The following is a 127,018-nucleotide window of genomic DNA, read 5'->3' as shown; positions in this document are numbered from 1 at the left end:
CCATCGAGCAAGGGAATTGGGAGAATTTATATACTGTCCGTCGGTGAAGTCCAACATTTTTCAAGAACTACTATGGGCGCACACTCATATGATGATTCATACCGTTCATTGTCAGGCTACAATGTGTTTTTTGATGGGTAAGGTGGGGTTTAAACGGGACCCCACCGATTTATTAGATAAAGAGAAAGATAGTACAATAAAAGCACAAAACCAACCCTAACTCGGAAAAATGCGAGAGAGGGAAAACCCAAGGCGCAGCACATATGAGCGACAAACACTAAACCTAAGAGCTCATAATGCTCAATACTTGTGAATTACATTATCAGCTAGATTGGAAGGGGTATGATGGGATCTTTGGGAGCGTTTTGGCCAAACTTTCTTGCAAACTTCCTGCCATGATTCCTTTGGTTCCTCAACTTCTGGAGTCTCTTCTTCACTGCTATCATCATGCTCGACTGAAATCAAGTTGACTTGATTAAGTTCCTGCGCCCATGATACATTCTTTTTTGGGGATTCTTTGGGACCTTTTGTGTTTGTTTGATCGCCCTCCTTTTCTGAGGAGGATTCTAATGAAGAAACCTCTTCAGGGTCAGAGAAGTCCACTGATCCGGAGTCCTCTGATCCGGAGTCATCTTTACTCTCTTCAATATCTTGATAATCATCTGATTGCAAGGCATCAAAGGGATTATGAGTAACTAGGCAAGGGTCCTTCTGAGCAGAGATTTCTCCTTTGTTTTGAACATTGATTTCCTTTTCATTCTGTATCTTTTTTTGGAACTGGTCTCCATTCCTTCCTCTGAGGCTTTTGTTTTCTCTTTGGCTGAAGTTTGGGACAAGAGGCATTTGAATGGTTAAAAGATTTACGCTGTGTGCATGAGAGGGGTCTCCATTCATATTCTACAACTTGATGATAAGTACCCAGAGATGTTTTAATATCTATATGATCTGGGAGACCAACATCTGCTTCCACTTCAATACAAGCTCTGGCATAACTTAGTCTTGTCGACTCTGTGGTTTGAGAGTCCATATACAAAGGTTTTCCGATCTTGCTCAAGCAATGGGCAGCCCAGAATCTTAGGTGCAGGCCAGGGAACCTCACTCAGATTTGGACCGTGGTGGTGGATAACTTTTCCAGAGCAATATCAAGAGTCCACCTTCTAAGAACCAGAGGCCTCCCACCATAGTTATAGCTGTTCCCTTACAAGAATTTTTTCGCAGTCTTTAGTATTGTTGAAGTTGAATAGGAAGAAACCACAATGTTAATATTGTGGCCTGACAAATGAACGGTTAGGATGATCCTATGAACAGGGGCCATAGTAATCTTTTGAAAAATATTGGATTTCACGCACATACACAAAATCTCAGGAATTATTTTCAAAGCATAAAGAGATCCTTTGTTTGCGGGTTGAAATTTATTAAATCACTATCATTCTTGGCCGACGCTATATAGGTGGGGTAAAATAGTAGGTCCCACCCATTAAAACTTGAGGATAAATAATACGCCCAAAGGTGTAAATTGTGGGGTCCACCTTAGGGGGAGATGGTGGGCCCAAACAATCAAAACTATCACAACCATTCGATGCCCCAAGAGCAATTTCCTGGCTCCATCCCTGGGTACGTTCTCATCGTTGGATCATTGAAGGGTAATATCAGGTTATCTAGCTTTATTTGGTAGTTTAGATAATCCTTATTTTTAGAGGATGAGATCAGTAGTTAAGATAAATATTATCTTTATCTGCTATGTTTATCTATACTTGCTTATTTAAGATATCTGTGTTAAGATTTCTCATATCATTTAAATGGTTGTGCTCCAAAATTGGAGTCCCCGTAATGATCCTAACCCTTTGATTTATAAAGATTTAGAAAGTTCAAGATTTTTTTATTCTTCTCCTTTCCCCAAACATAGGGGCACAAGATGAACCTAGCCCTTAGATTTGGAAAAATCGAAGCTATTCATATTTTGGTTCGCCGTAGATAGGTCATGCCTGGAAAATGATGGCCATGATATGATCTTAACCTTTTTAATTTGGAATTTCTTAGCCGAGTGTTTTTTAATTTCTAGTGCGGTGTGGCCAGAGGATGATCCAAGCCTTTTTATTGAAAAAGATCTAAATCGTTAAGTTTCCTATTCGCAAGACTGGGCAATGCCTAGAAAAAGGGGTGACACGGTACTTTGTTGAGATAGAGAATTTATCCCAGGGTGGATCTATCACCACACTATTTTTATTTCCTGGTGTCACAGGGAAACAGTTCGGGGACACAACCGGTATTAAAATCCGAACTCACCTTGTCTCGTTGCATCTCGCAAAGTAGCCTCTAATAGAACGTTTGGTGGGTACTCCTGGTTGAGAGGACTGGTTGGCCAAACTCTATAGGAGGAGTTGGCCCCGTGACCTGCTGACTCCTCCCCCGATAGGCCTAGCAGGTGTAGGCCAGAACCTTGGTGGTTTGCTTATGGGTTGCAAGAGGATTTGTGTGTGTATGTAGCGCACACAACATGAAATCATACTACAACTCGTGGGTGTGCCCTAAGAGAGCTTTGGGTGCGGATTCTGAGTTATCCACAGGGATGCTCCAGTTTCTTTGGTGGATGATGGTGCCAAAGAGAGTACATGTTGAGTTGGGTTCCCACATGCATTGCGCGTATAGACCAGGGCTAGCTATCCTGTTTGCGCCGTTATGCACCGTGGTACGTCTTGTGGGCAGGCCAGTGTCTAGGTCTTCCATGAGTTCGTGCCGGGGCGACCTCGGTTGCCCTCACGAGGTGTACACCTTGCGGATCAGTCCATGGGGCATCTTGCTCCTTGGATGACTAAGCCCCAGTACTTGGCGGATTGGTGCGTGGCATCGTCATGCCTTGTACTCGATGGACTTTGCATTGGGCTCCAAGGCCTGATGTTCGATGTACTCGTGATGCAGGCTGATCATGAGAGTGTGTATCTAGAAGTGTATTTCAAGATCTTGGCCAAGTAGCCTGTTGAACAGCTTAGAGATTGCGTGCACATGTTAAGCATCAAGAGGTGTTCGGCGTGCAGGGCCTAAGTAGCCTGTTGAACAGCTTAGAGATTGCGTGCACATGTTAAGCATCAAAAGGTGTTGGGCGTGCAGGGCCTTTAGAACCTTGCACCGTTAAAGGCTTGCCCTAGCATTCGCGCATGTCAAGGCACTGCACGGGTTATTTCACTGCTCAAACATTAGGCCTGTGACACCGGGCTCCATAAAATTTACAACATATTTTTATGGTATGGAGTTACACATTGGGTTTGATTCTGGGTGGGCCCCACCATGTTTACCTGAAACCATGTGGTAGGGGTCATTTTACACCTTTGGTGTAACATGTGCACGCAAAGTCTAGACATCCACAGGAGTAGGAACAGTAATGACAAGTGCACACTCCTGAGCACGTAAAAATACCTCCTGAAGAGTGGGTAGAGTACCAGACCCAAGGATGTGCTGTCGAAGATGAGTGAACTCTGGTTCAAGACCCTCAAGGAAATGAACAACACGGAGCTGATCGCGCTGCCTGGCTGCCGTGGTAAGATCAGTGGTGAGAGGCATAAGAGCATCCAGCTGCTGGCAATAGGAGACAAACTGTCTGTAGTAATCATGGACTGTAGAATCACTGCGCCTGTGACCCATCCAGCGCGAGTAAGTATCGCAGAGATGGGCGACATTCCCCTCACCAGAATATAATGCCGCAGTGTGCTCCCATACCCTTTTGGCAGTAGGGAGATCCATCATGGTGCTAGCAATGGCAGGGGTCATACTCTGCCATAGAAGTGTACGAATAAGGACATCATCTACATCCCAATCATCCAATGTAGGGTCAGTCTCAGGAGGGGGATCACGGCGAATAATAGAAATCTTTTGTCGGGCCTTCAGATATGTCTCCACAGCAATCTTCCAAGTCAAATAGTTGGATCCATTAAGACGGGAAGTGGTAATCGGTGGGAATGACGCATCCACCGAAGACAAAGACGACGATGCAGCTGGGAACTAGTAGCCATAACCGGAGTACAAATAGTAGGGTCCTCAATACTAGGGGTATCTTCTATAAGAAACCGGGAAGAAGACTGAAGATGACCAACAATGAGCAAGTAGAGACAAGGATGAAGACTATAAGCAAGCTAATAGACCGCGGTTCGTGAGGACAACATATGCATAAGGGAAGCATGAGACAGCCTCACGACATAAAGACAAAGTCGAGACAACTCCGAGCCACAAACATCGCAATGAGGTAAGTACAAATCCAGAACAACACCATGAAGATAGTGATCAAGCCGAACAAGAAAATCTAGGGCATAGCTATGACCCAAAAGAGGAAGAAGAGATTATGATGGATCAGATTAGGGCAAGGAGGAGTGGGAAAAGAGGGTACTGTAGCAGGAACGGGAACCACCACTTAGTGGTTATGATCTTCTACATAGGGTCGTCAGTGTATTTCCACATTCAGAACCACAATTCATACCATTGGAACCACTACTTAGTGGTTGCAAGGACTAAATACTGATTCCCACATATCAACAATGGTTAAGAGAACTAAATATCCGTTCTACACATTTAAATAGTGGTTCTGATTGCATATAGACAAGAGTTTCAACCGGGTTTTACTCTAAACAGAAACATAGAGGGTGAGAGAGAGATAAAGAAATAGAGATAGAGAGATGATGACAATACACCATAGCATTGTAAAGAGGATGATAACAATAACAAATCCCTAACAAAACCATAACAAATCCCTAACAAATAAAGATGATGATGACAATACACCATAGCATTGTAAAGAACATGTTAAACCTAAGCAAATGTATGACAATGGACCTACCAGAGAACCTTATGTTTCATAGCCAAAGAAAATAAAGAGAGCCAATAAAATATACATGTTCTTAAGGGGAGTTTCACCGGTCTTCAATGGAGTTTTACAAAAGGCGATGGAGTTTCAGCACTTGGCATGGGGAAGAAGAAGGTAAAAAAGGTGAAAAGGGTTGGTGAAATACATTGAGATCCGTTTCTTACCTTGGTGGAGGGAAAAGCAAGTAAAGGGCATTCTTGTCTTAAAACATGCCTTGGGATCCGTTTCACCCCTTTCTTAGAATTTAGCCAACTCAACCCTTTTTTCATAATTTCAGTTAAAAGTCCCATTTTTTTTTTATCATTTTCCCTTATTATTATTATTATTATTATTTTGACATAGATGATTACTGCTATTATAAATGGTGCATACATTATATTTTATAAATCAAAGAGAGGGATTCTCAAGGAAAAGAAGGGCTTCGGGCCATGCTTAAGTTGAGTTTATGATTGAGCTGTTAACTGCGTGCTGGTCACCTTCCAGTGGGATGTAAACATGGAGATCTGGGCCAGAAATGACCCAAAAGTAAGGTCGCACACCCCAGAAAAAAAAATGCAGGAGAAGCAAGCACTTTTGGTATATTATATTTTTTCATGAAAGATGTGTGTGCAAGCAAAGCATTGCTCAAAATTTGTAAACAGATGTTTTAGATTTGTGATCTAACTTGATAGGAAACTTGCATTTTTCTGTTGATTTTGTAGATCAATAACATATGGAAGTGGTATTGGTTTCAACATATTAAAGTGCCTAAGTTTATAACCAATAGCACGTACTTGGATTGTGTGATGTTGGCACACATTCACTCTACGAAGGAAAAGCATATGATGCATTGTTTCACAACACAATGATTACTCAAGTAGATTCACTCTTCTGCTCAATTTGGGAGAGCATTCAGCCAACTCAAATGGTGCATGAGAAACAAGAGTGCTAAAAGGAAAAAGAAGTTTGAGTACTTTTACCAAGAGAAGAAGATACTCAATTAAAACATAGTGGAAGAACATTCAACCAACTCAAATGGTGCATGAGAAACATGAGTACTAAAAGGAAAATGAAATTTGAGTACTTTTACCAAAAGAACAAGATACACAATTAAAACATAATGATAGCTGAGAAATATCAACTTTATCCTTAAGCAAACATAAGTCAACATAGTTCTCAATCGTTTTTTATGTGGATAACCATGGTTTTAAATTTCCATGGAAACTAACATGAAATGACTGCAATGTTTCCATTTCCATCCCCACGAAAATGATACTGAAACCGGAATGCATACCAAAACAAAATTTGGAAGTGCAATAATGGTATATTATATTAGTATGTGCTACATAATTATATTTATATGAACTACAGGGAATATGCTATGAATGCACTGTCGACAACAAATTTCGCGTGTGTAGACACCCCATTTTGACCGACCCCTTTTATGTTTTATTTTAAATAATTGCCCTAATAAACTAGTGTTTTAATGCCCCAAATTACACCCTGGTCTAGCTTAGTGTCCCACCAAGGTCCCTGTGAAATTTTGTCAAGATCCGAGCACGTTCGCCTAGCGAACGAGCTAGGGCAGTGTTGGGGTGCAAGTTCAGAAGGGCGGAGGTGAAAAATGTCATTTCCCATGTACAAGAGGGCATTCTTGGAAATTTATGTTGCTTCCTCTACAAGCAATGAGTGAGGGCCATCAGATCAAATTAGAGGTCTAGGATTAGAGGAGAAAAAGAAAATATTTGCCCCCTGTTTTCTGTTTGCCCCCCCCCTGCTTGTATGAAAAATTATTGAAATCCATTAGAAGAGGGGCTGTCCTTTGGAAAAGAGGGGGGTCGAATTTATCTTTCCCCTTATAAAAAAAAGCTGATCGATTAGGGCTAGAGGGGAAGGGATTTCGGGATTTTTTTTTCTTTCTTCGATCAGCAAGAGGAGCCGGATTGAGGGCAGCCGCAAGGGAGAGAAAAGGGGTGAGCTGGCCGGAGCTCCGATCGGCTCCATCGCCGCCATCTTCATCTTCTTCTTCTTCTTCTTGATCTCTACCCAGCCGAAACCCATCTCTGCAACTCCAGCCGGCCACCACAATAAACCCCATCTCCGACCGGAGCTCCAATCATCTCTCCATCTCCACCACCATCAACCCAAAACCCATCTCCATTAAATCCACACCACCTCCATTTCTCCATCCTCTCACCACCGACCCCATCTCTGGCCAATCATCTCCCCATCTCCAAGCCAATCAACCCCATTCAACCCATCCCTATCAAGCCCTCTTCTCATTTATCCAAACCCATTTCAAACCCAAAACCCCCTTTCTCTGCAATTCGCCACCAACCTCGCCACCTCCCATTCCTCTGCAACTCCGGCCGGCCACCTCCATTTACCGGCCAAATCTTTTGGAAAACCCCATCAAACCCCATCCAAACCCTCCTCCATTTTCAACCCCATCACCCATCTCACCCACACCTAGCAAGACCCAAACGCAACTTCGGTCTTCTTCTCCGGCTGTCCCGCCGGAGATCCAACCGTTCCCCATTTCTCTGCAACTCCATCCGGTAGCCACCCTATTTCTCAGCCACTCCCTCACCACTATCCTCATCACTCTATTTATCTCAATCTTACCTGCATCCAACCCCTTTTCCTCTTCATCTAAAAACCAGGGAGAAATTAAAAGAGAGAGAGAGAGAGAGAGAGAGAGAGCTTGTAGGAGGTTAGGGTTTTCATTTGGGAGATAATTTGAAAGGGATATGAGGGAAGATCGAGAGATTAGAGATTGAAGAAGAGGGGGAAAAGCTCGTTCTCCGGGCGACAGATCGAAGCTCGGATTCCCCTTTTCTTCTGCAATTCCCGTGAGAATCATCGTCTCCGGCGAGATCCTATCGAAATCTGGACATTCCCGCGATCCGCAATCACTACCATTGATCCCAGAATTGCAGCATCTCTCTGGATTGCGAATCATCAGTGTAAGTAATATTCTTTTTCATTTCTAATTTTGGGTTCAAGACTAATGTTTGGTTCTTGCTCTAATCCTCTTGGTTGAATGGTGTCTGTTGTATGATTTGGTTTCAATATGATGCGTTTTGGACCTTGAATATTAGGGTATTGTTATGATGATCAATTGTCCTTTCTTATAGTATGAATTAGGGGCTTTGCCCTTCGAAAATTTTGTTAAATACTTGTGTTTGGTCATTGAATACCCAGATTGTTTGCTCTCCAAATAATGTGAATTTACCCTGAAAGATCATTAAATAAGGGCCTTCCCTTTCATGAAATCCCTCCTAGCTGCCCTCTAGGCCGTATCTTATCTTGGCCCCTGATTATCGATATGTAATGCTGGGATTTATTCAAGTGTTTCACCAAGCCTCTTTCGTCTCTCCTTCAGATTTCGCTCTAGCATTCGGGATCTTTGTAGGATTTCTATGGTCTTCATTTACTTATGGTTCCTCATAATTTCCGGGGTCATCCCTATCTTTCGAGGCCTATTTCAGTTCTTCGGGACATATTCTTTACATGTTCCTCAAGATTTTCTTTGTATTTCAAGATCCCATCCATTTTGGGAGCGCACATTGTCGGTTTCTGGCGATGACGGAATGTTTATTGAGCCAACCCCTTGCCCTTCCTATCATTTTTCCTATCTTAGGGTCTTCACAGGGTTTGAGGGGTTTCCTTTCTTTTCGGGATTGTTCTTTGCGCATTCCTTTGGATCATTTTTGAGTTTCGGGATCCCATCGATTTTGGGGGCTCTTCTCATCTTTCTCTTGGGTTCGGCGACGATGGAACGTATCTTGAACCAACATCTTCCCTTCCTGCCTTAGAGTTCTCGCAGGTTAAGGGATTTCCTTCTCTCAGAGTGTTTAACTTGTCAGAACCCTTCTCTGGGCAATGATAAGGTTACTTGGAGCCCGTCTTCATGTTTTGTGGCTCACCGCTTCGCACTTGGATCTGCACAAGTTGATGTCCCCTGTATGCACTGAAATTTTTACTAATTGGAACTATCATAATCTTTTGATATTTCTAATACTCTTCTTATCTTAAGCATTGAGTTAGGTTCTGAAGACAATAATGAATGGACTGTTCAGGTGAGATTATCTTGAAGCTTATCATATTTGTTTAATTTTATTTAAATAAATTGTTTTAGGAAAGAAGGAGATCAGATGACTACTCTATTTGATATTATCGACATGAGTACTGTCTGATTTCAAGGCGGGATTAGAAATAATATCATGTGTATTATGATATCAGATGATTACTTTAGCATCATCTGATTTCATCCCCATATTGGGGTGGTGTTTGTGGTTGGGCATAGAAGTGTTTGATATTGTTTTTGCTTTATTAGGCTATCCGGCGGCTGGTCTGGACTAATTTATGTTGTTTATCATTTTATGATTGCTATAGGTCGTGTATTTTTTAATTGAAAATTCTTCTTTGCTTAACACTTGATTTATTTTTATAATAATTGAATGGAAATCTGAGTTTACTTGATAACCTTTTTCTTCACTTTGATTAGAGACTAACTCAGTCTTGTTAGAGCTTTGCTTGCTTGGGATCTTGGATCGTTTTCTCTCTTCTTGGGACGCTTCTCTACGTGTTGTGGTTTGTCTCTTTGAGATGCTAGTTGCTTGTTCGGGGTTTCCCCTTTTGATTTAGGGCTTTGCCTTAGTTTGTGGTACTACTTGCGTGTTCCCTTTAAGATTGAAAGCATTTAAAGATTTACAGCGTTGGAAAAGCTTTAAAAATCCAAAAACATTAGAAATTTGAAACTCAAAAACATTTGAAAACTTTAAAAATATCAAAAACATTTGAAAATATTAAAAACCTTAAAAAATCTGAAGTGTGAGTGTTTCTTTTAGAAGCGTAGTTTGAGAGTTCGTTTCGAACTACGTTGGCTTGATCCTCTTCTAAGAGGTACGTAGTGCAGCTTGGGATCTTCATCCCAAGTCCAGCCAAACTTTGTAAATAAATGCTTTAACCCTTTTTCTTTAAAACCTTGTTTTCAACAAGATCTTCCTCTAGAGTTAGGATTTTGTCCTAGATAGAGAGTTTTAGAGTTAGAAGTTTGTCTTTTGTTGTGTGCTTGTTGTGTGTTTGTGTTAGAGTTAGGAGTTTGTCTTTTGTTGTCTGTTTGTTGTGTGCTTGTTTTAGAGTTAGGGGTTTGTCCTAGAGTTATAGGAGCGCCTCCGTCCGGTCAGTTGGCGATTCACATCGCCGACTGATGACTAGGTCTAAGATGCGTTAGTAATCCCATTGTTTTCCTTAGGACGCACAGCCTAGTTACACATAGGTTGTAGGAACCACCTGCATTAGCTTAGGGCTAACCTGCATTTAGTTAGGGCATATAGGGTGTCCTAAAATCTACAATTCACCGGAATTTAAATAATTGCTCAAGAAGCTTTAATAACTAGTCCGGTCTTTTAGATCGAGTCTAAGATAGAGGTCTAGGTGTCTTAGGCATCCTAGCTTAGAATAGGCGCGAAGAACTACGTTGCCTTGATTCTCGTGGAGGCGGGGATACGTAGGCTTCTTTGGATGAATATCAGACCATCCGAGGACTCGGGCTAAATCGTTTAGAGTCTTAGGATTTGTTGTTTTGTTATATTGTATATTTTGTTGTGTTTTCTTACTTTCTTGTGCAGAACTATACCTTTAGCTATAGCATGCATGTGTTCATCCACCAGAACTTAGACACCAGTTAGGTATGTCACTCATAACCTAGCAATCATTAGGCGACACATCTTTTATTTTATTTTGTGTGCTTATTATTTGTATTCTCATGAAATGCATGCTTAGGTAGACGACTCCTGAGGATTGTTCCCATTTCACATGATTTTCGCCTAAAACTTTTCAAGGTTAATAATAAATGGCATAAGAGACCAAGTGTTCGCACTCGGGCGAATTGGGGGCGCTCTTCGGACCTTCTCCATTCGTCATCAGGCACGGACCTTTCGTATCTCTGGTTATCCATTGCAAACAGAGCATTTGTTTTGGTTCCATGGCGTGTCCATGGATGGCGACTCTGAGTTATTTTTAGGTACATCTCGGTTTCGAGCCTTGGCTCCTGATCAGGATGTATCTCATTCGTTTTGTATCGCCACTCCTGCTATGCTGTGAGGGTGGCACCTGTTTCGAGAGTTCCTTGGTAGAGCTCTCCTTCACTTTGTGGAGATCTTAGAGGATTGCAGGAGGGATCTCGCGTCCCTCGGCACCGTCCTCGGATCGGGGTCCACAGCGTGAATTCACTAACACGAAAATTCGAGGACAAATTACAAAGAAATTGTAATTAATAAAAAAAATGGTACAACTTTCTACAATCCTCTGATTAACGATCAAAGTGTTGAATACAAAGTTGAATTTGGTGAAGACGAGGGCTTTCGCAGCGTAATTCTCGTTCTTCGATATTTGCAGATATGTAGGCTTCACTCCGGGCTTCACGCTTTATCGGTTGTGAAGGCGTGCGAATTTACTCCAATGAAGGGCCTTTGTGGTGGCTTGATCTTCAAGGAGAATTTCTTCAAGTACTTGATTGCTTAGTTGGGATGAGAGTTTTTCTTCTCTTGATTTGTTTTCTCTTGGATCCTCTTGGCTTCTTCTTTTTCTTCCTTTGCTTTTCTTTCTATTGCTTTCTCTCCTTGCTTGCCTTTTTTTTTCTCCCCTTGAAAAAGAGAGGAAAGACCCATTATATACTACTACATGCAATAACTACCCACACAACCACTTGTATAGTGGTGGAAGTGGTTGTGGGTCCCACTACCTCTTTGTTTTTGTTTTAGTGGTGGTGAGTTGTACTTGAAATGGTGGCCCTTGGGCTTGCCACTTAATGGACCTCCCATTTGGGCTCAAGTGGGACCATCTACATTTAAACCTCTTTTTAGGGTGTAGGGCCCACTTAAGAGAATTGGGGCGATTTTGTAATTTAATATGGACACTAATTTTTTAATGCCCACAAATGCCCCCCAAGGATGCGATAGTGGCCCGCGTATGTAGCGAATTGTTGCTGTCACATCCATGTTTGTTTCCTTTTTTTTTTCTTTTTTCTTTTTGAATTAATTTTAAAAATGGAAATTCGAAAGAGTCCTACTCAAAGTAAAATACCAAGGTTTAAGTGACTTTGAGTTGGAGTAAGAGTAAGAGTTTAGAGAAGATAAACCCTATTTAAGGAACAAACAACTTCCCTCTTCTTTCACTTTTGACTTCTTTTATTGTCGTGAAAATTCTGACGTGGGGAGAGAAGAGCATTGACATCCTTGACTTCAAGATGCTTCCATTTGTGCCATTCAAAACCATCCTAGTTCGAGCAGCCAAGCTGTCCCTGTCTTGAGTCATGAAGGATGGATCCAGCCCTTTCGCGACGAGGTCTCTGGTGTTCAAGGCTTACTCATTCCTGAGGTTCGAGTCAAACATAATAATGAGGGCAAGGCACGACCGCTAAAATTTGATGTGTTCGAGCCTACTGCATGGAATGTCGAGATAGAGAGAGACTCGAGTCTTGACATAGCAGTTGTGAGTGGTTGTCCACGACCTGAGGATATCCGACCAGAAGATGTAACTACAAATGCTCACCTCCCTTCACTATGTCACCCACCTCACCATTCGATGGCTCAAAATCGCCCTACTCCGTTGATCATCGAGAAGCTCAGACAAAAGTTGACCAGGTGGGGATCAAGCCTTAACACTCGTGGGCAAGTCCAATTTTTGAGCGGATTTTGGGATTGGGCTTTAGACGAACATGTGAAGCTTGTCGCAAGCAAGAAAGACACCGAGGGGTTAGTACACGTGATCAATGCTGCCAGATATGAGTACTGCTTTTCGAACCATGTATATCGAGCCCTTTGCGAGGTGTGGTGTCCCGAAACCAACACTTTCATCACAAGTCAAGGTGAAGTCGGAATATCCTTGTGAGAGATGAAGGAAATCACCGGTCTATCCATCCTTGGGGAGTACTATGAGGAGGTCGTCCTGTCATTTAGTGAGCTAATGGGCATAGATGGGGCCGAGGGACTTCCATTATCATGCCAATACTTGTTCAAAGCATACTGCACCATCGCTCATTACAACAAAAGCGATCGAGTCACTCATGGTCAATGCTGCGATTTTTAGTATACGGAAACACTACGATATCCAAATCCTCGGAGCTTCAAGGAATATAAGGATGCGAAGCATTGTGATTTTGAGGGTGGTAAACCGGCGAAGACATGAGTATGCAGACCAATAAAGTATCCACCCAAGAAGCCGACAACACGCGCTTTCAAAGGCGATCCCTTCGCACAACTTGGTTTTAAGGAAGATAAGGAAGTGGAAGGAGAGGCAATGACTGCTGCATTCCCGGTACTTCTCTTATGTCGCTTTATCCTTCCTGTAGGGAGTGGAGACGTCATTCGCCCTGGAACTTAATGACAAGTGCACACTGCTGAGCACGTAAAAATACCTCCTGAAGAGTGGGTAGAGAAAGAAGAAAACTCACTCGGGGCGATTTATAGAGATTTGAAGCGATTTGACAATGTGGCTGGTGATTATTCAGACCATCACTACATCAACGAATCAAACAAGTCGGGGCGACCACCAAAATCATGGACAAAGCAAATCCAGCAGGAGTGGATATACTAGACAAGGGTCTACCAGATTCGATATTCGTTAGAGTTTACGAAGAGAGATTGGATCTTATGAGGGCTGCCATTATAGGAGCAGAAGGAACTCCCTACCACGACAACCTCTTCTTCTTTGATACTTTCTTTCCAAGCAATTATCCCAATGATCCACCCAAAGTATATTTCCACTCTAGCGGAGTTTGGCTAAACCCTAATTTATACTCATATGGGAAAGTCTGTCTTAGCCTTCTTAACACTTGGTATGGCATTGGAAGCGAAAGGTGGAGGAGCCAAGGAAAATCAAGCATACTTCAAGTCCTTGTTTCTATCCAAGGGTTGGTTTTGAATTCAAAGCCTTATTTCAATTAGGCCTTCAATGAGAAGACCGCCCTTACGCCAGAAGTCACTGCAACGTCTCGTTCCGAAGCTCTGCACGGCTTTTACTCAAATTGGGTTAGATTGTGGGCTGTTTATGGAGCAGGATAGAAAGTCTTTGTTAAGATATATATCTAGATAATATATGGTAAGATCTGACCGTTAGATCATTGAAGGGTAAGATTGTGCTATCTAAGCTTGATTTGTAGTTTGGATATTCCTTATTTTTATATGATGAGGTTAGTAGTTCAGATAAATCTAGTCTTTATCTCCTATGTTTATCAGTAATTGCTTATTTAAGCAATTTTTACGGTTGATAAAAGTAATCTGAGATTAGTGAAAATCAAAATTTAACCGTCTGCATAGCTTTGAAAACTTGTTTTATTGGATGTCGTTGGGAAGTAAAAACTTTTGAGTTGTTGTAGGGTTTCTCACGAAATTTAGGACTTTGAAGGCATTTTGTGTTTTGTTAGTACTTCGGAGTTCTATAGGTTTTTCCTCCTAAACACTTGGGTGCGTTTGGATTTCGGAAGGACTGAATTAGATGGAGAAAAATACCGGAATATGTTAGGTAATCTAATTCCGCGCTCAAGGATTTTTTATTGGAATTTATTCGAATTAAAAAATTTATTTTACTTTTTTCTCATTCCAGTGTAGGAATGAGAATATGATGTCAATTCCTATACCTGTTGCTGCCAATTGCGTTTGAATTGCTGGAATTGCGCGTTGCAATCACCATCTAATTCCGATTCTACTTGATTTCAAATCAGGGTAAAAAACTAAAAATGATGCTGTGCTAGAATTAAATGGGAGAATGTTAGAACCAATTTTCCGCCCAGCACCCCAAAAGATGGTATTCTGATTAGGCGTTGTGAATGAAATTTTTATTAGAATTTTCTTTAAGTTATATTTTTATTTTTCCCCATTCCATTCTTAAGTGATGTCAAATAGGTTGCCGATTCTAATTTTTGATATCTGCAAACTGTTTCGCCAGATTGTTTCTATCCTTTTCCTCTAGCCCATTTTCTCTTTGCTATGAAGTGGTATTTATTTAGAGGGCGAACCTTGGCGCAATGGTAAGGAGGTTGCTCCAATGTGACCTGATGGTTACGGGGTTCGAGTCATGGAAACAGCCTCTCTGCAAAGCAGGGATAAGGCTGTGTACAACTAGCCCTCTACAGACCCCGTAATGGCGGGAGCCTTGTGCACTAGGCCGCCCTTTATGAAGTTGTATTTATTTAATAGTAGTGCCTTTTTTTTATGAATTCTGAAATGAGTGAGACGGCTCTGGTTAGTAACTGTACCATCGATACGGGTCCCACATGTGTTCATGGAAGCCCAAATGGTTAGTAACTTGGGTTCGTATCAATTTTCTGAAAATAGAAAACACAAGCGCTTGGGATTTTAAGAATTGTTTCTACTCCAAAACCAATTCTTCATTAAGTTGTGTACTTGGTTTGCATTGTAAAATCGATTTTGGACTCGAACTGATTCTACAACTCAGCAATTTGTGATTTTCTGCTGGCTTTAGTGTTACTTAGTGTCCAAAATTTAATTCTACACAGGCGAATCAAACACCTGATTTTGCCAAGCATTGGCGTTGAACTCAAAATCCAAAGCAAATATGGCCTGCAGAAGACCAGTTCAATTCGATTGGAAACGAGCAGGCCATGAAGGTTCATTCTTGAGAAGACAGGTTGACACTCTCACCCAAAATTCCCTTTTCTTTTGAATATCAAAACTAGGGAGGCTTCTTGTATTGTAAATTGAGAACAAGTGGCACATTTTCTCGGTGAGTTCTTGCTTTCCATTTTTAAATTAAAGGGGAATTCATTCTCATTTTCCATAACTCATTTCACGTGATTCACATTTCCCTGATGATCTGGACCGTTGATTCGATAGGTCATAAGATTGTGACCAAGTTGATCAACGTCCGACACCGGGAAGATATTATCCCATTCACAAGATTTAGGGGGTGTCAAAATTAACAAGACACCTTTTTCATCATGCTTGATCAAAGGCCTAGAATCAGTCAATGTGAAATTGCTTTTTTACATCAATGCCTAGCCTTTGCTAGGAAATTTCGCAGAAAGACATTTGGCATCTGACTTCCGTATGAGAGACCAGCCACCTCGGCTGAATTGAATTAATAAGACAAAAGCTGGTGAAAAGTGAATTTCCGCGAAAGTAAGACGCTAAATGGATTTCCGCGAAATTCCCTAGCATATCCCTAATCCCTAATTTAAAAGTGTACGCTTTATAACCAACAGTCTTTTCACATGGGTTTCCTAAGTTCAAAGAATTTTGATAGACGTGTATTACCCCTAGTTGAGTGGCAAATTAGTAAATTTAGTTCGGTTTTTTAGTCTTCACGAAAAAAATCCCTTCTGATAAACGCAACGGTATTATTGTATTGCCTTTCTAAAGTTCCTCTTCTTCAAAACTTCTTAATCCCTCTCATTCTCTCCTTTACCTAATCAAAAACTCTTTCTCTCTTCTCTGTTAGGTTTCTTCCTTCTTCAACAAACAGTATCGACCATCGAGGGTTGGAATCCGAGGACGCCTAAGGATCCCAACTTGCCAATGTTATAGCTTAATTTCAGGTACTAATCTTTAATTTCTTATTTTATACCTTGAATATAATTATCTTTTCTTCAAAAAAAAAAAAAAAAATTTCAGGTAAGAATCTGAAGGAGGAAGAAACTAAATTCTCTCTCTTGTTCTCTTTTGGCTTTTTTACTTTGGTAGACCAGGTTTTGATATGAACCGCCGAATATGTGCCATCTTTCTTTTGCTTTGTAGACTTTTATTTTCATCTCTGTTTTCACAACCCTTTTTTTTTTAATTGAAGTTTCTTTGATTTTCGACTCTCTGAGGTTAAACGCTGTTACAGAAAGGAGGAGGAGCTGAAAATTTCAGTTTCGAGTCATTTTCAGTGCTATAAACTGAATTCAAGTAGCTTTTCTTTGTCTATTTAGAAAGGAGAAGGCTTTTAGTTTTATTTATTACTAAAATGACAAAAATAACCCTTCTAAGACACAGGGTACTTTGGTTATTTTTGTTAAAAGCTAAAATCAGCACCGAAGGCATGGGGGTCCTTTGTGTCATTTTGTATACGTCATGGGAGAAAAGAGTCTGTGGATACCAAAACTAATCAAAATTCAACAAATTCTGGTTCCCCAATCTCTACCGTACATATGGCATAAGTTCTTAAAACTACAACAACAGAATCATCTCCTACCTGTTAGATCACCGGATGCCTACTTTATAATTGTGTGTTGATTGTCGCACCCACTATCTACTGTGGCATTGTGGGTCCCATCATTCGATTGATCATAACCGCCCACTTGATTGGCCTTACTTTAAATCAACTATGATCCTTGGATTACCGATGATTGCTTTGGGCCAGATAAGATCTAAAGCAAGGCCTACTAAATAGACGGTTCAGATCTATCCGAGGTGGAACCCACTATGCCTAAGTGGGTGTGCCAGGAGAAAATTAGAAAGGATGTGGAGAAGAAAACAATGGGTCATCTCTCTCTTTCTCACATCTTCCACTCTTTTTTATAATGGTTTCTGATTTCCTCATAGGAATTGCATTGAGTCCCCTTCATGGAGCCCCAATTATCAACCAAAGATGGCAGTGGAAACCCCAACAAAAACTGGTATTACTCTCTCTGTTTTCTTCTCTGCTCTCTCTGTTTTGATGTTTTCTTTGTCATTATTCTCAGATTCTCAAACTCTTATAACCATCTCTACCCTTTTTTTCTGAAGCTTTTCTCATCAGGAAAACCAGAAGCCTCCAAATTCAGAATTGGATATTAGTAGTTCAAGAGTTCCAACCCAGCCAAGTTCAAGCAATCCAAACAAAGAGATTGAGGAAAACCCAGTTGAGAAAAAATTCAAAGAATTCAACCAATTTGACGCGGTTTCTGATTACTCAGACCACGCCTTTATAAAAAGCAAGAAGAAAATGAGCACATCAAACGAAGGGGCCAAGCAAATTCAGAAAGAGTGGAAGATCCTTTCCAAAAATTTACCCGAATCAATATTTGTTAGAGTTTACGAAGAGAGATTGGATCTTATGAGGGCAGTCATTATAGGAGCACAAGGAACTCCCTACCAAGATGGCCTCTTCTTCTTTGACATCTTCTTTCCGGCCAATTATCCGGCGAAACCGCCAGAAGTATACTACTACTCTCGAGGCCTTCGTCTGAATCCCAACTTGTATGGAAACGGGAAAGTATGCCTAAGCCTTCTCAATACATGGCATGGAAAAGGAATAGAGCTTTGGGTTCCAGGGAAATCCACCATTTTACAGTTGTTACTTTCAATCCAAGGCCTGGTTTTGAATTCGAAACCGTTTTTCAATGAGCCAGGGTTCGGAAAATTGGCTCGGACCAAGTTTGGGATGAGGCACTCTCTTAGTTACAATCAAGAGGTGTTTGTGTTGTCTTGTAAGACAATGGTGTACACTTTGAGGAGGCCTCCGAAGCATTTTGAGAACTTTGTTGTGGGGCATTTCAGGCTACGTGCCTGCTCTATTCTTGAGGCTTGTAATGGTTGTAATTTTTCGAGTGAGAGGTTGTGCGGCTCTATGCGTCAGCTCTATCCTCAGCTCGTGGCTGAATTTACTAGGAATGGAGCTGATTGTGGGCAGTTTCTCCATCTAGATGAAAGATTTGAGAGAGATGATAGCAAATCTAAGAAAGGTTTTAGAAATTGGTCTTGCTGGTGTGGGAAGGTTTAAATCTGTTAGAAAAAAGGGTCTCTCTGTTTTTGGAAGGTTACATTCATTTGTATGGAGTTTCTCACTTAGTTTTCAAGTATGACTGATGATAAGGTTACTAGGAGTGAGTTAGGTTTACATGGAAATTTAATATATATAGTCTCATAAAATCAGTGAAGTGTGTGTGAGAAGGACATTATTTCATTGTGTGAGAGAAGAAAGCATTACAATTTGTGGGATTTGGATGTATCTTATAATCCTTGTTACAGTTGGCACTCTTATATTCTATATTCATGGTGGCATCATTTTATATAAAATATTAGAGCATATCAAGTAATGGAAAATAAGTATCACCCGATTTTTCTTGCAATATCTCTGCCCTGTATGCCAACTCCTTTTCATTTCTTTTTTAACATCTAATAGAGAGAGAGAGAACCTGTCTCACACTAGTCATTTGAGAGAGTTGTGTTGGAGAGATGAGTTGGTGGTCTCACGCTCTTTTGGTTAGAAACATACTGTATATACACACCTCCTAATTCTGTTAGAATGCTAGTGGTACGAAATGTGAATTTTGATACCTGTTTTCTTTTTTTTCCTCTTCCTTCTCCTATGTTGTACCTAGATATCGTATTGAAAAGTATATGAACTTTGAACAACATTTTCAAAGAAGATACTCTCTTATATCTTTATAGAACTAGACTTTTCTATTATTTATTTATTAAATATTAGAAATAAAAGATTATAAATTACCAACATAGGAAAAATGTTGGTTCATAGTCTAGCATTGGGATATGAGACATTCATTATGAGAACCCCAACTGTATTTGATTTCTCTCTTAATGGAAATGGTGATCGCACATGTAGGCATACATACCATTGTCAAACCACACAAAGCTTTTCAGTTCTCTTTTGTCTGTATTTTTTCTATATTTTTATGTAACACATATTTACATAATAATAACTACTATAGTCAAGTTGGAAGCTTAGGCGCGGACCGTGATGAACACGGTTCTGATGTACCCTTTAGATCTATCCAAGTCTTATGCGTAAATCAATGGAATCATAGGGTGTTACACATCTTTAAAGAAACAAAACAACTATAAAACATTTGATTTACCGTATGTGTTGTTGCTTCCATTAACCAAACACATCTTTAAAAGGTTAGGAATAAATTAGTTCCCTAATGCAACAAAAACTCTTCTTATTCACTTTGGACTCTTTTTGAGAGTTATCTTTAATTATCCAAAACACAAGAAAAAATATCTAAGTCAATGTGGTTCATATTTGATTTTGATAGAAATAGGTAGTGCTTGCAGGTTTCCTTAGTCTAACATTTCGGGGGTTTGATATGCTCTGTGCACAAGAAATCCAGTATTTTCGAAAAAGTATCGTGGGCCCACTTCATAGGATGATCCAAACCGTTTATTTGTTGACCCAGAACTTAAATAGGAGGTAACCCTTAAATCATCTCCATAGGACGATCCTAATCCTCCGATCTGTTGGGGCTGGGGCACTGCACATTAGAGAAACCCCAACAGTTTAAAGGATTAGGATCATCATATGGAGATGATTTACAGCGTACTACCTATTTACGGCACATTATAGAAACATCCGTAGATTGGAGGGGTTTGGATGAAGTGGGCCCGGGTGCTTTTTGAAAAAATACTGGACATCACACAATCACACCACAAACAATATATAAAATCCCGTAACTTTCCTCCTCTTAGTCTGGTTGAACTAGTAATTAATGTTCTAGTAGGATTAGGATAAATGATTTTTAAGTGAAAAACGTCTCTTTTGAGCCTTAAAAATTAAGGTTTGTGCAGTGATTAGAATTACTAGTAGGATTAGGATAAACGATTTTTAAGTGATAGACGTCACCTTTGAGCCCTATAAATTAAGGTTTGTACAGTGATTAGGATTCTAATTGAATGATCTTCCTTCTTTTTGCTTGCTAAGGTCTTTTTTGGTCTCTTTTTCAGAGAATTTTATTTCTTCTGTAGTTCTTTGCTTACGAGAAGAGAGCTCAAACCAGAACAAGGGAAGCAGTTCCGTTTTGTGTTCTTTTATAGGGATATTTTAACAAGGTAAGCCATTTCCTTTGTGTTATCTGTTTGGATTGCAAGAAAAACATTTATGACTGAATTTTTTTGCTAGGGAAATTTTTTTCTTTCCTCTATTTACAGCAAAATATTATGATTACGGTAAATAAAAATGATTAGGGTTGGTTCAAGTTATCTTTTACCGTGTGTACATTTTAGAAATATTTTTCATCTCCAAGCTTTTCAAAAAAAAAAAAAAAAATCGTCCAATCCAGTAAGAAGATTTTATATGATACGATGAGGCTCACCTATTTAGATGATCTAAGCTGTTCATTTGGTGGTATTAACGGTTTAGATTATCTGTATTGGTAGGCCCCACAAATTTTTTTTGCATGCATTTATTCCATGTATCTGGTTTCTATTTTTCATTCTATAAATTGGAGGCAATTCTTTCCAATATCCCTCGTCACAATCTAAAACGAACAGGGGCAAAACAAACAGGGCCTAAATTTGAGGATACCCCCACAGGAGAACATACAGAGGCATAGGAGTTGCAATTGGTACATAGAGAGAGGCACAGGAGTTGCAATCGGTAAGGGTGTCAATTTGGCTCAGGCTCGGAAGCTCGCTCGAGCTCGGCTCGAAAAAAGCTTGGCTCGAATCCTTAATGAGCCGAGCCCGAGTTACGCCAGGCTCGGTTCGGCTCGTTAAGAATTTAATATATTTAAATATATATATTATATATTAATATATACATTAAAAGGGTTGTCCATGGAGTGAAAGGGGAGGGGGGGCAAAATATGTCACTTCATTTTTGGAACCCCATTTGTTACTAGGACCACCCCCCATAGTGTAAAAAAAGTAGTCAAATTACACTAGTAGGGCTGTCCAGGGAAGATGAGGGGTGTGAACATAATATAACCCAAGCTCGGTAAGGCTCGCGAGCCTGACCGAGCCCGAGCCGAGCCTCACTTGTGAGCTTAACGAGCCGAGCCGAGCGTGGCCAAGCTCGTTTACACCCCTAGCAATCGGTTTTGGACTCACAGTCGATCCCCCAAAATCCAGAACAACAGGGACTAAATTACAGGGTTTCAGACTAAATTTGAGCGTTTCATGTTAGAGACAGTTGCTAAACGATGACAACTTAAATTATGGAGATACAGATGATCCAGGCAGGACACTCAAGTTGAAAGAATTGAAAATTGGTTTATGAAAATCATAAGAAAATAAAACATCACAAACCAATTGAAAATTGAGGAAAGTGTGGAAGCAAAACCACTTTAAGGATTTTACTTAAAACACTCTTATTTCCATGCTACCGTAGGTAGTTGTACCCCTTGAATCATCTCCATAGGATGATCCTAACCCTCAAATGCAGGGTTCATTTAGCCCCTTTGAATTGAATACAGTCACTAAGCCAGTCACCTAACCTTCCTTTCTTACCCGCTCTTACTAGTAGCAGCTACCTTCCTTTCTCGCCATACTAAATTACTAATAAAGGCTAACCTGTCATCTAACAGCACGAAGTTTACGGCGCAGGTATAAATCTCCCCTAACAGAGCTTATGGACTTCACGGGCGCACAGCATATAAAATCTCCTGTAACAGAAACTACTAAAATGGTCTGGCTGTTTTCCATGGTCATGGTACATCGACCTTACTCTTTCAGAGTTCAAATCAGAGTACAAACCAGAGTCTAAAAACTAAAACCAGCGCAGGTAAACAAGAAGTTAACTCAGGCAAATTAATAGAAAAATTTTATGGCTAATTTGAACTTAAAATCATTTTGGTCCTATTGAGCTTCTCCATGCACCACCCAGATGATGGCATTGCAAGCTTGGACTGAAAGCAATAGAGCAAATTCACCATATAATGAAGTCATTCACAATATTGCATCTCATGAACTTGGGGACCTTAGGAGGTGGAAGCCAATAAATGTTGTCCACTTGATGACACATTCATCAAATTCAATCAACTCATACAATTCCAACCACTGAAATCGAGGATAATAATAAAGAACGGGCATGTATAAAACGCTTCCTGATCTAATGATTTTTGGGTCACAGTCAATATAGAGTGGCCTCTCAGATTAATGGTCCAAAACTTGCAAATAATCATGTGGGCAAGGCCCTCTTATCTAAGGTTCCATATGAGGTGCTTTAATTAGCTTCTCTCTAAGGGTTAACAGATGAGAAGAAGAGAGTTGGATGGTGTTTATGTTAAGTCACAATTAGCTGCTACGATAACCACTATGAAATAGTTGGATCATGAGACTAATCACGCCTAACAACTAATAACTTAATAAGCAGATAAACATAGCTGTTATTTCAAGCCAGAACTAAACCATTCAAGATTGTTTCATACTCTTTGACAAAATATGATATTGTCTAATAGCCAACATTAATTTAAAAACAAAACATACATAGATGTTTTTGACGTTCAAGATAAAAAGATAAACTGCAATCTCAAACAACGTACCGAAATTTTGCAAAGCATAATTTGGAGAAGGGAGAGAGCAGAAACCAAGCAAAGCAGTGCCTGATGCTTAGTATCCACCTTTGAGGTCATTGACAACGTCATATGGAATGGGTGTGACTGTCTCCAAGGTGGTGCCCTCCACCATGAAACCTGGTTTAGGACCCTCTGGCTGTCTCTTTGTGCAGATAACCTCTCCTCTAGCCTTCGCCTCTGCCTTCAACTGATCATTCTTCAACTTTCGCTGCCGGAATTCCTCAGTGCATCTTGAAGGCATCACATGCTCCACACGCACATGGATTCTTTTCTTGATAATCCTGTTGCCCACCTGATGATGATGTACGCACTCCACAGATTATTCAATGAATCAAAATTTATACGAATTAAACAGTAACAGATTCACAGCATCGCTGGGTTACTGTTAGAAAGAAAAACAGTCACATATATCCCCAAAGACTAGGTAATTAGAGCCTAGAAACGAATGAGCTAACAAGGGCAGCAATGGTAACTTAAAAACCTAGTGAATTAACAAAAAATCACATCATAAGCAAAAAAGAAATGTCAAAAGAAACCCAATTCACAAAATATAATCCAGACGACGGCCCATTAGGAGAAAAAAAAACCCAGGTGAAATATGAACAAAAGACATAAACCCAGAAATGCAATGAATTGAAATTAAACCCAAGGGAAAAAAAATCCCCCGCCAGATAATGATGTCTGCACTCCACAGATTACTAGATGAATGAAAAATTAAAGAGTAACAGATTCACTCCACAAATGCAAGAAAGAAAGGTTCAAAAGAAAATGTTACACAAATCCTCAAAGACTTGGTAAATAACCTACAAAAGAATGGCCGGCCCGTCAAGGCAAGCTATGGTAAGTTGAAACCCTATAAATATAATCCAGAAACCCTATTAGTAGATAAACCCCAGGTGAAATATGACCCAAAAAAAAAAAAAGACATTAGGAATTGAAATTAAACCCTATCAAAAGATAAAAAGAAAGATAGATAGGAGATTAAACCCTAGAAAAACATATACATATAAAAAAGAAGATGGGGTTAGGAGATTAAATAGACCTGCTTGTTGACTTCGACTCCGATAGCGCGTTTAGTGACGTTCCAAACCTTACCAGTGCGGCCATGGTAGAACTTGTGGGGCATGCCCTTGTGTACGGCTCCGTTCACCTTTATGTCTACGAATTCTCCGATACGGTACGTCCGTAGGTATGTAGTCAGATGTATGTATCCCTTCTTCCTGAAAGGACGAGCGAATAGATCTCGGGTTCGAGATCGGAGACCATGTCCGGCCGGCATTTTCTCTCTCTTTCTCTCTCTACCCTACAAACAAAATGCGATAAGAGGCGTTAGGGTTTCTCCTCTCGTTCCTCCTCTAAAACCTAGGGTTTTCATTCCCTTTTTATATATAAATACTTTGGTAAAAATTTTGGGACATGTTAAATTCGCACCCCTTGTAGGATGATTCGCACCACTGTAACGTGAATTGTGGCAGACTTAACGCTTTTCGACGTCAAATTACGTTATCAGTGGGCCGAATCATCCTACAGGGGGTGCGAATATATCTCACCCAAAACTTGTAGGTATCTCTGGAACTAACTAAAAAGACTATAATGCCCCCTTAAATCAGTCACTTGCTGAAGCCTAAAGCCGTCTAATTAATTTAGGCTACTAATATTCGCACTACCAGGTTTTGATAATTACACTAACTCATCCTGTCTTCTCGTTTTCAATATTCCCAAACTACCCCCTTCATATTATCTTTCCGCCAGTGCCGATGCCGATGCTGCTTCTCATTCTTCAACCATTTTTGGGAGCGGTTATTTCGTTTTTCGCTCCATCAATCGAGTTCTGTATCTATTATTACTTCTGCAGATCGATTCTGATTTTTAGGTCTGATTTTTTGGAGTGCATTTTTATCGCTTCAGAGAATACATCGTGATCTCATCACGTTTTTTGCCACTCTGCGACAGAAAACCCTACGAAGAAGACGATCGCTCAACCCAGGTAAGTTATTACCATCTTATTCTTTTTCATTTCTTTCTATTCTGCATTTTTCCCTCAACACCTCTGTTTTTATTTTCCCTGCATTAGATTTGTTGATCGTCCAACATGTTTTCCCTGCTTTGCATTTAGGGCATGTATAAGTATGTTTCTTTCTAACAAACATTGGTGATTGAAATAAAGAAAATTTGGAAGCTAATTTTACTTGCATTTTGCAAATTCTTTATGAAAAGTAAAGAGAGAGAGAGAGAGAAAAGAAGAAGAAGAAGCAGATCATCCTTTATGATAATCCTGAATTTGATTGAAACTTTATTTGTATTTGTGGCATAGGTCTTAATTGTAACTTATGATATGTTGCAATGCTTCTTACTCAACACATAAACATTCTTGTCTGATGGAACGCAAAGACATTTGTAGTGGTGTATTGTTTTAACAACTTAGATTTACACGAGATCAAGTTTTAATATGTTTTTCTTGTTCAAACATATTGATTTTGATTACCATTCAATAAAATAAAATAAACATATTGATTTTGATTAGCCTGTGCTGTGGGCTTTTATGGATTACTAATTCTTTCTATTGCTTTCTCTGGTTATCAAATTTCTAAGAAAGATTGAAAAATTGCTTTTTCCTATGTTTCTTTATATAGGTGCAACTTGAGTCGGGTCGGGTTGAGCTTTTGCTAAAAAATGAACTGGAATCAACCCGAACACAACCCGATTTTAAGGTAAAAGCTCAACCTGAATTCCTAAAAATCAACCTGAGTTGCACCCCAATTTCAAACCAGACTGGAATGATTTTCTTTATATATTATCATTGGAAGACTGTTTCAAGCAAAAGGGAGCACTAATCCTGTGTTCAGTTTCAATATACACAGAAGAATGAACTTCACTTGTAATGTACAATAGATTAACCCCAAGCTTACTCAATGCTTCGACTGCCGTGTTCAATTATCATTTCTGGACATTTTATAAGGCATGTGTCATGAGCACCCCATTATGTTTGCCAACTGAATTTTCTTGCATACCTTGTTTTTGCTGAAGTAGCAGCTTAGGAAGATCTCCCTTTTCTATTCAATTAATAGAGCAATCAATTGAGCACAACGAGTTTTAGGAGAAGTGTCTACTCTTGCCTTCAGTGGCATTATTCTCATTTACATGATGCATGTTTTTGTAAGATAGGAGTCCAAGCTCCTTAAAGATGATATGAATTTTTGATACTATTTATAACATTTGGTATTCGTACAAGCATCTGTTCTTATAGAATTAAATTATGTTTGGCATATATATCCCACAAAATTAGTACTCTAGAATTAAATATTTTCGATGACAGGAGAACGTGATTCGGTTTCAAAGACAGAGAAAGTGATACTTGGAAATAAGGTAAAGAATGTGATTTTGATTCTGGAAGCACTCTAAAGAATAGGAATTGATTCTGACATTCAGAACGAGAATAATGAGAATGGTTAAAGAACGCAGCCATGAATCCATGTCGAACGATTCCGCCTCCGATGATTCTCGGCGTGTCCTCTTTTTCGCGCTCACATCCAGACTCGTCACCGTTGCCCTAATCTTGTTCTGGAGATCTCTTGCCAGCCCTTATGACACCTCCGCCTCCTTAAACCCCAGCTGCCTCTCCTCCAATTCTGACGATTTCTCCCGATCTGATTCCGTCCTCTTTCCTCGCATCGGAGCGGCGATAGAAGACAGCATTGTTTGGGACGGCGTTTATTTCGTAAGGATTGCTCAGTGTGGATACGAATATGAGCAGACTTATGCCTTCTTGCCTCTTCTCCCGATATGCATTCGTCTATTATCTCGAACCAGTGAGCAATGAATTCTGTATTTTTAGATTCCAACCAACTGTTTGTTCTTTTGCTCAAATGAGAATGTCGTTGAAAATTCTGTTATTTAATGGTTGTTTTTGTTTCACAGTTTTTGCTTCGTTGGTTCCTATTCTTGGTTACAGAGCGGTTTTGGGATTATCAGCTTATGTACTCAATAATGTTGCGTTTTTAGCTGCGGCAGTTTATTTTTACAGGTGTGTTCATTTCTCTGTTTTGCTCTTTCCTCTTTTTGCATTGCACATATTATGTTTTTCTCGTAATTTTTAGGGGAAATGAAGGGTTTCTCCTACAAATTGGCAATAAAATGATCTTTTCTTGCAAAATGATAGTGAGTTTACGTTGTTTATTGAATGATGAAAGTAATTAGTTTGGGTTTTGGAGATATAGAGAATGGGAAATTTTGTTCTAGTTTGGGACAAAGGCTTAGTTGAGTTGAGTATATCTAATTTTTGATCTCATGGAGATAGGGTAGAATGTCACTAAGCTGACAGAAGTAAGAGCAAGAGTAACACGATACAGCTAAAGTAGTTAGCAATTGTGTTGTGCTATTAACTTTGTCAAAACATTCCACTTCCAAGTCTTGCGAGATATGCATAGACCCCCTAAGTTTTCATTTTACTAATCTAGTGACTAGGTTAGAGGATGTGAGAGTTTATATATTCCTAGGCAAAGAATAAATAGTATAGTTCGGTTATGGATTAGTCAAGGGAATTTCTCTATCGAACAATTTTTCTCACTTCAGTTAAGACTAGCCCATCAACGTTGGCAGAGGTATGTGGTGTAGGCTTCTTGCTAGATGCATCCAAAATAGAAATCTAGCACATCATCATTTTCAATATGCAAATATAAAGTTGGTGTGTATGTATATTATGTGTAGAAGAGCAAAAGAGTACAGTAACCATCTTTTCGTTCATTCTGAACAGCTCCAAGATTATGATATTCTTTCCTTAATCTCATAAGGATGTATAAGGGTCTACATAGAATGGATTGAGGGTTGATTGGAGGTTGCGTAGCTTTCAGTAATTTGTCATTCATAGATGCAAATCCATTTGTTTTTAGTTTATACATGATAGTTTGAATGTGGATTATGCTCTTCAACTTGTGCACTGTGTCTGCATCCACTTCTTCCCAATTTTTGATTTTTTTAAATTTTTTTTTTTTTTTTTGAGTGGTAAATTTTTAAAGAACTTATTTCTTTCCTTTCTGCTAACAGGTTGTCAAATCTTATTTTAAAGGACTCTGGTGCTGCTTTTCGAGCATCCATTTTGTTTTGCTTCAATCCAGCTTCTATATTCTATTCATCAGTGTAATCTCCTTATTCCCTTCAATTTAAACTTGGAGTCTATTTTCTGGATCTTATAAAAAATTCTAACATGTCCTCATGACGTTGCAGATATTCAGAGAGTCTATATGCGCTATTTTCTTTTGGAGGAATGTACCATGTTCTTGCGGGTTCTAATACTACAGCCGTGCTCCTGTTTGCTTTGTCTGGTTCTGCAAGGTCAAATGGCGTAGTTAATGCTGGCTATTTCTGTTTTCAGGCAATGCATCAGGCTTACGATGCCGTCTTCCGAAAAAATTATGCCTCAGTAAGTCTTTATTTGTTTATTTTCACGAGTGTCTTGAGGAATCAGGATAGGTTTTGTTTCTTTAAGCCTGTTATCCGTGGACACGGATTTGTGTGTCAATTGTTGACATGGATACAAGTTGTCCGACACAGCAACTCCTAAAATCCAAAAACAGGAACATGCCCAGGCATGTATATACATACAAAGTTAATGGTTACTAATCTTAATTTGCGACAAGATAAATGTGATATTCTTTTAACAAACTAGTAAATCTTAGGGTTGAGCAACTATAAGTATAAAACAAGTGCGAGATAATCGAACTCCAGTGCATTCATCAATCTAGTCGAGTTCTTTTCAATCTCCAATGTACAGTGAGAAAGTTAGGTCAATAGGATACAATGAATATAATATTAGAAGAAGAGTTTCTTTAGGGTTTTAGGCCACAAATATTAGTTAAAGAAGAGTTAATAATAACAGAATTTTTTTTTAATGGTAATAATAAAAGAATAAGTAAGCACAATATTCAATAATAGAACAGTATTTCACACTTTATACAGTACAAAAGCGTGTCAACATGCTCACATTAAGTCTGACACTTGTATCGGTACGTTTACATGTGTCAAAAAGAGTGTCGATACGTGTTGACACGTGTGTCAATGTGGACATGCGTGCCAGGAGTAAATTCACAGTGTCAGCTAAAACATAGCTTTAAGCCCATGGGTAATGGAAAAGTATGTGGTATCACAAAGGCAATATCATGTCGTCTATCCTAGGAATCTTGTTTCTTTCTCTTGCTATGACTTGAACTTTGTGATGTCGCTTCAGTATTCATTTGGAGGTTGTTAAAAAGGAATTTCTGTTGGGCACGTGCATAACTGCTTAACCAAGCATGACACAAACCTAAAAGAGACACACAAGCACATAATAGTTTCTTTGAAGTTTGAAGTTCAGTAATTACTTCGTAGGAGATTTTATTCAACAGTACTTATTAGTTGCATCTAGAGGTGCAACTCAGGCCGATTTTTGGGAATTCGGGTTGAGCTGGCCGGGTTCTTGTTGATCCTAATTCATATTTTAGCAAAAGCTCAAGCCGGCCCAAGTTGCACCCCTCCCCTTGTTTCTTATATGCAAAGTACGCCCTTAAGCTTCTAGCACTAGCGATGCAATTTAATTGGCATAGCTAGGGCAACATGGAAAGTATATTTAATCTTCAAATACTCTCTCCGCATCGCACACTTGTGGTTATCTGCAAATGCTTCCATCTGAGTTGTACATGCTCCCAGGCTTATGGTGAGTGAATGCATTAAGTTGCTTTCATCCCAATTACCTTGCCTACAAAAGTTGTTTGCTGTTTGAGTCTCATTCTGAGAGTCCTTCAAGAACCGTTCTAGTAACCATGGTTAGTTTACTTCTTTTTGTCTGAAAGTTGTCCATGAAAAAATAACTGCATCTTTTCCAAGCAGAATTTCTTCTGGATGGATCCCTTGAGTTTTTCCGGTTGCTAACGTGAGTAAACCAAGTTTCATAAAGTGAATCCTTTATTCCCTTTAAACATCTTCAGTCTTGACAGGCCAAGGTGTCATCAACACCATTCATAAGGTTAGCGGAACTCGGGCATTCCAATCCCTCTAAAAGTAAGTCCACCTGCATAAATCTCCCAAATCTCCCAGCCCATCCCAGTATCCTTGGGTACTTGATGCCCTGATAAAAACAGGAGAACCTGCAAAGAAAAAATATGTTGTTGCTTCTTCAAATTCCATAGATTCCCTCAATGTTAATGCTTCTTCAAATTCCATAGCATTCCCTCAATGTTGTTGCTTCTTCAAATTCCATAGCATTCCCTTAATGTCAGAGTTTTCATATATTTTTTTTGAAAGGTATCAGAATATCAGAATTTTCATGCTTACTCCTTATTGGCCTCATAGTCTCATAGTAGATGATTTTCATAAGTTGGAAAGCTTATTTTCTCTTCTTTTTATTATTTTTTAAATATTGGTGATGTTTTAATTGCCTTAGGGACCTAATATTGATTTGGCAATTCAGTTGTAGGGAAATAATTATGGTCCTATTATTAAAATCAGATGTCATTTATAGGAGCTGCTCACAATAATATATCTTCAATTCTTAATATTTGAACAAACCAAGGGTGCAAATTATGAAACATATACATGACAATGCAATTTATGGAATTAGCATTCGCTGCTAAATTGTGATAATTAATTACATTCATCTATATTGAAGTAGGCAGTACAGGTATCTATTGTGGCAGTTGTGCGGTCTCTTTTTATCACTGCCCCATTCATCACCTTTCAAGCTTATGGATATTTAAATCTTTGTCTTGGAAGTTTATCAGATGAGTTGAGTCCTTGGTGCAAAACAAGAGTGCCATTATTGTATGATTACCTTCAAAATCATTACTGGTATGTTCATTTCATTTAACGGTGAATCACTGGGCCTTCTTTCTTTTACTACATTAGATTAGAAACTAAAGATACGTAATTAGCCAAGAAGTCTTAATGGTGTCTTAGTCTGCTGCTGCTCTGCATATTAGGGTTTATTTTGTAACTATTGCTGATTCTTCAATTTAGTGGTCATTGTACCAGCACTTTGCCTTTTAAAAGACATGGTCTGGGCATAGGTTTTACTCAATTTATTTCCAAGTTTTGCCTAATGTACTTTCAAACCATTTGCTCATTTTCAACTAACCTATTGTAAGCCTGTATTACAACTGTTAACTTACCAACTTCTCCAAAAGCTTAAGCTGTTGGAGAAAGGTGTTTTTTATCTTTTATACTTTAACACTCCCACGCACGTGTGGCCCACTTGGCAAACACGTGGCACATGTGGTCCCACTTTGGGCCAACCCTCGCATGTGGATTTTTGCTATCCGGGAGGTTTGAACTCGAGACCTTTGGCTCTGATACCATGTTAACTTACCAACTTCTCCAAAAGCTTAAGCTGTTGGAGAGAGGCATTATTTATCTTTTATACTTTAACAACAACAATTGCCAATTAGGGAACATTTTAGATAATATGGAACTGTAGAGTGTAGAGCTGGTTTGTCACTTGTATATATGAAGGTCCACCCATAAAAGCTTTTCTATCCCTTGGGAAAAATCTGAAATTGCTTGTGAGCCATTCAGTTTTTCCAGAATAAATAACCCTTTTTGGTGATTAATGGAGTAATTTAATATTCCTTAGCTCACTAGTCACTACTGGTTTTTTTTGTTTTTCCTCGATCGTAGTCTGTATCTCTGGTTCCAAAAAAAAAAGTAACAGCAGAGCAAGGCACTATTTTATGCTTTCCTCGTGTTCCAATGTTAAGTGCATTGTTTGGTCATTCTAATAAATATAAGGAGGTTTTGATGGTATTTCCTAACTATAGCTGGTGTCCTCTTTTATTTCAGGGGAGTAGGTTTCTTGAGATATTTCCAGCTGAAGCAGTTGCCCAACTTTCTTCTTGCATCTCCAATATTGTTCCTTGCAGTTTACTCGATTGGTCAATATGCAAAGTTACGGCCTGGACTTCTTTTCTCTTTGGGTTTCCGAGCTTCTCACAAAGAGAAAAATGTTGGTGCTCTACTCTATTTTGTTGGGACAGATCAAAGATTAAAGGATGCTCGGATTTCGAAGAAGAGTTCCTCTATTAAATCCCAGAGAGGTATCTGTGGTTTGTGTGGTACACTTGGCTGCACTGAATTTAGGTTTGCATAAAATAGTTTACTATTCTTTGCATCAAAGCTAATGAATGATTTAGTAGTCTTTCTTTAATGGAAAGCTAAAAATAATCCCGATGCTTTTTAATAGCTCTAATGTACAAAACATGATCACTACAAGAGCAATCAAAAAAATAGAAGTGCTGAAATAGGCAAGAGGTAAGCTTAAACATTTGAGAAATGACATGAGCACTTCTTTCGAAATTGACATAACTGCACCTTTTGGGGAGGTAGCAGAAATTTGGATTGAAAGGAGCATATGTAGCTTTTATTTTTATTATTCTCAACTAAATTAACTGTTTTTTGGTAGGTAAGCTGAGATTGATCCTTTGGCCTCAAGGTTGAAGAGCAAAGCCTTAACCAATTGAGCTAAAGGCTCAACCCCAATTAAAATAACTGCTATTTGTACTTAGCTTATTTAAACACTCATTTGAATAGTTGATGCAGGATCTCACAAAGAAAAGCTCTGATACCAAATTTGATGTAGGACCTGGAAGGGAAATAGAAGAAAGAGGAGAAAGAAGAAGAAGAAGTAGAAGAAGAATATGAGAAAAAGTGAAGAATTAGAAGTAGAAGAGAAGAAGTAGGGGAGAAGTAGAAGAGAAAGAAGGAGAAGACGAAATTAGGGGAGAAGAAGAGAAGAACCGGGAAGAGAGGAGAAGAAGAAATCTCTAGAGGGGAGAAATATCAGTCTTTATTCAATAATCATCAAAAGTTTTTTTAATTCCTAATACAATGAGGCCTATATATAGGCAATGGGATGGAAATAAAATTCCATGGAAAATAAAAGTCCTAACAACTAAAAACATGGAAATAAATATCCTAGAATCTAAATAACATGAAAATAAATTCCCAAACTAAATAACATGGAAATATAAATCCTAATGGGCAAATATGCCACTTGTTGGCCTCTTATGTGCATCAATAGTTAAATTAATTTCACCTGAAACTGAAGGGTATATTTTGTCAATTGTAGATATTGAAAATATCTTTTACTTTTGACTTTAACATTCCTCAAATACCCAAATATACAATGGCAATAATGCGCTCTTTTTCACCAAAATAGCAAACAAGGTTGTTGTGCTCCAATTTTATTTTTCAAACTTCGATACCTGCAATATATTTTGTGCCATCTTGTGTGATCATGCTAGTAAATTCATATCAATTTGTAATGCTATGCCTTGTTTTGGTCATCAAAGAGTGACATTATCTGGTTGTCCTGATGATAAATCTGGTATCTATCATTTCTATGAAACACGGACAATTCTTTAATCGCCTTTCTTCATTCCTTTTTTATTTGATGAATGGGTAGCATCCTCGAGTCTGATGTTGCATTTGGAACAGATGATCTCAAACTTAGACAAAGGAAACAAGTGGCTAAAGAAGATAATTTGGATTCCTTAGAAGATCCTCTTTCATCAGATCTATCACAGCGGGGATATTCTTCAATTTTTGTTCTTCCTTTTGTTCTACACCTGGTATTCATGTCTGCCGTGGCATTTTTGTTCATGCATGTACAGGTCAGATTTCTGCACTTGCATTCCCTGCCCTTTCCTCTATTAATGAGAAAATTTCCCTACATTCTTTATTTCTGATAATGGCCAGAAACTTTTACCTGTTCATAGGAAAAATATGCACATCCATTGTATAAGAACCCAAAACTGTGTGTGTGTATTTATATATATGCCTAAAGCACTTAGACCATAATCATTGTTCTAGGACCAATTTCAGCTCGTAGAGATCAACCTAAAGTAAAATAGAAAGTGCCATGCATGTTACCTTGTTAAGTTTAAATTTAATTAAGGACTCATTTCCCTATTACGATTAGTTAAAGCTACTGATATTAGCACTACCATGTTTTGATAATTTCACTAGCACACCTTTTCTTTTCTTTTTTAATTGGATTCTGAGAGCTTTTTGGGAATTGTAACAACCTTGGTTAAATAGGACTTTGAAGCTGAGCTAGTACAATTATCAAAACATGGTAGTGCCAATATCAGTAGCCTTAGTTAATCCCAGCCTGGAGATACGAATTTATAGAACTTGAAAGCTTTCCAAATAGAACGCAGGGCTTTCCCATAAATTAAAATAAAAACCATCATAAACCACAGTGAGATAGCTTGCCTATTTTAGTGAGGAACGAAGTTTTGTAAGGCCAACTATTGATGTTGGCATATGGTGTTTCAACTCATTAAGGCCTACCTTGGGGTCTTGATGGACTCTTTTCTGCTCAATCATCTTTAATTATGGGTCTGTTCAACTTTGCTTGTATCAGAACTTTTGTGGATATTATCCTAGTGACTAATTATAAAATGTCGGTGTATATGTCACCCACTTAAACGTAACCAATTATTGGAGAAAGGTTTTGAATACTCGTTGCTTCGAAACTCTAAAACCCATGCAACATTTTCTTTGGTACATCAAAAAATTGGGTCCACAATTGATCTTGGTGGTTGTTTTTGTGCTACTTGGTCCGACATCCTGCTTTGTTGTGTTACTCGGGATTTGGTTCCCTTTTAAAGTTACCTTCCACAAGAAAAATAGAATTAAAAGAATAAAGAAAAAGAAAAAAGAGCAAGTCCAGGACATAGCTTGTCCTTTATATTTCCGATGATTGGATTACATGTGATGAGGGCACAACATTGGTTTGTTATTCATAATCCAGAACATTGTATATTTCATTCTGTGGAGCTGACTAATTTTCTGGCAGGTAGCGACTCGCTTCTTGTCCGCCAGTCCTCCCCTTTATTGGTGTGTCTCATATTCAATGGTGTCTCCCGGTAAGGGTTGGAGATGGGGTTACTTGATATGGACATACTTTGTAGCTTATATTCTTCTTGGCAGTTTGTTGTTCTCAAACTTCTATCCCTTTACCTGAGATGCTGCACCGTCATTACTTCTGAAACTCCTCAAGCTACTTTTGACTCACTCAATTATATTAATATGAAGAAGGGGCACACAGTATGAGGTGGTTAAGATCACCATTTCAGTGAAACCTGTGGAACATGGCTCATCTGGAGTGCGGCGACTGATTTCGATCCCCATAAACTTCTCGTGGACAATGGAGATTGATGTAGACCAGCATTACATAAAGAGGCCTAACTGGTGCATACTAACTTGAACTCAACTGCAAAAGCTATGAGAATGAAGCAAATGAAGTGGAAAGCTTTGGATGGAAGGCGATTCCTTTCTGGCAATCAGCTTCTCTGTTGCCAATAGATCCTAGGAACTCCAAATGCTCATTAAAGACTGTTGCTTCCTGATAGAAGAAATCCCACAATGGAAGGCTGATTACAAAAAATTGGAAGCCAATGGAGTTTCTGAATGTCTTGTTAAGTGCTTCTAAACTAAACAAATATTCTGTCTGTAATAGGATTTCACATCATCCGTTAAACTTATATTTTATTCTATACAATACAACATGGATACTTTGAGAACAGAATCTTTATTCTATACTACAATGGGAAAACATGGACATGCACTTCCACTGTCATAACAGCATTTATATTCTTATACCATTCTATTAATTAATATTTCTATACCTACCTACCTATCTTTTTTTTTCTAATTGTAAATACCTACCTATCTATCTAAATGTAAATCTGTAGGTAGCTATTAAATACTTTAAATCAATCTAATCTACACTAATTTATACATACATAATTTGAAAACTGAGGTTGCTTGTGCACACCTCTTGTTATCACATATCTAGCTCTGTTTCTATTTTTGGTAGCTATTCCAATTTCGTCTTTCTCATACTTTTAATGCATAACATTTATTGATAGGGAGATAAATTAGCCCCTTTTTTAACTGTTTCTGCTTTCTCTTACTCCTTCCCCTGACTGAAAAAGGTAAATAGGTATTCAAAAGATATGGTTTGATTGCTCTGTGGGATCCTATGGATTCTAGGAGTTCCTAACTCTTCGCTGCCTCACTGATTCGCCATCACTTTGTCTTCCTCCGCCAGGCACCACCATGTTGGTTCTAAGATGGTCGGATTTCGAATGGATCATGACCTAGGCACCGAAAGTAGGATCCCAAGAATTCTTGATTAAGATCCGACCAAAATAGTATTGAAATGAATTGGACCCAGACATGGTTGGATTGGATCAGATCCTTATAGGGTTCACTGACATCTCTACCCACAGACTTTAGACTCTCTCTCTCTCTCTCTCTCTCTCTCTCTCTCTCTCTCTCTCTCTCAAAATAACAGATACATAAGTAGAAAACCCCTAGTGAGAAGAGTCTCTCTCAAAATAACAGATACATATGTAGAAAACCCCTAGTTCGAAGACTTACCTCTTCTCTAGTGTCTATCCTGACCACATTGCAACCACCATCACAACCTTCTCTGCCACAAGGCGGCATGGCAGCAGAACAAACAGGGTCTGCTTGCTTTTGGCATTGGTGGATAGGTGGGAGCTGTTTCGGGCACTTGCACGTGGAACTTTTGTGCTCTGGAAATACCATGAAGCAGCTAAAGTAACACAATAGAATTCACTGGTGACTCTCATGAGAAAGCAAATGGATCTAATAGTGTCTGAATTCTCCATACTTCCATTCCATTTCTCTCGAACAACCTCAAATTACTCAAGACACTCTCATCAATCCATTACCATATGCAGACCTGTGTATAGAAACATAACAAAGCAGAGAACCAGAAACTGTGGTGTATTTCGTAGTGAATTACATAAACGAAAGCTAGCCATAACGAAATGCAGATTCCATGAAGCAGAAATCTGTGCAGGAGAACATTAATTTGTTTCCTCTTTGGAGCAAATGTAGCACTCGAATGGCGATCCTCAACACTTAGATTGTAGGTGAGTGTTGGGAATGTTGCCTTGTTTCCCACAGTTTTAGTGGGAGCCAAAATAGGAAAGTAAGTTCATTTAGGTTTTTGGAAACCTGAATATAGAGTCTCCCAAAATCACACGAATGGTGTGGGTTACGGCAAGAGGTGGAGGCTTGGGCATGTCAGGTCAGAGTGAGAGAGAAAGAGAGAGTTTTTCCTCCGGGGTTCTCTCTTGGGTTTTTTCTCTCGTGTTTTCTCTTGGGTTATCTCTTGTGTATGGTCTTGGCTAAGAGGGCAAGGAAAGGGTTGCGGGTTTGTGGGTTTGGGTTTAATCCATTGTGACGCTTGTATTTTGTGTTTCTCACAGTGGAAGACCGTGCTCTTGCCCGTGGATGTAGGCATCTTGGCCGAACCATGTAAAATCTTGGTGTTCTTATGCTTTATTTATTTTCCACTTTTTCCGTTTACATTGTGCACGATATCGTATTTGCCTGACGGATTTTCTCAACGGTAATATATCGATACAAATACTTTCTAAGATATGGAAGATTGCTCTATGGCATCAGTCATGCAAATATGATTTCATTCCTCTGAGTTAATAGAGGGTTATTGCCAGATTAGCAGACAGTGTTTAACGGCTGTAAATTTTCCAAATGCAAGCTGTTTGACATTCCTCTCAAATGAAGAGAAAAAGAAAGCAAAGGAAGAGGAGTCCTATATTTTTTTTTCCTTTCCAAACTGTGGTGTAATTCTTACAGATAATTCTCGTGTGACCAGACTTGCATAGGGCCCACTGCCTAAGGCAAAGACTACGAAAGCGATGGGAAGTCAAACAGATGGTAGATTTCAAAAATTAGGCACTTTGGATAATTTTTGGTAGAGTTTCAACTATCTTTGAATTTTCAAATTTATGGCTTTTTGTGGTCGTGAATTACCTATCTAGCAATCACATTGGGTCGAGGTCACAAATGCCATTATATTTGAATATTGAATATTAAAATATTTTGAAGGAATGTGAAATTTGAATGTTGTGTAATCAAACATCAACTAAAATTTACCCTTTTAATAACATTGGTGGCTTAGATTTGAAAGCCCTTCTCTTTTTATTTAAGGTTAAAAGCTATATAGTCTATTGATTATTACAGAAAATACAATTTATAGATCAAAAGTGATATTATAAACACCATGTATGTATATGGACCATCCAATAAAACCCTCCACCAACACTGACCATTAGATTACCCCAATTCAGCTTAATCTTAAGCAACACTGCCATTGATACCATTTTTATAGAGACTTCACCTGGCCTCTGATGCCTTGCTGAAACTCACCATGAACCAATGCACTATCACACTGTAAACTACAAGCTGGCATGTTAGGCCCCCTCTCATTTTCATCTAGTAAGAGGAGTAGTGAATCAATCAGTCTTTAAAGGGTAAAATATGCTCTTCAATCTGTCTCTTCGGAGACATCCGATAAAATTGGAACGATACCGAGAAGATTAGCATGGCCCCTGCACAAGGACGGCATGCACAAGTCGAGAAATGGTCCAAATTTTCAAGTAATTTTCAAAAAAAAAAGAAGCTCTTCAATGGAGTATACTTCCTCATTTCTGCTGATAGCTCTTCTTGAAAACCTACAGAGGAAGAAAAAAAAACTCCTTCATTTGGAATAAATTGTATAGAACTAGTATTCCAATTATTGGCATTGTTGTTCAGTGCTCTTCTTGGTTGAAACAGTTGCAGACTCATGCAAATCAGGGAGGGTCGACTTTAAAAATTCTCCAGATAAATAGACGAGTTGCCTGAGTTGATTTGGTTTTCCCTTGGCTGAGTTCTTGTCAAATTCAGAGTTTTGCCCTACTAAGTCAATCAAAGATGTTATGACTTGACCGCCTCAGTCCTTGATTCGCCCGTTAACTCATTTTTACCTTGTCCGAGTTATCATCCAAGTCTCTGTTTTTAAACATTGGGTGCTTTTTGTTCCTTGCAAATATGCAAGCAAAACACACATAACTCACAAAATGCTATAATGGTTCTTAATTTGCACTTCCCTCCATCTTCCCTTCCATCGTGAAATCAAAATTTTAGAGGATGAAGTAGCCAATTTTATCTAACTACGGTTGATGTAGACTCTTTTATCACCAAAAATCCATACAAGAACACTCCCCATCCTTAAAATGATGAAATCTATTCCTATCTCTCACAATAATCTCCCTATTGAAAACTTTGGATACCATCTTTGTACCATCATGACAGTCTCTACAAATCCTTAGATTCTTAACAATCCTTATAGGCACCCCTTCACCCAAACTAATAAACCCAAAAGCAATTGCCAGCTTCTCACTATGCCTACATAGAGCATCCTCTTTCTCTTCTTCCTCAATATCAAAAAGCACTTGGTTTGTGTTAGCCACATACCCTGCTAGCCTTAACTTCCTGGATATCTCTCCCAACTTCAACTCAATCTCCCCATATCTTGGGTGTGATTTGTCTCCCACAAAGAACTCGTGAACTTCACCACCAACCTCTATGACACTGCAACCAGGCTCTTTCCTCACTCCACCAACTTTCATCAGTTTCCTCACATTGCTAACCCCATCCCAATTCCTAGAATCAGCATAAATATTAGACAACAAGACATAAGCCCCGTCATTTGTCACCTCTAGCTCTACAATCTTGCCCAATGCAAATTCACCCAACTCGATATTTTTATGAATCCTGCAGGCATTGAGCAACGCTCCCCAAGCACCCACATGGGGCTTAATGGGCATGTCATTTATGAAATTAATAGCATCATCTAACCGCCCAGCTCGCCCGTACAAGTCGACCATGCATCCATAATGCTCGGGCCACGGTTTGAGGTTGTACACCCTTGTCATCGAGTTGAAGTGCTCGCGGCCTTTCTCGACCAGTCCAGCAACACTACAGCCGCGTAAAACCGAAACGAAAGTAACTTCATTAGGTAGAATTCCCTCTTGTTTCATGAGGGAGAAAAGATCAAGACACCTCTCACCAGCTCCATTCATGGCTAAACCACCCATCAAACTACTCCAAGTATAAACATTCTTCTCTCTCATCCTCAAGAAGACCTCCATAGCTCTAGTCATGTTCCCACACTTAGAGTACATATCTATAAGTGCAGTCCCTAATGTCACAGTCAGTGGGAGCTTGTTCTTCTCTATGTAGACATGAACCCATCTTCCTTGATCCAGAGCGCCTAAGTGCGCACAAGCCGACACAACCGAAACCATTGTCACCTCATTAACCTTCGTCCCCTCGAATTGCATCAAATTGAACAAATTCAAGGCTTCCCTTGATTGCCCACATTGCGAATAGCCCGCAATCATAGCATTCCAAGCAATAGGGTCTCTATGAGGCATTTCATCGAATAGTTTCCGTGCAAATTCAATGTGACCTGATCCAGCACAAGCACTAACCATGGCTGTCTGGGTTACCAAATCCGGACACCGGATTTCCAAAAAGAGGCTGCGGGAAGAATGAAAGGAACCCAATTCACTGTACAAATGAATTAAGCCGCTTTGGACGTGGGGATCGGAATCGAAGCCACGTTTTAGAGTGGTGCCATGGACGGCGGGGCCAGAGTCAAGTGAGGAGAGGTGGGCACACGTGCGAATAAGGAAGGTGAAGGTGTAATTATCAGGGGAGAGATTTGATCTGAGAATTTGGTTGTAGAATTGGAAGCCTAGGTGGGGAGTTGGGGTCTTGGAGTAAGCTCTGATCATGGTGTTCAAAGTGAAAAGATTTGGATTTTGGGATTGGTTGAGGATTTGGGTGGAATAGGTGATGTTGTGGGGGTGTGAGAGAGCTATAGAAGCGATAAATTTGCCGAGGAAGAGAGGGTGGTTGAGAAGGCCATTGACGAGCACTTGGGTGTGAATTTGCTTGATTTCTTTGAGGGTGTGGTATGACTCCACAAGGGTAATTGTGGGGTGATTTGCTATGCATCTTAAAGAAGAGCTCATGGCTTGGTACACATCTTAAAAAGAAGATATCATGATTTAAATAGGCGTTCTGTATTTGTTTTGCGGGGGGGTGGATACGGATGGAGTTGGGGGAGTACTCAAAATTTTAACAGAACCAGCAAGGAGGAGAGCGATAGATAGGAAGATCGTTGGGCGACTTTCTTCGGAAATTGAATTAAATGATAAATTCGCACCCCCTGTAGAATAATTCGCACCCCTGATAACGTGATTTATAGATTTGGCGTCAAAGGCAGTTTGGATATGCGGGTTGAGAAAACAGGTTTTTAGTTTGAAATCAGTATAAAAGAGGATTCATGATCAGGCTGTTGTGTGCTGTCCTAGCAGTGTTTCTTGGATTTTAAGTAAGAAAATCAGGTTTTAAAAATCTCTTATGCAACCTGAGATTTCTAAAACCAGGAGAATGAGAGGATCTTCTACTCTCTTGCTGATGGAAAGAAGGGAGAGAAGTCAAAATGAGTAAAAAACTACTGTTGTTCCTTTTCTTCTCTTGTCTCTAACCCTCTTTTACACTATTTTCAAACTACAGTCTGCCACTCTGCCACATTTCATGTTATAAGGGGTCCAAATTATACTATACTACACAGGGTGCGAATTCTTAATCTCCCTTAATAAAGTGGGTAATTTGTTGGGCACTTACAAATTCACCCCCTCTGAGGATGATTTCACCCAATTTTGGCATTTTATACCACACGGTAAAATTCTCCCTCGCTCCCCGTACGACCATCACAGACTGTCGCTCTGCATACCAACGTGAACTTTGATGGGGCCTAGCCTCACATGTAGGTACTCTCTCCTCCCTCATTTCTCTTTGAGGGCAAACCCTCCCTTCGTCCAATAATAAATGGTTTAGGGGAGAAGGTGGACCCCATAAAAAGTATATTTTAAAAAAAAAAATCACTTGGGCCTACTCGTTTCAAAGATCCAAACCATTCATTTGTTGGCCCCAACCTAAAGAGGCCCCACCCATAAAATCATCTATATAGGATGATCCAAACCCTCCGATCAACCTTTACGACTTACCCTAACCTATCCCTCTCTCTCACTCAAAAACATTTTTTCATTGATTATGTGGGACGGATTTTGAAGGACGATTTTTCATTGATCGTATCATACATACTTCATATACTCGGCCCCTTTTTCACCTAGGACAGTCCCTTCTAGTCTATTTTTCGTACTCATTTACACTAGAGGGGGCTGCACCAAAAAAAACGTTGTCGAATATATCATTTTCCACATGCACGATACATTTCCTTGCCCCAAATTGTGTGGGCAATCCATCTAGAAGGATCCATCGTGAACGAGGGGTGGCTCTGACTTGCACCTATAGAATGATCCTACCATTTGATTAATGGATTTTTAACCATCCACTAGGCGATTGGGGCAACAATCAAGAATGTTTCATAGGTGCCATTTTTTGGGCGTGAGCCATCCACAATGGATGATTTTCGAACCACCGTGAGTAATTTGATGCTAGCTTTTTAGTGAGGTTAGCTATGCTGTTGTATAAATCAGTGATATATCACCTCTTACCCCCTCGTCACAAGATATTTCTTTCCTCCAACTCTGGGTCCTTGTCATGCCTATATTTTGGCGCACAAGGTTTTTTACATGTCTGTTTGCCAGGGAGAAAGCCCGACGACCTCTTACTGCCACTACCAAGTAGGAGTCTACATGCCTACATATGTCATTGCCATTGTTGTTGCTATCACCCCAGAGTCTGACTGTTGCAACCCCAACAACATATTCCATTGAAGAGATTGAAGAATTTTCCTATGTACCTACATATATCATGTACTTTGAACATCATTAATTAATGTTCACCTCTATATACTTTTGAATAATGTTTCCTAAGAAAGTACTTTATTATATCTTATATCACTAGATTTTTGTATTAAGTATTAAAAGTAAGAGGTTATAAATTATCAGCAAATGATTATAAATTCATGGAGCATTAATTATTAGAAGGGAATTGCCAGTGTCCATAACAAAAGGCTGACAGACCAGCCGCGAAAAGCCTTTCGTGATGGAGGTTAGCAAATCCCCTTATTAGAAATCCAAGTGTACAAAAAGTTCCTAAAGACAATGCCGAACAAAGGAATTATTTCAACTCGAATAAACGAGTATCTCTGTTTTCTCGATTCTTTCTTTTCCATGCAACACTAAAACATACCTGTCCTGTCTAGGGAACAAGAAATTTGAAGACGGCGGGTCAGATTGAATGAGCGGCGGAAGGATGCTCCGGCATTCAAATTATCTGTTAGGATACATGACAAGATGAAAAGGTGAACTACGGTTTTTTGGAATATTTATCGGAGCCATTCTTATCTTAGGTAAGTAATATACTCATCATTGTTATTAGAAGACAATTATGATCATTCATCTCTAACGTGTAACCGTTCATCTCTAACATAGTTAGCAAAATGTGGTTCGGCAGTAAAACGGGACAGCCAAAATTCGAGTTTAATACGGGTTTGGTTCAAAAAAACATAGTAACAAAATGGAAACACAAAAGCATGCATTTAAATTTTTGTAATTTACAAAATATAGTATGAGTAAAGTTGAAAAGTTTTCAAAAAAAAAAAAAAACATGTTTAATATGTTTAAAACGTGTTTAAAATATTTTCCAAAAACAAGGTGTTTTTATTTTACTGTAAAAGTTTTAAACTGCATTTTTTGAAAAAAAAAAAAAAAAAAAAAAACGCTGTCTTTGCTAAGTATGTGTACAAAGCCTCAACTATTTTTTTTTTGAAATGGCATATATTATAAAAGAAACAGAAGGGACACCCAAAAGGGAATACCCAAAGATACAGAACAAAAAATAAAAAATAAAAAATAAAAACTAATTACAAAATGACTAGGCCATCAAATAGGAAATTGATCAGACCAAGTTATCGAGATGCATACCACCCCTCTTCTAGCCAAAGCGTCCGCCTTCTCGTTAGCAGACATTCTAACATGAATCAACTCAATATCTGATTCCGCCAATATATCTTCCATTTCGTCAAAAAGATCCAAAAACCTCCAAGGTGGAGCCATCCCACTCCTCAGCCACCAGATAACATGAAACGAATCCCTTTCAACAATTACACTCTTCGGACGGTCCCTACTTATCTTTTTTATGCCATTGAAAGCCGCTTGGACTTCCGCTTCCGTAGGGTCAGTCACACTTAAAGGGCCCCAAAAAGACCAAAGAACCTTGCCGGCATCAGCACAACATAAACCTCCCACCCCGGCTGGACCAGGATTCCCAAAGCAAGCACCATACAAAGCCTCAACTATTGAGCTGCAGCCCTTTGTGAAGGGCTGAGATGAATGTCAATAAAAAAGCATGTGTTTTAATCTGAGCCCTTCACAAAAACTTTGAAAGAAAGCTCGCCCGGTGAAATTATTATATATGGTGAAAGGCGTTAAAACAATAAGGCCCTCGTACGGTGGAGGAACCACCCTTGATATTTGATCCAACAGCAGCTTCTGAAAAAGTCAGCTACTGTTGGATTAAATATCAAGGGTGGTAGATGAGCTACATTTTTACAGTGGCAATCATCGTTATTTCTGCAAAACGCACGGTGAATTATTTCTGAAGTTGGTCAGAAATAGGGTTTTTCCGTAAGTTAATTGGCTTTTGCATTGAGATGCCCTATCTTTTTCTTTCACAGTCCCAAAAGAACTGTGTTGGGGGGTTTTGCCGTGCCTTCAAATCGCGAGAGCTGATGCCTGCGCTTTTAAAACCCTAGCGGTATTCTTCTCGTTGATCTACCCGCTTCATCTCTTCCTTTATTTTTTCAATCGAAATCTAGGGTTTATTTTAGGGTTAGGGTTTCTTCAGATCTGCTGGTTTTTCATTCTTCTTTATATATCATTTCTTTTGTGTCAAATCATAGATAATTCTTTATTCAATATAAAAAAAAAGCGATGCTTTGATGTGTATACAGTGTAGTCAATACATATTATCGTTGCGAATGGGTACATGAAAATGTTTAGATTTAATTGAGTGGAGGAAAAAAAAATTAGAAGCCATGTTGATATTTTTTACTAATTGATTTGGAACAGCCATTTTTTAATATAGGCATTCCTGTTTTTTTTTTTTTTTTTGAATGGTTATAGGCATTCCTGTTTCTATCTTTAACTTCTCAATTATGAACAACCTGTTGGTTTCTATATTATTTTTTTCTTATTGGGGTTTATCATAGGTTATGCACTGGGTATTTCTTGGAGACACCTATGGTTTGCCCCTAAAAATACAGGGCATGTTTCTCATTTAGCACGTCGAGTGCTGTTTTTAAACGTACTCATTTGACTGGTACATGCTTTTCTCAGAGAATTTCCCAGTTACATAGACTAACTTCGTGAATCTACATAGACTAACTTCGTGAACCTTCATACCGATTTCATGAATCAGTCAATGTTGCATCAGTACAGATACGATTGTCGGAATCCGACATGGGTATCGAGTGTCAGATTCAACAAACCTCAAAAAGAACAATTGGTGGATTCGCCAAATTATTTTAATCACATGAGTTTTTGACGCTCGAGCTCATAAACACTTTACTCATTTTAATAAGTTAAGTTGATATAATATTTTATTTCCATTTTAGGAACTTAATATTAGGATGGGTAAAACTTAAAACATATGGTAATTGTAAAGTTGTGGTGGTAGTATTCAGAAACAACAGATAAAAGAGATCTAGAAGTGTCTCATAGAATCTTGAAGTATTGGAATCCGAGACATGTCCGACATGGATTCTTCCCCCATTTAGAAGAATCCATATAACAGTGCCTGATAGATACGAATTACATTCAATATACCCTGTTAGAGGGTGAGGAATATTAAGTCTGGATTTATGAGTGTTAAGGTCAATGCAGATAATTGGAGCACGACCTGATATCCAGAAAGAAATTCTGTCAGATTACCAAATCTCTCTTTACAAATTGTGCTTCTATGATCTATCAAAAACCTTGCAATTGATTTGAATATTATCTTGAAGTTGAGACAAATATGTGACACTAGTGAAAGGGTTCACAAAGTTGCTTGGCAGAATTGCAAAATTCCAATTTGTGAAATTCTGAACTTGAAAAAGGCATGAAACAGCGTTGAACTAAGTTTCTGGTTGAGGTTGCTCTTGGAAATTGGATTTTCATGCCCCAAGTCCCGTGCTTCTATTGTTGAATTTTTTTTCATTAATTTATTTTTTGTTGGTTATATGTCGCTTTTCATTCTTTTTTTTCCCCTATGTGCTTCAATTGCTTCTCGGATTTATTGTGGCTTAAGCTGTAGAAGTCATTGCAGTGTCTTCTAGGTTAGTTACACTTGTTATTGAGAACGTGATTGGAGAACAAATATGGCTACAAAGGTGGAGCAGGTGTCTTCTGTTGAACCTCGCCGTACTTCAATGTCTACATCATCTGCAGTATCACCTATTAATCCTAAGGTCTCTAAGTTTGGAGCAAAATCTGGATTTGTTATACCAAAGAATAAATTATCAGGATCCATGGTCCCCATTTTTCGAGGTGGTGGAAAGGTAGAGGCTAGTGATACCGCCGAGGAAGAAATTAAACAGGTTCAGAGGAAAACAAAGTGGAGCATTGATCCGACACAAGATGCTGCTGTGAGACGAGGAAGAGCCTTGGCATATCAGGTATGGTAGGGACAGTTGTGAATTACTTCCAGCATACATTTTGTTCTTTGACAATTTTTGTTTATCTTTAAGGCCATTGTGATTTACATAACTTGTGAGTCATGACTATATAATTTCACTTGACTCTTTTGCTTATCTGGCTGCCCCACACTATACTGGTTTACATGTAGCTGTCTGTTTTTCCATTTGTCCCATTAAACTTTTAGAGATGGGTATGAGCATTTATAGCTCCTATTTGGAAAGGAAGTCAATTGCTCCACCTATGACAATTGAACATTTCCTTTTCCCATTGGGTGCTAAAATGTCAGTATCTTCCTTGTGATTTCTCACATGGAAGCTTCCCATTCCAGGTGGCATTAAGTGATATTACTACCTGTGTGGTGGTACAAATTTTGAGCAGACTCGAGTGGAGCAAATAACACGGCAGATGAAATATGGAGCTTTGGAGAGTGGAGATGATCACGGCTCGCAGTCACCCACCGGGATTCCAAATCAAGATTCATCTAATCACCAGATTGACAATGAGGTATGGCTTTGGTAGATATTGAATCAAGCAAGTAGCAGCTATTATATTTTGTGCTGATGAGTGACATAGGTGTTTTTTTTTTTTGCTGTCATCCATATGAAAAGTTTTGATTTCTTAAACATTCTACTCATCTTCTACAGCTGCAAACGTTTGAACTACTGGAATTGGAAAGGCGGGAAGCCATTGGTATGGTCAAAAGCATATGCTGAATCTTTCTATTGACATGTTTGTTCGAAAGTCGCTGTCTATAGTATGCTGTAATTGTAACTTTGGATACTCAGGTGAAATATTACGGTTGAATCCCAGTTACAAGGCCCCACCTGATTACAAGCCATTGCTGAAAGAGGCCAGAGTTCCTATTCCTGTAAGTGCTGATGTTGCCATACTGGAACTCTTTTAAATTATTTCCTTTTGTTTTCACCATTTTCATGTCTCAATTGCGAAAATAAATGAAACCTATCAGCTTTAGTAAGTTACTCTCGTTATGGTTTGTGGCTTAAAATAACAAAGTTTGGTAACATTTACCGGGTGATTAGAAGAGTATTGAAATTCGGAAGGGATTAGAATTGAATGGTTAGAATTGGATACCTTAGAACTTAAAAGTGTAGTGTTTTTTTTTTTTTTTTTGAATGATTGCCCATTTTATTCCAAAACAAGACTGAGGTCTGTCAAAATACAACAGGAGTAAAACGAGAAAAAATAGAGGACAAAGGACAAATACAAGCAATTGAGGGTCAAGGAGGAAGAGAGTCAAGCAAAGCCAATGATTCTTTCGACACTCCATCTCTAGCGAGGCTATCGGCCACCTTATTAGCCGAGCGACGAACGTTCTTGAACTCAAATGTAGAAGATCTCATCCAATCGAAAATCTCGTCAAAATATCCATCGTATCTCCAAGGGTGATTTTGCAACCCTCGGAGCCACTTAATCACATCCATGGAATCCCCTTTAATGATCACATTATCCATTCTATCCCTTGCCAATAATCTGAAACACTGATGTGCTGTGCGCACCTGTAAACCCCTAAATATAGTTGTTTTTTTTTTTTTGAATGTTAACAGATTTCATTGAAGGGAAGACTGAGAAAGTCGTGCGAAATTACAAGAGGAAAAAAGAAAGAAAATAAAGAAGAAAATATAGTTGTTTGCTAGGTAAGTTATTTAATAGCTAGAAAGAAATTTAGATTTTTACGGCATTTAATTAAATAACATAGGGTTACCATATACACTTGTAAGGCATTTATTTAAATAACATAGGGGTACCGTGTTTTCCTACTATATATAGATGCATCGATATTTAATAACTATAGAGATATTTACATTCATAAGATAGTTTTTTTTTTTTTGAAATATTAATATATTGAAAGAAGGAACCGAGAAGGTTCACAAAATACAAAGAAAAGGAAAATATACATTCATAAGATAGTTAATAGCAGTATATATATATATATATATATATATATATATATATAGAGAGAGAGAGAGAGAGAGAGAGAGAGAGAGAGAGAGAGAACATTAATTCTCGCCGGATAACATTTAATGGGTTTGCGGGTGTTTATTGATGCATCGACGGTTTGTGGTTTCTTCAAAAGCCGGAAACTTTTCTGTTTACGGAAACCTACTAAGGATGCCATGCTGGAGATTTTTTACCCTATATGAGGCAGTGTATTCTCAAGCGGCAAGTTTGCCCATTGAACTTAGCAATCCTCACACACACATATCACACTTGAATAATGACTCCAATAAGATGAAATTGATTGTCATTTGAGGCATGGAGCTAAACTTGAGAACACCATCTATCCGTCCAGAGTTCAGACAATTAGGGCCCCTGGCATATTTATGACATTCTGAATTCTAAAATTCATCTACGAATCCTCTCTTTTGAAGTCAAATTTTCCAGCTATTCTAAAGTCTACTTTCGATAAAAGTCTGACTTCTCCACTATTACTCAACATGGTTAAGTTTCAGTAAGATTTTCTGTATGATGGTTGTTTATCACCATTTCAACATCACATAAAAAATTTCAAAGCTTGAACTTTACAGGAGATAACTAGTACCCTCCAATGTGTTTTTACAATAGCACTTGTTTCTTATCATCTTTGCAGCTTAAAGCATATCCGGGGTACAATTTTATTGGTCTAATATTGGGTCCTGAAAGCAATACTCAAAAGCGACTTGAAGAGGTGAGCAATCCTCCATTTGGAACAGGTTCCTAAAAGTTTCTATTTGCTGAGCTTATTTGCCTGCATTTAGATGGCTTTTTTTGTGGATTTTCTTATTAAACTATGAAGTGCATTCCGTTTTTTATATCTCTATTTTAATAAACCAGGAAACTGGAGCTAAAATTCAAGTTCATGGCACTAAGGTGGGTACAGGAGAGAAGGTAATACATCTGTTACATACTCGTGGGCATTATTTCTTAATACTGAGTATTAATAATAAAAATATGTGAATGACATGCTATTGTGTCGGCATCTATCTCCAACCTGACATGTAGAATCTGACCGAGTAGAAATAGGATTTTCCATTCAGTAGGCTTTATTAGAGAGGTGGTTCAATTAAATAGATAGAAATTCATGGTTTTTATGATAGATTATGACTTTTGTTCCTGTTGATAGTTCCATCTTTTCTAGGGGTGCAACTCGGTTTGGGTTCAACCCAAACCCGTCGGGTTCAACCTGAAAAAATCACGGGTCGAGGACGGGTTGACCCAACCTGCATCAAAACCTGACATTTTTTTTTAAAATTTTGTTTTCTATTTTTCTATTTTGTTTTTTTTAGAACATAAAACCTAGAGGAGGAAGATATCACCATAACCGGGTCAACCCTACTCAACCTGACCCGAATTGGGTTCAGGTAAGGTTCGGGTTCGGGTTGAGACCTTAATTTTCGGGTCGGGTCAGGTTAGCCTTCATCGAGTTGAGAGTCGGTCGGGTCAGGTTTGGGTTGACTGTTTAGAGTTTCGGGTTGGGTTCAGGTTGGCTTCAACCCGAACCGACCCGACCCGAGTTGCACCCCTAGTCTTTTATTCTTTTTTACATTTGTGCTACTTAAATGCCAATTTGGTTTACATGCTCTTGTGACTTGATGGTAAGTTTCTCAATATCTTTTATCTCTTATTTTCGTTTTCTTTTCTCTTTTGTGGACCACTATATATTTGCTTATAGGGGTGTAAACTAGCCGAGCTTGGCCAGGCTCGGCTCGGCTCGTTAAGATCAAAGACTCGGCTCGGGCTCGGCTCGGCTCGGCTCGGCTCGGCTCGTTAAGATCAAAGACTAGGCTCGGGCTCGGCTCGGCTCGGCCAGGCTCGCGAGCCGCTTGCGAGCTTTATCGAGCTTGGGTTTATCGAGTTTCGCACATGTCAAAGCTTGGTAGCAAAAGCACAAAAAAAAAGTAATCATTACACAGAGAAAAGTAAAATAGCTGATTTATATAGTTTAAAATGAAAAATTACGAAGAAAAGGTAGTATGTTATGACAATTAATAAAAAAATACCAAAAAATGTTGAAAGTTATGACAATTACAGGAAAAATTAATTTCGAACCGTTTGATTTGCGATGATGTTGACAAGACATATCTACCCTCGGTACGTTATTTTTGCTTTTTGCAGATTATGTTGACTTTACGAGCTTTAACGAGCCGAGCCGAGCCTGGCCTAACTCGGGCTCGGCTCGTTAAGCTTAACGAGCCGGCTCGGCTCGGCTCGTTAAGGATTCGAGCCAAGCTCGAGCGAGCCTCCGAGCCCGAGCCAAAATTGACACCCCTATTTGCTTAACCATTTGGCTTTTAGTCCTGTTCAAACGTGTTCATGACTAACCAACTTAAGAATTACGCTGCAAGTGGTATATGTAAAAGTGGAAGTGGGGAATTGGGGGTGCAAAGTTGGGGATCTATAGGGAAGCTAGCTTCAGGGTCGAATGTTATGAAGACCAAGATTTAAGGAAAAGTAGTGTAAAAGTAAACATAAAAAAAAAAATGAGATACAGAGAGAAGTTGCTTTTATCAGATGACAGAAATAAGACAGTGATTCAATATCTACAACTTTCATCCCTTGCACTATTTTATTTTCAATCTGATTAATCCCCTTATTCTATGTACTACTTGTTTTATTTATCCGTTACATGTGGTGGAAGCAAAGGTCTTGAGATATATGTGACCTTTTTTTTTTATAATTCATATCCAGATGGAAATTACTCAGGCAGACGGGGATGAAGCTCAAGTTTCGTATGAAGAGCTCTATGTCCATGTTTCTGCGGACACATTTGAGAAAGTTGATGCTGCCGTTGCCCTAATTGAACTACTGGTCACCCCAGTATCTGTGAGTACACTCTGCCAAAATATGTGCAATAAGACCCCTTCCAGTTTTATTTAAGGCTTATACTGCATTTCCCTTATCCTTTATTTAGGTGAATTCTGTGGCTGTTTCAACAACTTTGACTTCAATTACTGGGGATAATGTGAATGTGCTTGATCCAAGTCATGGTTCAACTACCAGTTATATGATTCCTACAGTTAATCAAGGTGCGGTGCAACCAATGGTCAGGATTGCACAATCTGGTCCTCCACGGGTTCAGTTTCAGCCTTACCGAGGTCCTTGGCTCCAACTTGGTCCACCTCAGGCTCCAATGCGCCCTCCCTCTGGCTTCATCCCACCTCCCAGTAATTCGATTCGGTTTCATACATCACCGATCAATCTTTTTAACCCACCTCCATTTTTTGGGGGCCGACCTCCTGCTCCCACTGGATTTGGCTTAGTCCCTAGGAACCCATCCCTCGGACAACAGCCACCCATGCAAGCTTTGCAGCGACCTTACATGCCTGAAACACGGCCATTGAATCAAGCCATCCCATCCCAAAATCATCCAATGCTGGGCCAACAGACCTCACCAACATATCCATCTTTACTAGCCCGGCCTAGTTCTTCCATACAAGTTGCATTCTCTTCTTCCCAACCAATGCCAATAGGACCATCACAACCTTCAAGACCTCCAATGCCACAACCAGTGCCCACAACTCCATCAGGGTCACCTTCCAATTGGCCATTAAGATCTGCACCTCCAGTCAGTCCGTCTCCCATAAGGCCGGCCAATATGATGCAGATGGGCCCCCCATCAGTTCGACCTCAGGGACCTCACTCAGCAGTTCAACAATCTGCCACCTTTGGTTCAGTAGCTCCTCAATCAAATATGACAACAAATGTAGTTAGTAGACCTCTGGCAATGAATTCGGGTCCTCTACCAGCCTTTCCTCCTCGGCCTTCTACTCCCCAGTTACCTACTACACCACCAGTTAACCATTCAGCTGCTTTTCCTTATGCCCCACCGCTTGTTGGAGTTCGTCCTGCACCACCATTAACATCTCCATCCATTTCTGCACCAGTGATGGTGTCAATTTCTATTGGACCCTCACCTGGACAAACACTGTTACCTTCACCAGCACCAAGACCACTGCACATACCGGCATCGGTCCCAGGACCTACACAGGCTCCTCTACAAGCATTTTCTCAAGCCCCAGTTCTGGTAAATACACCACCACCAGTCCAATCTTCTTTATCCATGGCACCGGTGCAGCCAATAATGGCACGTCCACAATTACCAATTCCATCACCAAACCCAGGTCAGCCATCAGTACCAGTGCCACCACAAGTGCAATCTGCATCACCACCAAGTTTCTCTCCCATAAAACCGCCAATGACAAGTTCAGTGAGTGTTCAACCCATTGCCGCTCCAAAACCTAAGCATCCAAGCTCTGGCGATTTCACTTTTCAGCCTCTCAGAACCCAGGTTGTACCTAGGCCCAGCAACCAAACTGTGGCTCAAACTACTGCAATGCCACCCCTACCAGCAATTCAGCCACCTAGTGCACCTCAGGCCCCATCTTTCCGTCCAGCTTTGAACAATTCAGCCCCACAGATGGGCATGCCAGGTTTTCAAAGGCCTCAAGCTTCTAGCCAAATGGGTCAACCTCAAGCTCCAGCCCCACCACCATCTCCTGGTTCACTCGTTCACTTTCCTAGTAATCCCCGACCACCGCCTGGACTTCCATCATTTCCTAACACTCACCCTTCTACGCCTGCAAATCCAACACATCAAATGGGACCCCCAAGCTTTTTGTCAGGTCCTCGAGGACCCAATCTACCTGGTTCTTTGCCCATCCGACCAGGAAATTTGCAGCTGTTACATCATAATCAGCTGCCTCCGACAAACCGACCTGGAGGCCTTATGATGCCAAATCAACAGTTAGGTAACAGCCTCGGTTATGCATCTGGAAAACCCACTCACCGTCCCTCTGGAGCAAACCAAATTTACGACCCATTTTCACCCACTTCAATTTCTGGGCATCCGCAACAGGGAGATGATCCGGCTAAGGCAAGAAAACAGGAGACGGATCCTGAGTATGAAGATCTGATGGCTTCCGTGGGGGTGAAATGAATATGCTCGTTTCAACTTGTTGGCAAAGGTGGTTTTAGATTGTGAATGACACAGAGGAAGTGAGGATTTTAGAAAGAAAAGGTAGTCTCTCCTGGCAAACTTAAATTTGTGGAAAGAGCCCGAAATAAGTTAGGCCTAAGTAGGGCTTATTGTTCACATCTTTCGAAAGGAACAGTGTTACCATGCAGTTCTAATTCATTTTCTTTTTTGGTTCGCTTTAACTTGGAATCCTGAGAGCTGTAGCTTAGAGAAGTTTCTTATAAGTTTGTACTTATCTCATTGATTACAACTCATATTTCTTACTTTGCTCAATGTTGCTATCTCATCAGCAATTCACTTTTTGTGTAGAGGCTGAGATTGAACACACATGGGTTTATGTAAGCCACCCACAGCTCATCTACTTTTTTAGGGCTCCTTGTTTACCACTTCTATCACCCTACCTGGAATTGGCCCATATGTTTTGTGGTAGAAAAATCACATGAAATCGGATGGTTCTCTCCCTGGTTTAACAGTTGGAAAAATAATCATGTTCAACAGGAATAGTCAATTTCTGTAACTGTGCGTATTGGGGCCATTCTATAGTTGTGTGCCACCAGATGAACTTCCCAAGAGGTCACATAAGTGGACATTTGGCAGGACACGCTCGGCCAATTTTTCTTTCTTGAACAAAGAAAATTTTCTGAGAATGACCAAGGGGCCCTTTGGATTACCCTAAAACTTTTTGCATGCTGTCCTGTCTGCATATAATCCAATATGTAAATACTGGTTATAAGAGTCTCGTAACTTTCTTCGAATACCTCCTTGCTGTACTTGTATGAGACAATGATCGGGGCTCAGAATCATCCATCATGTCAAGCTCATTGTGATGCGGTAACTTGAAATTCCTAAAACAACGAAAGAAAACTATCCAACTTCAAATTGGGTTGGAATTCTTCGCAACTTTTCAAGAGCATTAATGTGCAGATTTCTACCCGAGTTAATAAAATCAACACGGTAGATAGGCTCAAGAGGAGCAAAATCCCACTAGCAAACAGATGCATCCTTTGCTCCACATTCATCCATTACAAGCGCACCATATATGGTCTCAGGTGTACTACTGGTTTGGCTTTCTGTGGGTAGCAATGAACTCCATCAAGAATCTTCTATTGAGTTGGAACATGAAATGTCTTGGCTCATTGGGAAGAGCACTTTAGTGTATCATCCCCTATGCGGTATTGTGGGAGATTTGGTTGGAAAGGAATGTCCAGACTTTCGAAAAAAAAAAGTCTTCATCTTCGATTGTGCTAGCTTGGAAGATAAGAGTCAGCGTGGCAAATTGGACTAGGCAAGATAGTGCCTATTGGGGTTACATGACAATATATTTTAAGGAATTGGAACATGGCGGATTTCGTTCCAAAGGAAAAGAGGATACTGATTTGGAGACCCCCTCCTCCTAATGTTTTCAAGCTCAATGTCGATAGTTGCTCCCTTGACAACCACTGCAAACCGGGAATCAAGGGGGTGTTTAGAGATAGTACTGACACCATCATCTCGTCTTCTTGCCAGTTAGAATAATAGACTCGACCAAAAAACAAATGTTCATGCTGTTCACTGCTGTACGAGCTTATTTAGGGACCAAATGCAAGACCGGCTAGAGGTAGAAGGGGGTTCTTCAAATGTCATTTATTCTGGGTTCTGTCTCGTCATTGACGTGAGTATGGAATTTCTTTTTATGCTATGAATATAGTTTATCTTTTTTCAAAAAAAGTTAGGTCAGTTAAGGTAGTTTTTTCAACTTAGTTACTTTCATATTTCCTTATGAGATGCAAATCCCACCCCAGTTAGTAATTTGAAGTAGCACAGAATGTGGTTTAGTCTATGTACTAGATAAGAAAATCCTCCATTGACTTGGGTCACATGATATTTGCTAATGTGGGCTTCACTGGTATAACAACTCTTACCAGGGCAGAGTTTCCAACATTATGAACCATCTCCCAGAATTTCTGAGCTATTAGACTTATAGCTTTTGCCTGTTAAACAAATTTTCTATTATAATTGATTATAAACTGTAAAAATAATCTCTACAGTAAATCCAGACTCAAATTATAGAGCTGAAAGAATTCAGAAGTGCAAATGTGAGAGATTTTATCATGGCAGTTCTCTTGTGAGTAGCTTAGATTTTCATGCCATCTGTATCTTTTTATGAGAACTGTAAGGTTTTTGCAAGATTGTTCTTTTTGCTTTCCCATGAACATAGTTATTCATTGAATGCATTGATTTTTCATTGTTTTCCTTCATGATTTTTTTTAAAAAATGGTTTTCTTCATGATCTTGCCCACTGAAGGATCAAAGATAGCCTTATTTAGGAATTGACGTCAACATAGGCAACCAATAAGAGATTAGATTCATTTTCTTTACCTTTTACATTTGCTTATTGGCTTTCCCGATCCCATCTCAACAGATGAAGCCAATCAAAAGCTCTGTGTTATAGTCTGTTAACCCAAATAGCAGATTAATTTCAGAACCAGACAGAGGTTAATGGCAACAACTCATATATGGGTAGCTAAATTTCAACAAAGTATGTTTGAAACAACAGGAGAAACTTGTATTCAAGATATTTACAGATGGAGCATATACAGAGAGGATCTTGAGAAATATAAGATTCAAATGGAGGCACCGGATCTAAGCACCCTCTCAAGCTTTTCAGCCTTTGCATAATCCTTGGCTGTAAGAGGGCCAGCAGGAAAAGCTGTGATCTCCACAATCAGGTGTGGTGTAGGGAGCTCATCAAACAGAGCTCTCACATTGTTACAACACACACTTTCTCCATGGGCACTTTCCCTCCTAATTTGACAACCCTACACACCCAAAACATTTCCAAATGAACAATCCATAGGTAGTGCTTAGTATCTCAGTAATGAGAAGAAAATTGGAAAAAGAAAAGAACTGCAAAGAGAAAGTCATCTAAAGAGAAATAATTAAATTTCCCTCCTGATTTGGCAACCCTACAAACCCAAAACATTTCCAAATGAACAATCCATAGGAAGTGCATAGTATGCCATTAATCACAAGAAAAAAATGGAAAAGGAAAAACTGTAATGAGAAGGTCATCTAAACAGAAATAATAGTTTTAACTTCTAAGTTGGAAAATTGAAAGACTAAGTGGAGCACCTTGTGAGAAGTGGCATCTCTGAAATGATCATCATCAGAGAGTAAGGCAGCAATGGCTTTGAGAAGGCGTCGACCTACGGATTTTGAAGGTACTCTGTAATTCCTCTTAAGAGTACCCTTTGTTGTGGGATGCCATTTGCTTACTAGTTTTCTTCTGTCACTAGATTCTTTTTCCTCTGATTAATCAAACGCAGAAGGGAATTAAATTTTGAAGCTGATATAATAAATTTTCATAATAATAGAAGCAACCACTAAAGGAGGAAAAGAAGTTCAAAACCTATCCTTAGTTTTAAAACTTCCAATATCAAAGAGTTTTTTGTGGATTCATAAATATACATGGCAAATTGCACAATTTATTAGGGGTTCTTTAAAATGAGTAAAGCAAATAAGTACAAGAAAATTAACCCAAGAACAAAACACTAAAAAGACAAAAATAAAGGGGGGAAACTTACAAACCTACTGATCTTCCTTGCATGCTCTCAAACCACTTTAAAAACCCCAAATCATCACTTTCTGTTTCTAGACCTGAAAGCAAATGAACAGATAAAATACCCATTAAATTCTAAAAAGGAAAAGAAAAAAAAGGGGATAAAAAGAAGACAGAAAAAAGAAAAAGAAAAAAATCCAAACCTGAGAGCAGGGGATTTGATTGAGAGCCAGCCAATCCTGCCTTGAGAAGAGCATAGAAAATGCAAATCCTTCCAGCCCACAACACAGGTCTTTCAAGCAAAGAAGCATGTAAGAGAGATGGGAACTTTCCTTTTCTGGGGTTGAATCTCCCCAGCTCCAATTTCTTTTGGGTTCTTATACTTTCCAAAGAGGGAAAGAGGGTTTTGGTTAAAGTAAACTTTCCTTTGATCTGGGTACTTTGGAAAGGTGTAGTAAGAGAAGTTTGTAGTAGAGAGAGAAGCATTTTCAGGCAGTTTCTAAAGGGAAATGGCTTTAATCTGGAGAGAGAGAGAGAGAGAGAGAGAGAGGGAGAGAGAGAGATTTATTGTGTGTAGATCTAGATGATGAAAAAGACTGCAAGGACGGGAGATTTTGGATAAAGTGGAGAGGAAATCACTATGCATAATTTTTAAAGAAGATGCTATGGATACAAAAGACTACAAAAATCAATGGTTTATCTTTCTTGGCGGAACCCTAACCTGCCGTTTTTGGATACATGGATTTTACAAGGGAAATGTTATCCCCTCAACCATGTTTTGGTATTTGCACAAACCCAGCTGTATTTTCTTCTTTAATTGGCTCCTGAGAGCTTTTTGGAAAATATAATAACCGTCTGGCAGCTCTTTAAATACTAACAGACAAGATGGTTTGCGAAAATATCAAAATATGGTTGCGCTGGTATCATTTCCCATTTTATAATCCTTGATTTTACAATACTAAAACCTGGTTTTACAATCCAGCTTTTAGCTTATAAAATCCAGGGTTTTACAATCATGGATTATAAAATCCTTCAAGATATAGGTAAAACAGTCCACTTTCTTAGGATCTTCCAGAGAGAGGAAGAAATCCCACTCCCTAATTTGGTGTACTAATTCACAAAAGCTCAGTTCAGTTGTTTTCCTAGGAAAGGAAAAGAAAATGTGTTCCGAGAATCTGACGTGGCATTAGGAAAAGAAATCTTGGGAATCTGTGCAGGAAAAGGTTTCCTTGGACTGTTCACTTGCGCAGGAAAAGGTTTCTAGGGAAACTGCTTACCCTTCTTTTTGCACTAGTTTCTCAAGGAAACGAAATCCGTGTGTTTTTTGTCGGAAATGAAATTCCTGAAGGGGGAGAAAATGGGCTTTTCCATGTCATTTTTTGACTTATTGCAGAAATTCCACATGTGTAATTCTATTTTCACTGGAAAGCAAGTGCACACCAGAGTTCTGTCTTGTCAAGGAAAAAAAGAGGTTGTTCTCCAGGGATTTGCTTTCCAGGGAACGCAAGTGAACAGAGCCAAAGGGAAGTGATACTTTCATCCCTTTTTTTCACTTAGGACATCCCCCTCTAATGTAAAAGAGTAGTCATAAAAACATCAGCTGTCCCAGGAAAAGAAGGGGAGAATATATCAGTTCTCATTCATAATATAAAAATTACCACGGATCAAAAGATTAGGATCATCCCCCTCTTTAGAAGGATTTTGTCATTTAATTAACCTGAGGTGGTTGTTATCTCTCACCTGCAAAAGTGAGCCGCGAAACAGCTTCCCAGGAAATTGCCTAGCAAATCCCTTATTAAAATAATAGTTTACAGAGTTTCAGAGGTTTTTAAGATAAAGAGGTTATGCACAAAAGAGTGAAAGGTTAATTGTACTCATAACTAATAATTTTCCATTATTAGTTTCTCTTATGCACACATTCTACACCATAGACCTTCTTTGACATAATGTCATGCTCACACTTAAGGGGGCATTTGAATGAGCTGATTTTGATTTGGCTAAAGTTATAAATTCACTAAAAGCTCAAGGGCCTCTTTTGATGCCACCAACACTGGTCGTTACTTACAATAAAAAATTATTTGCCTAGGAACAAAGAAGCTCTAAATAATCATCTGTTAGTCAATTATTGAGCAATTATTTAAGGGAAATGATATCTGCCCAAGGTGTTTCGATAAACAAGCGCTCCACTTGTTTGTCGTGTAGCATTTAAGGGGATTTCAGAGGATATTACAGTTCTCAAAAAGCTCTTTAAACCCTTAAAATACTACACGACAAACAAGTGGAGCGCATGTTTATTGAAACACTTGGCGCAGATATCATTTCCCTTATTTAATAAAGTAATACCTTCAATGAATGTGATAGAATTTCTTATTAGAAAGATTATTTTCTACCCCTACTGTAGCAACTTGACAATCACTATATACTGTAATTGCAGGAATCAGTTTATTTTCATATTGAAGTACTCGTTAGAAGATTTCTAAGTCATTCAACTTCATTTCTCTAAAGCAATGAACTCCAATTCTGTAGCAGATGAGGCCATGCAGGTTTGCGTCCTTAATTTTCAGGATTTCGTAGTTCTTCTTCGAGTGAATACATATCCACTCTTAAATTTTGTTTATAAAGCCGACATCCAGTTTGCATTATTGTTCCAGTACAACTGAATATTTAGAAAACTGAAGACCATAGTTTATATTATCTCTGAGACCCTGTTTGTTTTGGACTTTTAGAAGACCATAGTTTATATTATCTCTCAGACCTTGTTTGTTTTGGACTTTGAGAACTGATTGTTCGTTCAAAACAGATTGTTGGGCGTCCAATAATCAGTTTTGAACTCACAATCGTTTCTCAAAATCCAAAATAAATAAGGCCTAACATATCTTAACACCCTCACTAATACATTTCTTTTCCTTTTGTTTATCATATGAGATCTAGCATGCTCATCAACTTCCTAATTATTTGTGTTAGATTATCATAACATGCAATCTAAATCTACTTATGCTAATTAGAATAACACCACCATCTTTTCTTGACATATTTCAAAATTAGTTCCATAAAATTTTCCAGGTGTCTCGATTTGAGAAGCCCTGATTCAATCTTGTAAATCCAAAATCTAAGATTAGATATTCTTTGCCTTAAGAACTTAAGTTTTTGGATCTCTGGAAATGTATAGCAATGAACTGATAATATCTAGAAAGATGATCTCTAGTATTCAAATGAAATGTTTTGTCACTAATCAGGATGTCATTGTAGACAAATTTGATGATTGAACAACTAAAACGGTGGGATTTGCTAGGCAATTTCACTTCTCACTTTTGCAGGAGAGAACAGCCACACAGGTTCACGTTTTAGCAGATTTTGTCTTATTCATTTAATTCATCTGAGGTGGCTGTTATCTCTTGCAAAAGTGAGCCATGAAATGTCTTTCCACGAAATTACCTAGCAAATCCCTAAAACAGTACCTACCAAGGTTGCCAGAGCGGGAATCGAAGGCTTCCAGGGAAGAATCCTGCTTCCATGGTACCTACTACTATCTACCTCAAAGCATGAACCGAATGTATAAGATATCTTGTATTTGTTTAACATTGATCTTGAAACTGAAAAAGAAATCAAAGAGTTAAATCAACTTATCGATGAGTCAATGCTTGAATTTCAATGCGTTGTCGTTAAGGGAAAGATCACCCATGCTACGATTGTGTCAACAATTCAAATTGGATAAACACCGACTGCTTCTAGGATATATCGACTCTGTTCGAAGGGGTGTGCATTTATGCAGCTGAGAAGTCAATTGAACACATGTTGTGATGCCATTCAAGAGATGAGAACTAAAGTGGAGATGGAGTTATGTACTCTTTGGATGTGGTGAAAATTTTATTGATTGTTTCCATAGAAAATGAATTTTCTAACATTTTGTTAACTTGTTTTTCATGAATTTTTTTCACAGTAAAATTTTATCTTGTTTTCACAGAAAATTGCGAACCTACTAGAGGTTGGAAATTTATTTCCATAGAATATTTTTTTCATGACATTTTTAATTTTTCATAATTTTATTTTCCTATATCCAAATGCCTCTCCGTTTGATTGCACTGGAGATTAGGAAAATCAAAGCAAAAGGACACGTTTTCCTTTTCGTTGCAGTGTTTGGTTGTTATTTACCATTGTCATGCCAGTATTTGTTGGCTGTAAAATTTCCAAATGCTAGCCCTTTTCTAACTGTTTTATTTTCACTCAAATCAGGAGGAAAAGGACAGTAAAGAAATGTGAATCTATTTTCCTTCTTCTAGATTATGTACATCCAAACGGATTACGATTTTGTTGTCCACACCTAGGGGTGTAAATGGATATTCGGAAATTCGATTACCGTCCGCATCCGAATCCGTTTAAAGCGAATATTATCCGAATCCGTTTCAAGCGGATATTATCCGAATCCGTTTATGAGATATCCAGCTCTTAGCGGATGCGAATCTGGTAAATGGTATATCCGATCCGTTTAACATCCGAATCCGAGAAGTAAATCCTTTTTATTTATTATTAATAATATCATTAATATTTATTTTTAGTAATGACACACTATCTTTTGTTTTTATAAGAAAAGTGAATATTCTTTTTAGAAAAAATAAAATAAAAACAAAAATAGCCCAAACCCATTCCATCAAAATAACCCAAACTCATTCCATCATATACAAAAAAAAGGAAAAACCCAAACACCACTACCAACACTATCATCCATCCCCATTGCCTCCCTCTCTTTCTCTCTCTCTCTCTGCCTTTGTTTTAAAAGGAAGAAGAGGATCTCATATATTTTAGGGTTTGAGAGTTAATTTTGTGAAGAGAATATAGAGGTCTAGTTTTAGGGTTTGGAAAATTCATTCGAGTAAGTAGGAGAAAAAAGTTAAAGTGCTGCAATAAAATGTTCGAATTTATCAGATAAACGGATACGGATAATATCCGAATTCGAACAATATCCGACGGATACGAATTCGGTAATGGATATTAAATATCCATCGAATCCGAATTCGGATAGTGTATACTGTAATCGAATTCGGATATAGCCATATCCGCTCCAAATTCGATCCGTTTACACCCATATCGATCTCCTAGAAGGGAACATAGGCTTAAACTTGCAATAAACATGCGGCCCACTGTATCACATGGCAACAAATGTTACTGTAAGGTTCCAAAATTCTATAGAGTTTAAAATATACTATAAAATCTCCTCTTTAATTTAATAGGAATCGATGTCCTCAGCTACAAACACTGAAGGAGCCGTTTGGATACGCGGATTTTATAATCTAGGTTTTTAATTTGAAAACAGTGTAAAAGATGGTTCATGATCAGGCTGCTGCAATCTGTCCTCGCAGGTCAGCATGCAGCAGCCGGATCATGAACCCTCTTTTACGCTGTTTTCAAGCTAAAAACATGGATTCTAAAATCCGCATATCCAAACGGCCCCTAAATAATTTAAGAAAAACAGCACTACTTCAACTATAATCAAAATCATTATTATGATTCCATAGGTCGATATGGAATTGATATGGAATCACTCAAAGTTGGAGCAAAAAACAAATCAAATAGAAGGCTCTTGAATTGGCTCGATCACACAATAGAGTGAAAACTACAAAATTTTAAAATTTTGAAAGTTTGAAATTTTTTGAAATTTAGTGACAGTAGATGAATCAAGTTGTTGGAGTTGGGTTATGGATGATATTAATTTGGATAGATTTATGTCAAAATTTTGACAGATTTCTGTAACAAAAGTGATGTGCACTAAACGGCAACCGGAGGTATTGTGTGTTTGGTGTGTTTGGCGTACCGTTTGAAACGCCGTTTTGCAAAACGGCGTTTTCGTGTTTGGTTGGCCAGATCAAAACGGCGTTTTAAACGGCAAACGGGGGTATAGTGTGTTTGGTTGCAAATGCCCCAAAACAGAGTTTTTATGGTACAATGACCAAAAAGGACATTGTACAAAAAAGAAAAAGGGCATTGTTTGGTTGGCCTCAATGTAACTCAACTACTCTCTCATTAGGCCCAATATTTTTTTTTAAAAAGGGTTTAGGGAAGTTGCAGAAAGAGAGAGCGAGGGGGGGGGCTTCCAAACGGCCGTTTGGCCCCAAAACGGTGTTTCAAACACCAAACGGTGTTTTAAACGCCAAACGGTGTTTTAAACGCCAAACGGTGTTTTAAACGGTACGCCGTACAGCAAGATGCTATTTTGAGTAAATCAGAAATCTAAGATCTGATAAACATCAACAATGCATAGAAATATAAAATTTATCAATAGGCATTAACTGTCTATGGTAAATGGAAATCTCAGTGCGGTGATAAATTGGGATTCAGAAGTGCAGAATGACAAAAGTCTTGAAATTTGGTGATGAGTTGGATTCCGGCAACACAAAACAGTGAAGCGATATGAAATGCAGTAAACTTTAATTTGTATATAGATGGCAAAAAATAAAAAGTCAGCAGACAAACATCTTTCGATGATTATTCACAAGAGTTTGAGCAAATTTCAGCAAGCAGTGTTCCATCCATGGAAGATAATCATATACAGACAGTGATAGTAGTAAAAAATAAAGAAAAGAGATTAGTTTAGTCCTTCCCCGTTTTGGTTACAGCCAAATGTTGTCGGATTGCCGGAGGAGAAGGAAAGAGCTGAGGTGGGTCGTTGTGACCCTGTTTGAAAGCTATGAAGATGGCGTTAGAGCCGCTGCCCCAATAGTTGAAAAATTGAGAAAATGAAGAGAAAAGAAGAGGAAAATGGAGAAAATGCTTGAAAAGAGACCTTGTTGCTGTGATTTTCGTGTGGAATGTTGTTGTCCTTTAGAGAGGATCCTTGAAGGGTTTTTAAAGAGGAAAAATGGGTGAAAATGACCGTTGTTCCTTCCTTAGCCATGCGTATTGCCATGGGTGAAGATTAGGGATTTTTTTGGGAAGAAATCGAGCTCAAAAATGACCGTTGAGAGAGGCAATCATGGGCAAGGTAGGAAAGTATTTTAGGCATTTTGGCTGGATTTGGGCAAGATCCAAGCAAATCTGCACTTGGGATTTTGGAAAATTTAGCTTTAGAAAGAAAAAATGGGTTTGGAAAGGAGAAAGAGTTTTAGGCCCTAATGACATGCAATCAAGGGCATTTTTCTTTGCTTTTGAAGAGGTAGAAAACGACAAAAAAAAATGCATGCTTACATTTGTCCCTCTGTAACTTGTTGTGTCCATTAAGTGGCAAAGAAGTGATAAGTGCTAAATGGAGTTCCTGGTTTTGAATATTTTAGTTGAGAATGGACGCCTATGAGTTGCCCCTCTTGGGTGACCCATGTGAAAACATGGGGGAGCCAAGAAGATAGGCTCAAAGGGTAAAAAGGTAAGGTGGAAATAAGTAAAAGTTAAGGTGGAAATAAGTAAGAGGGATGTAAAACGCGCAGTAAAATAAAGTAGTAATTAAACTTGGGTTAGAAATAAAGTAAAAGGTTACGAAGAGAAGAGTTGGGGTAGCAACATACATCAACATCTGTATAATCTTCATTTTGATATGACAATGAAGATATGTGAGAATAGCTATAGAAGCTATCTCTAGTTATCCGTCTTGCCGTAAATGCAATGGATGCAATAAAACGATGTAAATGAAAGCAAAAATATGAATTGAGTATACGCTTGGTAAACTTTTCATCATGTTGCTTTGATAGTTTTTCATTTGCATACTCTAAATTCTTCTACTCTATATGTGTCTACTTTTGCTATTCATTTTTCTCTTTCATATCTACTTTTCCTATTCAATATGCTCATTATTATATACTTTTGCTATCTATTTTTTTTCATTATCACTGTAACATTTACAAGGCAAGCACAAAAGACCGAGACAATTCTCATAGTCTTTTCTTCTTCTTCTTTTTTAACAATTCTCACCTTTAACGTTTGTCAAATCAACTGAAGATCACATTCCTTTGGATGACATTGTATGTAGTTGCCCCTATCCTTCAAATTCCATTCTCAATCTAACTCCCTTGTCCGCTAGTCATTAATCCCTATGTTGTCTCTGTTTTTTTTGTGTGCCTATCTACTTGGATACCCCATGTTTTCACATGGGGCATCCAAGACGGGCATATTATACGTGTCATTTTCTTCTAACCACTTTCTATTCACAGTTGTGATCCCATTTCTTCATGTGTTTACTTCTTTGCCAATTGTTGCATACGACAAGTGCCAAAGATGGGCAAATGTAAACACCTAAAATTTGTTTCTTTAAATAATTATTTTTAAAATCTTGCATTTATATATTCTATTTTAATTTTGCCAAGATTTCTCCTTTGCTTTTTTAATCTAACACATTCTTAAAGCAAATTCAAAAAAATTCCTTATTTATCAAAAGCCAACCTACAATGCTTTTTTCTCTCCATTGATTGTCTCTCTCTTTTTAGTAAGATTTTTCTCTTTCTCCAAAAAAAGAAAAGAAAATGATCTCTCCTCCCCAACGTCCATTTTTTCCTCTCCTTTCATTAAGAGACAAACAAGATTCTCATCTCTCTCTCCAACCTTTCTCTAACACAAAGAGACAAAATTTCACTTTTCATATTCTCTCTTACAAAACAATAGAAAAGGCTTATCTCTCTTTTTCTCACTCTCCCATATACACCTTGCTTCAAGGCAAAGTTCTCCTCTTTTCATTTTCTCTACAATATTGTTCTCTATTCATTATTTTTACACCGGTCTTTCAATATCCGCTCGATCTCACACTCTAGGACAACAACATCGCATCACTAACATCCATTGGTGCGATCTCTACATAGGGTCTTCACAACCCGCCACACTTCTCCCTCCACGCGCGACGGCTCCACCAACAGCAATTGGAACGGTCAATCACTAAGATCGGGGAAGCATAAACCCCCTCTCATTTATTTACTACTTATTTATCTACATTATAATCATTTATGTGTTTATAGTTCTTTAATCATTTTTTTCTTAAGCTTCAATCATCTATCATTAAATTCACAAAAAAAAAAAAACTTAATTTTTGTGTTTTCATAGAGATTGATTGAATATCCGGATACCTTTGCAAAAACCCAGTTGAAGAGCGCACCATTGGATCCACATCACCCAAGTGCATCGATAATTACACTAAAAAAATTTGAAGGTAAGGAATGATCAATTAAGGAGAGGTGACCTGGATCCAACGAGGTGTCTCTGCGTCTGAGTTTTTACAATATATAAATGTCATGATCGGCAACAAAAGATGCTTATATTCTAACCTTGAGGACTTTTCATAGCAGTTCCATCTATCACTTTATTGTGAAAAACCATATCGCCCCATTCCACCACAAGTACCTCCATATTTTGTTGAGTAGGATTCGACAATAGGTTTGAGTTAGTACCCTGACTAGGTCATGACGGGAAAGGCCCACTGATGGGCCCACTTATCGATTGGAATTAGGGTTAGACCATTAAAAGGATGAAAATAGAGAAGGTTACTTCTAACTTTGCAATGAAATGAGGACGAATGACATGTCATTATTTGCCACGTGTCCCAACTGCTTAAATGGGATCTTGGGGTCACCTTATCTAAAAATACATTAGCTTTCTGCAAATTAAGAGCATGGTCGTCCACCTTGTCTAAAGTCGGTCGCCAATACAAAGAGACAAAGGCAAAATTGTGGCTCTCTAAGCTAATGTCACACTCTACACCCATTACATCCATATTGTCGTTCTCAAATGCTAATGTCACACGCTATTGGGAAATATAGTAATAGTAATAATGATGTATTTAAAGCTAAACCATTGGTGGGTGAGATTAAAGGATGATGGGAAATTGATGCGGACGGCACATATATCTTGGAAAAGAAAACACTTTCTGATTTGGGTCTATATGTCACACGCTATTGGCTTACACGGAAAGAAACCCAAGAAGCAAAGGCATTTCAATAAGGGCCTGTTTGGATACCCCTTGATTTGGATTTGGAGGTGAATTTGGATTTTCAAAATTCATGGATTTGAAATCAAGAATTTTAAAATTCACAAATTTATAAATAATGTCGTTTGGATAACCACGTATAGATTTGGATTTCAAATCTAAATTTTTTTTTTTTTTGGATGCTCTTTGGATTTGGATTTGAATTTGAAATCTAACAAAACCAAAAAGCCCTAAAATACTTGATATATGGGCATTTCAGCCATTTTTCATGATCCAGGGGTATTCTAGTCATTTTACCCTATATGGGTGTATTTTGATCATTTTTATGTCGTAATGGTGTTTTAGTCATTTTTCATGACTCAGGGTATTTGGTCATTTTCACCCGGTATAGGTGTACTCCGGTCATTTTGCATGACCCAGGGGTATTCTAGTCATTTTACCTAATATGGCGTATTTTTATTATTTTTATCTTATGAGGGTATTTTTAGTCATTTTTCATGAGCCATAGGTAATTTTTACTTGATATAGGGGTATTTCGATAATTTTTCATAATCTTGGGGTATTTTAATAATTTTACCCTATATGATGTTATTTTGATCATTTTTATGTCATAAGGGTATTTTAGTCATTTTGCACGACTCGGGAGTATTTTGTCATTTTTACCTGGTATAGGGGTATTTCTAGTCATTTTACCTAATATGGCGTATTTTTATCATTTTTTTCTCATTATGGTATTTTTAGTCATTTTTTATGAGTCATGAGTCATTTTTACTTGATCTATGGGTATTTTAGTAATTTTTTATGATATTGGGGTATTCTAGTCATTTTACCCGTATGAGGTTATTTTGATCATTTTTATGTCATAAGATATTTTAGTCATTTTGCACGACTCGAGGGTATTTTGTCATTTTTACCTGGTATAGGAGTATTTCGGTCATTTTGCCTGACTCGGGGTTTCTAATAATTTTACCTAATACGATGTATTTTGATCAGTTTTTAATGTCATGTGGGTACTGAAGTCATTTAACTCTTTTTTTGTATATTTTGGTCATTTTAACCCCTTACATGTCAGATTTAGATTTATAAATAACCTCTCACAGAAAGGATTTATAAATTTGAAAAATTACACTAACATGAGAAATTTGTAAATCTTATGGATTTCACTCAAATCCAAATCCAGATGTCATATAGGCTTGCCAAACAACGAATTTGGATTTAAAAATCCAAATTCATCTCCAAATCCAAATCCAAGGGGTATCCAAACGGGCTCTAAAGTTTGAAAGCAAATAAAGGATTTGCTAAGCGTGACATTGTAACATTATATACAAAGCAAAAATTAAACAGAATGATGAGAAGTGCTATATAAGATGGGATTGAACCTCCGATCTTCAGGTTGAAAGGTTGAAAGCCAAAGCCTTAACCAATTGAGCTAGAAGCTCAAACCATGAATAAATCGCTTCACCAAAATAAAATGAAAAAAGGGGTCCCAGCCTAACCCCAGCTTACCTATTAAAAAAAAAAAATCACTTCACCAAAATAAGATGCATGGGAAATAATATATTTGGCCCCTTTTCTTCTCCGGCCCACCACATACATGCATACATTTACATAATTGTGGGAAAATGCTAAAAAGATAGGGGTTGTTATGGTCCTTCCTAAATACACTTATTGGGGCCCACTTGTGACTCGTTTACATGATTAGAGATCTAATGATTCAATCTGGCCAAATGCCTCTGAGAACACTTTGATTGGAATGATTCCACGCCCTTGAAGTTGACAAGAGATAACCATTGATTTTATAGTCCTCTATCTTAAGATGGGAGGGGACTAGGGCTGCAACTCGAGCCAGGTTTTACCTGATCCGGATCGACCCGACCCAAAAATAGCCTGGGTTGGGTTCAGGTTTCATGGGTTTCGAGTCGAGCCGAGTTGAGCATTCAAAAGCCCGCATGAATCTCGGGTCGAGCCGGGTTTGAAGGGGCCCGACCCGACCCGACCCGAGTTACATAAGTTATAGTATGTACATTTTTTTCTATTGTTAGTTAAAAGTTAAAAGTGAAAACCCACGCACCCAGTGTTATTGTATGTGAGAGTAATTTCTGCTTCTATGAGTTGAGTTGATTCAAGTGTTTGATTCAGCATTGTTTGATTGTAATTACAACATTGTTTGATTACAGCATTGTTTGATTCAAGTGTAATATGAGTGTAATTACATCATTGTTTGATTCAAGTGTACTGTGAGTGTAATTTCTACTTCTATGAGTTGAGTTGCCTTGCCAAACAAGAATTTTCCTTAAAAAATTGCGTCAACGTGAAAAAACCCGACCCGACCCGACTCGAGATTTATCATGGGTAGGGCCGGGTTTGGGAATCGTGGATTTTCCGAAAAAAAACCCGACCCGACCCGAGTTGCAGCCCTAGAGGGGACGAAAATCATATGGGACACCTCTAATGTTATCCAAGATCAAAGGTCTTGATTTCACAAAATTTGCCTGCTTATGAATGGACAAGAAATCAACACCCACTGTGCGTGAACATTTTTCATTAAAAGAATAGTGCTTTTATGAAGGTATATAATTTGTCACAAGTAAAATATATTGAAGATTTGCTAAGCAATTTCACATAAAGCCATTTTGCGACCAACATTTGCATGAGAACCGCCACACATACATTTTGGCAGATTTTGTCTTATTCATTTAATTCGTCTGAGGTGGCTGTTCTCTCATGCAAAAGTTGGTCGCCAAAATGGCTTTCCATGAAATTGCCTAGCAAATCCCATATATTTAACAGCGGAAAATGAATGTACAATTACAAGGCATTTATTAGATAAATTAACTAAGCTTTGCATTTATGAGTTTTTAAATAACCTAGAGGGCCACACAATTTTTCCCATCTGATATACAGTAGATATCGGGTCTGACCACATTGGCGTCAACATTAGGACCCGTTTTGCACCCAGCGTGCAAGGCTAGTAAACCTTGACCCGCCAAGGCAATATCAGAACGTGTTAATTGATGGAAACAACTTTAGGAGAAGACCAAAACACATGTCGCTTCTCATTAATTGCACATATGAGGGGACCCACAGCAATATAAGTGGGTCCAGGGTCCACTCTTTGGGTGTGTTTGGAATGTCGGAATCAGGCATCTGAATCAGCATCTTATTCTGATTATGCCCGATTCCGGTGTTTAGTGCAAAAAATGAATGGAATTAAGAGGCCAGAATTGATACCAGGCGGAATTAAAGAGTACGGGAATTGGGATGTCGGGATCTATTTCCCACCCCAAGAGGTGGTATTCTGATTCTGCCTCTCTCGGAATGAATTTATTTTATATTTAAAATTGTTCATCCTGTTTACAGAAATTTGAAATAGAAATCAGAATAGGATGGCGATTCCTATTTCTGATTCCGGCAATCCAAACGCCGCCTACTGGGTGGTCAGTCAAGCACTTCAATGGACTGGTAGCGTGCATCTTGGACAATTAAAAGGTCACGTTTGGAAGCATGTAGACTCCTTTTGTTTTTAGTTACTAAGAGGATTCAGAATTATATATTAAAAAGAAAAAATTTGAAGGAGCATTTTCTCCAAGAAATATTATTCCTGCAATCCAAACAAGAAGTGTGTTTGGATTTTGGATTATCAGAATCAGGCGCTGGAATCAGGATTGGATTCCAACCTGACCAATCCCAGCATTTGGTTAAAAAAAGAACGGAATCAAGGGGGCAGAATTAGAGGGAGGAAATCTTTTTCCCGCCCCAACAGGTTGTATTATGATTTCACCCAAGTCAGAATAGAATTTTTTTTTCTCATTCTGTTTAAAAGAGAATGGGAATAGGAATCTAAATATGTTGTCGATTCCGATTCCTGATTCCTGATTCCGGTGATGTGACCATTCTAAAAAATAGTCTCAAAATAGCTTTCACTTCTACCAATCATGGAAGCTTGTAGAATCCCATGAAATTGACAGAGTGATGCCTCTAATTTTCTGCAATTTGGCAGCTCTCGAGCTGTACTAAAATATTTTTTATGCTATATTGTATTAAAACGTATGTATGAGATCTAACTGTTTTGAATAAAAAATGCCGCTTAAATGAATTTTTGGTGCATGTTTGCAACGAGGTGATATATATTGGAAAAGAGGCGACACCACGCAGAAAGTCAGTTTTAGGATCAATGGAAAAGGCTATTTTTTGGGTCCTACAAAGGACATGTATGTGAGATCATGACCGTTGATCTAGTAGAACACCACGAGGCAACCCACATGGTATTGGTCCCATCCGGAATGGACATCTCATGCATAAGATAAAGGACTACAAAAAATCAAGAGTGAGAATCGTTGGATCAATTAGTTAGGATGATTCGATCAAGGTGTTCTCAGTGGGACCAATAAGTGCCTTTTTAGAAAAGTGCATAAAGTCACTCCCTTTTCACATTTTTGTAAGGAAAAAATGTTCTTTATAGTTTATATTTTAGTATTCCCAATAAAAACACAGGGTACGAAAGCAACTCTTAAGAAACATTTAATTAATAAGAATGGGTTTAGCAGCCCATAAAAGACCTACTTTGACCGATGCAACTATTTCTTTTTCTTCTTTTTTTTTCTTTTCTTTCTTTTTTCTGCGCGGGGGGGGGGGGGGGGGGGGGTGGTGGGAGAGAGAGAGATTTGCTAGCGTCCGTAGAAGGCATTTCACTGATGGGCTGTTGCAAGTGAGAGCAGGCACATCATGAATAAAGACAAAATCAGCTGCTCTCACATGCAACAGCCCATCCGCGAAATGCCTTCTGCGATGAATGCTAGCAAATACCTTTTTTTAAATCCAAAGATAGCTTGAATTAGTAGGTGTGAAAATGCTAAAAAGGAGTTACTTTTATGCTTCTTCCTAAAAGACACTTATTGGTGACTTGTTTATGTGATCTTATCCATTGACCCCACTACAATCATATGTCTGGATAGATGCCGTTGAGAACAACTTGATCGGATAATCCTAGACCCTTGATCTTCAAGCCTCGTTTAGGGTTCTACATGATCATCTATCTCGATCTCACAAAAGAGTTAAAGCAGAATTAATATCATCCCATTGTAAACCTCAATTAAGTAGAAAGCTGGCCACAATTCAAAACACTGACCTCTGCACCCAACAAACCCAATAAATTAAAAGCATAAACACTTACTCAATCTTCACAAATCGTCTATTTTTAACTTACAAAACACTTTTCTTCCAATTTTATATACACCCTGAACAATGGGCTCACCCATAAAGCAACAAGCCATCAATACAAAAAACAAGTATCACACACCTTTTCCCTACCTCTAGGGTTTAAAACTGAAACAATTGACGAAATTAAAGAAATAAACTATGTTTAGAACCTTCAACATAAGTAGATTTCCACCAAAGCAAGGTGACACTTACCTAACCTTCTTAACCCTTTCTTTTACCTTTCCATGTCTATTGGTTGAAACCCTTTTCCCATATGAAGAAAACTCTCTGATTCCTCAAGCTGCTGCTTCTTTTGTGACTCTACATCATCGTTGTCGTCTTCCTCTATGATCAGAAATTTGTACTCCACCTTCTCTTCATACTTTCTAACTAAAACCAAGTAAAAGACCATGGAGAAAATTATAACAGCCCCCAAGAACCAGCTGAATTGTAGGTTCACAAGGGACTTTGCTCTTCTAAGAGCGCTTTCGCTCCCACACCTGACTACCGAGTGTCCTTCTTCCAAGTTCATGTGACAACCTTTTGGGATTAACTGTGGGGTCCATAGCGCGAACCCCATGACTATAAACCACACACCTTGGAAGAAAATACTAGCAGACCTCACAAAGCTAATTAAGAAACTCTTAGGGAGCGCAATTCCAATAAGAGTCGTGGCCAGCGAGACGAGAATTACAATCTGTAGGAGTAAGTGGTATTGCCCTTCGACGCCCATGTGATCGGCCGAGTGGAGGCGGAAGAGGAGGAATTGCTGGCTGAATGCGAGGGCGGCAAGCAATTGGGTGAGCTCTTCGTGGGCCCTCGGCTTAAGGCGATCAAAGAGAATTGCAAAAGTGGCATAGACTAAGAAAGAGAAAGAGATGGAGGAGTGCTCGAAATTGTGGAGGTGGTTGGATGGGATCGTCCAATCGGGATCAAACGGTTGGTGGCGATCGGGGCCAATGAAGAGCTCCATGGCTATGGAGAGGGAGGAAGCTACCATGATTAAGAAGAGCTCAAGGTACCTTAAAATTGAGGTTGGGAACCATGGGGAGGATGTGTAGGAGTTTGGGTGCAGGGCATGGAGCTTGATATGGTTGAAGAGGTGCCATAGGCCCAATAGGAGAAAACCAAAGCCAGGTGCTACATGGCCAACCAAAGTGCCCATTTTTCCTTCCTTTTTGGTACGTTAAGTTGTGATTTGAGAGAAAAGGGGCGAGGGGAGGGGAGGGGAGGGGCGGGATGGGATCTTCTCTTTGGAGATATGTGTTGTGACTTGGGATGCGGGGATGGGGAGGGAGATGGGTTTTAAGAAGGTTGAGGGTTGAGAATTCGTCGGAATCGAGAGACTTCTTAGAGGATTTGAACAATTGAACTTCGAAGGCTTGGGAAATAAGATTACATTTAATTATAATTGACCAATGGTGTTTTGTAAGAAATGACGTAGGGGGGTTTGGATCTCTAGAAGCATAGGTTACCTAGAACAGCAGTATTTGCCCCCATTTATAAAATGACCAAAATATCCCTCTCCAGTCTCCCCCCCTCTTTTTTTAAGAGTTTTAGGCCATCTTTGCCTGCATCAAAAAATTATTTCATACCATATTATGAAATTGACTATGATCGAAAAAGACCTTCATTCGATGTGCAAGTAACATATTTGTTTGGGTGATCAGGACCGTTGACATGTTGGGCTATCACAGGTCGACCCAATGGATCTAGATCCCACACCGAATTGAGATCTCATTTGCAAGATTAAATCATTAAGAAATTAACGACTTAAAGATATCATAATCTTTTTTATCATGCATGATCAAAGGTCTCGAATCATACAATGAGGGTGAGACCAACGGGGCGCTGGACTGTGATGGCAACAATATTCATAGGCCTAATCAATGTACCTGTGATGTATCCGTACCCTACTATAATTGTTTTCCTTAATCCGGAGAGTTTTTCTCCAATCTTATATGCAAATTGTTTTGAAGTTAACTATTACTTGTAAATAATGGTTATGATAATTTCATACATGATCTGATAAATTTTAAAGAGAAGATTTTCTATTAGTCTTAGATGCATTATAAAGAGTAGGTTAGTGCTTATATAGAGCACTTACATGATAAGGATAGAAGGGAAATCAAGATAACTATGGAAGATAGAATCATAATCAAATCTACCTAATTAAATAGAATTTTCTAATATTTCTTGCTTGCCTCTTCTAATCCACTTGCCTAATCATCTAGTCTCCTCATTTACTGTTAGAGAATAAAATTAGATCTCTCAAGATCTTAGATTGATTAGGCATAGTTTAGGCATACTGATTTGAATAGGTAATTAGATTAGATTATATTTATCTCTTTCCGTTCTTATCAGTATCTCTTTCTATGTTTATCCCATGAGTGTTCTATATAAACACTCTTTGGGCTCTTTGTAATGAATCCAAGATTTAGTGAAATATCAGAATTTATCATTTACCCAATGTACCTCCAAGATGATCCAACAGTGAGATCTTAACACAAACCAACCGTTGGATCCAACATATTCTAACATGCCCCCTCAAACGTATATGGATTGAAAATCGATATATGTTTGATTACAATAAAATTCCCCAATAAAATAGAATTCCCCAAATTCTAATGTAATCAAAATCAACCGATTTGATGCACACTTTCAAAAGTCGATGACGAAGATCCTTTGATGAAGATTGATGTTGCTGCCAATGATCATTGATGATGGTTGTCAAAGAAGATGTTGCTTGTTGATGTGCTACAAAGAGGGCTTAAAAGCCAATAGATCATAGCCTCGATGGGACTAGATGATACTCAAGTCTTGATGGAAGAGTAAAAATTGTTCACTATGGACCAATGCCGAAATGGGCAAAAAATTAGTCAAAATAGACTAATGCCGGAATGGGCAAGAATGGGCCATGATGGATGAAAAATCATGGGTCAATAAGTTGGTGCTCTTTGTAATTAAATAATCCTTCATGATCTAATTAAATAATGGCTTCTAAAGAGACTCTTTGTCCCATTTGTAAACAAAATGAAATTAAGATGATCTTATTTACAAACAAGAAGCAATTTTGATGGCATCCAAAGATGCCATTAATTTGGAGGATTGTCCAAATCCTCGACAATATCAATAAAAGCACGCTTTACTATGTACGAGTGGAATAGTTCAATGATTAGCGTATGTACTAAACATTTCAAGTTTATAATATATAAGACGGAATGATAAACTGAAGGGCGCCCCTGCAAAAACCCATCTACAAGGGCTCCTCCATTTGCCCATCCCATCAAAGTGCATTTATTTCTTATTTTTGTTTATAATTTTTTGCCCCTCATTTCATTTCGTATACTCCACTCAGTTCCTTTCATAAGTAAAGCTATTTTTGATCCGCCATTATCATAGTTCTCTATGAGTTTATAAATGCACTTCATTGAGATGGACCAATGGAGCGCCCTTGTAGCTGGTTTTGTAAGGGCAACATTCAGTTTATCATTCCTCAATATATAATAATTAGTATAATGCATTTGTAGTAGTTTTTTTTAACAATTTTGTTATTACTGGGTTTGGTTTCTTGAGCAAATTTGAATTTTTTTGGTGAATTTGTTCCGTTATGTAGTGAAGGCATTCTTGTCATTTCTCATCAACCAAGCGAGAAGCTGTGTACGGATTTTCTAAAAAATTCTAAGGGTGTTTCCGTAAATTCACTCTCAGTTCTAACATACCTTGTCTGCGATCCCTTAAGAAAGACGGCGTTTTAGCATTAAATCAACGCACGGTTCCAACAAGTCTTTTAGTCTTTTTTCCTGCATTTTCTCGTTAACAGAAACGTGACGATAGAATTCAATTACCCAAATTAAATTTAGTGCGTCATGGCTCTAGTCATTTCCCAAGTCAGCAGGTGTCCGTTGATCTGGTTCTGCAACAAGGCTGACTCCATGCCAACGGTCCCAAAATGATCATACGATCTTAGGCCCCTTGATCAATAGGGATAAAAAATTGATCTGTCAAAAAAAATTCAACCGTTGATTATTTGAAGTCTTGATCTTGCAGATAAGATCTCTTTTTAGCATGGGCCTTTGATCCACTGTAGCATATGGTGGTTGTCCATCATAACAATATTCACAACCACCGATCATGTCCGTTGGATTCATGTTTTCCATAAAATATCAAATATTAGAAGATGCTTATACCATACATATCGTATGATTAAATTCAGGATATAATCCCGCCGCATACATCTCCGTTCACCTGCATCCTGCCTATATGTGGAGATTATTGATCCTGACCGTCTATCTTGTGGGCCCAATAACCTAATATATTGAATATACAATATTCTGGAATCTTAATACGATTTTGACATCGTGAGGATGGCGTGCAAAACTTGGCAACATATTGTATCTTGAGGTTCAAGTCATTATTGGCGTATGTCACGATCATGGTTTAAAATTTAGACCGAAATCCGAAATTTTCCAAAATTCAATCTTTCGCCATTTACCAAATTTCGGATTTCGGTCCGAAATTCCGATTTAATGACATTATTTATTAAAAAAAAAGTGTTACAAAATTTCGGCCTAAATTTTGGAATTTCGGTCCGGAATTGGGAACCAAATTACCAAATTTCAGTTATTGGTGGGTCCGAAACGGTTACCGAAACCGAAATTTTAAACCATGGTCACGATTACTATAGAGATATACACTTGGTACATATTATATGAGTCAATTTATTTAGTTAAAATTTAATAGAATGTTAGAAAACATGATCACGATTGTCATAATAATTTATAATTCTGAATAAATAATACATAATATCAAGTGTGCAAAATCAAAATCATTTAGAGTAAATCTGTGGTGATAAGGTAAACAGTATGGTCAAGAGTCAATATCAACGGCCGGATGGTCTTTAACACGTGGATCAGGTGTCTCAGGATGGACTTTTATATATAGGGCTGACTCTTTTTCGTACGCGAGAAAGCAATGCCCTAGTTTAAACGGTTGAAAGCTTATACACGGAAGTAAAGGTTTATTTTCTAGCAAGTTCCGTGAATTTTGAATTCAAATAGATCAATTGATCTCTATCTCCCATTGGCTGAGACAAATTAAAGGACCCACACATTGAGCCACTCTATAATTGTAATGCATTTTAAAAATTTATATTGGGTAGAAATTTAGCAATTTATGGTGGGAAAAGTTTTGGGAACAGTCGGGTTCTTTTAAGATGCATATTTAGACTAGGTAGAATTATAAATGGGGCCTACTTCTTCAACAATCCAGACTATTAAGCTGTTAGGCATGGATGGACCATGCATAAAATTCCATTGTTGCTATCCGATTATTCTTTTTTCCTCGGAACAAATTTCTAGAAGAGGAAGAAAACAAAAAGCGATAGGATACTTCATCGTCTCCTCTATGGGCGCAGATAGATTTGCCCACAACCCCCCACTCTCTCTCTCTCTCTCTCTCTCTCTCTCTCTCTCTCTCTCTCTCTCATGGATAATATCTTTGAACGAAGTCATGGGTTTGCTCCCTAGTGACGAGCGTTTTCTGGGTGATTGTGCGCATCCGTAGGGAAATAGTCTTATCCCTGAAGGGCGTGGGGACAGCCTTTGTTTATATATATATATATATGAGGAAACTGTAAGCTCACCAAACTTATGGTGAGCTAGTTTGCCCAATCACATGGGAGCCCATTTTGTTAGGATGATCCAAACCATTCATTTGAAAGTCCCTTACATAGATGGGGGGTGTACCAAAAATCAGCTCCATAGGATCATCCTAACCCCTCCATTTGTGGAGGACAAAAATGGACGGACACAAATTTGCCCCATTTTTGTCCTCCACAAATGGAGGGGTTAGAATTATCCTATGGAGCTGATTTTTGGTACACCCCCTATCTATGATAAGGCCTTGCAAATGAATGGTTTTGATCACTCCCCAAAATGTGGCACCCATGTGATTGGACAAGCTAGCTCACCATAAGTTTGGTGAGCTTACCTCTCTCTCTCTCTCTCTCTCTCTCTCTCTCTCTCTCTCTCTATATATATATATATATATATATATATATATATATATATATATTTTATTATTTTTTTTTTTTTAAATGTGTGAGCATAGGTACGGACATCATATAAAGTGCATTTTCTTTAAAAAAAATCATTTGGGACCCTTGCTGGAAGATCTAAGCTGTTTATTTGTTGGTCCCTAACATCGTATATAATGATGGTGGCCAGACAACTTAATGGTTTGGATATTTGAACAAGGTGGGCTCTACTCTATATATATATATATATATATATATATATATATATATATATATATATATATGAGGAAAGTGAAGCTACACCGCCGGTGTAGCTAACTTAGCTACACCGCCGGCTTAAAATACAATGGGCCCACATTGTTTTGGTGATCCAAACCATTCATTTGATTGGCCCTCACATAGATAGGGTGTCCACAAAAAATCAGCTCCATAGGATCATCCCAACCCTACGATTTGTGGAGGCAAAAAATGACAAATTTGTGAAGGTTTTTACACGTTCATTTTTTCCTCCACAAATCGTAGGGTTGGGATGATCCTATGGAGCTGATTTTTGGTGGACACCCTATCTATGTGAGGGCCAATCAAATGAATGGTTTGGATCACCAAAACAATGTGGGCCCATTGTATTTTAAGCCGGCGGTGTAGCTAAGTTAGCTACACCGGCGGTGTAGCTTCACTTTCCTCATATATATATATATATATATTTATTTTTTTATTTTATTTTTTTATTTTTTTAAAGTGTGCACGTACCTGCATGCCCATCTATTGTGTGGCAAAGAGATTTTATGGCGTTTATGAGTAAGTGCACGTACTTTTTCAGAAATAAAGTATGAACAACCTTGTTCAAAGATAACGGATTGGCCTAAAAAATCATCTATAGATTGGAAGGTTAGGATCATCAGACATATTTGCATTGAGTGGTAGGACCTAACAAATGAACGGTTCAAATCTTTGAACCTGCTCCGTTTGGTTGCCGGAATTGTTTTGGTTCTTGGGATTTTTGTGGAATTTCCGTTGGAAACCCATGTTTGGTCGCTGGGCCCAAAATAATCCCAAGAACCACAATAACCCCGCACGAAACCGTACCCTGGAAAAAAAATACTCACAGGAACCATAAATAATAATACTCACAGGAACCATAAATAAGCTTGCAGAATTTATTTTTTTCTTCCCAATAGTTCAAGCAACCAAACAAAGCTAAATTTCCCACCATAGTCCGGTCAACCAAACATGAGATTTTTAGGGCGTGTTCGACAACAATTCTTTTCCAGGATTTTCCCCTTTTTTAGTGGTGTAGAATGAGGAAAGCCAAAAAAATCTCAAAAATCTCGTTCGGCTATGTGACTCGTTTAGGTCCGGTTCTAAAATTTCACCTGCTTTTTCAACTAAAAAAGAGGATTCTATGAAGTGATAAATACCATTTCTAAAATTTCTCATCACTCTGTTTCTCTCCTGTTTAATCCTGTGAGAATGAGAAGCCTTGCCGAATGTGCCCTTATTTTATTGGGATACTTCCAGGAGTTTTTTTTACACCAATCTCCTAGGGAGTTTTTTGTTCCACAGAAATCCCAAGAGCCAAAAAAATACACCAATCTCCTAGGGAGTTTTTTGTTCCACAGAAATCCCAAGAGCCAAAAAAATACCGGCAACCAAACGGATGTGATTTTTGTTTTAAAATACACTTTACACAGTTTCCACGAGTGTAGTGCACTATTTTTGTGATTTTTTTAAAAAAGCATTCGATGCGGACGAACCCGTCTTCAAACAACAAAGTAAATGCCTAAAGCGCGCCAGGTAGGGGTCGAACCTACGACTTTCTGCTTAGGAAACAGACGCTCTATCCACTGAGCTACAGGCGCTTTTGATTGTTCCGATACTCCAATCAAACAAATTTGTAGGATAATTAGAATTGAACAATTTTCTAGGATATTTCTATGTTTATCTCTTCTCTCATCAACTGAACCCTAATCCAGATACCAATAAACCGTACTGCCCTGGCCAAACCTCAATTTTGCAAACCTCAAATTGACCCGCGAGATTTATGAATGGATTTGTTGGCCCAGGCCAACAGCCCTCCTTACATATAGCCTTTTAGCTCAAATTTGGATGAGAGCATGGAATTTGAGGTTAACCAGACCATTAAATATTACTTTTGTGTCCATCTACTTAGATCACTTGAAATAAAATAGGCTACGGACATGTCTGGCTACCAACGAATTTTTTTCATTATAAATTAGAGGGGTAGGACGAGTGGGAGGAGAGACTTGAGAGGTGACGCAGGGGCGGATAGGGTAGCGGAAGCTTTGATACCAAGTGATGCAGGGGCGGCTAGCGGAAGCTTTGAAATAAATTTGATGTGCGGATGTTGCGGTTTACGATGGACCTTTAGATCTTCGATGGATGGATCTTGTGGCGGAACTTGATGGTGAAGTAGGGAAAGCTGCTTCAATGAAGGGTGTGTTGTTGGAATCCAAGGATCAAAGATAGATGGGAAGAGAAGAAGAAAATTACAAACACGTTGTATTTAGCTTCTTGGCTCCAAAGAAAAAGATGGTGATAAACAAGGAATTAAATTCCCAAAATAAAACTCAACTATTATTCAAATAAAATAAGCCTCCCCAAACGTTTACAATGCATCTCTTTTTGTAGAGTTTTTTGTGGCCGTATCCTACTTCTGATAAAATTAGGAAACTCTACACAATATTTATCAAATCTAAAGTAACGTAAGAGCCATCAAACTCCTAAAAAATCTCTACTTTCTCATACACATTAGCTAACTAGGATGACTCACTTTAACATTCAAATTCGTCCACTAATTTCTATTAAAAATAAATTCTAATAAAAGAATTTCTAACCAACTAAAACTCTATATTCCTTGGGATCAACGTAGGCTGTTGATTTGCATGCTCGGATGAGATGCGCCTGCATCAAGAGGGCACGAATGGGCAGTGTGAGAAGTGACTAAAAAAAAATCAACCATATCTTAGGTGGAGATTTTGTTTCCTAGGTGGAGATTTTGTTTCCTAGTTTTTCAGGCTTTTCTTACCCGCTCCTCATTCGGTCCCCCTCCACCTCTCCCCTCACCATTGCTTAAGCTAAAATTCTAGGGAAAAAAAAATCATGCTAGCCATGTTTCGCTGCCATGAAAATGTTTTCTATGGAATTTTAGTTTATGAAGTGATGAGAGATGGGAGGGCGGGAGAAGGAACGACAAGAAAGAGCATAGGTGTGAGAAGGTGAGAAAAGGCTGAAAAACAATGAAAAGATAAGGGAATACCCCGCCCCTCGGGAAACAGATTCACCGATTTTTTTGCCTTTAAAACCTAACGACCGGCGCACTACTCGAGCCTGGTTTGTGGGTTAATCACGGTTGCAAAACCCTAGCTCTTAAACCCCTCCATTCCAGACCTCTCTACTACTTCTCCCCCAAAATCACGATGACAAATTCCAGACTCTTCAATCAGCAAAATACAGCTCTCATCAGAATATACAACCACCTCACGAATCGGACGGTCACAATCCAAGGTCAGTCCTACGCATCCATTTCTTCATTTTCTCCATCAAAAAACGCATTCCAAACCCTAGATTCTCTGTCACTCGCACCTTCCAACGACGAAATTCAAACCCTAGATTCCTCAGAGGAAGAAATCTTAAACTCCCACACACATTTAATTGAAGAGAAGGTTTCTTCAAATTTCTCTCCCTCCCAGATTTCCAGCCTTTTATTCAAGCTCCGTGGATCTCCTGATCGCGTTCTAGGGTTTATTGAAATGCTAGGGTTTCATCGTCTCAATCTCCGATGCTTTTGTATAGCTGCGATTATAATTTCCCAACTCAAATCGTCTCAGCCCTCAATTGAGCTCTTGAAGCGAGTGATCAATGGAAATCTCGCGCCGATTCCAGAGATCTTTGACACGCTGTTAGCCTCTCAAAAAAGATTGAAGTCTTCGAGCTCTGTAGTTTTTGATCTTCTGATTAGGGCTTTATGCGAATTGAAAAAAGCTGATCAAGCAATGGAATGCTTTTACCTGATGAAACATGCCGGGATTCTTCCCAAGATCGAAACCTGCAATGATCTATTGAGTGTTCTTTTGAAGCTTAATCAAGGGGAGACAGCTTGGGTTTTATATGCTGAGATGTTTAGATTGAAAATACCTTCTACAGTTATCACTTTCAATATAATGATAAATGCACTGTGTAAGGAAGGGAAGTTGAAGAAGGCGAAGGCTTTTATCTCTTACATGGAAGATTTTGGTTTCAAGCCAACAGTCGTGACCTTTAACACGATAATTCACGGGTACTGTTCGATTGGCAAAGTCGAAGGTGCATTTGAGATTTTTGATATGTTGAAGGAGAAGGGTATAAAACCAGATTCTTATACATATGGTTCGCTCATCAGTGGGCTCTGTAAGATGGGAAAGCTCCAAGATGCATCGGAATTGTTTAAGAAAATGGCGGAGAATGAGCTGACTCCTAGTGCTGTAACCTACAATACTTTAATAGATGGGTATTGTAATGCAGGGAATTTAGCAATGGCATTTAGATATAAGGATGAAATGATTGGAAAATGTATAAAGCCGACGGTTTGCACTTATAATTTGCTCATCCATGCTTTGTTTATGGAAGGGAGAATGAGTGAAGTGGAGGCTTTGCTTAAGGAAATGGGTTTAAGGGGAATGGTTCCTGATGCTATCACTTACAACATTTTGATCAATGGGTACTGCAAGGAGGGGAATGCAAAGAAGGCATTTGACCTCCATAGGGAGATGTTGAGTAAAAGTATTCGTCCCACAGCGGTTACTTACACGTCTCTTATCCATGTTCTCTGTAAGAGTAGTAGAATGAGAGAGGCGGACAAATTATTCGAACAGATAGTGGATAAAGGTTTGTCCCCAGATGTTGTGATGTTCAATGCCTTGATTGATGGGCATTGCGCTAACTCAAATATGGAGCGTGCATTTATGCTTCTAAAAGAGATGGATATGAAGAAGGTAGCTCCAGATGAGGTTACCTTCAACACTCTAATGCAAGGGCTCTGCAAGGCGGGGAAGTCAGTGGAGGCTCGTGAGCTCCTCAATGAAATGAAAAGTAGAGGGATAAAACCGGATTATATTAGTTATAACACTCTCATTAGTGGGTATAGTAGGAAAGGTGATATGAAGGATGCTTTCAAGGTTAGGGATGAGATGGTGAGTACAGGCTTCAATCCTACTCTTCTTACTTACAATGCTCTTATACAAGGGCTGTGTAAAAATAGGGAAGGGGAGCATGCTGAGGAGCTTCTCAAAGAAATGGTGAGGAAAGGCATTTCTCCTGATGACAGTACTTACATCTCGTTGATTGAGGGACTCAGCAATGGCGAAAACTCGGTGGAGCGTAATCAAATGTGAATTGATTTGGCCAGAAATTCCTTCCGAGGTAGAGTCACCCCTACCATAAATGTTTTGTTGAAGCATGTGCTGCCATTTGTAAGAGTTTGATTGTCTGTTAAGTGGTAGGTGAGGTATTATACTTTCAAACATGCTTCTGCCGCTGATGGCAGCTTATATATATCAAGCTGTTACAAACATCTGTTCATCAGGAACAGCTGGGGTGGGTGGCGTCCTTAGGGATGAGAGGGGTATAGCCAAGTGGGCCTTCTAATGTCCAATTGGAATTACAGACTCAAATGAAATTGAGGTCAGAGCACTATTACATGGTGTGAGAATCCTAGACGACTCTAGTGACCGAAGCAGATTAATTATAGAAGGAGACTCAATATTATCAGGTGGATAAGTGAGATTCAGCCTTACCCTTGGAGGTTTGCTCATATGATGGATGATATGTTTGATCGTCTCGAGGGTGCCTCACTGATCTTTGAGCATGTGCAGAGACAGGCAAATGCAGATGCTGATCAGCTAGCACGATCAGGGTAGGGGTGCATGCCTCTATGGCTACTGTATTTTTTAAATTTTTTTTTCGGATATATGTGTTATCTCTCCGCTTTGACCTTCTCGGTCACCTTTTCTTTAATGAAATTATTTGCTACTCAAAGAAAAAAAAAACACTTTTTCATCCATTCTACTCAACCCTTTTGCTCTTGTTTTGGTCTATGCATGTGTTTAATAAACCTTCTGGTGCCTTTCATATATGTGTATATATATTTTGAATGGTCGCCTTTCATATTTTATTTAGTTCAGGATTGTGGGCTTGTGAGGAACACTCGGCCTGTTTTAATAATTGCATGATTTGGTTTGCTTTGGAGATGTTTAAGGATGAATTTTAGTAATTGCATGATGAATTTTCAACGAATTTTGATTCAAATCCTGCTAGTGGTAAACAGTGACAACATTTTGTGGTGGTGCTATTTTAGTCTCAACCTCTTCAACTCCTTCAAATGGGGAGTGTTGGCAATAAAAATCAGCAATGTCCTTACGAATGTGAGCCTTGTACTTATCTTTGTGCACATGGGAAAACAAAACCAGAAATAAGTGTCACCTTAGACCAACGATAGGGATATTCTGTTCCTTTACATGTTCTGTCAAAAGCATGAATGAAGTGACCCCACATATGGTAATTTCAAGGAAATAACCACAGATTTGTTCCCTTGCCTAATATTTATTACTTTTAAAAAAGATACTAATTTAGCCATTTTTTCTTCCTCGCTTTCTCTTCTTCTCTGCTCCCTTCTTCCTTTTCTTCAAACCTCAAACCTCTCTATCCTAGGCTTTATATAGACTTCCAAGAGGTCGAGGTTTTCTCACCTTTCCATGTGGAATTGAATTTAAAATTATTATTATACTCTTTTGGAAGGACATTAGTAGATACGACATTAGTAGATACCAAGGTATGCTGTCTCTCAAATTCAAAAATTAGTATTTGAAATGCCAACCCAAATCAAAGCTTGTTATGTTGCACATGGGATTGAAACTGAGACATAAACATAACAAAAAGAGAGACTTGTCCTACCATTCAAAAAACAATGTGACTTGACTTTCTACAAGGCTTTGCATTATTTTGACCAATTGGGACCATGGCATCCTCATCCTACAGGACTCTAACAATTTCCATGAACACAAGTATCGATTGCTAACTAAATCTCAACTGCACAAAGCAATACGTGTCAGCTAGAGATAGATGGTCACAACCATGGGCTCCCATCTATCTCGAACAGGATGCTCATCTGCCATTGATGCTACATCATTTAGGCCCTGTTTGTTTTGGATTTTGAGAACCGGCTGTGATGTAGCCATTCTTTCTTCCTGTCTTTCTTTTGTTTTCTTCTCTCATCTTCCGTTCCTTTCCTTCCAGTATAAACAAAGCTCTCCACTGTATCATCTCCACCCTGTGCATCACAATGTTTCTTACTAGTATATGTATCTAAATCAAAGCTCCCCTATATTTTTAATAGAGGGCTATATTTTTAAGAGGGGATGAAAAATCGAATAACTAAAGTTTTAAGTTCAATATGTCAACCGACCGTCAGCTTTAAAACAAATAAATGTTTGCTCTCTCTCCCTCTATTTCAGGTTGTTGCATGCCTTTCTAGTAATGTTATATGCTCACAGAACCAGCTGAGAACTCAGAGGCTGCAGAACTAGGCCTCGATCCTAACCCTATACGACCTGGTAAATAGCTGCTGGAAAAGCATTTGACTGCGCCTTACAACATTTCCACCAATTATCTATTAGGGGCTCTCATGAAGTTCGAACTTTAGCCTAAGGTGTGGTTTTATATATATCTTAGTTAATGGCTTTCAAATGTGGTTTTAATGTTCCATTTTTAATACTGACTTAAAAAGCCACTTTAAAGTGGCCTTAATCGATGGGTAAGAGTTTCTTATGGGGTCATATTTAGGCCACGTTTGGCAACCATGATTTTTTCCATGGAATATTAGTTTATTTAGGGGTGAGTTAGGGCTATGGATGGTGGGAGACAAGAGTTGGGGAAGTAAATCATACTTTGATGGGGTTTTTGCAAAAAGAGTCACCAACTATAGCGTTTTTGCATATAGAGTCCATCTTTATGTCTCTCTATTGCTAAGATCTCTCGCATTGAATTTCCCACACATATCTTCTTTTTTTTTTTTCCTCGCAGGAGTTATCTTTTTTTATGATTTCTTTAACAAACCTATATATCTATGAGTTGTTAAAAATTTTGGGGATCTGGAGATCGGACTTGTTAGTGGAGAGAGCAATTTCGAACTATGTGGACATTAATTACAAATTAGGGTTTCTCCCCTATATATACAATTGCTTAAAAATGCTATAAGAAAACATATAAATTACTTCAAGATTTCATAAAGAGAGAAAGAAAATCATGAACTAAAAAGACTCCTCAAGCTGTGTTGTTAATGAAGTTTGATAGATTGCTTGCAATTGCAAGGAGCATGTGTAACTTTTCAAACTTTGCCACTCAAAGAGAAGTTGAAGTCACATTAAATTGGACTCACTCAACCCTAACCTCTTCTCGTAGTTGGAAACTTGCCGAATATATACAGACGAAAGAAAAGCATAAAACCTAGACGCCTCTGGGGGCCTCGTTTGACCCATTCCGAGAGATCCTCCAGCTTGAGTGGGGCCCCTCCACTCACGACACTCTACGAGATTGATTACCTCAGTCACTTAGGAGTTAGGATAGATTGGCCAGCTGTACTTATTACTAAGCCGCAAGTGCGGGCAACTATCTGTGTCTGGGCATTGGTTACGAGATAGGAAGGGTGCGAGCAACTATCTGCCCACATAATGCGTTGGGTCTCTGCTTAAGGCAAGAATATGTGAAATTAACGAAATTGCTTTAGGATGAAAAGATCTGTCTTCGAGATCTGTGTCTGGGCATTGGGTAGGAGATAGGAAGTTTGTAGTCACCTATCCGGCCACATAATGAGTTTGGACTCTACTTCAGGCAATAGTACGTGAAATTTATGAAAATGGTATAGGATGAAAAGATCTGTCTGTCTGGGCATTAGCTACAGAATAGGAAGGTTGTGGGAACCTATCTGCCCGCATAACGCGTCCGTTCTCTACTTCAGGCAATAGTGTGAAATTTATGAAATGCTTTAGCAGTATAAGAAAGGGATATTGATATGTAGCAGGGACTCTGCTCAAACTCTAGAAACAATTGTGACATTGGCAGTGAGTGACAGATGATCTTGTTAGCAATGGGAACCATTTGGAGGTCATGTTGGGCACTACTAGAGAGTAGATGAAGCTACCAAGGGCCACACTTCATGGAGAGCTTCCATCTTACTTGAGCACTGAGTAGCTTACTTCCTAGTTTCTTCACCGTCCCACTCCTTTTTGTCCTAATTTCTGAGAAAATCCGCATGAGTTTCACTCCTAAGGATGAATTTAAGGTTCTTGAGGTGGAATTTCACCTTAAGCTAAAGGTAGAGTTGAAGGCAAGGAAAGAAGAGACTTTTGGGGGAGGAGATGCATCTATTTGTAGAGTTTAGGCAAGGCCCATTAGTTTTGTTAATTCCATTAAAGGGTGTTTTCGTGACAAGTGACAATATCATAATCCTTGGCTTCCCGAGAACTGAAAAATAAGATGAGTCAAAGTGAAGCTTGAATTTGACCTGTAAATCGGACCATGAGATGAAGTCATTTTGACATCATATTGTGATGTTCGACAGCTCCACCTCATGTGATTGAATAAAAGAAGCGAGAGGGGGTGCCATTTCTTGTTATAGAAAATAATTTCCGAGGATTTTTAAGTGCAATAAGTTGGGTTTGTCGCCCCCTTTTTTTGTGATCTTTCATGTGATCAATAAAGGCGTTGAAAGTTGGGTTGCTAGTTTTGGGAAGTTTGGGGATTTTAGGACTTATCTTGTTGGAATGGGTCCATTTGATTTTGTTGATCACTACAATTTTTTGATTGAATGAGGGTCTTAGGGTTTCATTTTTTTGAATGGTAAAGTTTATTAGTGAACCAAACAAAATCTACAATGCCTCAAAGAGTCGAGACCAAGGTGGTCTTAAGAAAGCATGCAAGCAACCAGCAAGCTCCTCACCAAGGGTCCTCCAAAGGAAATGAAGTAGAAACAAGAAAGCGTGCAAGCAACCAGCAAGCCCCTTACCGAGGGTCCTCCAAAGGAAATGAACCAGAAACAGCCAAAATCTCTCTAGCAACACTTCACGAGCAAGAATGTCAATTGAATCATATTATTGGAATATCTTTCTTCATTTGAAGGACCAATCTTCAACAAAGACTACATTTGAATCTACATGGAAGAGCCAACACCTTTGCCTTATTGGAGTCGTTGCATCCTATCGGGGCAGAGTAAGTTAATCAAACGTCACCATAATGACCTATAAAAGTACCACATATACGGATATACCAATAGCGCTATGACTGCCAAGATTGAATCCATCAGAATTTAGTTTGAAGAATCCTAAAGGAGGAGATCATCAAGGGGATGGAGTATTAATGCAGGGTGCGCGGTAGTCAAAGCTCTGATACCACATGATGTAGCATGTGCGGTAGCGAGAGTTTAGATACCAATTGATGTAAACGAGCACAGTAAGATATTAGGGTAATGATTAAGGGCAAGGTTTTAAATTTCAGTTTCGTGGGTGATTTCGGTCCTCACCGAAACCGAAATTTTAGCCGAAATTTTGAAATTTCAGTAGACGCGCTCGAAATTTCGTTTTCTTGGGCCGAAATTTCAGTAAATTCGGCTGAAATTTTGTAAAGGAATAAAACATTAATAAATTTTCACGAATTTCGCCGAAATTTTGACCGAAATTTACATGATAAATTTCATGTAAATTTCGGCAATTTCGGTTTCGGTCCTCAGTCCTCACCGAAATCCGACCTTGATTAAGGGTAAGAGTGAGGTTAAGGAGCAAGGTTAAGGAGCAAAGTGGTGGTGTTTGGTTGAGTTCCAAAAGGCTTGGGTAAAGGTGAGTAGGGAAGGATGGTATCTGTGACGTTTGCAAGAAAGGGTTTGGGTATTTGTGAGATGTGGTGAAGAAGATGATGATGGTGGAGTTTTAGGTGGGGTTAGGTGAAAGTGTTTGGGCTTGGTGAGGGTCTAATTTTGAGTTGGAAAAGGAGAGGGAGATACAGGTTTTGGGTGGAAGAATTTAAAGAGAGGAAAGGAGGCGGATTGAAGATGGTCAGTGGGTGAAGGCTTAGGAGGATAGAAGTGCAACTCTCTGCACTTTCAGGGCAACAAGCTGTCTTGGAATTGTGGCGCTTATAGATAGCAGTTGCTGCTCTTTTCGGCGTTAAAATAGAGCTTAATTTGTGGGAAATTCAGAGCTTAAAACCACTTGCAGTAGAATTAAATTTCAGCCGTCAAGCTTGCTGAAATTAAGTTCAGAAATTCTGAATTTTTCAGGTGGCTGAATTGAAATGAGCAGTACCAGTTTTAACTTTCTGCAATTTCAGCAATCTAAACCAGTTTGATGTGATGAATGGATGCTATCTATGGCTGTTGACAGCGCAGGTTGCAAGATTGTTTGCCGGATGATAAACTTCAGTGGGAATGGAACTGGAAAAGCTAATTTGTGGCAGCAAGAAGGTAGCAAGACGAGCAACAGATGGTTAGGAAATTTGTGGGCTGCTCTAATTCAGCAGAAGCTGAAACTTGGACTTGTATTGCAAGCAGAAGGGAAAACCAGGAACAAGGTGACTGCTAAAAACGTGAGCTGCAAAGTGATGGTGACTTCTTGTAAAGAAGCTCAAGATCAAATCTTCCAAAGTTGTAAACAGAGCTCAGCAGGAACTTCCTAGCTGCTCCAACAGTGAACAGATGAGGCAAGGAGGAATTTCTGAAATCTGTGTGATGGAAACTAATCAATGGATGATTAGTTCTTTGATGGAATCTTGACTAGACAAGAAGAGGAGGGTTGATTAGTTGAAATCAAGTTGATCTCCACTGTTCTATCTCCAAGAACATTCACTCACACGTTAACAATCACTCACACAAGACGGATTTTCATTCAATAAGGGATGTTTTATTCATAGTATTAAAGCCCTTTCTATAGATAAAGGTAAGTTTACAGTATGGAAGATGAAATAAAAATAGGAAGAAGGCCAAATCTTGCTTTGTCATTTAGAGCTTCTACGTTTGCTAGGCAAGAAAACAGAGCATTAACTTATTGATAAGAATTTTCTGTGCCGCTCGCAAAGCTCAGAGGCAGGGGATAAGGTTTACTACAAGGATATTTTCTGTTCTTAAAAGCTCAGGTATACAAGAATCAGAGGCATTCAGTATAAGACACCGTATTATTTCATTAGTAAAGAATTCTTCTGAAGCATTCATATTTGCACTAATAGGATTATTTTTATGTTGTTCTTAAAGCTTAGAATCAAGGTTTGGGATTGATAACCAGAGTACTTACCAAAAATCAGCCAAATTCTATCATTAAAGCTCAGAGTTGAGATAATCAGAACATGTTACGAAAAGCATTGGGTGAGCACCCTAGGGTTGGTTTAAGTGGATCGGGTGCTCTGTCTCATGTTTATATTCAGCATCCACCCCTAAGATGCAGTGTTCCTGGAGCTAGAGGTTTATACTATGATGACGGGAATAAGTTATTACTCTCCCCAGCATCTGGTGAGGTAATTATGGAATATCATGTGTATCAGTATTTTAAAATTTCATTTCTGGCAGATTGAACTATGTATAAATATTTTAAATTTTCGTTTCTGGCACATTGAACTAAGTTGATTTTAATGGGAGGGTCTTATTTTGCAGGTTTTTTCATGGAAAATTGGCCAGTTTGCCCTCTTTGATGAAGCTCCTAGTTCTGACCCAATAAGCGAATTTCCCGTTGTATCAATTCGATATTCTCTAGATGGAGAGGCTATAGGGATTCAACGATCGGATCATGAAATTGAGTTCAAAAATAGAGAAACTGGGGAATCTTTTAGCCGAAAGTGCAGGGAAGAAACTGAAAGCATCCTGGGTTTTTTCTGGACAGATTGCCCAACCTGTGATGTTATATTCATAAAAACTAGGTACTGCAGAAAATTCTATCTACTGGGATGTACATATTGGTATAAAATTTATATTAAATATCCATGAACTTTGCATGCATTTCTTTATAGCGCATATTAAATGCATCCCGGTTTTTGAACACAAGGCACTTTCTTTCCTTTAAAAGATGCAAAAGGTGAGTCAGGAAATTTTGGCGCGGGATCTAGATCAAATAAGAACCTTACTGCTGAACAAGTGGATCGGCAGAATTCCAATCTTATGAATAAAGAACTGAGATGCCTCCATGAATAAGCTTCCATGCAAAGAAGTGTTGGTCTCAAGTTGAGCTGGGGCGTCATTTCATTCTCGTAACGGGACACAATATCTTGAGTACCTATGATGGTGACCACATCTGCTGGCATGTGACCACATCACCAAGGGGACGGACGAATAACATAACGAGAAGACGATAACACTCTCCCTAAAGAAGACAAAACGAAGAAAAAGACAACACCAAGAGAAAGGAACAACTCCAAGAAAAACATGAAAACACTTCCCCTCAAATTGAAGGTTGAATACCTTCACCTTGCAATGAAAACGCAGCCTTACACCTGCTTTGCAGAGAGGTTGTTTCCGTGATTCGAACCCGGATGATCAGGTCACAATGGAGCAAAATACTCTTGATCATGGTTTTAAATTTCGGCCGAAATATTTCGGTTTCGAGACAAACCGAAACGAAATTCACATGAAGTCGTTTCTTTACAAGATTTCGCCGAAATTTTACCGAAATTCCGAAAATTCTCCAAAATGTCGCCGAAATTTCATTTTTGGACTTTTTACAAAATTTCCACCGAAATTTTAAAGATGTACACCGAAATGTTATCATTTCCACCGAAATTTATGAAATTTCCACCAAAGTAGCCGAAATTGACACAGAAATTTTACACATTTTGGTTGAAATTAAAAAAATAAACGAAATCATAATCTTATTTTTACATGATTTCGGCCAAAATTTCGGCACGAAACCGAAACATTTCGGTTTCGTTCGTGGCCGAAACCGACACCTAAACCAAAATTTAAAATCTTGCTCCTGATACATACATGAGCAAAATACTCTAGACTAACCATATCGTGTTTTTTGAATGATTAATATCATTTTATACGGATGCTAAGGTGCTCTTGCTTGTTGATTTTTTGAGTGATTTTTTCCACACTCCCACTCCCAATCTGCCACCACTTCAGCTCTATTTTGTGCAATTGTGCAAGATTGTGATTTATAAGAAGTGTTGATAACTGAGAAATCGTTAATTCTAATCTCCCTAGAATAGGATCAAACTCGATGTGCAGCTAATGACAATAGAAATGCAAGAAACACAAACACAAAAATGCAAAAAACACAAGATTTATGTGGTTCGGCAGTGTGCCTATGTCCACAGGAGAAGAGAGTTTCACTATGTCGATATTAGGGTTTCAAACCCTCTTTTTTACCTTTTATCTCAGCCAAGAAGACACCCCATGGAATACAAGACATCTGCACAAATAGTTTTTTGATCCACGGAATACTTTTTTGATTTTTGGAGCACATAAGGTGGTACGAAACTGTAACTGGAGCCTTGTCCAGAAAGAATACTACTCTATCAACATGAAATGATACTCTCATTCTATCTGTAGCATTTTAGTGACCTCCATATATGCCATGCATTGGCCCAGACTCCGAACTATTTTATCCTTCAGACTTTTAGTCAACCATGGAGAGTGAACATAGTAAAATGTGTAAGAGTAAATTAGATGTAAAGATTGAGGTTTTACAGAATGTATTGCAGGTACAGACTCTTTAAGACCTATTTTGCGAGTTATTTGAAAAGGTATTTTAATGGGAATTGTGACGACTGAGTTATTCTTGAATCCAAACTTTGTAACCATGAAGAGGCATGGGATAAGGTTGTTCAGATGGGCAAATTATGTGTAGATGTTTCAAACGAGCTATGTTAAATTAAATACCATTCAACTCGTAAAATTGTTAAAGAAGAAAACCATAAATTGCATGCAATTGGAGACTGTTCTAGTGTAGGATAAGACCATTCTTCGCTCAATAGGAGGTTAACAACCTCAGGTGCTGATTTTGATGTCAATTATGGTAGAAATCCATCAGTGTGGACTACGAGAGTGAGTCTCTTCAATGAACCTGGTGACATGTGATATTGCATAATGTGAAGCACTTGAGGCAGCGTAATAGGATGTCACTGAGAGCTGAGCAAACTACTTTGGCACTGCATAACCTGTGGCAGAATGCCATGAGAGCAGATTAAGGGTAATTGAATCTAAAATGGTGCTGCCGACATAAGGAATTTGTGGTTTAGAACAGCTCAAAATCCAAATGCCTGAATTCCACATTTGGATACACACAAGATTTAGATTTGCATTTCTCACATTTGGCAGTTGAGATTTGGATCAGGATCAAATCCTAGATTTCCAAATCAGCCACAACGGTGAAAAAAAAATCTGATTTTCAAATCTGTTTTGCAAGACAATATTTGGAAATCCATAATTGTGGCAATTACCTTCACCTTGCAGCAGCAGGACCTCCCTCCCTCCCTCTCGTACAACATGAGGATGATTGATGTATATTATAATGTTTGAGAGAGAGAGAGAATTGGGGTTTATAGTGGGTTCGTGGTAGAGGTCGCCCGATCTTTGTAACTCGGGGAGAGAGAGAGAGAGAGAGAGAGCGCGCCAGGAACCAATCTCTTTGATTTCCAGTTTGTTGGTTCGAGTAACCCTGTAAAGGGCCCACGACTTAACAACGGAAGTTATATATTCGCCCCCTTTTTTTACTTGGGACAACTCCCATAGTAGAAGAACCCAACCAGAACTAGGATTAGAGACAGGTAGATTCTAAATGATTCATTTAGCCGACCCCAACTAGTTTGGGACAAAGGCTTTATTGAGTTGAGTTGAGCTCCCCCGTGGTATATTTATGACCATGTGGAATGTGGCTGTTCCAAGTGAAAACGAACGGGGCCACTATATCCTTTCCCTTTTAATAATATACAAGGTCTGGGCGCAGTAACGAATAACGTTAAGGAGGAGGGGGGATAACATTTCCCAAAGAAAAACTTTATTCAAAATAGGGGTTTTTGCAAAAAGAGTCTCGTTTTTGCATATAGAGTTGATCAATGGGTACTGCAAGGAGGGGAATGCAAAGAAGGCATTTGACCTCCATAGGGAGATGTTGAGTAAAAGTATTCGTCCCACAGCGGTTACTTACACATCTCTTATCCATGTTCTCTGTAAGAGTAGTAGAATGAGAGAGGCGGACAAATTATTCGAACAGATAGTGGATAAAGGTTTGTCCCCAGATGTTGTGATGTTCAATGCCTTGATTGATGGGCATTGCGCTAACTCAAATATGGAGCGTGCATTTATGCTTCTAAAAGAGATGGATATGAAGAAGGTAGCTCCAGATGAGGTTACCTTCAACACTCTAATGCAAGGGCTCTGCAAGGCGGGGAAGTCAGTGGAGGCTCGTGAGCTCCTCAATGAAATGAAAAGTAGAGGGATAAAACCGGATTATATTAGTTATAACACTCTCATTAGTGGGTATAGTAGGAAAGGTGATATGAAGGATGCTTTCAAGGTTAGGGATGAGATGGTGAGTACAGGCTTCAGTCCTACTCTTCTTACTTACAATGCTCTTATACAAGGGCTGTGTAAAAATAGGGAAGGGGGGCATGCTGAGGAGCTTCTCAAAGAAATGGTGAGGAAAGGCATTTCCCCTGATGACAGTACTTACATCTCGCTGATTGAGGGACTCAGCAATGGTGAAAACTCGGTGGAGCGTAATCAAATGTGAATTAATTTGGCCCGAAATTCCTTCCGAGGTAGAGTCACCCCTACCATAAATGTTTTGTTGAAGCATGTGCTGCCGTTTGTAAGAGTTTGATTGTCTGTTCAGTGGTAGGTGAGGTATTATACTTTCAAACATGCTTCTGCCGCTGATGGCAGCTTATATATATCAAGCTGTTACAAACATCTGTTCATCAGGAACAGCTGGGGTGGGTGGCGTCCTTAGGGATGAGAGGGGTATAGCCAAGTGGGCCTTCTAATGTCCAATTGGAATTACAGACTCAAATGAAATTGAGGTCAGAGCACTATTACATGGTGTGAGAATCCTAGACGACTCTAGTGACCGAAGCAGATTAATTATAGAAGGAGACTCAATATTATCAGGTGGATAAGTGAGATTCAGCCTTACCCTTGGAGGTTTGCTCATATGATGGATGATATGTTTGATCGTCTCGAGGGTGCCTCACTGATCTTTGAGCATGTCCAGAGACAGGCAAATGCAGATGCTGATCAGCTAGCATGATCAGGGTAGGGGTGCAGGCCTCTATGGATACTGTATTTTTACTTTTATTTTTTTAATTTTTTTTTTCGGATATATGTGTTATCTCTCCGCTTTGACCTTCTCGGTCACCTTTTCTTTAACTCCTTCAAATGGGGAGTGTTGGCAATAAAAATCAGCAATGTCCTTACGAATGTGAGCCTTGTACTTATCTTTGTGCACATGGGAAAACAAAACCAGAAATAAGTGTCACCTTAGACCAACGATAGGGATATTCTGTTCCTTTACATGTTCTGTCAAAAGCATGAATGAAGTGACCCCACATATGGTAATTTCAAGGAAATAACCACAGATTTGTTCCCTTGCCTAATATTTATTACTTTTAAAAAAGATACTAATTTAGCCATTTTTTCTTCCTCGCTTTCTCTTCTTCTCTGCTCCCTTCTTCCTTTTCTTCAAACCTCAAACCTCTCTATCCTAGGCTTTATATAGACTTCCAAGAGGTCGAGGTTTTCTCACCTTTCCATGTGGAATTGAATTTAAAATTATTATTATACTCTTTTGGAAGGACATTAGTAGATACGACATTAGTAGATACCAAGGTATGCTGTCTCTCAAATTCAAAAATTAGTATTTTAAATGCCAACCCAAATCAAAGCTTGTTATGTTGCACATGGGATTGAAACTGAGACACAAACATAACAAAAAGAGAGACTTGTCCTACCATTCAAAAAACAATGTGACTTGACTTTCTACAAGGTAACAAGGCTTTGCATTATTTTGCTCAATTGGGACGACGACATCCTCATCCTACAGGACTCTTAACAATTTCCATGAACACAAGTATCGCTTGCTAACTAAATCTCAACTGCACATAGCAATACGTGTCAGCTAGAGATAGATGGTCACAACCATGGGCTCCCATCTATCTCGAACAGGATGCTCATCTGCCATTGATGCTACGTCATTTAGGCCCTGTTTGTTTTGGATTTTGAGAACCGGCTGTGATTTAGCCATTCTTTCTTCCTGCCTTTGTTTACTTTTCTTCTCTCATCTTCCTTTCCTTTCCTTCCGGTATAAACAAAGCTCTCCACTGTATCATCTCCACGCTGTGCATCACAATGTTTCTTACTAGTATATGTATCTAAATCAAAGCTCCCCTATATTTTTAATAGAGGGCTATATTTTTAAGAGGGGATGAAAAATCGAATAACTAAAGTTTTAAGTTCAATATGTCAACCGACCGTCAGCTTTTAAAACAAATAAATGTTTGCTCTCTCCCCCTCTATTTCAGGTTGTTGCATGCCTTTCTAGTAATGTTATATGCTCACAGAATCAGCTGAGAACCTAGAGGCTGCAGAACTAGTACTCGATCCTAACCCTACGCGACCTGGTAAATAGCTGCTGGAAAAGCATTTGACTGCGCCTTACAACATTTCCACCAATTATCTATTAGGGGCTCTCATGAAGTTCCAACTTTAGCCTAAGGTGTGGTTTTATATATATCTTAGTTAATGGCTTTCAAATGTGGTTTTAATGTTCCATTTTTAATACTGACTTAAAAAGCCACTTTAAAGTGGCCTTAATCGATGGGTAAGAGCTTCTTATGGGGTCATATTTAGGCTGATTTTTTCCATGGAATATTAGTTTATTTAGGGGTGAGTTAGGGCTATGGATGGTGGGAGACAAGAGTAGGGGAAATAAATCATACTTTGATGGGGTTTTTGCAAAAAGAGTCACCAACTATAGCGTTTTTGCATATAGAGCCCTCTATTTTGGCTAATTTGCAAATCAGGTAATGCATTATGGTCATTCGTTGGTTGCATATTAGGTCATATGAAGACCTTTCCTAACGGAATGCAAAAGGAGTCGTGTTTCAATTTTAAAAAGACAAAAATACCCTTTGTTATTTAAAAGAAGAAATTATACATGCGCGTGCGGCCCAAAACAGAAGTGGGCCCACATTGTTTGTGTGATCCAAACCATTCATTCATTGGGTCCTTATGTAGATAGGGTGTGCCCAAGAAATCTTTTCCATGGGCTGATCCTAACCCTCTGATTTCTTGAGGTTTAAAATTGAAGGCACAAATATAAAATCCTCCACAGATCAGAGGGTTGAATCATCACATGGAGAAGTTTTTTGGGCACACCCCTATCTACATGAGGGCCCAATAAATGAATGGTCGAAATGCTTGCCACATGTACATAGTAGATGACAACCTTAAATGCATTCATATATCCTTGTAATTGACACCACACCAAAAATTGGAACAAAGGGTATTTTTACTTTTAACGGAGAATTTATACGGCGGATGACAATGTGTCCACATGCATCAAAAAATACCGTGGGGCCTACATTGCTTGGGTGATCCAAACCGTTCATTTATTGGGCCCCTATGTAGATAGGATGTGCCCAAAAAATCATCTCCATACGATGATCCTAACCCCGTGATCTGTGGAGGTTTTCATATTATGCCTTCAATATTCAACCTCCATTAGGATCATCCTACCGAGAAGATTTCTAGGGCACACCCTATCTATACTGTGGCTCAATGTGGCTCAATGAATGAACGGTTTGGATCAGCCAAACAATGTGGACCCCACTGCCTTTTTGGGCTGCACGTGCATGCACGGACATCTTCCCTGTAATTTCTACTTTTAGCAAGCAAAGGGCATTCTTGTCTTTTTAATAATTGAAAGACGTCTCTGTTTGCATTCCGTTAAGAAACACCTCATATGACCTGATTTGCAATGAAATGCCATAAGCCATAACCTGATTTGCAAATTGATAAACTAAAGGACTCTATTTGCAAAAACGAGACTCTTTTTGCAAAAACCCCTATTTTGATTAAAGTTTTTCTTTGGGAAATGTTATCCCCCCTCTTCCTTAACGTTATTCGTTACTGCGCCCAGACCTTCTTATATTATTAAAAGGGAAATGATATAGTGGCCCCGTTCGTGTTCACTTGGAACAGCCACATTCTACATGGTCATAAATATACTATAGGGAGCTCAACTCAACTCAATAAAGACTTTGTCCCAAACTAGTTGGGGTCGGCTAAATGAATCATTTAGAATCTACCTGCCTCTAATCCTAGTTCTGGTTGGGTTCTTCTACTATGGGAGTTGTCCCAAGTAAAAAAAAGGGGCGAATATATAACTTCCGTTGTTAAGTCGTGGGCCCTTTACAGGGTTACTCGAACCAACAAACTGGAAATCAAAGAGATTGGTTCCTGGCTCTCTCTCTCTCTCTCTCTCTCTCTCTCTCTCTCTCTCTCTCCGAGTGACAAAGATCGGGCGACCTCTACCACGAACCCACTATAAACCCCAATTCTCTCTCTCTCTCTCTCTCTCACACACACATTACAATATACATCAAACATCCTCATGTTGTACGAAGGGAGGGAGGGAGGTCCTCCTGCTGCAGGGTGAAGGTAATTGCCACAATTATGGATTTCCAAATATTGTCTTGCAAAACAGATTTGAAAATCAGATTTTTTTTTCCACCGTTGTGGCTGATTTGGAAATCTAGGATCCGCTGATTTGGAAATCTAGGATTTGATCCTGATCCAAATCTCAACTGCCAAATGTGAGAAATGCAAATCTAAATCTTGTGTATCCAAATGTGGAATTCAGGCATTTGGATTTTGAGCTGTCCACAAATTCCTTATGTCGGCAGCACCATTTTAGATTCAATTACCCTTAATCTGCTCTCATGGCATTCTGCCACAGGTTATGCAGTGCCAAAGTAGTTTGCTCAGCTCTCAGTGACATCCTATTACGCTGCCTCAAGTGCTTCACATTATGCAATATCACATGTCACCAGGTTCATTGAAGAGACTCACTCTCGTAGTCCACACTGATGGATTTCTACCATAATTGACATCAAAATCAGCACCTGAGGTTGTTAACCTCCTATTAAGAGAAGAATGGTCTTATCCTACACTAGAACAGTCTCCAATTGCATGCAATTTATGGTTTTCTTCTTTAAGAATTTTACGAGTTGAATGGTATTTAATTTAACATAGCTCGTTTGAAACATCTACACATAATTTGCACATCTGAACAACGTTATCCCATGCCTCTTCATGGTTACAAAGTTTGGATTCAAGAATAACTCAGCAAAATAGGTTGTCGTTACAATTCCCATTAAAATACCTTTTCAAATAACTCGCAAAATAGGTCTTAAAGAGTCTGTACCTCCAATACATTCTGTAAAACCTCAATCTTTACATCTAATTTACTCTTACACATTTTACTATGTTCACTCTCCATGGTTGACTAAAAGTCTGAAGGATAAAATAGTTCGGAGTCTGGGCCAATGCATGGCATATATGTAGGTCACTAAAATGCTACAGATAGAATGAGAGTATCATTTCATGTTGATAGAGTAGTATTCTTTCTGGACAAGGCTCCAGTTACAGTTTCGTACCACCTTATGTGCTCCAAAAATCAACTATAGATCAGCTCATGCCACCCAGAATGCGACTGTATGTAGTGTGATCAGATGTATAGTTAAAACCAGGAATAAAATCTGAAAAAAACCTCAACACTGCGGCTAGATGTTGCGAGTCATTCGAGCCAAAGGCTGCTTCGAGAAATAATGATGGCCGAATGGTATCTACCTGTAGAACACCGGTGTTTCGTTAGTCGTTCACCATTACTGTCCCAGCTATTATCTCAGTAAGATGGCACATAAGAACAGTTTCAATACTAAGTAAGCGCAACAGAAGCCTAGCCCACATAAGATGATATGAATAAGGACACCCTTAGTTACGCAAAATAACATGAAAAGGCAATGAGTAACAAGAAATGGGAATGTATTTGAATTGGGTGGAAGAACTCCCCTGATATTAAAGCCAAAGAGGCTTGGACGAGAGTCATGTTACACGGATTCTTCTGAATGAGCAAAGTACGCAGGTTGGATTCCAATACTTACAGATTCTTTGCGAGACTTCTAGATCTCCTTTTTTTTCCATTTTTTTCTGAATAATACCATTCAACTTTACAATTATTGTATGTTTTGAGCTTTAAATATCCTAATAGTAAGTTTTTTATATGAAAATAAAACATAATATTTACTTAACCTATTAAAATTATCAATATATTGCTTGTTATAACCATATGATTATTGGAAATATTAAAATTTTAAAATTGATTAAAATAATTTGGCGAATCCATATATTTTTCCAAACGAATGGTCAAGGTATTCTTCTGAATTTGTTGAATGATTCTCTGTTACTTTTATAGATTCTTTTCAAAGGGTCCAAGAATGGCTTGCCATGAACCAAAGGCAGTCCTTTGATGAGTAAATACTTTGAACTAGTGGTGCCGATAGAAAAATGAAAATTATTAGTCTCAACTGTCAAGGCACACAGGAGAAAGCAAGACCACAAATAGATTGGCTTGAAAAGTTGAAAATGAAGCTCCATGGATCAAAAAATCCTAATATATGTGTAAACATTCTCTTAAAAGGTATGAAACTCTCTTTGCTATGATCGCTTGCTTCAAGTTCCAGATTCCAGATAGGTCGTTTCGGGCATTGGTTTCAGATGCCAACTTAAAGTTTAAGCTGGTTGGTCACAAACTATTCTAGTAAAAGTAACAAAAGAAGTAACTGAACACGAAATCTCTATCAACATATTGAAATCATTAGGTACACATGCATATTGATTATGTAGAATTGCATTGAACTGCTTAATTTAATGGGCACACAGAAGCTCCCAATTCACTATCCCCATTCAAAAGAAAGTAGTATTCCAATAATATCATAAACTTCAATGATAATATCCATGCACAAGTCACTTAAATAGTTTAATTTGAAAGAGCTTCATCTGTGAACAAGGTAGTATTCTTGCATTAAGTTGCCAAGTTCAAGTTACAGCCATTCTGTTGCCTATGTCCAGTGTCATAAGTAAAGCTAATCATAGAAAATTCTAGCATGGTTGTTATACACTCCAAAAGAGGCTTTCCAGTGCAAACATTTCTTCATTTCTGCATTTCTGATTAATCAAGAGCGCAGAAATGTCACTAGATCCCTTCCAAGTTTACAGATGGAATACCAAGTGTTACTGTACACATTAAGCAGGTAGGAACACTATGCAAACATTTCTGACTCAAGTCACAATTTAGTCCTGAAAAAGTGGCATGAACATCTTTGGAAGTCAACCGAGAGCTGTATCAAATTTTTTAATGGCATCCATAACTAGTTCATACAACTGCCCAGTGAATCATACAAACCTCCAATGCTCCACTTAAAATATTATATGTGTGTTTTGAGACTTACAATATAGTACTGCAATTCAACCAATAATCAAGATCACCAAGGTTTGAAACTGAGCACGAACTACATAACTAGATTAATGAAAATGGTTATGATATTTTTAATTTTTTTGACCAACAAAATGGAAATAAGGAATTACCTTATACTTCCGTGCATATCGTAGAGCCTCAAGATAATATCCATCTTGCACTAGCATCAAGAGATAATCTTGATGCAACAAGAGATGCCTTAGCATATCCAAGCCTAACTTTCTTGTTTGGAAATTCTGACGACCTGACTCTAGAAGTTGCAAAGCCACTTCTTTTGAGGGCTCTAGGATCTGCATGTAACACGAATATAAATCGGTTAATTTTCCTTGAACTCTGGCGGAATAAGAGTCTACAAATGATGGAAACCACCTCGCCCACCCTTTTCAAAGGCATGGATATAAGGTCACAACTGAGCCATGCAATAACCAATGAGAATGAAACATGATTAAAGGAAAAATGGTTCACGTAGATGTCATAAAATAAATATAACAGCAGCATCTCACGAATGGTGTTTATGTACATGCACAGCCCCTTTTTCTCCTTTTTTTTTAAAAAAATTCTTTTTTTCTCCTTTTGAAACACAACTAAAACTTTATCAAACAAAGAGTGCACCGCATAAGCAAATTTGGTACCAATAGGAGTATGTTTTGTGCATGACATTGTATGACATAACTATGGTCTTGGAAGCACAAGAGGAAATCTAGCAATCTTAAAATACTTAAAATTTTCACATAGAAAGATTAAACCAAATCTCTTGGGCACTTCTGTCTTTATAAATTGTGCAATTTCAGCATCAGAAACCACTTCGCAGCAGCAATGGAGGCAACCTTCACCCTTACAATTCATGTTCTTAAAGAAGTATTGAACTTATGAAGATACAGAAATTTTTATTACTGCCACGCATAAGCAAAAAAAAGGCCCATAGAGCAATTAGTAGTTCAGAGGAAATGAATATGCCAATTGGGCCAGAATTTAACCTTGTTAATGACGAACAGCCCAAGTTCCGTAAAACGCTCATTGCGAGCAAGCAGTTGTATTGTCATTACATACATATTCTGATGAACTTTGAGTTTTTCTGAAGCAGCGCTGCAATGATGGGAAACAGATCAAAATTTCTGACATAGATTCACTAATGAAAAAACAAATAAGAAAGCCCGATATTTGCATTGCACTAAATAGCATTCAAGGCTGAAGTTTCAGCCCCCTCAAATGTTTTTTTTGGATGACATAGCGTATCCCCACCCCAATTTTTAGGGAGGGAGTATTCCCAATGGATGCGTGCAATCACCCGTAAACCACGCGCATCAGGTAAGCCCGGGGGATTTAACTCGCGTCAATGGGGAGCATACCCATGACTTTAAGCCAAAGAGCTACACCCGTACAGGTTGAAAAATGTTACAACTTGTAAAACAGTAATAATGTCCTGCTTTCTTACTGACATTAGTTATGGTCCTCACGTTCTTCTAAAGTAAATATGACTTATGGAAGGCTAACAAGAAACCTAAATGGTGTACCTCCGGAGGTACTCTACAATAATAGCAACCAAGTAAGAAGGGTCTCCTGTCATCTCTTCCTCAACAAGTGCAAAGACAAAGCTGTACATTTCATCCGGTGAAATAGCTGCACACACAACTTGAGACCGCCTGTGCTCAGAAGCATTAGAATCCAATGGATTGCTACTTTCAAGCACTTCGGACTGTAAAGGTGACCTCACAACATCAGCAACTGAAGTTTCGGCACCCATGCGAGTCATTATCCCTTCATTTGAACCTGAACCACGGCGATTACCTGACGGGGGCTTTTCAAAAGGCTCTCCTGAATTATTTTTCAGTAGTTCCAGGTTTACATTCTCCTCAGAGTCAGAAACTGAATATATTGATTTATTTACTCTGGAGACTTCATTAAGATTGGGAGTTTCATTCTCCAGACCACTAGTAGACTCTTGTCCGGTGGATTTTCCATTCTTCTCAACTCTACCCCTAGATTCACCCACCACTTCCCTAGAGATATTCACATGCTGGATGCCGTAAGTTGGAGCCCTCTCACCTCTAGCAGAGACATGATTTTCTGAAAAAATATTTCCAGTTCCTCCCAGAAGAGAACTTCCCATTTTAACTGAGTGAGAGTAAGAAGAGACCAGTACATCTATTGCCCTAGCAATCATGGATACCGGTCTTCTTTCCAGAATCACAGTACGCATTATCTGCAAGGACAGTTGCTTAGCCTGGAAAAAAAAAAAGTGGTATAGCATCAGTGCCAGAACTAATGATATCCCCTTCAAATTTTACCTCATAAGGATGAGATGGCTATTACCTTACTGGATTCCAACCTTCGCCGCTGCAAAAATTCTAGAACAAAAGGTACTTCTGAGCTACTGGCAGCAATTGCCTGGATACAAAGAAGAAATTTAATGAAAATTGTGTTTTCTTTATATCATTTTCCCCCTTCTGATGAGAAGGAACACAAAATAACCTTAGTTGAACATCTCAAAAACAGCCATCTTTGCGACTCACTTCAAGGTCCAAATGAATCCTCCATAAGGTGCCATGGGCAGCATCACATATGAGGTCAGGATTAAGAAAGGTCCAGCTATCTCCATAGACGTTTCCTTCATGAGCACTTGTTTCAGTTGCCTCCATGTTCACTGTTTGCCAGCTACTAGTTTGAGAGGAAGAGCCATCTGCCCTAGACAAACCTCTCAATAAAAGAGGAAGTGGAGCAGATATCGGTGCTAGAGAATTTGCAAATATGTCATATACTATAATAACTTTTGCATCCACTTGATGAACAAGAAGTACATTATCCACGACACTAACAGCAATCTTGACTGAATAAATCGGCAAAGATCCCTGAAATGGTAGTCAGTGACATTTAGAGACGAAGCAAAATATATACCGCCTGAAGATATCGCTAAAATAAGGTACTGCCCATCGTTAATGTTAAAAGAGTTTTATTTAGCTTTTAGAGTGATATTTAAGTCCAAAGGAGAATGAACCCCAAAGTCTAAAGGAGAATTCACTACTCAAATGCAATAATCAAGCATTGAAAGCAGTAACACATTGAATTTAAGAAAATTCACCCCTAAATAGTACCTGCTGCACAACAGCGTCGCGATAAAACCTATACAAGTGGAGTAGCATGCCAACACTGTCAACTTGAAGGCAGTATATCCTACCATAGCTGTGATTATAGACAAAAAATACATATATTAGAAACAAGATATTTTAAAAGATTATGCTATAAAGGTATAATAATTAGGAGTAACAATGGTAATAAAGGGATTAAATTGGCACATGATACTTGTGAAAACACATACATTGTAACAATATGTATATCTTCTGCAGCTAGGACAGGCTTCTTGTTTGCCTCAGCTTTAGCCATTGTCATCTCAAACTTTGGCAAGCGAATAAGCCCCCCAGACGAAAACTTCAACAAGGGCAACGATTAGATAAAAATATAATATAAACAAGTGAATCATATTGCATACTACACTGGAACTGAATTAAAGGAATGAAAGGCAAATAAGTGCACTTTATAGGCCAAAATCTTGTTCACGATGAAGTTCTAAATATCACTGTACGGTAGAGCCGTAAATATCAATTTGATAATCAAATAAGTAGCAAGAGCTGAGTATGGTAGAGTCATCATCTATTGAAGGGAGGCAGCATCCATATTACATAAACAGTACCATCTGTGCTTTCCCAGAAAAAAGAATGTCAACTTCCTACAGTTTTTCTTACTCAATACTAGATGATATTAAGCGGGCGAAACAACACTAGCCAAAGCTGAGACCTAATTAACGGTACCTTACGTTAATTTTAGAAGTCTCGTCCCATGATGAAGTAAACAGGTGTACCTGAAATCCATAGAAAGTTTTGCATTGCATTCCAGAAGCAAGAAGAACCATCCGACTTTCATGTGTGTATGCATACCAGCTCACAGGGAGTCGCTTTGTCTCCACCAAACGAAGCGTCTTCAACTCAGGTTCATAGGAGAACAAGTCCAATCCACTGATTTAATGACATACTAATGCAATGAGAATTGGGTATGTTCCAATAAGACTCAGAATCGGGCATATGCTCTAATAAGATTCAGAAAACATTCATAAAAAATATCACCCTAATTGCAAAGAAAGTCTGGCAGAAAAGGCCATAAATAAAGAACATTATACACATTATGCATTTAACTCACCAAGTTTGCAATCAATGCTATTTGGTGTATAGCATTGAGGAGAACAAGGAGCTCCAAGAACAGGTTCAAGTATTTGACTGATAATGCCCCATTGCCTATTCTGGAGCCTATATTCTTATCTTTCAACTTAGTTTAAGATACAGGCTAAAATTAAGGTTCCAAACATTCTTATATTATAACTGACTTGTTACCACAATAAAGTCATGGGTTCACTTTAGTCCCAACATAATCACAAACATGAAAGCACAAAAAGAAACAAGATGAGCCTTTTGTTTCGGACGAGTCAATTTCTGCAGATAATGGCGGTACTGCATATCACACGATATAAGAACGAACAACCAAGCCAAAAACTTGGTGACTTAATCCCAAGTCCTGAGCAGAAGTCAGAGAAATAGAAGCAGGAAAAATCTCAATTTACAATAATTGCAATAACAGTTGACCAAATACGCAAAATGGATGCTGCAAATGGGGAGTAAAAAGCATTGGTAATTGTGATGGGAAACAAGTTTTTTTCCTGGAAACTATCGTTTGAACATTGTTTGCAGAAAAAAGAGGGTGGGGCATGCTCATTTCCCCACTATCAATTAGTCATTGATGGGCATTTACTATCTAGCAGCAAGCAATATCTGTATAAGAATATAGAATGCCCAAAGAGTTTCTTAAAACAACTTGTAGATGAGAGAAAAAGTATTCCATGGATAAAAAAACTATTTGTGCAGATGTCTTGTATTCCATGGGGTGTCTTCTTGGCTGAGATAAAAGGTAAAAAAGAGGGTTTGAAACCCTAATATCGACATAGTGAAACTCTCTTCTCCTGTGGACATAGGCACACTGCCGAACCACATAAATCTTGTGTTTTTTGCATTTTTGTGTTTGTGTTTCTTGCATTTCTATTGTCATTAGCTGTAGGGAGATTAGAATTAACGATTTCTCAGTTATCAACACTTCTTATAAATCACAATCTTGCACAATTGCACAAAATGGAGCTGAAGTGGTGGCAGATTGGGAGTGGGAGGGTGGAAAAGGTCACTCAAAAAATCAACAAGCAAGAGCACCTTAGCATCCGTATAAAATGATATTAATCATTCAAAAAACACAATATGGTTAGTCTAGAGTATTTTGCTCATGTATGTATCAGGAGCAAGATTTTAAATTTTGGTTTAGGTGTCGGTTTCGTGCCGAAATTTTGGCCGAAATCATGTAAAAATAAGATTATGATTTCGTTTATTTTTTTAATTTCAACCAAAACGTGTAAAATTTCTGTGTCAATTTCGGTTGAAATTTCGGCTACTTTGGTGGAAATTTCATAAATTTCGGTGGAAATGATAACATTTCGGTGTACATCTTTAAAATTTCGGTGGAAATTTTGTAAAAAGTCCAAAAATGAAATTTCGGCGACATTTCGGAGAATTTTCGGAATTTCGGTAAAATTTCGGCGAAATCTTGTAAAGAAACGACTTCATGTGAATTTCGTTTCGGTTTGTCTCGAAACCGAAATATTTCGGGCGAAATTTAAAACCATGATCAAGAGTATTTTGCTCCATTGTGACCTGGTCGTCCGGGTTCGAATCACGGAAACAGCCTCTCTGCAAAGCAGGGGTAAGGCTGCGTTTTCATTGCAAGTTGAAGGTTGAAATTTTGCTCCATTGTGACCTGGTGGTCACGGGTTCGAATCACGGAAACAGCCTCTCTCCAAAGCAGGGGTAAGGCTGCGTTTTCATTGCTAGTTGGAGGTATTCAACCTTCAATTTGAGGGGAAGTGTTTTCATGTTTTTCTTGGAGTTGTTCCTTTCTCTTGGTGTTGTCTTTTTCTTCGTTTTGTCTTCTTTAGGGAGAGTGTTATCGTCTTCTCGTTATGTTATTCGCCCGTCCCCTTGGTGATGTGGTCACATGCCAGCAGATGTGGTCACCATCATAGGTACTCAAGATATTGTGTCCCGTTACGAGAATGAAATGACGCCCCAGCTCAACTTGAGACCAACACTTCTTTGCATGGAAGCTTATTCATGGAGGCATCTCAGTTCTTTATTCATAAGATTGGAATTCTGCCGATCCACTTGTTCAGCAGTAAGGTTCTTATTTGATCTAGATCCTGCACCAGAATTTCCTGACTCACCTTTTGCATCTTTTAAAGGAAAGAAAGTGGCTTGTGTTCAAAAACCGGGATGCATTTAATATGCGCTATAAAGAAATGCATGCAAGTTCATGGATATTTAATATAAATTTTAAACCAATATGTACATCCCAGTAGATAGAATTTTCTGCAGTACCTAGTTTTTATGAATATAACATCACAGGTTGGGCAATCTGTCCAGAAAAAACCCAGGATGCTTTCAGTTTCTTCCCTGCACCTTCGGCTAAAAGATTCCCCAGTTTCTCTATTTTTGAACTCAATTTCATGATCCGATCGTTGAATCCCTATAGCCTTTCCATCTAGAGAATATCGAATTGATACAACGGGTCCTTCGCTTATTGGGTCAGAACTAGGAGCTTCATCAAAGAGGGCAAACTGGCCAATTTTCCATGAAAAAACCTGCAAAATAAGACCCTCCCATTAAAATCAACTTAGTTCAATGTGCCAGAAACTAAAATTTAAAATATTTATACAAAGTTCAATCTGCCAGAAATGAAATTTTAAAATACTGATACACATGATATTCCATAATTACCTCACCAGATGCTGGCGAGAGTAATAACTTATTCCCGTCATCATAGTATAAACCTCTAGCTCCAGGAACACTGCATCTTAGGGGTGGATGCTGAATATAAACATGAGACAGAGCACCCGATCCACTTAAACCAACCCTAGGGTGCTCACCCGATGCTTTTCCTAACATGTTCTGATTATCTCAACTCTGAGCTTTAATGATAGAATTTGGCTGATTTTTGGTAAGTACTCTGGTTATCAATCCCAAACCTTGATTCTAAGCTTTAAGAACAGCATAAAAAGAATCCTATTAGTGCAAATATGAATGCTTCAAAAGAATTCTTTACTAATGAAATAATACGGTGTCTTATACTGAATGCCTCTGATTCTTGTATACCTGAGCTTTTAAGAACAGAAATTGGCTGATTTTTGGTAAGTACTCTGGTTATCAATCCCAAACCTTGATTCTAAGCTTTAAGAACAGCATAAAAAGAATCCTATTAGTGCAAATATGAATGCTTCAGAAGAATTCTTTACTAATGAAATAATACGGTGTCTTATACTGAATGCCTCTGATTCTTGTATACCTGAGCTTTTAAGATCAGAAAATATCCTTGTAGTAAACCTTATCCCCTGCCTCTGAGCTTTGAGAGCGGCACAGAAAATTCTTATCAATTAGTTAATGATCCTAAAAGATGTACTATTTGTATTGTTCATAGTTCAAAAAATATAATACCATATTCTGCATGCATGCTTTTAGTGCAACGAACTCCTTCAAACACATATCTCGCTCAATTTCTGGAACCTTTCTGGCAATGCAGCTCCCATACTCTTTTGCCTGTAGAAGATGAGAATCATCATGAAAGAGTCTTCAGTGCACGTGGCAATCAGGCCCTCTACAGTCAAAATGCATTTCTTTACCAATTTTTAAGGTTCTTTTCAGTCCCTCTAAAATCATGAAATTGTTTGAGGAGATCCACATGGGTATGTTTGCATACCCTGAACAATATTAATACTATTTCCACAGACAATGCTTAACGATGTGTAGTAATTAAATGTCTAATAATTAAAACCTAAAGCATTTCAAGAATTTAAACCTGAAAATAATTCACAAACCGATCAGCAAGAGAATTGAATGAGAAAAAGTTAACTCAAGTGACTAACCTGGGATGTACAATTTACCAAAATGCGTTGGAGCATAGAAGTTTTTCTTTCTTTCATTTCTAGCTCACTAAAAAAGAAAAATAGCCAATAAGTATCAATGGGAAGTTATGAAGGGAAAAAAAAGAAAAAAACTTTCCATTCATTGAGACATGCATTCATACAGCCATAACTATATTGTTGTATGCATGTATGTATCTATGTGTATGCATAATGACAGGGATCACACAAACTCCACTCAAAATAGAGAAATTAATTGCAAAATATAAAAATTGAAGGGGTAGCATGAGAATCGATCTCAACAAGAAGAAAAAAAAATCAAAGAACTCTTCTCTCAAAGAAGAAAAACACATATGCATGTTGTGCCCATGAAACTCTAAAGCACTTTGCAGATTGTGGAATTATAGAAGTAGATCAGGTCATACGTAAAAAGTATTCTTTTTTCCTTTCTTTTTTTCTTTTTCAACCCATTTACCTTTATTTATCTATTTTCCTTTTGTTGATTTTTTCTAGTTCGGCTATTCCACCTAGCCGAGCCATTCCCTATTATGACACCAGGCGAGGCCAAACCAATAAAGAAACAAGTCGATTCAATGAGCAAAAGGAGAGAGAGGGATTCGAACCCTCGATAGTTCTAAACAAAGAATTATACCGGTTTTCAAGACCGGGGCTATCAACCACGATTATATGACCAATTGCAGATCACATTTATTATTTGGTCCAAGAAAATTCTCTTAGGGCCTATTTTAACAAATGAATTGATTAATTTCAAATTCTGAAAAGATGAATAAACATAACCATGTAAAAGAGTCGCCATGAATATTTCAAAATAGGCTATATTGACTGAAAAAAATGCATTTGTTGCAAATTCATACGTATAAGTGTGTGTGTGTGTGTGTGCGCGCGCGCGCTATTAGTAGTAGGTGAGCCTCTAACTCAATGGTCAAGGCATTATTCTTCAACCTAGAGTTCTGAGGACTGAGGTTGAATCCCACCTTACCTACCATTTTGGGCACTTTCAAATTTCCCAATTTCTAATTTTGGCATATTTCTATTTTGGGAAAGTTTCAAATTTGGCAAGTTTATGGATTGAGAAACTCCGTTCTAAATCTGGGTTTTGAATTCCTCAGTTGGAAACTTCCATATTTATTTTGTTAATTTTACTTTGGGAATTCCAAATTTGTCGGTTTCCATTTTGGGCGTCATGAAAATAGCAACTAGGTAAGCTAGTTTGGAAACTGGTATCCAATGTGGAAACCCAAAGCATTAAATAGGAAAGAGCCCACCAATACGGGCCGTAGAACAAGAAGAGGAATGTCTCTTTCTTTTATTTTTTTTTGTTTTCAGAATTTGTGTTTCTATATGGGCATCCAACCCGTTGCTAAATTTTGTCTTTTCTTGCCAAGCAAACGTAGAAGCTCTAAATGACAAAGCAAGATTTGGCCTTCTTCCGATTTTTATTTCATCTTCCATACTGTAAACTTACCTTTATCTATAGAAAGGGCTTTAATACTATGAATAAAACATCTCTTATTGAATGAAAATCCGTCTTGTGTGAGTGATTGTTAACGTGTGAGTGAATGTTCTTGGAGATAGAATAGTGGAGATCAACTTGATTTCAACTAATCAACCCTCCTCTTCTTGTCTAGTCAAGATTCCACCAAAGAACTAATCATCCATTGATTAGTTTCCATCACACAGATTTCAGAAATTCCTCCTTGCCTCATCTGTTCACTGTTGGAGCAGCTAGGAAGTTCCCGCTGAGCTCTGTTTACAACTTTGGAAGATTTGATCTTGAGCTTCTTTACAAGAAGTCACCATCACTTTGCAGCTCACGTTTTTAGCAGTCACCTTGTTCCTGGTTTTCCCTTCTGCTTGCAATACAAGTCCAAGTTTCAGCTTCTGCTGAATTAGAGCAGCACACAAATTTCCTAACCATCTGTTGCTCGTCTTGCTACCTTCTTGCTGCCACAAATTAGCTTTTCCAGTTCCATTCCCACTGAAGTTTATCATCCGGCAAACAATCTTGCAACCTGCGCTGTCAACAGCCATAGATAGCATCCATTCATCACATCAAACTGGTTTAGATTGCTGAAATTGCAGAAAGTTAAAACTGGTACTGCTCATTTCAATTCAGCCACCTGAAAAATTCAGTATTTCTGAACTTAATTTCAGCAAGCTTGATGGCTGAAATTTAATTCTACTGTAAGTGGTTTTAAGCTCTGAATTTCCCACAACTTAAGCTCTATTTTAACGCCGAAAAGAGCAGCAACTGCTATCTATAAGCGCCACAATTCCAAGACAGCTTGTTGCCCTGAAAGTGCAGAGAGTTGCACTTCTATCCTCCTAAGCCTTCACCCTCTGACCATCTTCAATCCGCCTCCTTTCCTCTCTTTAAATTCTTCCACCCAAAACCTGTATCTCCCTCTCCTTTTCCAACTCAAAATTAGCCCTCACCAAGCCCAAACACTTTCACCTAACCCCACCTAAAACTCCACCATCATCATCTTCTTCACCACATCTCACAAATACCCAAACCCTTTCTTGCAAACGTCACAGATACCATCCTTCCCTACTCACCTTTACCCAAGCCTTTTGGAACTCAACCAAACACCACCACTTTGCTCCTTAACCTCGCTCCTTAACCTCACTCTTACCCTTAATCAAGGTCGGATTTCGGTGAGGACTGAGGACCGAAATCGAAATGTTCCGAAACCGAAATTGCCGAAATTTACATGAAATTTATCATGTAAATTTCGGTCAAAATTTCGGCGAAATTCGTGAAAATTTATTAATGTTTTATTCCTTTACAAAATTTCAGCCGAATTTACTGAAATTTCGGCCCAAGAAAACGAAATTTCGAGCGCGTCTACTGAAATTTCAAAATTTCGGCTAAAATTTCGGTTTCGGTGAGGACCAAAATCACCCACGAAACTGAAATTTAAAACCTTGCCCTTAATCATTACCCTAATATCTTACTGTGCTCGTTTACATCAATTGGTATCTAAACTCTCGCTACCGCACATGCTACATCATGTGGTATCAGAGCTTTGACTACCGCGCACCCTGCATTAATACTCCATCCCTATGATGATCTCCTCCTTTAGGATTCTTCATACTAAATTCTGATGGATTCAATCTTGGCAGTCATAGCGCTATTGGTATATCCGTATATGTAGTACTTTCATAGGTCATTATGGTGACGTTTGATTAACTTACTCTGCCCCGATAGGATGCAACGACTCCAATAAGGCAAAGGTGTTGGCTCTTCCATGTAGATTCAAATGTAGTCTTTGTTGAAGAAGATTGGTCCTTCAAATGAAGAAAGAGATTCCAATAATATGATCCAATTGACATTCTTGCTCGTGAAGTGTTGCTAGAGAGATTTTGGCTGTTTCTGGTTCACTTCCTTTGGAGAACCCTCGGTAAGGGGCTTGCTGGTTGCTTGCACGCTTTCTTGTTTCTAGTCCATTCTTGCTCGTGAAGTGTTGCTAGAGAGATTTTGGCTGTTTCTGGTTCATTTCCTTTGGAGGACCCTCGGTAAGGGGCTTGCTGGTTGCTTGCACGCTTTCTTGTTTCTAGTCCATTTCCTTTAGGACCCTTGGTGAGGAGCTTGCTGGTTGCTTGCATGCTTTCTTAAGACCACCTTGGTCTCGACTATTTGAGGCATTGTAGATTTTGTTTGGTTCACTAATAAACTTTACCATTCAAAAAAATGAAACTCTAAGACCCTCATTCAATCAAAAAATTGTAGTGATCAACAAAATCAAATGGACCCATTCCAACAAGATAAGTCCTAAAATCCCCAAACTTCCCAAAACTAGCAACCCAACTTTCAACGCCTTTATTGATCACATGAAAGATCACAAAAAAAGGGGGCGACAAACCCAACTTATTTCACTTAAAAATCCTCGGATATTATTTTCTATAACAAGAAATGGCACCCCCTCTCGCTTCTTTTATTCAATCACATGAAGTGGAGCTGTCAAACATCACAATATGATGTCAAAATGACTTCATCTCATGGTCCGATTTACAGGTCAAATTCAAGCTTCACTTTGACTCATCTTATTTTTCAGTTCTCGAGAAGCCAAGGATTATGATATTGTCACTTGTCACGAAAACACCCTTTAATGGAATTAACAAAACTAATGGGCCTTGCCTAACCTCTACAAATAGATGCATCTCCTCCCCCAAAAGTCTCTTCTTTCCTTGCCTTCAACTCTACCTTTAGCTTAAGGTGAAATTCCACCTCAAGAACCTTAAATTCATCCTTAGGAGTGAAACTCATGCGGATTTTCTCAGAAATTAGGACAAAAAGGAGTGGGACGGTGAAGAAACTAGGAAGTAAGCTACTCAGTGTTCAAGTAAGATGGAAACTCTCCATGAAGTGTGGCCCTTGGTAGCTTTGTCTACTCTCTACTAGTGCCCAACATGACCTCCAAATGGTTCCCATTGCTAACAAGATCATGTGTCACTCACTGCCAATGTCACAATTGTTTCTAGAGTTTGAGCAGAGTCCCTGCAACATATCAATATCCCTTTCTTATACTGCTAAAGCATTTCATAAATTTCACACTATTGCCTGAAGTAGAGAACGGACGCGTTATGTGGGCAGATAGGTTCCCACAACCTTCCTATTCTGTAGCTAATGCCCAAACAGACAGATCTTTTCATCCTATACCATTTTCATAAATTTCACGTACTATTGCCTGAAGTAGAGTCCAAACTCATTATGTGGCCGGATAGGTGACTACAAACTTCCTATCTCCTACCCAATGCCCAGACACAGATCTCGAAGACAGATCTTTTCATCCTAAAGCAATTTCGTTAATTTCACATATTCTTGCCTTAAGCAGAGACCCAACGCATTATGTGGGCAGATAGTTGCTCGCACCCTTCCTATCTCGTAACCAATGCACAGACACAGATAGTTGCCCGCACTTGCGGCTTAGTAATAAGTACAGCTGGCCAATCTATCCTAACTCCTAAGTGACTGAGGTAATCAATCTCGTAGAGTGTCGTGAGTGGAGGGGACCCACTCAAGCTGGAGGATCTCTCGGAATGGGTCAAACGAGGCCCGATTAGGTGGGAACCCCCAGAGGCGTCTAGGTTTTATGCTTTTCTTTCGTCTGTATATATTCGGCAAGTTTCCAACTACGAGAAGTGGTTAGGGTTGAGCGAGTCCAATTTAATGTGACTTCAACTTCTCTTTGAGTGGCAAAGTTTGAAAAGTTACACATGCTCCTTGCAATTGCAAGCAATCTATCAAACTTCATTAACAACACAGCTTGAGGAGTCTCTTTAGTTCATGATTTTCTTTCTCTCTTTATGAAATCTTGAAGTAATTTATATGTTTTCTTATAGCATTTTTAAGCAATTGTATATATAGGGGAGAAACCCTAATTTGTAATTAATGTCCACATAGTTCGAAATTGCTCTCTCCACTAACAAGTCTGATCTCCAGATCCAAAAATTTTAACAACTCATAGATATATAGGTTTGTTAAAGAAATCATAAAAAAAGATAACTCCTGCGAGGAAAAAAAAAAAAAAAGAAGATGTGTGGTAAATTCAATGCGAGAGATCTTAGCAATAGAGAGACATAAAGATGGTTTGTGTAGTGAACTAGGCTTTGAACAAAATTGATGATAATTCTTTATACGCGAAATTATAAGCTTCATAGCAATGCTGATTGATATTTCATTAAAAAGAAACAATAACAGACATGTTTCCAAAGTAGTCTTTCATTATCACTGTGAGCATTACAGTATAGAGGGAAGGAGATAAAAGTTAGGGGAAATTAATAAAAAGAACCATCGAATTTGCTTAATCTGAAATAAAAACAGAAAATTGATAATAAAAGATAATAATGGAAACTGACCTTGAGACTTAAGCAACCTTTGATTCCATGAGAGAGAGAGAGAGATTGATGGGATTTGGGTTGGGAATAGCTTCTATAGTTTTTGGTTTGGAACTACCTACCAGTCTCTCTGAAGTTGTTCATTGAGCCACAAGGAAGAAAGTGAACGAAAACGAAATGATAAATTACATCCAGGGCTAGGGCTGCAAATGAATCGAGTCGGCTCGCGAACATGTTTGGGTTCGGCTCGTTAAAAGCTCGAGTCGGGCTTGTTCGTTTACTAAACGAGCCGACCCTGAGCCCAAAAATTAGGCTCGCCAAACAAACGAGCCGAACTTGAGCTTTGTATAGTTCGGCTCAAAAAAGCTCGTGAGCTTTTTAGGCTCAGTTCATAAACGAGCCGAGCCGAGCCGGGCTTTAAAGCTTGGATTATGTTTGTTTTTATATATAAAAAATAATATAATGTGAGTTGTTTATCACAAATGAAAGTTTGGTCGAGTGGTTAAGGCATTGGATTTAGAGGGGGCTTGGGTTCAAATCCCACATATGTATGTTTTCATCATTCTTGAGACGAGCCGAGCTTTCTCGAATATTTCACGAGCCGAGCCGAGCCGAGCTTTTTCGAAAACTAAATGAGCCGAGCCCGAACACCCCAAAGCTTGGCTCGGCTCGGCTCGTTTGCAGCCCTGTCCAAGGCCTCTACTTAACATATGTGGAATCTTGCTTCCAAAAATGACCGAAATGCCCCTATATCATGTGTAAATTTTCAAAGGGAAGTGATATTTAAGCCCCATGTTAGTTACAAGGGGACACCCAGTGTCAGTGTATCAATGACTAAAGGGGAGTTAATGTACTTTATGTCAGAAGAATCAAATGCATTTGATTGCCACGTACACTGGCACTAGGTGGACAAATATCACTTCCCATTTGCAAAACAGTATTAATCAAGAGGAAATGATTTCTGCACTCGAGCACAGAAATAGGGTGGGGCCACATTTTTTATGGAATCCAAATCATTCATTTGATAGGCCCTTTCATGCATAGGGTGATCACAAAAAATCAGCTCCATTCGATCACCTTAGGGTGTCCATTTGTGGGCAAAAAATGGACAGATTTGTGGACACAGTTTTTGTCCATTTTTGGCCCCACAAATAGACACCCTATGTTAATCCAATGGAGCTGATTTTTTGTAGGCACCCCATCCATGATGGGGCCTTCCAAATGAATGGTTTGGATCACCCCCTGCCCCCTCCCCCCTGTTTCCAGCACTCGAGCGATATGCACTCGAGCGCAGGAACCGTTTTCTCATTAATCAATTACAAAACCTTGGGGTCCCTTCCCACGAAGAATGAGGAGACGAGGAAAGTCCGGACGACTAGAGTGATGATGGCATTTGATGAAATAAATAACCCTCAGAAGGGTAGTGTGGACCCCAATCCGAGAGAGGCGGAGGACGAGCCCCCACGAGTCTCTAGATCATCCACGTGAATGGAGAGCTCTACCAAGGAACTCTCAAAAGAATGCCTCTCACAGCATGAGTGGCGATGATAGCGCTAGCTGGAGCCGACCCCTTTTAGGAGACATGGTATGTCTCAGTAAAAATAAAGGCCTATCCATAGAGGACTCGCTTAGTCCAAGTAGTCGTCCCCTCGTTTATTTTTAAGACTAGCCCAGTCTTTTGGATACCCTTAAGCATTAAGAGCCTTTTCAATGCAAGGGCAATGATAGAGCTATCTAGAGCCTTTCTTAGGAGACATGCCGTGTCTCATTTGTTCGAGTGATTATCATCCTTTTAGGGAGATAGGCTTTGTCTCTTTTGCTCTATTCGTCACATCTTTTTAGGGAGACTCGCCCAATCTCATCCTTTTCTTTTAGGAGACTCGTCCAGTCTCATTTTCTTGTCAATTCTTTTCTTTTAGGAGACAGGCTATGTCTCATTGATCTTAATGGCCATTTTCATTTGAGAGAAAGGCCTTGTCTCATCTGCACACTCTTTCAGATCGCCGTGCAAGGCTTCATTTCTGATTTAGTCTTTCTCCCTTCTCAACTCACTCTTCTTAGGTTTTCACACCTTATTGGGATTCCTTCCAGTCTATCATCTATTTGAGACACAGATTTATTTGTTTAGGACAACCCTTAGGCTAAAAGGGTTTCGTCTTTTTATCTGACACTTCTCCAGGCTATGGATCATAGGAGTGTTCTTCCTCTTTTGATTGTCTCATTGTTTCCCCTTTAGCTAGAAAGGGCCTTTCATGCATAGGGTGACCACAAAAAATCATTGTTTCCCCACCCTGCTCTGCACTCGAGCACCGAAGAATCCCTTTGCCCACAAATGGCCCCACCCTGTTTCGGTGCTCGAGTGCAGAAATCATTTCCTCTTGATTAATACTGTTTTGAAAATGGGAAGTGATATTTACGCCCCTTTTGATCACCAGGGACACCTAGTGCCAGTGTACGTGGCAATCAAACGCATTTGATTCTTCTGACATAAAGTACATTAGCTCCCCTTTAGTCATTGATACACTGACACTGGGTGTCCCCTTGTAAGTAACATGGGGCGTAAATATCACTTCCCTTTGAAAATTTACACATGATATAGGGGCATTTCGGTCATTTTTGGAAGCAAGATTCCACACGTGTTAAGTAGAGGCCTTGGACAGGGCTGCAAACGAGCCGAGCCGAGCTTTGGGATGTTTGGCCTCGGCTCATTTAGTTTTCGAAAAAGCTCGGCTCGGCTCGGCTCGTGAAATATTCGAGAAAGCTCGGCTCGTCTCAAGAATGATGAAAACATACATATGTGGGATTTGAACCCAAGCCCCCTCTAAATCCAATGCCTTAACCACTCGGCCAAACTTTCATTTGTGATAAACAACTCACATTATTTTATTTTTTATATATAAAAACAAACATAATCCAAGCTTTAAAGCTCGGCTCAGCTCGACTCGTTTATGAACCGAGCTCACGAGCTTTTTTGAGCCGAACTATACAAAGCTCAAGTTCGGCTCGTTTATTTGGCGAGCCTAATTTTTGGGCCCAGGGTCGGCTCGTTTAGTAAACGAACAAGCCCGACCCGAGCTTTTAACGAGCCGAACCCAAACATGTTCGCGAGCCGGCTCGGTTCATTTGCAGCCCTAGCCCTGGATGTAATTTATCATTTCGTTTTCGTTCACTTTCTTCCTTGTGGGTCAATGAACAGCTTCAGAAAGACTGGTAGGTAGTTCCAAACCAAAAACTTTAGAAGCTATTCCCCACCCAAATCCTACCAATCTCTCTCTCTCTCTCTCTCTCTCTCTCTCTCTCTCTCTCTCATGGAATCAAAGGTTGCTTAAGTCTCAAGGTCAGTTTCCATTATTATCTTTTATTATCAATTTTCTGTTTTTATTTCAGATTAAGCAAATTCGATGGTTCTTTTTATTCATTTCTCCTAACTTTTATCTCCTTCCCTCTATACTGTAATGCTCACAACGATAATGAAAGACTACTTTGGAAACATGTCTGTTATTGTTTCTTTTTAATGAAATATCAATCAGCATTGCTATGAAACTTATAATTTCGCGTATAAAGAATTATCATCAATTTTGTTCAAACCCTAGTTTACTACACAAACCATCTTTATGTCTCTCTATTGCTAAGATCTCTCGTATTGAATTTCCCCCACATATCTTTTTCTTTTTTTTTTCCACGCAGGAGTTATCCTTTTCTATGATTTCTTTAACAAACCTATATATCTATGAGTTGTTAAAAATTTTGGGGATCTGGAGATTGGACTTGTTAGTGGAGAAAGCAATTTCGAACTATGTGGACATTAATTACAAATTAGGGTTTCTCCCCTATATATACAATTGCTTAAAAATGCTATAAGAAAACATATAAATTACTTCAAGATTTCATAAAGAGAGAAAGAAAATCATGAACTAAAAAAACTCCTCAAGCTGTGTGGTTAATGAAGTTTGATAGATTGCTTGCACGGCTCTTCTCTGAAAGAGTGTGCAGATAAGACAAGGGTTGTCTCTCAAATGAAAATGGCCATTAAGATCAATGAGACATAGCCTGTCTCCGAAAAGAAAAGAATTGACAAGAAAATGAGACTGGACGAGTCTCCTAAAAGAAAAGGATGAGATTGGGCGATTCTCCCTAAAAAGATGTGACGAATAGAGCCAAAGAGACAAAGCCTATCTCCCTAAAAGGATGATAATCACTCGAATAAATGAAACACGGCATGTCTCCTAAGAAAGGCTCTAGATAGCTCTATCATTGCCCTTGCAATGAAAAGGCTCTTAATGCTTAAGGGTATCCAAAAGACTGGGCAAGTCTTAAAAATAAACAAGAGGACGGCTACTTGGACTAAGCGAGTCCTCTATGGATAGGCTTTTATTTTTATTGAGACATACCATGTCTCCTAAAAGGGGTAGGCTCCAGCTAGCGCTATCATCGCCTTCGTAATGAGAGGGCTAACGATTTCAAGGTACATGTCTAAAAGGCTCGACAAATTTCTAAATGAGAGGGGGATTACTATTAAGACTGGGTAAGTCCTTCAATAGGATGGGCTTGGGCTAACGCCTTCATCGCCTCTTTGTAATGATAGAAAGACTAAACATATCTCCTAAATGACAAAGGGAAAAGAATACTACAAAGGATCAAGGCCATACATAAAATCCAATATTTCTTATGAAAACATTTCTAAAAAAGAAAAATTAACTAAGAAATGAATCACTATTTATTTGAATTTATACTTATATATAACAAGATATAAACATGGATCTAGAACCTCAACAACCAATGCACATATAAACACAGAGTTAAAACAAATATATTCATGACCTCAAAATCTGCAGATAGGGTGTCAATTTTGGCTCGGGCTCGGAAGCTCGCTCGAGCTAGGCTCGAAAAAAGCTCGGCTCGAATCCTTAACGAGCCGAGCCGAGCCCGAGTTAGGCCAGGCTCGGCTCGTTGAGGCTCGCTAAGAATTTAATATATTTAAATATATATATATATATATATATATATATATATATATATATATATGTTATATATTAATATATACACTAGAAGGGTTGTCCAGGGAGTGAAAGGGGGAGGCAAAATATGTCACTTCTTTTTTGGAACCCCATTTGTTACTTGGACCAGCCCCCGTAGTGTAAAAAGAGTAGTGAAAAAACACTAGATAGGGCTGTCCAGGGAAGATGAGGGGTGTGAAATTAATAAAATTCGAGCTCGATAAGGCTCGCGAGCCTGGCCGAGCCGAGCCGAGCCTGGCTAGGCTCGGCTCGGCTCGGCTCGTTTACACCCCTATCTGCAGTGAATATCTGTAACCCAATTTTTGAATCTCTATAATCATGAAGCTAAAGATAAAACAGGTAATTGACTACCATATATATACCAAATAACCCCTAGACCAAGTTCTGTTGAATATAAGAGGGGCATGACACTAATGTCTAACCTGCTTTCATTTTATCATTACAACTGTAACTCACATTATCAAGCCTTATTAATGTAATTTTGACTATCTATCATAGGCTAGGGTAAAGGCTATCAAAATTTTGATTAATTATCTCACACTGTCTTGCAAAGAACATCTAGAACATTATTTTAATTTCCAAAAGGCAGTCATGAATCTGTTCAAGGAAAAGGAAACATATGGGTTTACAAATATTGAAGCATCCTGATGGTGACGATACCTCTCTTATCCGAGTATGATATAGTACATGATCAGAAGAGAGCAAATTTAGTTCATGCAATTCATAAATGAAAAAGGGTTTTGCTAACGAGTGCACTCGTTAAGGAGCATTAAAAGCTCTCTTTTTTACTCGTTTTTTAGATGGCAGCCCCTCTTTTCCCACGTTTCATTAAATGCCCGCTACTTTTGTCAACATCAAGAAAAGATTGAAGCTTTAGAGGGGTGTCTATATCAAAAACAGCTTTCTATTATTAGCATAGTTAAATAGTAAGAATAGTTGCTTTGATATCGACACTCCTCAAAAGCCTCTCTTTTCTCACCCCTACCTATAATAGAGTTAATATAGGAAAAGACAAACAAAAGGGTAGAAATTCAGGGAAAGGGGTAGAAGAGAAATCATGTGATGGGTGCCCATACACACCCGTATTTTTTCAAAATGTATGGTTTGGCCCACTCCATAGGATGTTCCACACCATCCATTTGTTGGGCCACAATGTAAATAGGTTGTGCCCCAAAAATCATGTCCATAGGCTGATCATAACCCTCCGATCCATAGGATGATCCTGAACCTTCAATCTATTGAAGTTTGCTATGGATCGGAGGTATATGATCATCCTACGGAAATGATTTTTGGGGCGCAACCTATTTACGTTGTGGCCCAATAAATGGACGGTTTGGATCATCGTATGGAGTGGACCGCATCGTACATTTTGAAAATTACGGGTTTGTACTGCCACCCATCAGCCCATCACAACTAGAAAAAATGGAAAATAATGACAATAGATTTTTGGTCCATTTTTTTACTTTTTACAGCCCCGTCCAGTACATTTATGACTCATCTTTTACACTAAACTACTAAAGTGGGCTGTCCCAAGTAATAAAAGGGTTGAATATGTCTTCCCCTATATTTGAAACCGGAAACTTCTCGTTTAGGCACAAAAACCGTATCCTCTTATTTTGTAGAACGATGGGACATTGGGACCTAGACCTGGCAAACGCGACCTGTGCGCGCGGGTCAACCCAACCCACCCGCAAATTTGCGGGCACAGGTCGGGGTTTTAGTGACCCGCCAAAACCGATCCGCGGGTGACCCAACCCGCAAAAACACGGGTCGGGTCGGGTCGGGCCAACCCGCAGGCACCCGCGATTTTTTGGATTTTTTTAAATTTCTTATTTTAAAATAGAAAATGAGATCAAGGGCTAAGAGCATCTCACTTTTTGAGCTGGAATAGTGCACTTGTGTTTGGAAATCAGCCCTTCTAACAGCATCTCACTTTTTGAGGACTCCCAACTTCCAGCAGCTCATGAGCATTACTAATTTACTATGCATGAATACAATCTCTATTTTTCAAAATGGATGATTGGAAGGTACAGCCCACATCATAGGATGATCCAAACCGTGCATTTGATGGGCCATAATGTAAATAGGTTGTGCCCAAAAAATCATTAGGATAGGATGATTCTAACCCTCCGATCTAAAGAGGGACTGAAAATATGGAAACTTCTATAGATCGAACGGTTGAGATCGTCCTATGGCAATATTTTTGGGGCACGATCTATTTACGTTGTGGCCCACCAATGGACGGTTTGGATCATCCTATGGTGTAGGCTGTACCGACCATTTTGAAAATTAGGGGGTGAATTCATACATAGAAGGGGGTGAATTTATCACCGCCCAATAAAAACTCTGTTTTGGAAAAACATGCGGGTAACCCGCGGGTCGACCCGACCCACCCGCACTAGGTATGGGTCACCTGGTTGCTGACCCGTAGGAATGCGGGGCATTTTGACCCGCACCCGCATGACCCGCGGGTCGACCCGACCCGACCCACCTGTTTGCCAGGTCTATTTGGGACCAAAAGCCCTCCCACTAAGCCGCTAACTTTTCATTCAGGAAGAAGGGAACAAAAATCCGGCTTCCTAAATTGGACCTATCCAAACCCTAAATGCAGAAAAAAATTTGGCAAAAATCGAGGGGGGGTCAAGTGCGCCCCCTCGACCCCCCTGGCTCCGTCCCTGGACTCACCTTTCACTCCGGTAGAAAACTCCCGTAGAATATGATCCAGCTATATATATATGGGAGACCCACTTTTGTTTTGATATGGGCACTCCTCTCTTTAATAGGTAGGGGTAAGAAAAGAGATGCTTTTGAGGAGTGTCGATATCAAAGCAACTATTCTTACTATTTAACTATGCTAATAATAGAAAGCTGTTTTTGATATAGACACCCCTCTAAAGCTTCAATCTTTTCTTGATGTTGACAAAAGTAGCGGGCATTTAATGAAACGTGGGAAAAGAGGGGCTGCCATCTAAAAACGAGTAAAAAATAGAGCTTTTAATGCTCCTTAACATGAGATCCCCTCTGGTTTAATTCCCACAAATAGCAATCAGAATCATTTGAAATTCAACTGGTCTTCTCTAGGAAAATTTGGGCTACAGGTTTAAGGTTTTCAAAAGGAGGCTAGTTGCATGAAGAATGAGGACTTGGTAGTATTGATACTCTTGACCTTTGGGATGCATACATGAATTGAAAAGAATGAATCCATTAGAACAACTTAGTTAGAATAACATAGAGATGGAATGACTTGACCATATTTCTTTTAGACTCTTAATAACCCAAACCTTAATTTTAACATGAACCAACGACCTTTCCAATGTATACTAGAGACAAATGGAAAAATTCAGGGAAAATAATCTGAGCTAAAAAAAAAAAAAAAGTTTACACTCCCCAACTTTGCAGCTAAGCTATAAAAGAGATGAAACAAAGGAACAAAGAATCAAGTTCCCATTCGATGAAAGTGAAGGTTCAATAAAACGTTTCTCATAGACAAAACCATAACGTTAGCAAAACCACAAGACATAAAAAAAATCACTTCAGGAACTGCTAGCATAATTACACTGATATTAAATTCTAATGGACAACGAAAAGGTACAGAGAAGCAATCCACATTGATTTCTAATCAAAACACATTATTTATTCAACTTCCGTAGAAAATCTCTATTTTTTTTTTAAATCTATGAACTAAAATTAATATAAATCAGAATAGTAGCATAAAAAAAAATCCGATCATTTATCCATAGAATCATTCAACCTTGGAAAGATCAAGTTAATTTACCTGATGAACTAGCCAATGCTAATCATTCAATCAGAGAAATAAAGTGAAAATTACCTGAATGGTTATTGGAGATCACACCTTATATGCTAATAAAACCACCATTTCTGTTTTCTTCAGCTGAGTTCCACATAAAGAAAAACTCGAAGTAGTGAACACCACTAGATTCCAGCAGATCTTCTTCTTCAATAGAGTTCAACCAAGATCCTTTTGCTCAAAATTCCAACATAACTTCGTAACATTAGAACTAAACTTCTCAGATAACTCGCTAGATCAGAAATACGACGGAAATAAAAAGGAGAGTATAGAATTAGGGTTAAAAAAACAAAACAGGGCTTTAAGGAGACGAAGAGGTAGTAGATCCGGAGCTTTTGTATTTGAACCAGCAATTTTTGAAATTTTAAAGAGAACAGCAGATCTGAAATTTCTGAGTGTAAGTTAGGGTTTCATAAGAAAAAGATGCAAATGTTAGGGTTTCTAAGAGGTTTTGATGGTATAAAACGAAGAGATCTTGGATCTAAGAACAAGTCAGAGCTTCTTAATGAGATTCAATCTCGAATAGGTTGTAATGGAGAAATGAAGCAGAAATTTAGCAAAAATGTGTTTTTCATAGAGGAAAAAATGACGAACGAGACTAGGGTTTGGGTTTTGGTTTTGTGAGGTGGATCGAAGACCTTAAGGTTCATTGACAGCAAGTAACCGTGGCAACACTCAGGTGATCGGATCTAGGGTTTTAGAAGGGAAAAATGGGTTTGAGATTAATAAACCAAGATCTGCTAATGTAAAAGGATTGAAACTAACAAAGGCAAGATCTAAATGGAAATTAAACTGTCGGAGCTCATGATCTTGCCGGGATTTTGGCCGAAGAAGAAGAGAAAGATCGGGAAAGCATGGGTTAGGGTTTGTAAAATTGGGGGTCTCTCTCTCTCTCTCTAATTAGAAAAAACAAATCTTCTTCTTTCTTTATTTTTATGAGAGGGTTAAGATGGTATATATAAGGATTTTTTTATGGTTGGTATCCGCACTACCCGTTGATGTGCGCGAGGTTTTGCGCGATAACTTGATAAACGCACGAATGGATCGTGTCTTATATGAATTTGGAGTAGCCCACTCTAGGATAATTCACCCCCCTTTTTCTGTATTTGCACTACGACCTTGCTTTGGCTTGTTCACTAGGTAAACGAGCTCAGATTTAGACGAAATTTTGCAGGGACCTTGGTGGGACCCTAACCTAGCTTAGAGTGAAATTTGGGGTCATAATTCACTGATTTGAATAAGTTTTGCACAAACATAAAGGGTTTAAGGGTTCGACCAAAATGGGATGTCTACAGATAGTTTGGTTATTTGCACTATCTTTTTTGTTTGGAACTTTTTACCCATAACTCCCAAAGATTACATGACACCAAAAAGAAAAAATGTTACAGACCCAACCCAAACCAAAAATTTCGGTTTCAGCTTGCCGAAACCAAAATTTAATCCATGCCCATGAATATAACATCTTTATCTTTATCTTATAAACCGGTAGGGGTCCCCACCAAAACCCAGATTACCCACCAATAAAAATAGAAAAACTGTTATTGAGATTACCATGTTTAGGTTCTTCTGATCACTTGACAACCCAAAACCGGGTAACACAACTTTGGCCCATCTGCGGATGGGATGTCCTGTCACAATTGGTCCTAACAAGACCCTAGTGTTTTCTTCTTCTTTTTTGTGCAAAACACCATCTTCACTTACATATGCTCTTATGGTCCTAGATGAACCAACCTGCCACGGGATAGGTTCAAAGGACCTAGCTAAATGCGTTTCATCAACTCTAAAGCTTTTGACATATTGGTTAAGGACCTAACATTTGGTACTAGAGTAGCCACCGCTCTACGTGCGGAAAAATAAAGGCCAAAGTGAAAGCTTTTTGGAAGATCCAATTTTGATGCATCATGCATGATGAAATGTTACGGGACAGGTTTAAAGGTAACTTATTGTCGTGGTGAGAGGACCATTTTGGGCTGGCTTTTGTCCGTGTTCTACTACTGTGCCCTTAAGCTAGTTTTTAAATTACTTTATTTATCTTATCTTCGGGGAATCCTAAACTCAAGGGCTCCCCTCCGTTCCTCCTTATTTTATAAGCTCAAGAAAAATGCCCAATGTGGTTGAACTCCTCGAGAATGGAAGCAGAGAACGAAAGAAGGTAGAGCTCTGTTTTTTTTCCCTCTCATCTCATATCGATTTCTTGTATGGTTTCATGGTTTTTTTTTTTTTTTTAAAGCTAGGTTTCTATTGATTATCGTTTATCTGGGTTTTTTCCCGAATCCTGAGATTAATCATTTGCTTTTGATTTGTTTAACGACTTAAGGTTAGGGTTCGAGAGGTTCTTGATTTTAGCTTACTACTTTTTCTCCCAACGTGAAATCTGGATTGCATAAAACACAACCAAAGCCTGGAAAACTGATACCAAGCCAAAAGATCGATATGTAAAAATGATGAATGTCGTTAAGGATTCCAACTCATTTTCCTAATGC

The 127,018-nt window shown here is 38.8% G+C and overlaps 9 protein-coding genes, 1 long non-coding RNA gene, 2 other non-coding genes and 1 pseudogene across 22 annotated transcripts; 7 read left to right on the top strand and 6 right to left on the bottom strand.

Annotated features, from left to right (window-relative positions):
* The first annotated feature begins 12,733 nt into the window (after window positions 1-12,733).
* LOC143876415 (putative ubiquitin-conjugating enzyme E2 38 pseudogene) lies at window positions 12,734-13,785 on the top strand (annotated as a pseudogene).
* A 2,444-nt stretch (window positions 13,786-16,229) lies between these two features.
* Window positions 16,230-18,857, top strand: LOC143876818 (putative ubiquitin-conjugating enzyme E2 38). The gene is made up of 3 exons (XM_077378512.1): window positions 16,230-16,394; window positions 17,383-17,456; window positions 17,566-18,857. Exons 2-3 carry the CDS (start codon window positions 17,404-17,406, stop codon window positions 18,539-18,541), a joined length of 1,029 nt encoding a protein of 342 aa, XP_077234627.1. The 5' UTR covers window positions 16,230-16,394; window positions 17,383-17,403; the 3' UTR covers window positions 18,542-18,857.
* A 4,008-nt stretch (window positions 18,858-22,865) lies between these two features.
* Window positions 22,866-24,439, bottom strand: LOC143877882 (large ribosomal subunit protein eL21z/eL21y-like). Its single transcript, XM_077380183.1, has 2 exons — window positions 24,115-24,439; window positions 22,866-23,364 (listed from the first exon to the last, which is right to left on the bottom strand). The coding sequence occupies exons 1-2, from the start codon at window positions 24,349-24,351 to the stop codon at window positions 23,107-23,109; spliced, it is 495 nt and encodes a 164-aa protein (XP_077236298.1). The 5' UTR covers window positions 24,352-24,439; the 3' UTR covers window positions 22,866-23,106.
* Window positions 24,440-24,830: 391 nt separating this feature from the next.
* LOC143877880 (uncharacterized) lies at window positions 24,831-35,667 on the top strand. Its single transcript, XM_077380182.1, has 9 exons — window positions 24,831-25,059; window positions 26,389-26,881; window positions 26,991-27,096; window positions 28,116-28,208; window positions 28,296-28,491; window positions 30,715-30,890; window positions 31,878-32,131; window positions 33,531-33,706; window positions 34,897-35,667. The coding sequence occupies exons 2-9, from the start codon at window positions 26,512-26,514 to the stop codon at window positions 35,062-35,064; spliced, it is 1,539 nt and encodes a 512-aa protein (XP_077236297.1). The 5' UTR covers window positions 24,831-25,059; window positions 26,389-26,511; the 3' UTR covers window positions 35,065-35,667.
* A 2,509-nt stretch (window positions 35,668-38,176) lies between these two features.
* Window positions 38,177-41,484, bottom strand: LOC143876816 (putative pentatricopeptide repeat-containing protein At5g40405). The gene has a single exon (XM_077378510.1). The coding sequence runs from the start codon at window positions 40,961-40,963 to the stop codon at window positions 39,119-39,121; it is 1,845 nt and encodes a 614-aa protein (XP_077234625.1). The 5' UTR covers window positions 40,964-41,484; the 3' UTR covers window positions 38,177-39,118.
* LOC143878028 (U6 spliceosomal RNA) lies at window positions 38,435-38,537 on the top strand. The gene has a single exon (XR_013250858.1). It is a non-coding gene; the product is annotated as a U6 spliceosomal RNA (small nuclear RNA).
* A 3,217-nt stretch (window positions 41,485-44,701) lies between the features above and the next one.
* Window positions 44,702-53,923, top strand: LOC143877879 (RNA-binding KH domain-containing protein). 3 transcript variants are annotated; one of them, XM_077380180.1, is made up of 9 exons: window positions 44,702-44,720; window positions 46,272-46,620; window positions 47,021-47,146; window positions 47,287-47,332; window positions 47,428-47,510; window positions 49,251-49,328; window positions 49,475-49,510; window positions 51,329-51,463; window positions 51,552-53,923. In XM_077380180.1, the coding sequence occupies exons 2-9, from the start codon at window positions 46,324-46,326 to the stop codon at window positions 53,574-53,576; spliced, it is 2,826 nt and encodes a 941-aa protein (XP_077236295.1). In that variant the 5' UTR covers window positions 44,702-44,720; window positions 46,272-46,323; the 3' UTR covers window positions 53,577-53,923. The 3 variants fall into 3 exon arrangements, with proteins under 3 accessions (XP_077236295.1, XP_077236294.1, XP_077236296.1); XM_077380179.1 differs by having other exon boundaries at window positions 49,475-49,528; XM_077380181.1 differs by lacking the exon at window positions 44,702-44,720 and having other exon boundaries at window positions 46,483-46,620; window positions 46,971-47,146; window positions 49,475-49,528.
* Window positions 53,924-56,090: 2,167 nt separating this feature from the next.
* On the bottom strand, window positions 56,091-57,983 carry LOC143876815 (6,7-dimethyl-8-ribityllumazine synthase). Its single transcript, XM_077378509.1, has 4 exons — window positions 57,357-57,983; window positions 57,183-57,251; window positions 56,727-56,902; window positions 56,091-56,413 (listed from the first exon to the last, which is right to left on the bottom strand). Exons 1-4 carry the CDS (start codon window positions 57,637-57,639, stop codon window positions 56,219-56,221), a joined length of 723 nt encoding a protein of 240 aa, XP_077234624.1. The 5' UTR covers window positions 57,640-57,983; the 3' UTR covers window positions 56,091-56,218.
* A 14,196-nt stretch (window positions 57,984-72,179) lies between these two features.
* Window positions 72,180-73,507, bottom strand: LOC143876814 (uncharacterized). Its single transcript, XM_077378508.1, has one exon. It carries the CDS (start codon window positions 73,410-73,412, stop codon window positions 72,483-72,485), a length of 930 nt encoding a protein of 309 aa, XP_077234623.1. The 5' UTR covers window positions 73,413-73,507; the 3' UTR covers window positions 72,180-72,482.
* A 6,563-nt stretch (window positions 73,508-80,070) lies between these two features.
* Window positions 80,071-80,143, bottom strand: TRNAR-CCU (transfer RNA arginine (anticodon CCU)). The gene has a single exon. It is a non-coding gene; the product is annotated as a tRNA-Arg (tRNA).
* Window positions 80,144-81,291: 1,148 nt separating this feature from the next.
* LOC143876414 (Pentatricopeptide repeat (PPR) superfamily protein) lies at window positions 81,292-95,776 on the top strand. The gene is made up of 4 exons (XM_077378111.1): window positions 81,292-83,670; window positions 84,052-84,195; window positions 89,711-89,970; window positions 94,359-95,776. The coding sequence occupies exons 1-4, from the start codon at window positions 81,722-81,724 to the stop codon at window positions 95,042-95,044; spliced, it is 3,039 nt and encodes a 1,012-aa protein (XP_077234226.1). The 5' UTR covers window positions 81,292-81,721; the 3' UTR covers window positions 95,045-95,776.
* Window positions 90,384-91,311, top strand: LOC143877878 (uncharacterized). Its single transcript, XR_013250823.1, has 3 exons — window positions 90,384-90,458; window positions 90,574-90,833; window positions 90,970-91,311. It is a non-coding gene; the product is annotated as an uncharacterized LOC143877878 (long non-coding RNA).
* Window positions 95,777-99,667: 3,891 nt separating the features above from the next.
* LOC143877877 (C18orf8) lies at window positions 99,668-125,458 on the bottom strand. Of its 9 annotated transcripts, XR_013250822.1 has the most exons (17): window positions 124,557-125,458; window positions 109,851-109,917; window positions 109,423-109,524; window positions 109,274-109,330; window positions 109,084-109,158; window positions 108,709-108,968; window positions 108,310-108,572; window positions 105,705-105,858; window positions 105,165-105,274; window positions 104,941-105,028; window positions 104,362-104,697; window positions 104,162-104,236; window positions 103,363-104,072; window positions 102,826-102,934; window positions 101,959-102,138; window positions 99,948-100,161; window positions 99,668-99,887 (listed from the first exon to the last, which is right to left on the bottom strand). XR_013250822.1 is itself a non-coding variant. In XM_077380172.1 (16 exons), exons 6-16 carry the CDS (start codon window positions 108,874-108,876, stop codon window positions 100,000-100,002), a joined length of 2,355 nt encoding a protein of 784 aa, XP_077236287.1. In that variant the 5' UTR covers window positions 108,877-108,968; window positions 109,084-109,183; window positions 109,274-109,330; window positions 109,423-109,524; window positions 109,851-109,917; window positions 124,557-125,458; the 3' UTR covers window positions 99,668-99,999. The 9 variants fall into 9 exon arrangements, 8 of the variants coding, with proteins under 8 accessions (XP_077236287.1, XP_077236285.1, XP_077236286.1 ...); XM_077380172.1 differs by having other exon boundaries at window positions 99,668-100,161; window positions 109,084-109,183; XM_077380170.1 differs by having other exon boundaries at window positions 99,668-100,161.
* Window positions 125,459-127,018: the final 1,560 nt, after the last annotated feature.

Source organism: Tasmannia lanceolata, unplaced genomic scaffold, assembly GCF_043159265.1.
Source record: "Tasmannia lanceolata isolate RefF3 unplaced genomic scaffold, GAP_Taslan_0.1 ptg000005l, whole genome shotgun sequence".
Taxonomy (NCBI): domain Eukaryota; kingdom Viridiplantae; phylum Streptophyta; class Magnoliopsida; order Canellales; family Winteraceae; genus Tasmannia; species Tasmannia lanceolata.
This window is presented reverse-complemented; position numbering and strand designations above follow the sequence as displayed.

Coding starts and splice junctions, on each gene's coding strand:
- LOC143876818 (XM_077378512.1), top strand. CDS start 17,404: ATGGAGCCCCAATTATCAACCAAAGATGGCAGTGGAAACCCCAACAAA. Junction 17,457..17,565: donor GGAAACCCCAACAAAAACTG/GTATTACTCTCT, acceptor TTTTTTCTGAAG/CTTTTCTCATCAGGAAAACC.
- LOC143877882 (XM_077380183.1), bottom strand. CDS start 24,351: ATGCCGGCCGGACATGGTCTCCGATCTCGAACCCGAGATCTATTCGCT. Junction 23,365..24,114: donor GAGTCGAAGTCAACAAGCAG/GTCTATTTAATC, acceptor CATCATCATCAG/GTGGGCAACAGGATTATCAA.
- LOC143877880 (XM_077380182.1), top strand. CDS start 26,512: ATGAGAATGGTTAAAGAACGCAGCCATGAATCCATGTCGAACGATTCC. Junction 26,882..26,990: donor TCGTCTATTATCTCGAACCA/GTGAGCAATGAA, acceptor TTTGTTTCACAG/TTTTTGCTTCGTTGGTTCCT. Junction 28,209..28,295: donor TCTATATTCTATTCATCAGT/GTAATCTCCTTA, acceptor ATGACGTTGCAG/ATATTCAGAGAGTCTATATG.
- LOC143876816 (XM_077378510.1), bottom strand. CDS start 40,963: ATGAGCTCTTCTTTAAGATGCATAGCAAATCACCCCACAATTACCCTT.
- LOC143877879 (XM_077380179.1), top strand. CDS start 46,324: ATGGCTACAAAGGTGGAGCAGGTGTCTTCTGTTGAACCTCGCCGTACT. Junction 46,621..47,020: donor GAAGAGCCTTGGCATATCAG/GTATGGTAGGGA, acceptor AATTTTGAGCAG/ACTCGAGTGGAGCAAATAAC. Junction 47,511..49,250: donor AGGCCAGAGTTCCTATTCCT/GTAAGTGCTGAT, acceptor TCATCTTTGCAG/CTTAAAGCATATCCGGGGTA.
- LOC143876815 (XM_077378509.1), bottom strand. CDS start 57,639: ATGCTTCTCTCTCTACTACAAACTTCTCTTACTACACCTTTCCAAAGT. Junction 57,252..57,356: donor ATCAAATCCCCTGCTCTCAG/GTTTGGATTTTT, acceptor ATTTGCTTTCAG/GTCTAGAAACAGAAAGTGAT. Junction 56,414..56,726: donor GAGATGCCACTTCTCACAAG/GTGCTCCACTTA, acceptor TTGGGTGTGTAG/GGTTGTCAAATTAGGAGGGA.
- LOC143876814 (XM_077378508.1), bottom strand. CDS start 73,412: ATGGGCACTTTGGTTGGCCATGTAGCACCTGGCTTTGGTTTTCTCCTA.
- LOC143876414 (XM_077378111.1), top strand. CDS start 81,722: ATGACAAATTCCAGACTCTTCAATCAGCAAAATACAGCTCTCATCAGA. Junction 83,671..84,051: donor TCGGTGGAGCGTAATCAAAT/GTGAATTGATTT, acceptor CAATATTATCAG/GTGGATAAGTGAGATTCAGC. Junction 89,971..94,358: donor TCAAGATCAAATCTTCCAAA/GTTGTAAACAGA, acceptor TTTTGCATATAG/AGTTGATCAATGGGTACTGC.
- LOC143877877 (XM_077380172.1), bottom strand. CDS start 108,876: ATGTTAGGAAAAGCATCGGGTGAGCACCCTAGGGTTGGTTTAAGTGGA. Junction 104,073..104,161: donor GAAGGTTGGAATCCAGTAAG/GTAATAGCCATC, acceptor TTTTTTTTCCAG/GCTAAGCAACTGTCCTTGCA. Junction 102,935..103,362: donor ATTGTAGAGTACCTCCGGAG/GTACACCATTTA, acceptor CCATCATTGCAG/CGCTGCTTCAGAAAAACTCA.